Source organism: Solanum dulcamara, chromosome 7, assembly GCF_947179165.1.
Source record: "Solanum dulcamara chromosome 7, daSolDulc1.2, whole genome shotgun sequence".
NCBI lineage: Eukaryota > Viridiplantae > Streptophyta > Magnoliopsida > Solanales > Solanaceae > Solanum > Solanum dulcamara.
In genome coordinates, this window is record NC_077243.1 from 77,957,475 (window position 1) to 78,101,653 (window position 144,179).

General features: G+C 31.2%; 15 protein-coding genes and 1 non-coding gene across 25 annotated transcripts; 11 read left to right on the forward strand and 5 right to left on the reverse strand.

The window, feature by feature from the left end:
- The first annotated feature begins 4,779 nt into the window (after nt 1–4,779).
- Nucleotides 4,780–11,763, forward strand: LOC129895485 (receptor-like protein 4). Its single transcript, XM_055971208.1, has 9 exons — nt 4,780–4,980; nt 7,010–8,068; nt 8,229–8,376; nt 8,647–8,718; nt 9,038–9,109; nt 9,352–9,423; nt 9,504–9,581; nt 10,895–11,076; nt 11,239–11,763. Exons 1-9 carry the CDS (start codon nt 4,920–4,922, stop codon nt 11,367–11,369), a joined length of 1,875 nt encoding a protein of 624 aa, XP_055827183.1. The 5' UTR covers nt 4,780–4,919; the 3' UTR covers nt 11,370–11,763.
- A 7,979-nt stretch (nt 11,764–19,742) lies between these two features.
- LOC129895133 (ethylene-responsive transcription factor 8-like) lies at nt 19,743–20,746 on the reverse strand. Its single transcript, XM_055970791.1, has one exon. The coding sequence runs from the start codon at nt 20,598–20,600 to the stop codon at nt 19,932–19,934; it is 669 nt and encodes a 222-aa protein (XP_055826766.1). The 5' UTR covers nt 20,601–20,746; the 3' UTR covers nt 19,743–19,931.
- An 11,442-nt stretch (nt 20,747–32,188) lies between these two features.
- On the reverse strand, nt 32,189–36,773 carry LOC129896359 (protein NUCLEAR FUSION DEFECTIVE 6, mitochondrial-like). 7 transcript variants are annotated; one of them, XM_055972230.1, is made up of 4 exons: nt 36,560–36,773; nt 36,330–36,454; nt 34,200–34,261; nt 32,189–32,528 (listed from the first exon to the last, which is right to left on the reverse strand). In XM_055972230.1, the coding sequence occupies exons 1-3, from the start codon at nt 36,703–36,705 to the stop codon at nt 34,242–34,244; spliced, it is 291 nt and encodes a 96-aa protein (XP_055828205.1). In that variant the 5' UTR covers nt 36,706–36,773; the 3' UTR covers nt 32,189–32,528; nt 34,200–34,241. The 7 variants fall into 7 exon arrangements, with proteins under 7 accessions (XP_055828205.1, XP_055828208.1, XP_055828207.1 ...); XM_055972232.1 differs by lacking the exon at nt 32,189–32,528 and adding an exon at nt 32,565–32,732; XM_055972231.1 differs by lacking the exon at nt 32,189–32,528 and adding an exon at nt 32,769–33,102.
- A 1,073-nt stretch (nt 36,774–37,846) lies between these two features.
- Nucleotides 37,847–37,919, forward strand: TRNAR-CCU (transfer RNA arginine (anticodon CCU)). Its single transcript has one exon. It is a non-coding gene; the product is annotated as a tRNA-Arg (tRNA).
- A 5,506-nt stretch (nt 37,920–43,425) lies between these two features.
- Nucleotides 43,426–47,113, forward strand: LOC129896525 (receptor-like protein kinase HSL1). The gene is made up of 2 exons (XM_055972449.1): nt 43,426–46,159; nt 46,439–47,113. Exons 1-2 carry the CDS (start codon nt 43,525–43,527, stop codon nt 46,828–46,830), a joined length of 3,027 nt encoding a protein of 1,008 aa, XP_055828424.1. The 5' UTR covers nt 43,426–43,524; the 3' UTR covers nt 46,831–47,113.
- Nucleotides 47,114–48,464: 1,351 nt separating this feature from the next.
- LOC129895612 (uncharacterized) lies at nt 48,465–50,279 on the forward strand. Its single transcript, XM_055971345.1, has 2 exons — nt 48,465–48,650; nt 49,445–50,279. The coding sequence occupies exons 1-2, from the start codon at nt 48,483–48,485 to the stop codon at nt 50,009–50,011; spliced, it is 735 nt and encodes a 244-aa protein (XP_055827320.1). The 5' UTR covers nt 48,465–48,482; the 3' UTR covers nt 50,012–50,279.
- Nucleotides 50,280–51,309: 1,030 nt separating this feature from the next.
- Nucleotides 51,310–58,318, forward strand: LOC129895392 (uncharacterized). 2 transcript variants are annotated; one of them, XM_055971104.1, is made up of 8 exons: nt 51,310–51,845; nt 53,536–53,739; nt 53,883–54,377; nt 55,795–55,905; nt 56,282–56,470; nt 56,724–56,948; nt 57,599–57,719; nt 57,814–58,318. In XM_055971104.1, the coding sequence occupies exons 1-8, from the start codon at nt 51,417–51,419 to the stop codon at nt 57,936–57,938; spliced, it is 1,899 nt and encodes a 632-aa protein (XP_055827079.1). In that variant the 5' UTR covers nt 51,310–51,416; the 3' UTR covers nt 57,939–58,318. The 2 variants fall into 2 exon arrangements, with proteins under 2 accessions (XP_055827079.1, XP_055827080.1); XM_055971105.1 differs by having other exon boundaries at nt 53,886–54,377; nt 57,814–58,317.
- A 651-nt stretch (nt 58,319–58,969) lies between these two features.
- Nucleotides 58,970–61,145, reverse strand: LOC129895393 (ras-related protein RABA1f-like). The gene is made up of 2 exons (XM_055971107.1): nt 60,754–61,145; nt 58,970–59,812 (listed from the first exon to the last, which is right to left on the reverse strand). Exons 1-2 carry the CDS (start codon nt 60,972–60,974, stop codon nt 59,383–59,385), a joined length of 651 nt encoding a protein of 216 aa, XP_055827082.1. The 5' UTR covers nt 60,975–61,145; the 3' UTR covers nt 58,970–59,382.
- Nucleotides 61,146–63,898: 2,753 nt separating this feature from the next.
- Nucleotides 63,899–70,383, forward strand: LOC129896191 (sodium/calcium exchanger NCL1-like). Of its 3 annotated transcripts, none has more exons than XM_055972034.1 (9): nt 63,902–64,311; nt 65,271–65,468; nt 66,228–66,409; nt 66,919–67,064; nt 67,146–67,404; nt 67,686–67,837; nt 68,014–68,275; nt 68,943–69,252; nt 70,065–70,383. In XM_055972034.1, exons 1-9 carry the CDS (start codon nt 63,963–63,965, stop codon nt 70,217–70,219), a joined length of 2,013 nt encoding a protein of 670 aa, XP_055828009.1. In that variant the 5' UTR covers nt 63,902–63,962; the 3' UTR covers nt 70,220–70,383. The 3 variants fall into 3 exon arrangements, with proteins under 3 accessions (XP_055828010.1, XP_055828009.1, XP_055828008.1); XM_055972033.1 differs by having other exon boundaries at nt 63,903–64,311; nt 68,943–69,248; XM_055972035.1 differs by lacking the exon at nt 68,943–69,252 and having other exon boundaries at nt 63,899–64,311.
- Nucleotides 70,384–77,007: 6,624 nt separating this feature from the next.
- Nucleotides 77,008–81,843, forward strand: LOC129896269 (GDSL esterase/lipase At1g28590). Its single transcript, XM_055972124.1, has 5 exons — nt 77,008–77,355; nt 77,646–77,876; nt 80,010–80,158; nt 80,546–80,822; nt 81,392–81,843. The coding sequence occupies exons 1-5, from the start codon at nt 77,112–77,114 to the stop codon at nt 81,628–81,630; spliced, it is 1,140 nt and encodes a 379-aa protein (XP_055828099.1). The 5' UTR covers nt 77,008–77,111; the 3' UTR covers nt 81,631–81,843.
- Nucleotides 81,844–96,371: 14,528 nt separating this feature from the next.
- On the forward strand, nt 96,372–100,152 carry LOC129896670 (GDSL esterase/lipase At5g45910-like). The gene is made up of 5 exons (XM_055972608.1): nt 96,372–96,672; nt 97,403–97,621; nt 97,960–98,108; nt 98,741–99,014; nt 99,713–100,152. The coding sequence occupies exons 1-5, from the start codon at nt 96,429–96,431 to the stop codon at nt 99,940–99,942; spliced, it is 1,116 nt and encodes a 371-aa protein (XP_055828583.1). The 5' UTR covers nt 96,372–96,428; the 3' UTR covers nt 99,943–100,152.
- Nucleotides 100,153–100,592: 440 nt separating this feature from the next.
- On the reverse strand, nt 100,593–102,293 carry LOC129894006 (adenylate-forming reductase 06235). The gene has a single exon (XM_055969489.1). It carries the CDS (start codon nt 102,291–102,293, stop codon nt 100,593–100,595), a length of 1,701 nt encoding a protein of 566 aa, XP_055825464.1.
- Nucleotides 102,294–106,805: 4,512 nt separating this feature from the next.
- On the reverse strand, nt 106,806–112,740 carry LOC129896564 (protein trichome birefringence-like 38). The gene is made up of 5 exons (XM_055972500.1): nt 112,333–112,740; nt 111,233–111,404; nt 109,109–109,284; nt 108,281–108,439; nt 106,806–107,510 (listed from the first exon to the last, which is right to left on the reverse strand). The coding sequence occupies exons 1-5, from the start codon at nt 112,635–112,637 to the stop codon at nt 107,219–107,221; spliced, it is 1,104 nt and encodes a 367-aa protein (XP_055828475.1). The 5' UTR covers nt 112,638–112,740; the 3' UTR covers nt 106,806–107,218.
- A 6,938-nt stretch (nt 112,741–119,678) lies between these two features.
- On the forward strand, nt 119,679–121,171 carry LOC129896566 (senescence-specific cysteine protease SAG39-like). Its single transcript, XM_055972501.1, has 2 exons — nt 119,679–120,157; nt 120,408–121,171. The coding sequence occupies exons 1-2, from the start codon at nt 119,728–119,730 to the stop codon at nt 120,998–121,000; spliced, it is 1,023 nt and encodes a 340-aa protein (XP_055828476.1). The 5' UTR covers nt 119,679–119,727; the 3' UTR covers nt 121,001–121,171.
- A 3,264-nt stretch (nt 121,172–124,435) lies between these two features.
- Nucleotides 124,436–126,185, forward strand: LOC129896691 (zingipain-2-like). Its single transcript, XM_055972630.1, has 2 exons — nt 124,436–124,976; nt 125,444–126,185. The coding sequence occupies exons 1-2, from the start codon at nt 124,508–124,510 to the stop codon at nt 126,019–126,021; spliced, it is 1,047 nt and encodes a 348-aa protein (XP_055828605.1). The 5' UTR covers nt 124,436–124,507; the 3' UTR covers nt 126,022–126,185.
- A 15,252-nt stretch (nt 126,186–141,437) lies between these two features.
- LOC129896692 (zingipain-2-like) lies at nt 141,438–143,187 on the forward strand. The gene is made up of 2 exons (XM_055972631.1): nt 141,438–141,978; nt 142,446–143,187. The coding sequence occupies exons 1-2, from the start codon at nt 141,510–141,512 to the stop codon at nt 143,021–143,023; spliced, it is 1,047 nt and encodes a 348-aa protein (XP_055828606.1). The 5' UTR covers nt 141,438–141,509; the 3' UTR covers nt 143,024–143,187.
- Nucleotides 143,188–144,179: the final 992 nt, after the last annotated feature.

The window sequence follows — 144,179 nt, forward strand, 5'->3', positions numbered from 1 at the left end:
ATCAATTCAAAATCACTTAAACATTCTCAAATTTCAAATATGAAATCCTCTTAATATTTTGAGTCTTTTGATATATAATTCGTTCAAAACAATTACATTTGTGAAGAAGCCGAATTTTAAAGGAGGAGGTTGTGTGGCCATTTTCTAGGAAAAAGAATATCATTGAATGGTCATTTTAGATAATTTTTATAAATTAGGTTAAAAATGATAAGTAAAAGAACATGTTCATCACAAAACAAGCCAGCAAGTGATCATTTCACATATAATCTAGCATGTTTCCCTGTTCATATACACATATGTATATAATAAAGCAATTTAAAAAGTATATGAAACACATACGGAAAATAAAATCATCACCTACCTCGAATTCAAGCTTCAACAACACTAAGATGCAAGTGTCTTCCTTTTTCGGGTTCTTTCTGCTAGTTATTGGTCTAAAACAAGTCACATATATACATAAGGATCAATAAAATAGCCAAATTCACAAGAATTATAACTCAATTTTTATCCAAGGCCAAATCCATGATCCTAACCCCACCCTAGGGCTATTTTCCAATATAGTTTTCAGTTCAAACCCTCCCCCAATGATTACCAACTATAGTTTCTAGGTTCTAGGAATCAAATGATGAGCTTAGGAGGTAAAATCCTTATCTTAAGCATGGAAATTCATGGAAAATTGATGAAATTCGCCCTAGGTTGCCTCTTGTAGTTCTAGAAACTGTTTTTGCAGAAAAAGACCGTTTTTGAGATTTTTCCCTTCTTAAATCGCGATTGTCCTACTCTGGCGGGAGAAGTTCCGCTTTGGCAGAATATGCGGAAATAGTGAGCTCAGAGTTTGAGCTCCAAGCCTTCATTTGGCAACATACTCCCTTCTAAAGACGTATTAAAATATATCCTTCACGTCAAATCCAATTTCGAGAGTTTTACTCGCCCGAATGAGATTCCGCGAAGTCGTAAATGCTTCGTATCGTTTTGGCTATCATCTTACCCACTCAAATCAGAGATTCGATCCCCCACTATTCACATGATCACCCTAGACCTCACCTGACTCAGAATTCGTCCAAGTTTGGCCTAGGCTAAATTTTTCCAAAGTTTTTTGGCTCAAAATTCTTTTTTCATTAGCCTATCCATAACGACGGGGACAGGTCGTTACAGAAATGATGTTTCTTTCAGTCTGGCAATATATGAAGAACTTAATGTATATAATAAAATTATTTTCGTGCATGTCTATATAGACAATGAAGTTTATACGAAAATTCTTGAAGGATTTAAAAGATTTTAAATAGTTTTTATTAAGTACCCAATAATTGTGAGATTGATTGACATAAAAATAAATTAATTTTGATCTCATGAAAATGGTTAGAAAGTATCATATCATAGTGCAATTGGTGCACTTATGTATCATGGTATTACTATTCATGATAGAATATATTTTATGAATGTGCATGCAAAATATAACATCACTCTTATTAGTGGAGATATATATTAGAGTGAATCAAATATTGATAAAAAATTATTTATTCTAACCAATTGTTTCAAGGTTTATTATTTATGGAACCATGAAAAATTATTTAATTTATATGAAGTTTGACCTCAAGAAAGTTGTCTGTTTTCATATGAGAATATTGTTATATCAAATTATTCTACAAGTCAGTCAATTTTATTGTCATGCAAATGAAAGTGTCCAGCAGTACTTGGTTGTTGCTGTAAACAAGTTGAACGAACAAGTTGTCTACTATGACTAGATCACTAACTAAGTGATTGTCAAGTATATTTTTGGTTGAGCTCATAGACTCAAAATATCTCAAAGACAAAAAAATATTTTATCGAGAAAAGCTCAAAGATGCAACATCTTAATGAACGTGATTTAGTCACAAAGACATAATAAATATCAAAATTGAAAAGCTAAGTATGAGATTGGGAGATATCCTTTATACAAACACTTGATCTAGTTAGTGTCGTTGTGTGTTTTGATAAATATTTGGTAATAGTCAAGTAAAAACTTACACATTTGATAGTTCAAATATGCAACTCATAAAAATGACATTTCAACTGTGTTGTTCGCTAATCTCTCTATATTTTATATAAAGTACTTATAATTACAACATTGTTCTAGTGCTAGTTAGATTAGGACATCACTTTTTTCCTCCAAAAAAATAGGTGCATAATTGAAAATCTTGCTATAACATGGATATTTATACCTTTTTTCTTCACCTATGGAATAGCCATGAAATTATGACAAGAAGGTGTCATCACAACTTAAGGGTAAATTCTTCAAAGTAGTGGTTAGACCGCTATGTTATATGGGGCGGAGTGTTGGTCAGTTAAGGTCTCTCACGTTCAAAAGATGAAAGTAGCCAAGATAAGAATGTTGAGATGGATGTGTGGGCATACCAGGAGCGACATGATTAGAAATGAGGCTATTCAGGATAAAGTGGGAGTGACCTCGGTGGAAGACAAGATGCGGAAAATTCGACTGAGATGGTTTGAGCATGTGAAGAGGAGAGACACAGATGTCCCAGTGCGGATGTGTGAGAGGTTGGCCATGGATGATTTCAGAAGGGGTAGGGGTAGGCCGAAGAAATATTGGGAAAAGGTGATTAGATAGGACATGACGCAGTTACAACTTACCGAGGACATGACCTTAGATAGGAGGGTGTGGAGGACCCATATTAGGGTAGAAGGCTAGTACATAGTCTCGTTATTCCTCCGTATTAGTAGGCGCATTATCGCACTATAATTTCTTGTGCTCTGACTTCTGTTATTATCTTTCTATTATTTTTTGTACTTTGATTACTCTATTTTATTTGTGTTGCTTTCGTTATTTGTGTTATTCGTTATTTGCTTTTCCATATTGCTTTGAATTTCTTAGCCTTATATGACATCTTTTTATGCTTTTTTGAGTCGAGGGTCTCTCGAAAACAGCCTTCCTACCTTGGTAGGAGTAAGGTCTGCGTACACTTTACCCTCCCAGACCCACGTTGTGGAATTTCACTGGGTTGTTCTTGTTGTATGATATTATTCAACCATCACTTGTATATCACAGGTTTTAAATATATATATATATTTTTTTTATTTGTAACTTTGAGATTATGATATTACAACATGATATAAGAGTAATTCAATACAATAATTAAATCAAATATATCATAAAATTATATAAGTTTTCCTGAGTTACATATCATAATTCTGAAATGAATTATTTTTCTTCTTCTTTATTTATTACTTTGAAATCAGAACGTTTCAACATTATTTGTGACTAATCCAACGAGAATTTTATGTTGAATATAACACAAAGTCATACCGAATTGTCATGACTAGATATCACATTTAAAGTAAATATCATATAAAATCACGACGACGATCTAACAAAAATCGCGACTAATTCAAGATGCATGTCATTTAAATTGAATATAATATAAAATCATATCAGTCAATCATAACTTGCATGCCACATTGTTTAAATATATTTTTCCAATGTGATAACTTATAAGCATATTAACGAGATAAATATATTAATTATAATATCAAATCATATCGAATCTATCATAAATTACATGTCATAATTCACCAATTTTTATTTAGCTTGGCATATTGGACGAGCCCCTACCTTTAACATCCGTTAATGGCGCAATGATTAATGGCAGCTTGGCCATTTGATTTCAATTTCGTGTACCAAATTCAAAGAAAAGAGTCAATGAAGCATGAACAAATTTGAACTTTTTCCCACTAATTTAAGGACATTAATGTAAATCTAGAAAAAATAAGGGACCCAACTCACTTTTCCAAAACTTGGATAAAAATATTCTCATGTAAGTGCTCTTATCATGCACTCGCATTTTTTAGCTTCTAAATGCTTTCCACATTTGTTTTTTTAGTTATTAATTATTTTCAAAAAGTGTTTTTTACTTTCATAGTAAAAATTGAAGTTGTGTTTGATAATACATATAAATTGGAGTTGTTTTCTTTACTCTTTTTTTTTGAGTATTTGGAATGAAAAAAATGAAATTATTTTTTTTTTAAAAAAAATTCCTAAAAATTTTAAAATTTTATGACTAACACATGGTTTGAATGGCTGTTACCCGCTACATTATATTATATTGTTAGTTTAGATACAATGTTTGTTTTGATTGTTACTTAAATTTTATTGTATCGTATTATTTAAATTTATCGTTAGATAATGACGAAAAGTCCCAGTTTATGTGACGACTGATTTGGTGTGATCGTATCGTTACCTTAATATTCTTTTCTTATTTTATCTTTACTTATTATTTAATAATATTATTTTATCTTTTATCCTGCATTTTCATAGTAGTTTTATCCCCATACTATATTTTTCTTGTCGTTGATTTGTGACACTATATAACAACAGAAAATGATACAATCTATTCAAACACTATATTTATTAAAATAATACAGTACAATACAATATAATATAATAGGATAAATTATAAAACAAGACATAACAACCATCCAAACGAATTTCAAAAATAACAAAAAATCATAAGAGAAGAAAAGTTCACGAAAAGTTGGAAAATAGTATGCCCGAAGGGAATCCTGGTCTTCTCTCCTAACGAATTTTCCATTTGCTGCTCCCTTTCTTTTGTGCTTTGGTAAGCCACGTGGCAGTTGATTAAGCAAGGGTTCAGGGGAATCAGTAGGCTTCATAAGCACAGGATTATTGGCAAAAATCAAAAAAGAAAAAAAAAGGTCCATAATCAAGTACTATATACAGCACGTCCCATCAATTATTCTACACAAAAGTCTACATTCTCTGTTTTTTTCTTCTTTTTTGGGGTTTCTCTCTCTTAAGATTAGATTATGATAGTGGTTGGTGTCCACAATGAGCAAAAAGGAAATGTATTTCAAGAAATTAAAAGCAAATTGAAGAAAAGACATAGAAGTAGTTGGACAAAAAAATGCTCAAATTTCACTTTTTGCTCTTCTTCTTTGTTTTCAAGATTGGTCTTTCTCTACCTGGTAAGTTTTTTTTATGATTCTCTTTTTCTTTTTTTGTATAATGTGAATTTGATGAAGGGGTTTAAAGGGTGTCTAAATTATGTAGTTTTTATGTGTTTGAACTTTGAATAACTCTTTTTATTATTATACATGCTATGTTTGGGTCAGTTTGGGCGCACCTATACGAATGAATGGTGCTAAATTGTCAAAATTGTGTTTGAATTCAATTTGTTTTGGTTTGATTGACTAATGTTTAACTCAGAGCAGCATTAGGACCCAAAATGCTCAAATTTCACTTTTTGCTCTTCTTCTTTGTTTTCAAGATTTCTCTTTCTTTACCTGGTAAGCTCTTTTTATTATTCTCTTTTTTTTTTTTTTTGTATAATGTGAATTTGATGAAGGGGTTTAAAGGGTGTCTAAATTATGTAGTTGTAATGTGTTTGAATGACTTTTTTTTTGTTGAAATTTTTGATGTTTGGGTCAGTTTACGCTCAGCTCGACTAATGGATGGTGCAAAATTGTGTTTGAATTTAATTTGTTTTAGTCTGATTGAGTGATGTTTAACTCAGAGCAGCATTTGGACCCAAAAAGCTCAAACTCCACTATTTGGTCTTTTTCTTTAACTTCCTCTTTGCTCTCAAGATTGCTCATTTTTTTGGCCCTTGTCAGCTTCTTTTATGTTTTTTTTTTCTTTTTGTATAATGTGAATTGGATGAAGGATTTAAAGGGTGTCTAGATTATATAGTTGTAATGTGTTTGAAGAATTATTATTTTTTTTGATAATTGTTTGGGTCAGTTTGTGTGCAGCTAGACTAATGGATGCAAAATTGTGTTTGAATTTGATTTGTTTTGGTTTGATTGACTAATGTTAACTATTTGCAAGTACTTAGATGTTTGACTATACAAATTGTTTTAGTTTGATTGGTTGATCCAAATTGTTTTAGTTTGATTGGTTGATCTTTCCATTTTCTCACTTTTGTGTTCTTATTTAATTTCTACTGAGCTCTCAAGATTGCAATTTCTCACCCTGGTCAGCTCCTCTTATGCCTTTTTTTCTTTCCTTTTATACAATGTGAATTGGATGAAGGGCTTTAAAGGGTGTCTAAATTATGTAGTTTTAATTTGTTTGAGTAACTTTTCTTTGATAACCCTGATGTCTGAGCCAGTTTGGGCGCATCTCAACTAATGGATACAATTCGTGTTTGAATTCAGTTTTTTTGGTTTGATTGACTAATGTTAACTTGTTAGTACTTAGCTGTTTGTGGTTGGTTCTATGATTATGTTGTTGGATTTAGTGATGGACCTTATGGTGCCTACATTTTCGATTTTGGAATTAAAGCAAATTGAAGAAAACTCATAGCAGCATTCTCAAACTCCAACTTTTGTTGTTCTTCTTCAACTTGCCCCATTTCAGCTCCTTTTATGTTTTATTATGCAATGTGAATTTTATGAAGGGCTATAAAGGGTGTCCAAATTATGTAGTTGTAATTGTGTTTGCATCAATTTGTTTTAGTTTTGATTCGCTAATGTTAGCTTAAGTTGGAACTCCAGCAAGGGTGGTGTGAAATATTGTGATTGGACTCTTTATATGGTATTGGAAAATACTCACCTCATGAGCTAGTTTTTTGCAACTACTTAGCTTGTTGTGGTTAATTTCATGAGAATGTTGTTGGATGTAAGATAGGATTCCTAATTATTCAGACCGTAACCAAATTACACATGCTCGTCAGTATAATCATGTATACTCACGAAATTTCTGATCTCTTGATTCCATGATATGATGAAGTATCCTGAGATGTCTTCACAAACTTAACGAGCAGCTCGAGGGCTGCTTTTTTTCATAAGAATAAGTTTTTTTGGTGCATAAAATTGTTATATACTCTAGTTAATAACTTTATTAGATGTTATTGCTTCCCTATATGTACTTGTTCGGCAGTTCTTTTGATTGCTAGCATTGTTATACTAGAAGAAAAAGGCTTCTCCTTTATTATTGATTATCCTCTTTCAAGTTGCTCTGTTGTTTACTATCTATCCTGTTTATTCATTGCAGCACCATATGTAATGCGAATAAGCTGTGGAGCTCGAAATGATGTTCGTAGTGAACCAACAAGTACCCTCTGGCATAAAGATTTTGGATATACAGGAGGCATACATAAGAATGCAACCTACCCAAGTTTCATAACACCTCGACTCGACACATTACGGTTATTCCCTCTATCAGAGGGTCCTGAAAATTGTTACAATATCGATAGAGTGCCAGATGGCCACTATTCAGTGAGGATCTACTTTGGATTGGTTAAAGAACCAAGTTTTGATACCGAACCTCTATTTGATGTTTCTGTTGAAGGGACCTTGGTTTATTCTTTGCCGTCTGGTTGGAGTAATCACGATGATGAACAGGCATTTGTTGAAACTCTTGTATTTCTTGAAAATGGTACTGCCTCACTTTGCTTCCACAGCACTGGTCATGGAGATCCTGCTATACTTGCAATCGAGATTCAACAGGTAGATGAGAAAGCATACTATTCTGGTCCTGGATTTGGTCGAGGGACAATCTTTAGAACTAGCAAAAGATTGAGCTGTGGAGATCAGAATCCAAAGTTTGACGTTGACTACGATGGAGACCGTTGGGGTGGGGATCGGTTCTGGAGCTCAATTATAACCTTTGGTCAGAATTCTGATAAGCCCATATATACTAAAAGCACCATAAAGTCAGCTTCTGTAGCACCAAACTTTTATCCACAAGCTCTTTACCAAACTGCTCTTGTTAGTACCGACAACGATCCAGATTTAACACACACAATAGACGTCGATCCCAACAAAAACTACTCTGTCTGGTTACACTTCGCAGAAATTGATCCTTCAGTTACAGATGTGGGACAAAGGATTATTGACATCTCGATAAATGGTGACATTGCATTTCGAGATATTGACATTGTGAGAATAGCTGGGGGTGTTAACAGCGCTCTCGTACTGAACAAAACCATTCCAGTCAGTGGCAGGATTTTGACAATCACGTTACATCCAACAACGGGGACTCATGCCATCATTAGTGCCATTGAGATTTTTGAGGTTATAACAGCTGAATCTAAAACATTACCAGAGGAAGGTAAGTTAAATGTTTCACTTGTACTTCTTGGATGCTACACGTTTTTTCATCTCGACACACTATACACACTTGAAAGGGCCAAAAGTAGCATGTTTTTTTTTTCTCTTTGTTCCTTGGTCAAGCTTGCGCCTTTCTAATTAAGATACTCTTTTCTTTTCAGTAAAGGCTTTACAGTCACTGAAACTTGCACTTGGACTTCCACTTCGTTTTGGGTGGAATGGTGATCCATGTTTTCCGCAACAACATCCGTGGAGTGGAGTAGATTGTCAGTTTGATAGAACCAGCAATACATGGGTCATCGATGGGCTGTACGTTCTTGACCTTGACCTTAGATAGAAAAGTTACTCCCATTACACACGCACGCGCATAAACACACACACACACACACGTAACTGTAACACTCTCATTGACATATATTCCTCTATTGATGTTCCGCACCCCAATTTAAAAGTTCTTCCGGGCAGGTGTCTGGACTATACTTAGCTTGCTTTCTATGTTATGTGATTTTATATTTTTTCTTAATATGTGTCCTCTTTATCTTTCTCAAATATTGGTTTCTTTTTTCCCTGTAAGCACAGAGACCTGGAAAACCAAGGTTTACGGGGTTTCTTACCAGATGATGTTTCTCAATTGCGTCATCTTCAGAGCATGTAAGTTCAAATGGTAGTGCTGCTTTTTGGGAATATACCATTTCGATGAAAGATATGTAGCTGCCAACGATGTTCTACTGCTTAAAATGGAGTTGATGATCAATGAGTTTTAGCCAATATGTTGACACTTTTTAAAAATTATTTGGACAAAATTTGTTTGAAGGAATTACTAAGAGGTTAAATAACTTCCAGTTTAAGAGGTTTTCACTATTTGAGCATCTTTTAGAATGTCTTTTCGTTCATGTATATTGTAATGCCAGCGCCCACTTCTCAAATATGATCTTCTCTGACTTATGCTTTGCTTGTATGCATTTTACAGAAATTTGAGTGGAAACAACATTCACGGGCCTATTCCCTCAGCACTTGGAACAATAACTAGTCTGGAGAAATTGTGAGTACATTTTGCGGAGAGTTGTGCTTTGGAGTACTCGATATTAGATTTCTTAGCTGCCAGAGTAATAGTATATGAAATATGGAAACAGAATAGTTTTGCAATCTTCTTTGTGAGTATGTTAGGCATACAATATAGCTTTGCAATCTATATGCGGGATTAGTGAATGTGCATATTGTTTGTTGGTTGTTTATGTGATTAAATACTCACTTTGTGATTACCTAACAAAAGTTGCACAACAGGGATCTTTCATACAATTCCTTCAACGGGTCGATTCCTGAAAGCCTTGGGGAGTTGACCTCATTGCTGACACTGTAAGACACTTCAACGAGCTCAGTTGAGGACATGTGATGGATCAATAAAGAGCTCTTATCCACTACTTTATTTATTACAGGAATCTCAACGGCAATTTGCTCTCTGGAAAAATTCCTGCAGCGTTAGGCGGAAGGCTCTTGCACAGAGCTAGCTTCAAGTATGTTCTCGTAATTGCACATTCTTGGCATAAGGCTTGTTCTTAGTGAAGCATCCTTCAGAAATTGCATCGTAACTATAATATGGAAGTTGTTAGCTATTACTCCCTCCGTTCCAATTTGTTTGTCTAATTTTGACTTGGCACGGAGTTTAAGAAAGTAAAAAATACTTTTGAATCCCGTGTTCTTAAAATATGCGTAGAATGTACCAAAATGTCCTTTAATCTTGTGGGCTTAAACATGCCACGTGGAAAGTTGGAACTAAAAAGTTTGCCAAAATAGGCAAGAGACATTCTTTTTTTAAACAGACTAAAAAAGAAAGTAAACTAATAGATTGAAACGAGTGAGTATCACTTTCACGTAGTTTTCTCTTGTCCAACTTTTTGTCATAAAAAATACATAATACTAATGGTTGACATTCAATTTCCAAAATGCATCTGTTGGTTTTTTTAAAAGATGGGGCAGCAAAAAAGGGGTTAAAATGACTCTCTTTGGATTGAAATGGCTTTCAATTGCTTTTCAATAATTTTATTAAGCATTGAGGGGCTTTAAATAGCCAACATAAAACACATAATCTGCATAGTTTGAAATTTAAAACTAACTAAAATATCTCAACAAACTAATCTATCTAATAAAAAAATTTAAAATTCAAATTATCCTAAATTTAAGCAATTTATTAGATTAAAAATTACTGCAGTAACTACAGTAAATTTCAACAGCATCGATGAGGGTCTCCTTGTCACCATTTTGTGTTAATGGTTACTGTGAAAAGGAAAAAGAAGTCTACGATCATAGCATTAGATTAAAACACAAATACAAACATAAGTTAGGGTTAAACAAGTGTACAGTTAAACTCCATTGGTTTAGCATTAATAATTGGCTGTTATGCTTGAAACCAACTTCCACAATCCACTAGCTACCATGCTCTCTCAGCCCGGATAATTCGATGGATGGACGTTAACTGTTGCCACGTATTCAACAATAAAATACCCTATGTTCTTTCTGATAGCCAGGGAAACGAGGGTTAACTAGGGTTCTTTCTGGGCCACGTCATTATCCTTTCAGGCTATAACCAATTAACGTAAGTCCAAATTCCAACAGTTACATTTAGCATATTTCCTTAAAAGAAATGCTGCGGTAATAGGTGTCAGTGTCATGTGTGTTAAGGCAGAGATGCTAACCAAACCTTACCATTCATGTGGTGAAACTAATATGACTATATCATCGGTGTATTAACTCGAGGATCAGATAAAGAAACTGTGGTTTTTTTTGTTCATTGGAACTTATGCTAAGTACTTACTGTGGATGTTTTCAGTTTTACTGATAATGCAGGCCTATGTGGTATTCCTGGATTACCAACATGTGGACCTCATCTTACTGTTGGTGCCAAAATCGGCATTGGCTTAGGGGCGTGTGTAGCTGTTGTAGTTATCACTACCTGCATAACATGTTGGTGGAAAAGGCGCCAAAATATTCTCCGCGCTCAAAGAATTGCTGGTAAGTGTTTTTCAACACAACATGCTCTATATCCATAATCAAATGTATTTCCCATCTCTTGCATGTCTTCTTGTTAACATGTTGTTTTGAGAAATGAATTTCGAGTGAAGATGTATCCTTACACGATGAAATTAAACGAGTACTTTCTTCATTTTTATACAGCGAGAGATGCTCCTTATGCAAAGAAGAGAACACATTTTAACCATATTCAAATGACAAGACATCATCACAATGGTCATCATCACGAACATACTCGGACAGCTGTTGAGAATGGACCTCCTTTGCTTACCTGAGTTCGAACAATTTTTGAGTCGAACTCACACTAGAAACTTTTCTAACGTCAAGAGGATTCAACAATTTATACATATACCAACAAAAGCAATTGTTTTTATCCTATTTACACAGTATAATTTATTGACGAAGGAAAGATCATTTGAATCCCATCCGCGGAATTGCCAGATACAATGCTGCAAGAAGTTTGTTTTGTGGCTAGAAAATGTGTATAGTGGTTATAGAGATGAAGCAATTTCAAATGCCATAGATGTAATTCAGTGTAAAAGACAGTATGGTGTATATTAATTATATACATGTATTCTTGTCATTAGTTTTGGAGCTTGTAAGTTGGTTAAAGACACTAATGTAAACTGTGTAATGGTGAATTGTAATAGAAATGTTATTCTTTTCCTACCATTTCTTTTAATAAAATGATGGTGTACAGATCGATGCAAAGAATCAACCAGACCGATCTGGTGGGTAAATCAGAAATACGAAAACAAAAACAACAATTGGACCACAAAATATGATTCATTATAAAGTTTCAATTGAATAGATTCCACAAACTTGAGCGTACCTCAATTATTTCTCGATAGGTAAGTGAAAGGAATCAATTTCACTTGGAAGTTGAAATTGAACATGGAAGAGAATAAGGAGCTTAAAAGGAAACAAAAAATTGTTACTCCATTCATATTTACTTGTCCACTATTTTAAAAATAAATTTTCAATTTTACTTGTCACTTTTAACATATTAAAAAAAGATAATTATTGTTTTTCTTCATATTTTAACCTAATCATTAATCACATATTTCGAAAATCATTTTCCAAGATCTAGTACTAAACATCATTTTAGTGTGGTAAAATAGTCATGTCAATCATTATTTTGTTAAGTATAAATATAATAACTAAAACTGAACCGAGAGAATATTTTCTTTGTCTCAAATCATTTGTTGTATTTCTCTTTTACACACTTTTTAAGGAATGTTAATTAGGAGGAACTTTTGACTATTTAAACCTCATTTACGTTTTAGGATATAATTTATATTTATTAAATATTTATTCTATTAAGGTGTTTGTATGCTATCTTCAAAAATAATTACTACTAATGATAGAATGAGAAAAAAAATACTTTTTTTATATTTTTAAATGATAAATAATTTAAAATAACTATTTTTAAAAATCATGATAAATAATTTGAAAATAAGAGAGTATGAATTTGGGTAATTAATATTCCTTCCCTTCCATCTTAACAATATTTCTTTATTTAGTCTGTTGGTAAAAAAAGTAAAGTAATAAATAAATTATAATAGTTAAATAATAAGTAAAAATAAGATTAAAAAAATATTGGGACCCAGAAAATGCGGCAGCCGCGTTTTCATTTCATTTTCCACGTGGGCCCTTTTAGTAAAATAAAGTAAGTGAAATATGATTTGGAGGTAACGGATTTTGATTGTGTAAATGATTTTTTATAAAAAAAATAAATAAAACTATGTATGATAAATTTATCGAGGTCATTTAGGAGATAATTTGGAAGTGAAATATATGATATTAAATTTTATATAAATAATATCATAATTAATAGTTGGTATATAGTAAATTATTTAGATATAAAATTATTACAATTTTTAGTTTGTAATATAGAACTGCATAAAATATTTATATATATTATGAGAAAATCTATATATTGTTATGAAATAAGAGTAGAACAACAAAAAAAATTATTTAGTGTAATTCCACAAAGTGTATATATGGAGAATAAATCATGCATAATTAATATCTGCATAAATAAGTATATAATTTTTTTATAATTAATATATATATTACTAAAATTTATATATCTCTAAACAATTTTTGTAATTCATTTTTTTTTTATATTTCGAAAATTTAGTATATCAAGCTCTCTTTTAGAAAGTAAGTGAGGTGTGGTGTGATGTTGCAGCATGTAGGAGACAATCCACACTTCACTTGTAAATATATTTGGTCTACTACTATATTACCAACCATCACATTCAGCATTGATCATTTGATACGGCGCCTAAATGTTATGCATTATTGATAAAATATTAAAAAATGCATATGAAAAAAAGATATTAATCGAAGAGAAAGAAATGTTATTGATTTCTAAAATAGTTATTAAATGGATCAAAATTCAAATTTGACAATTGAACATATGAAATGATAATACGTGGAGATTGAAAATAAATCAAATATAACATAGTAGAAGTAGTACTAGCCTCAATGTATGAGCTTGTGCAATAAAATTGTTCACATTTTGAGAGGTCCAGATATTCGATCTTTGTAATTGATCGATCTTGTTTTGAATTCAAAGGTTGCAAAGCTAAGAAATATTTGGTGATAGTTCAAGATAAGTTGAAGAGTGTAACCGTTTTAAAAAAATTCACGATTTCTTTCAGCAGTTACAAAATTCTACATATAAGGAAAATAACGTGCAAATGTAGATTATTATAGGGGAAGAATTCATGTGTGATGTTTCCTAGAATTTTTCTTTAAATATGTCTATATCCCTTATTCGTATTCCTTCACAATTTTTATTATTCACTTGCTATTATTGAAGTTATATAACCTAAAGCTCTCAGGCTCATTTAATACGTATTTTTTTCGATGGACGTTGTTGGACAATCACATTGGCAAATATGCTAATAAGATATTTTTATTTTAATCTTCTTGATTGCTTCAGTATTTAAGACGTGAATTGAAAAAAAAAGAAATGTTATTGATTTCTAAAATAGTTATTATATGGGTCAAAATTTGAATTTGACAATTAAACATATCGAATGATAATATGTGGAGATTGAAGACAAATCAAATATAACATAGTTGAAGTACTACTAGCCTCAATGTATGAGCTTGTATGATAAAATTGTTCACGTTTCGAGAGGTCCAGACCTTCGATCTTTGTAATTGATCAATCCGATTTTGAATTTCAAAGTTGCAAGGCTAGTAAAATCTTTGTAACACTTCAAGTTTAAAAGCGTAATCATTTTCGAAGAATCCACAATTTCTTTCAGCAGTTACACAGTTCAAAATATAACAGAAATAGTGTGCAGATGTTATAGGGGCAAAATTTATGTGAGACGTTTCCTAAAATTTTACTTTAAATATATTTGAATCCCTTATTCGTATTTCCTCACAATTTTTATTATTCACTTGCTACTATTGAAGTTATATAACCTAAAGCTCTCAGGCTCATTTAATACGTATTTTTTTGATGGACGTTGTTGGACAATCACATTGGCAAATATGCTAATAATATATTTTTATTTTAATCTTCTTGATTGCTTCAGTATTTAAGACGTGAATTGAAAAAAAAGAAATGTTATTGATTTCTAAAATAGTTATTATATGGGTCAAAATTTGAATTTGACAATTAAACATATCGAATGATAATATGTGGAGATTGAAGACAAATCAAATATAACATAGTTGAAGTACTACTAGCCTCAATGTATGAGCTTGTATGATAAAATTGTTCACGTTTCGAGAGGTCCAAACCTTCGATCTTTGTATTTGGTCGATCTGATTTTGAATTTCAAAGTTGCAACGCTAGTAAAATCTTGACGACAGTTCATAATACAAGTTTAAAAGCGTAATCATTTTCGAAGAATCCACGATTTCTTTTAGCATTTACACAGTTCTACAGGTAATGAAAATAACGTGTAGATGTAGATCATTATGTGAACAGAATTCATATGAGACATCTCCTAGAATTTTGCTTTAAATATATTTGTATCCCTTATTCGCAATTTTCATTATTCACTTGCTATTATTGAAGTTCTATAACCTAAAGCTCTCAGACTCACTTAATACGTGCTTTTTCGATGGACATTGTTGGACAGTCATGTTGACAATTTTGCTAAAAATACTTTATTTATTACTTTTATCTTATCAATTGCTTCAATATTTATTGTTTTCACTTGTTATTATAATCACGCTTAACAAGTAAAATAACATTAACAATATTATTATTTGACCATCTCAAACTGAATATCTTTGAACCACATCAAAACATTAATTTAGGGTTACATAATTATTATCATATAAAATGATACAGGTATATATTTGACTTCTTATTAGTTAATAGTAAATTTTACTTATGTTTCTTATTCTAGTGGACTGTCTAAATCAATGTACCTTCACTATTTCAATCAGGGTCATTAAATTGTTTTAATTAGTTAGTTTTAAAAAATAAAATTTCATGTGAAAATTGAAAATAAATCAAATATAACATAGTAAAAATAATACTAGCCTCAAAGCTTGTACAATAAAACTGTTCACAATCTCAGAGGTCCAGACATTCGATCCTTGTAATTGATCGATCTGGTTTTGAATTCAAAAGTTGCAAGGTTAATGAACTTTTGGTGACAGCTTAAGATAAATTAAAGAGTGCAATCGTTCTAAAAGAATCCACGATTTCTATCAGCAGTTACAAAGTTCTACATATAACGAAAATAACGTGCAGATGTAGAGCATTATGGGGGCAGAATTCATGTGAGACGTTCTTAGAATTTTGCTTTAAATATATTTGTATCCCTTATTCGTATTCCATCGCAATTTTCATTATTCACTTGCTATTATTAAAGTTCTATAACCTAAAGCTCATAGGCTCATTTAATACGTGCTTTTTCGATGGACGTTGTTGGACAATCACGTTGACAAATATGCCAATAATGTTTGTTATTATTAGTTAGTTTTAATAAATAAAATTTCATGTGGAAATTGAAAATAAATCAAAATATAGCATCGTAAAAGTAGTACTTGCCTCAATGTATGAGCTTGTACAATAAAATTATTCACAATTTCAGAGTTCTAGACATTCAATCCTTATGATTGATCGAACTGATTTTGAATTCAAAAGTTGCAAGGCTAATGAAATTTTGGTGACAGCTTAAGATAAATTAAAGAATGCAATCGTTCTAAAAGAATCCACGATTTCTATCAGCAGTTACAAAGTTCTACATATAACGAAAATAACGTGCAGATGTAGAGCATTATGGGGGCAGAATTCATGTGAGACGTTCTTAGAATTTTGCTTTAAATATATTTGTATCCCTTATTCGTATTCCATCGCAATTTTCATTATTCACTTGCTATTATTAAAGTTCTATAACCTAAAGCTCAAAGACTCATTTAATACGTATTTTTTCAATCAACGTTATTGGACAATCACGTTGGCAAATATGTTAACAATGTTTGTTATTATTAGTTAGTTTTAAAAAATAAAATTACATATGAAAATTGAAAATAAATCAAATATAACATAGTAAAAGTATTACTAGCCTCAATGTATGAGCTTGTACAATAAAATTGTTCACAATCTCAAAGGTCCAGACATTTGAATCTTGTAATTGATCGATCTGGTTTTGAATTCAAAAGTTGCAAGGCTAATGAATTTTTGGTGACAGTTCTAGATAAGTTAAGGAGAGTATTCGTTTTAAAAGAGTCCACGATTTCTATCAACAGTTACAAAGTTCTACTAATAACAAAAATAACGTGCAGATGTAGAGCATTATGGGGGCAGAATTCATGTGAGACGTTTCCTAGAATTTTGCTTTAGATATATTTGTATCCCTTATTCGTATTCCATCGCAATTTTCATTATTCACTTGCTATTATTAAATTTCTATAACCTAAAGTTCACAGGCTCATTTAATACGTGCTTTTTTGATAAACGTTGTTGGATAATCACGTTAACAAATAAGCTAATAATGTTTGTTATTTTTATTTTATTGATTGCTTCAGTATTTAAGATGTGAATTGAAGAAAAAAATGTTATTAATTTCTAAAATAGTTATTATATGGGTCAAAATTTGAATTTGACAATTAAATAAATCAAATGATAATATGTGGAGATTGAAGATAAATCAAATATAACATAGTAGAAGTAGTACTATCCTCAATGTATGAGCTTGTACAATAAATTATTAACATTCCCAAAGGTTCAGACCTTCGATCTTTGTAATTGGTTGATCTGATTTTGAATTCCAAAGTCACAAGGCTAGTAAAATCTTTGTGACAACTCAAGATAAATAAAGAACACTACCGTTTTTGAAGAATTCACGATTTCTTTCAGCAGTCACACTGTTCGACATATAACAGAAATAATGTGCAGATGTAGATTATTATGGGACCAGAATTTATGTGAGACGTTTCCTAGAATTTTTCTTTAAATATATTTTTATTCCTTATTCGTATTCCATCGTAATTTTCATTATTCACTTGCTATTATTGAAGTTCTATAACCTAAAACTCTCAGGCTCATTTAATACGTGTTTTTTCGATAGACGTTATTGGACAATCACGTTGGCAAATGTGCTAATAATATTTGTTATTTTTATCTTATTGATTGCTTCAGTATTTAAGATGTGAATTGAAGAAAGAGAAATGTTATTCATTACTAAAATAGTTTTTATATGAGTCAAAATTCGAATTTGATAATTAAACATATCGAATGATAATATGTGGAGATTGAAGACAAATCAAATATAACATAGTTGAATTAAGCAGTACTAGCCTCAATGTATGAGCTTGTATGATAAAATTGTTCACATTCCGAAAGGTACGGACCTTCGAACTTTGTATTTGGTCGATCTGATTTTGAATTCCAAAGTTGCAAGGCTAGTAAATCTTGGCGACAGTTCACAAGACAAGTTAAAAAGAGCGTAGCCGTTTTCAAAAAATCCACAATTTCTTTCAGCATTTACACAGTTGTATAAGTAACGAAAATAACATGTAGATGTAGATCATTATGGGAGTAGAATTCATGTGAGACGTTTTCTAGAATTTTGCTTTAAAGTATCCCTTATTTGTATTTCATCGCAATTTTCATTATTCACTTGTTGTTATTAAAGTTCTATAACCTAAAGCTCTCATGCTCACTTAATACATGCCTTTTCGATGAACATTGTTAGACAATTATATTGACAAATATGCTAAAAATACTTTATTTGTTATTTTTATATTATCGGTTGCTTCAATATTTATTGTTTTCACTTGTTATTATAATTATGCTTGACAAGTAAAATAACATTAATAATATTATTATTTGATCATCTCAAACTGCATATCTTTGAACCACATCAAAACATTAATTTAGGATTTAATAATTATTATCATATAAAATGATTCATACATATATTTGGCTTCTTATTAATTATTAGTAAATTTTATTTATGCTTCTTATTTTAGTGGATTGTCTAAATCAATGCATCTTTACTATTCCTATCACGGTCATTAGAACTTTTTAATTAGTTAGTTTTGAAAAATCAAATTACATACTTTTCTAATTAAAAGCTTCTATAATTATAAACATATTTAGCTTTATCATCAACTTTAACATAATACAGATTAAAATCTGAATTTGATATTTTTAATTAGTTAATTTAAATAAACTCTTAACTTGATCCTTGTATATATAAACAAATCAGGTGGATTAAATTAGTTAAGAAATAGTCCACGTGGCAATAAGGTCCATAATTGTCAAATAACTACTTTTTTCTCTTTGGCGGTCAAACCTAATCCTTTGCCTCAATATTTGTGTCATGTCTGTACTATCATTATTCCACACGTCTCAACACATACCTTTTCTTTCTCCCTCTAATCATCGCCATCGCCACACCTCCGACCACGGAATTAGAATTTTCAATAAAAAAATTTAAAATCTAAAAAAATAGATATATGAATTAATCGAAGGGAGTTTAACATTTATTATTTATATATTAAAAAAATTATTTTAAATATATATAAATAATATAATTTTTTATCAAAAAGAGTTCGAATAAACCCCTAGCCACCATGTGGCTCCGCCCCTAACCATCACCTCCACCTTCGTCGATTCCCTATCAAATGGTCTTGAAGCACAAAAAAATTTTACTCGTTGGTATCAATTGGAGGATCGTGAACTTTTATTGCTTTTTATAAAAATTTTGGCCTAATAAGTTTCATGTTACATCAATTCAAACATATTCGATTTATTCAATAGAAATCTTATAAAACAATCAATTGCGTTCGTTGATTCAATGACTAAGTCAATCTGCTTGGTTCTTTGTATATAATTTTGATGTAATAGCATTTTGATTCATTCATTTTTTTGCAAGAATGTCAATTACTAAGCTAACAATTCCACATTTACATAAGATTCCAAAAAGTGTCATACTCAAAAAATATGATCTAAATAATCTGCTCTAATACAAGCAAATAAAATACTAAACATTTTAATATAAAGCTTATTTAAATTATAATAATTACAGTAGTAAATTTGAACGCATAGCACTTGAACAACACGAAAGATTTATTTATTCCCAACTTCTTTTCTTAAAAAGATCTGATTTTTAGATATTCACATAATAAGACGATGAACATTTTATCGATGAACAAAACGTCAACGTTTTCCTCCATATATATATTATAAACTATTGTTTCACTTATCTTTTCTTTTTTAAACTCTTTCCTAATTTCTGAAAATTAAAAGGGGAATTACGCTAATTAAACAAGATTACAACAAATTAATTAAAGCAACAGTTCAAAAAACATGCAGAATCTCCGATCATCAACTCCGGCGAATTTCACATGTCTTCCGGTGGCGGAAGAAGATTAAGGTCGATATCGATGCCTTTAGTTTTTGGCTTGAGATCGTTACCCATAAAATCGATCACCGACGAAGAATCCGATTCACTCCGGCAGGTAGCATCACCTCCATCTCCGCCGCCGTGATGAATCACTCCAGCTAGAGCATCCATATAGTACATAGGCGGAGTGATTCCTCCGGTTACACCTTCATCGATCGGCGCAACATGAAATTGAGGATTATGAAACAAAAACTTACCAACCGATGAGCTTCCTAGGCTCAGATCCAACGGCGATGATTCCACCATTGCCGTCGTCACCGCCGCCGCCGCCGTCACCGTCACCTCAGCTTCCGCCGCCGCAGACGATGACTCAACGGTACTGTTCTGGCTCAGACTCAAACTCCGATTCACATCCTCCGGCGGCAACACAATCGGAAAATTCGTTTTCGCTTTCTCACCTCGAAATTCTCTTGCCGCTGCATCGTAAGCTCTCGCAGCTTCCTCAGCGGTATCAAAAGTACCTAACCAAACACGGCATTTTTTCAACGGATCTCTAATCTCCGCCGCGTATCTTCCCCACGGCCTCTTCCGTACACCTCTGTAATGCACCTCTTCTGCCGCCGCCGTCACCGCCGTCTTCGCCGTACATTTTTTCTTCGGCGCCATTTTCAGTCCTCCGCCTCCCGGAAATCGATAATTTCTGTATGTAACTATATATATTTACGTATAGAATTTGAACAAGTCATTAGAGAATCAGGGCACGGTTGAGAGAAATTGTAGGGACGACAGTGCTCTTTATATAGGAAGCATAGTCAATGGAGTCTTTGACTGATGGAAATATGGGGACCACATGATTTTATTTTATTTCTTAAAAAGGCAAATTTGTGATAATTGTATATCAAAATATGGATAAATGTTAATATTGGTCCTTGTGATTTTCTAGTTAAATACATTTTAGTAACAATTATTTTGTTGTAGTAATTGTTTCTTTTTAGTATGATTTGTCATGCTTATTTTAGTGCTTTGTCTTGCCTTCTTTTTTTCCTTTATTTTCTTTATTTAAATTGTTTTTATTGGAGTCGAAGGTCTATTAGAAATAATTTTTTTATTTACCGTATATCAATTTATAAATAATTTTTTAATTATTATGTAAAATAGAAAATAACCATCTAATATAGAACGAAGGGAGTAGTGAATTAGCTAAAGCTACCTTTGATCCCTTACGTGTGAATGTTCACAAATTAACGATTTATTATGTAAGAAAATCTAACATTAAAAGCGTTACGATGATATATGCGAGGAATAGCGAAAAACTCGTGATTGAAATGTAAGGGAAGATCTGCGTGAAGGATCCATCCAATGAGAGTGAATTCAAGTTCTAATTTTATAATCGGGTTCGATTATAGAAAGGAAATAAAAAAGGTAAGGGACATATATATATTGAATTGATATGAACAAAGGGCAAAATAGTAAAGGTAATCAATCTATAAATAATTTTTTAATCACCGTGTAAAAAATAAAAAATGACTATCTAATATGGGACGAAGGGAGTACATTTTGATCATTAACAGTAGTGAATTAGCTAAAGCTACCTTTGATCCCTTGCGTGTGAATGTTCACAAATTAATGATTTATTATGTAAATAAATCTAACATTAAAAGCGTTACGATGATATATGAGAAGAATAACGAAAAACTCGTGATTGGTATGTAAGGGAAGATCTGCGTGAAGGATTCAACCAATGAGAGTGAATCCAACTTCTAATTTTATAACCGAATTCAATTATAGGATGGAAATTTAGAAGGTAAAACGACCCTTTTTTGTTCAATCCAATATGTAACGAGTAAGTAGAAAATAAGTGAGAAGTAATAAATCAGGTCCGAAATAATTAAAGGTTAATTGTGTATGATAAAAAATCACAAGAATCTAATTGTAATATATACATAACTAAAGGACTAAAAGTGCAATAATGTACATGTACATATCTAATGAAACATGACTTATATAGTATTAATAATATATATATATATAACACAATCAGAGGTCCTAAATGAAATACAATACAATTACTTGAAACAAATATAGAGGAGAATTTTATTTATTTTTCTTAAATTTGGTTTTATTATTGTTTAGCTCAGAACATGGAGAGGAAAATATTTTTCGTTTTTTGTGATTTTGAGGGAAAACGTCAAATCACGCAGCAAACTAATTCCCCCCCCCCCCCCCCCCCCCCCTTATCGTAGACTTGTGTGATGAAAAATTAAAAATGATATATTTGTTTGAGCTCGTAATAAATAATACTTATATTTTACGTTACGTGATAATAGATTGCATATCACATGCATGCTACCGTATAAAATTAATTTGATTACGTACAGTTATAAAAGATATATCGTAACGTTTTTAATTCTATAATAAATAAAACATGATGCGTAAACTATAAATATCTTTGAAAATAAATAAACAAATGATAAATAATCAACTCAATTTAGATAATTAATTACCGTAAATGATACATTATTGTATCTTGAGCATGTTGGATTGTCAAACGATCTCAAACATAATTTAAAATATGGTTTTCTTTTGTATGTGTTTTAATTACACAATTGGAGATCCTATAAATGAAATGCTATATAATTACTTGAAAGTTCACAAGAAAATAAATTTGGGTTTATTATGTTTTAGCTCAGAAATATGGAGTAGATATTTTATTTTTATTTTTTGTAATTTTGAGGGAAGACAGCAAATCACCCAGCAAACTACCCCCCCCCCCCCTATTGTAGAATTAGGTGATGAAAAAACGGATATATTTGTTTGAGATTGTAATAAAAAATAATTATCTTTTACGTTACGCGATAATAGATTGTATATTACGTGCATGTTCACGTATAAAAAGTGATTTGATTACGTATGCTAATAAAAAATTATATCGTAACGTTTTTGATCTTGCAATAAGTAAAACATGACTTGTAAAATATAAATGCATTCAAAATAACTCAGTAAATGCAATTAACTCAATTTTGATAACTAAATGTCGTAAATGACACATATATTATCTTAACATTTTGAACTGTCAAACAATCTCCAACATAATTCAAAAAATAATAAAAGAAATTAGTTTATATATATATTAGCAAATTAATTTTTTTTCTCTCATTATCGTAAAATTAAGTGATGAAAAAAGAAAAATATTTGTTTGAGCTCGTAATAAATAATAATGTCCTTTATGTTATGAGATCATTAACGTGCATATCACGTGCACGTCGCCTTGCAAAATTGATTTGATTACGTACGCTTGTAAAAGATCACGGCGTAACGATTTTATTTCTGAAATAAATAAAGCATGACTAGTAAAGTATAACCGCCATCAAAATAACTGAGTAAATAGCAAATAACATAATTTCAATAACTAAATATTGTGAAAAGTACATAATATATCTAAAACTGTTTAGACTGTCAAACGATCTTGAACATAATTCAAAAAATGTACAATATATATATATATATATATATATATATATATATATATATATATATATATATATATATATAACACAATTAGAGGTCCTAAATGAAATGCAATATAACTACTTGAAAGTTCAGGGAGAAAAATTACTCCGTTTAGTCCAAAATAATTGATGTTTCATAAATTTAAAAAGACATTCAATTCTTTCTTTTTTTGAATTGCCATTGAAACATTTTTAATCCCCATAATAATTATTTCTACCTTAAAGGAAAAGAAAATCATAACTAAAAATATTTTAATTAAGATTCCTTTTAATTAAAATTGATATCTAATCTTAAAACATCAATTATGTTGGATTGGAAAGAGTAATATAGCCTAATAGTTCAAATTGAATAAGAAAAGAGACTTACAATTATTATTAAAGATATTTATGAGATAGAAAATTGAAAAAGAAAAAGAAATTTACAATTCTTGAAATTCTTGTCGTAAATGACGCATATTTTATCTTAACATTTTGAACTGTCAAACAATCTCGACATAATTCAAAAAATAATAAAAGAATTATATATATATACACGCACACACACCCCATATCACATAGCAAACTAATTTTTCTCTCGCTATCATAAAATAAAGAGATGAAAAAAGAAATATATTTGTTTGTGTTCGTAATGAATAATAATGTCTTTTACGTTACGAGATAATTAACGTGCATATTACGTGTACGTCGCCTTGTAAAATTGATTTAATTATGTGCGCTTGTAAAAGATCGTGACGTAACGATTTTGATTCTGAAATAAATAAAACATGACTTATAAAGTATAACTGCCTTCAAAATAGCCAAGTAAATAACAAATAATACAATTTCAATAACTAAATATTGTGAATGGTGCATAATATATCTAAAACTGTCAAACGATTTTGAGCATAGTTCAAAAAATGTACAATATTTTTTTTTTTTTTAATATACATAACACAATTAGAGGCCAAATTGAATAAAACAACAGACTTACAATTATTATTAAAGATATTTATGAGATAGAAAATTGAAAAAGAAAAAGAAACTTACAATTCTTAAAATTCTCATTATTTCTACTAATTAATGTATTATACAACACATTTAGAGTTTCTTAATGAAATGCAATAAATAAACTTCCTTTAGTGCATATTAAATGAATTGTTAAAAAAAATCATTTTATGGAATTATTTTTAAAATAAAAAAATGAAAAAAATGAAAAATAACCTTCATTTATATCCTCATATATATATGTTTTTAAAATAAATGAGATACACCCAATAATTTAATTAATATGAACTACATAAAATAATTACTCGAAACACCAATAATAACAACAACATATTTAATACATACCAGGAATACAATTACTTGAAAATTCATAAAAATAAATTTACCATGTAAAAGTTGAAAAAAAAGAAAGAAACTTTACAATTCTTTTAATTTCCTTGACATTGTCATTATTTCAATCAATGCTTTATTATTATTATTATTATTATTATTATTATTTATATAAAATAAAAGAATAATTATCTAAGTCTAACACGTGGACGTCAGAGAACTAAACAAAGAAAAAGATACAGGGAAACCGGAGACCGGCAAAAATTAAAGTTGTCGGCGGCGGTTCGATCTGTTTGGCGGCGGGGTCAGTTTTGTCATTTTAATTACCGGCTCTGGGCACTGCAACATTTTCTATGGCTTGGGTGGGTCCTACTAATATTTGATCGGCTCGGCCGCCGCCCCATTCGGCGGAGCCAATTAAGTGAAGCCACGTATATGTACACGTGGTTTGCTTAAAATGAATTCATACTAATACACTCTTAACTTTCCACTCACTACCAATCAACAAGATCTTTTGGATTTTTATTGTTTTTGATACGGAGGAAAATATTTTTTCGAAAAAATAAGTGACTATTTTTTGTTTATGTTTTAGTGTTTGATAAGTATATAGTTTTTGATTTTTGGTATTGATAATATTTATTGTTTATTATGATTAGGTGATTGATTGTATTTTATTGTTAATTAATATTACGATTCATGTTTCATGTTGTCTTGCTATTAATTTTTATGTTTTTCTTTACTAACATTTTTTCGTTTAATTACTAATTTTATATTTGTTTCACTTGAGTTATGAGTCTTTAAAAATAGCCTCTCTAACTGACGTACACTATCTCTTATTCAGACCCTATTTTATAGGATTTAACTCAATATTGTTTATCAAGTAAGTAAAATATTGTATTTTAAATATAGTTATATGTAAGCTAGCAACATATTATGAGGATAAAATAGCATGGACATGGAGAGTGGGAGTTTGAGGATTGGAGATGTTGGATGAGCTGAGAGAAGATAGTTTTATTTATTTTTCTAAAAAATATTTTTCAAGAACATTTTCCTTCGTACTAACACATACCCTATATCTTATGACATAAATAAAAATAAAATAATTAAATATCTTTTTAAATATTTTTAAAAAAAGTATATAAACAAAAAATACGATAAATATTTTGAGACTATATAGGATCGAGTAGCTATATTTAAGAGATAATGTACTGTTTCATTCATACGTATTTAATACAGTACTTTTTTTGCACAAAATAATAGAGTTTGACTGAAGTCTATATATAGAGCCCGTTTGGATGGGTTTTAAGTTGGTCAAAATCAACTTAAAGCTCCTTTTTAGCTTTTGGACGTATTTGCCTAATGCTAATTTTAAGCCATAAATTTTTTAAAGTCAGTCAAAAATAAAAATTTAGGATTTCTAACTTTTTTTTTCTAAGGGCTTAAAGCCATTTTGTTTAACCATAGAAATTACTTTTATATCCCTTATATTTTAACTAAATTCCCAAACTACCCTTTTTATTCTTTTAACCCTAAAATTCAAACACTTATTTTCAACATTAACACTTTTATCCAAACACTCAATTGCTTATTTATAAAAATAACTTTCAACACTTCAAAGTTCTAAAAATACTTCATACATAAAAGTTATTTTTTTTAAGTCCATTCAAACGAGCTCATAGTTGTATTTTCCTTACGTTTTAGGAAGCCTCATTAATTTTAGAAAACATATATATATATATATATATATATATATATATATATTCTAAAACTTATCTAATATTCAATATATTTTAATTTTTTGCGCTTTATTAGTTCGCTATAAGAACATTAATTATATTGTCAACAAAATGAAAGAACTTCAAAATTTATAGTTAAATGGATTAATATTGTTTATAAAATAGTTTTTAATTACTATATTTTCAAACCTAATATATATTTCTATTTTTCAGCAGCCGCCATATGTGGGGTTCCCAATATAGTAGTTTATTAAACGTGTTTCATCTTTTATTACTTTCACTATTGCATTAATAATTATTATATTCCAGTTGTTATGAATATAAAAGTAGTTATGTAAACAAATTTAGGAAGTAATCGAGCGTTGTTGTCTAGATTTTTTAATTAGTATTATTATCAATAGTATTATTTTTATTATTTTTTGTTTCAGTTAGTTTAATTATTTGTAATAGTTATTGTTTTCTTCTATTGTTTTGAATCTACAACTTTTTGTTATCGTATTTTTTTTCATATTGTTTTTTTATATGAGTTATTTGGATCGAGGGTATATTGAAAAGAATCGCTTTATTTTCATAAGATAAAAGTAAAGTTGTGTACACACTATTCTTTTCAGATCTAACTTATGAGATTATACTGAATACATTATTATTTGTTGTTGGTTTATTTTATTTTTATTTTTAGTGTATCTTTAATACGTTATATGAGAATTCTTTTCAATGAGACTCCTAAACTATTATAGACGTTTTAGGTCTTTGTTCGATTAGTCGATCTTTGAAAATAATCAACATAATTTAAATTGCACATATTTTTATTAGCGAGACTTTCTTAACTTATCGATTTATTTTGCTGCACTAATAATTAATGTTAAACTATATATTTCCTGAAATGATCATAAAAGAACTATCATTTTCATTATTCTTAAAAGAAGCTAATTACTTCCTACTATTCTGCTTAATTAGAAAAATAGTTTATTAGCACGTAGTAATAAAATACAGGGAGGCTAACATCATTAACTCTTAATATTAATATAATATATTTTTGGATTAAAAAGAAATCAACCAAACTTTGTTTTCCATAGTTTTAACTAAACTAATGTATTTCCATTTTGCAGCAGCCATAAACGTGCATATTTCATAAGTTTAAAATTTTACTTTTTGACTAATGTATAATTTTAATATTCCAATTCATGTTGTGCAGACATCTCACTGTCCCATCTTTGAATTTTTTTTCACCCTTGTTTTAGGGTTACCAATCACATTGTATTGTCCATAATGTTATTCCATTCGGTTCAAGTTATATGATAATTCTTTTTATTTATTATAAAATGATAGTATTTTTTTATATGTAAAAATAATTTAATTTTGAATTATTATTTTATTTTTAATAAAATAATAATATCATATTGGTTTACTAGAGATAGAAATAGAGGTCCTGAGTTTGAGCTCTTAAAAAATGAAAAAAATTATGTTGGGAGAATTGTCTCCAGAAATGCAGGGTCATACAATGCTTGAATATATTCAGATTTAATCAAACTTCAATACAAATTAAATATCGGAGACAAGAGGAAAACCAAAACAACAACAACATTATTATTCTTCAAAATAATGGTGGGAAAAAAAGGAGAAAAAAGTGGAATGAAGTAACCATTTCTCTTTCTTTTTCTTCTTTTCTTATTTCTTTTTGAAAAAAGTGTTATAAGTCTCAGTGGTCTGATTGTGACATTATTGTCTCCAAGTTTTTTTTGTTTTTGGATTTGAAGTTATATGCTTTGACCATGAGAATTATTTTTTATACTATCGATATAAATTAGAGATATGTGTATCGAATGGAGAGATTAAACATCCTTTACGATCGAATATTCCTTTTATTTACCTTCATATATGAGCCCGTTTGGATGGGTTTTAAGTTGGTCAAACCAACTTATAAGTCCCTTTTTAGCTTTTGAACGTGTTTGTCTAATGCTAACTTTAAGCCATAAAATTTTTAAGTCAGTCAAAAATGAAAAGTTAGGATTTCTAACTTTTTTTTTTCTAAATGCTTAAAGTCATTTTGTTTGACCATGTAAATTACTTTTATATCCCTTATATTTTAACTAAATTCTCAAACTACCCTTTTTATTCTTTTAACCCTAAAATTCAAACACTTATTTTCAACATAAGCACTTTTATCCAAACACTCAACTGCTTATTTATAAAAATAACATTCAGCACTTCAAAGTTCTAAAAGCACTTCATACATAAAAGTTACTTTTTTAAGCTTATCCAAATGGGCTTTATATATATATATATATATATATATATATATATATATATATATATATATATATATCAAATAGTTATATATATCAAATAGTTGATAAGTAAAAGTGAACGAAGGGAGTATCTACATTCTCATTTTCAATATATACTATATGAGATTTCACATTTAGTGTGTGTGTTTATACAGAGAGAAACACTCACCACGAGAATCATGTCAAGAAGTTGAAAGTATTAAATACGTGCCCCACAAATTTGTGATCAAATTTTAATATATGTTCAGAAACTATAAGTCAAGGTTTCTCAGTGTCATTTTTATTTGACAATTTTTACTAGCTTTCCCATTCTTCTTGTGGTATAGTACTTGTTTTCCATGAATTCTTTGTGCCCAAGACCAAGGGCATTGTCATGAGTGGGTGGGTGGGTGGGTGACAAAGAGACCAGGTCCACGCAAAGCATGTTTCAACTCCGATCATGTTGGATCAATGGCGGAATCAGAATTTTTATTAGAGATTCAAAATATAAAAAAATAAACACATGAAAAAATCAAAAATGATTCAACATCTATTAAATATGCATAGATGAACCCCCTTCTCCCACCTGATTCCGCCTCTGTAGACAAACACAATTCAGAATAAATTTTGAGCACCATTATATGCTTCCGTCCGTTCACTTTATGCGATACTATTTTCTTATTAATTTTATATTGCTGACCTCAACAACCACAGAGGGACCTAAGAAGAATGAACTGAATTTAATGTTTTTTTTGCATGATTGATTGACAATTTTTTGAAAATAATAGCATCACCCTTGCTAAAAAATCAACATTGTTGGAAATTTCCAAGAGAAATAATAAAGACAATGTTGTTCATTGAGAAAAAGCATTAATAAATGGAGAAACTACCTCATTATACATACATCCATACCATATATACTAATTCTATTTATAATTTCAAATAATTACTTAATATATTACTACTAATTAAGAGTTTCCTATCATATATTGAGAAAAATACACCTAAATATATGTATTGCTACCAGATACACTAAAAATAGGGAGAAAGGAGAACGAGATAGTGATTTATCTCAGATACACGTGAATCACACTATACACACCAGATACATATATATATGTATATATCTGGTGTGATTCACATATATCTGGGATACCAAATGCATAGGAGAGCGGCGAATGAGATGGGAGGGAAGCGAGGAAGGCGAGCGAGACTAGTTTATGTATCCCAAATACATGTTAATCCACTTGGATACAGTGTATCTGAAGCAAATTACACCTAATTTTGACTAGGAGTGTTCATGGTTCGGTTATTGATTAAAATCACAACCAAACCAATTTAATCAGTTTTTAATGTCTAAAACCATAACCAAATCAAGTAAAATAATAACCACCGATTTGGTTATTGTCGGTTTGGTTCGGTTTTTCGGTTTATGACTAGTCGGGACAATTCAAATATTTTCTCTCTACATTCTTCAAATTTCTTATAAGCTCTTTTTTCCTCATGGCCTACAAGGGCGAACTTTGATGCATATTGAGGGAAAGATATGATGATGGCAAATCAGGTGGACCAAACTTACAATGCAGTTTAGATTTAAAAAAATAAGTCAAACAGATGTTTCAAAATACAAACAACTTTGTCCATTAAAATGAAAAAATTACATATTTAACTAAACTAACTAGAGAATCCATAATATAATCAAAAGTATTTCGACCATCTTAAATTAATAATTAAAAGGTATAAAATATCTTTAATTATTTATGAAAAGCTAATATTATACATATAAATAATTATAAATTTTATGATAATTATCGGTTTGGCTCGGTTATTTATTCGGTTATTATTTACTATAACCATAACCAAATCAAATATTATCGGTTTTTCAAATTTAAAACCAAACCAAACCATATGTCGGTTTTTTTATTCGGTTTGATTTTGATTTTAACCAAAACTGTGAAAAACCCTAATTTTGACCACATATATCCCGAGATACATGTAGTTGGACGTATCAAAATCTATAAAATTCGTAATATTGCAAACTAGAGTATATCTAAGTAATTAGCTTCTAAACTAGTGAAATTTCTATAAGTTTCCCATAATAAATAGAGCTCAATAATAAATAGAGCTCAATTAGGAGCATAATTATCAACATATAATAGATCTTTTGAAGAACTGATTAATTCCGACGACCATAAAAATAAAGTTCCACTTTACCTGTCAATATTGACAATAATAAAATTCGTAATAACAAAAAGATCAGCCAACTTTAAAAATAGTTCATCTATCTTTAAAAATACTATTTTACCCTCCAATTATTTATCCCCCACCCCACCATTTGCTTAGCAATACCGATTTATTCAACTCACTTTGTATTTTGTTTTGATTTTTCCCTTTGTGAGGAGGTACTGAAAGGAGAAGATAGAGGTCGAGAATTAAGATGGAAGGAATTGAGCGTTTTTTCTTTTTTATGCACGAGCACTTTGACACTAGTTTAGAACACTTTATTTGCTTCCCCTTTCTATTATCAGTCTTGATACTATTGTGCTAGCTATATATTATTATTATTATTATTATCATATTCCTCAATTTTACTATTTATATTGTTCTTTTTACTTAGGTTATCTTTAAGATTTTCCTGTTAGTACTTTCTCCTCTTCAATTTTTACATTATAGATTTGTCCTCTTGTACTTTTCACACTTGTTTTGTTTTGAAAATATTTTTCTCGAATCGATAATCTTATCAAAAACCACCTCTTTAACTTACCCAATTCAAGATAGGTATAAATTTACGTTCCACCCTCTCTGGCCCCTATTTATAAAAATCACACTAAATATATTATTATTGTTCTTGCCTTTATGAGGAGGACTCGAGGTAGAACACTTAATATGCTAGATCGTCCCATTTCGCCAAACCAACCTCTAAAAAACTTCAAGTACGGACCTAGATCGATTGTACAAACAGACTTTTAAAAGTGGCATGTAGAGCATAAGAGCTTCATATATGATATGATAAATACTCGATTCTCATTAGTAGATCTGCATTGTTAAAACCAAATAGGGGGCAGTCTTGATGTATTTTACTCCCTCTTTTTAATGGCGAGGGTAGTGATTGAAAGATACAACATATGACATTATTGTGAGGTAAAAAATAAAAAGAAAGATTAAGGGTGTGTCCGTTATATCGGAAAATGTTTTCTAGAAAAATTAATAAGTTTCTTACCTATTTTTTTTTTATGTATGAGAGGTGAGGGTGAAGATGAAGTGTATTGGGGTAGAAAGAACACAATCAACGGAAAAATATCAGTAGTGAAACTTGATTTTCTGGAGAAAATATTTTTAAAAAATTGACCAACCGAACATGAAAAAATTGGGGAAAATGTAATGGAAAATGTTTTCTTTCCTACCACAAACAAATGAAAAGTTTCTCATTAGCATCATCACAGACAAATGGATAGTTATGAATTCCATATAACACAAATGATTTGTTGTTTAACTTAAACTTTATCACTTTTCATTCAGATATAAGGAATTATGAAAACTAGAACTTTCAATCTACAGATGGCTCAAAAAGATTTCTGTTAGAACAAAGCTATTCCAAGAGAGGGATATAAATGGTGAAGTAATCCTACTCTATGATGGCAAAGAATACAAAAAAAGTTTAGCTCCAAATTCAAAAAAAATGGAGAAGATTTCTGGGGTTCTTAGTATTACATTGTCCATCGATATCCGTTGAACTATGAAGACATGCACTGCATAACAATCATCCATCTACAATCCAAGAACAGAAGAAACACTTATGGAAGGTAACAGAAATAAACAAATTACTCATAAAACAGCAGAAGTTGGCCAAAAAAGGGAGAAACAGAAGGCATCAACACAATTCAAAACGCTATGTTATTTATTGAAGTTCATAGACTAAAAGTTACAAAATCTTGAAGCCGAAAGGAAGCCAATGAGCAAGTAATCACAGCCCTAAACAAGGAAAAACCAGTCATCAAACTACTATATGAAAAAAAAAAGATGTTTCAAATTAACCTGAAATGTCATGCAATTACATTCTTAGAAGATCATTCTATGACTTAAAAGCTAATGTAGGCATGCAGTTTAGCATCAGAAGAATTCAACTAGTAAATACTGCTACTTAATAAGTGCTTCAGAAGAAGCTAAATTCACGGAAAGGGAAAAAAACCCAGTTTCACAAATGGGAAGAGTAGAACGGAAATCAAATGACAGTCATAGAAGAAACCAAATATTTCTTCAGGGCTCATACAGACATTCTCTTAAACTGCATGGACATAATACTTCGGTTGAACCCTCCGACATCATAAATCATCATTGCAATCTGATTGAATACCAAGTATTAGAATAACCCTAAACATTATTAAATTAGAACTATATTGAGAAAGAAAAGATTATATGCTAAGTAGATTCAGTCCCTCAGACAATCTGATTAAGTTATCTCAAGGCCTATTTAAGTTTTAAACTGATAGGCAATCAATGACAGCCACATCACAAACTGATCAATCTAGTTATCAGACAATTAGTGCAAATCACCACAAACGCATCATTAAAAAACTCCACACTTTTTAAGGATGTAAAGATATTTTGGTTAAGCACTACTGTGTTCAATATTAAATGAAACCACAAGTCATTAATCTTCCTATTTCAGCAGGTTGAAATTTACCTAATGAAGACAGATTCTGTCAGCAAAAGTTGAAATCTAATCAGTTCAATGTCACTTATCACGTATTCAAGTTCGATCTACCAAGAGATTTATCTGGTTACAAGAAACTAAAGTGTAACAATTCAGTAGCTTATGAGTACTAGAACACTGGTATTTACGTAGTTGGTGTAATACAAGTTAAACCTATTCTTTTTCCTTTTCAATACCTTGCTTCAGATTTTGTTTGCATATTTTGATCTGCTCCTAGTAGTGATAATGTAGAAATCTGAATTTTTAGCCTGTAACTCGCAAAACCTAAGATCGTGCTTAAAATATCAAAGATCTAGCCGAGGAAACATATATTCTTCATCATGTTTCATTCTTGAGACTAGTTTAAGACTAATCTATGATATTTGAAAACATGAATGCTTCTAATTGTCCATAGGCTCCCATGAAACACTATTACGGTATACTCAAAAATTTTCAGAAGCAACTTGGCATAAGCAGACAAAACAATACAAGAAGCCATTAGATACTTTCAGGAACAACATAGTCCCAAGTAACTTGAAATTGGTACATTACTAAATAACTTGTTTTTTTTTTTATACCATACAAAGCCAACAGATTAAGCACAAGTATAAAAATGCTTTCAAGACAAATTCAAGTTTTTCCTTGAAAAGAGTTTCGCCATCGGTAATAAACTACAAAAGAATCCAAATTTCAGAAAAAGGAAAACATCCATGTTCTCATTCACTATCTACTTCTCATGTTCTTACACTGCATGGATATTTCACTTTGCTTGCACTCTCTGACATTCATCATGCATCATCATTGCAATCTGATTAAATGCAAGTATTAGAATTATGCTTACATCTTCACAACTACAACTGGAAATGCAACATATGTATGGTAAAAAATTTATGTCCCACCGTCAATCTGATTGATTTTTTTAGGCTTATCAATGGAATTAAATCGTCAACAATCAAACACAGCAGCCTGATTCACAACATCTGATGTATTTCAATCAACGATCAGATGAACACAACAAATACCATCAATTGCTCATTTCAAGTGTCAGCTTCAAGACATAATTCAATGATGTTCAGAGGAGAATAATTTGAATTCCTTTAGGAAATTGAAGTCAATTAATTAATAGTTTCCATTGGAATGAATATACTAGATAACTAGAATCTTGACCACCATAAAGTTTTCTCTGTAGATTGGAAGGGCCAACAAAGAATAAATGGAGGCAAGCCTACAATACAACAGTCTCAAGGAAAAATCCAACTCTAATGTACTCCTAAGAAAATCATGAATCAGAGAACATATGTATTATCAGCATTACTCATACGATGTGGAAACTGAAGGGATGTTACCTTAATACTCAATATCACATCAACAAGTTTAGCTATGTATGTGAACACTCAAGTGATAGTTAAGCCGTACATTGACAATGGAGAAAGCAAAAGAGAGTTGGTATATGATCCTTTCCACATACACTAACATCTTTTTCCTTTGCCAAAATCAATACAATTTTTTACAAAAATCAATTGTTTAGTTAGTTACATCTTAAGGGGGGAGATTCCTCACCAGACCTAAGAAAAGAACTATGATTACTTAAATTGACAGAGTGAAGATATTTGTATAACTTGAACCCCATTTCATGATCTTCATCTAGTCCCCTCTTGCCCTACAATATTCACTTTTTACTGCAGAAAGAGGAAGTACAGATAGAAGAAAATAGGTTATGGATGGAGCATAAAAAATTGCAACATAATTGATTCCTAGAGAATTGTGTTCAGTAACACAATAGTTCAATGAATTCTACTGTCAACACTCTAACACATGTCAATGTTACTACTATATTTTTCTTCCTCAACCTTGTTCCTCTTCATATACTTCCTTTTCCCCTTTCCAGGGGTTCATATTGAGGTCAACAACCTGAAGTTCAAACATAATGCTGCAACTGACTTCACTCCTTCCACGTGGTCAGAGGCTCAAAGCTTGATCAAGAAATTTATCTACAACTATTGGGTGATCTGCCAATGGTACACTGGAAGTGCCTTATGTTTGGCAATCAAGCTAGACCAAAAGCTTGTTTCACTATGTGGCTATGCTTGCAGCAAAGATTGTTAACTACTGATAGACTCACTCACATGGGGACTTGAGGCTAATCCAACTTGTGTCCTATGCCTACAAGGACCTGAATCTCATGAACACTTGTTTGTTCACTGTCCAGTTGCTCAATCTCTAAGGTCCAGAGTACTAACGTGGATCAATAGACTAGATTGTCTTTCTACAAACAGGTATGACTTTGTGTTGTGGAATATTAAGCAGGCTAAAGGTAAATCTCAGACAGCTCAACTCTTCAAAATGGTATTTGCTGAATGTACATATGCCCTATCGATTTGAGAAGAAGAGAAAAACAGTGGTAAGTATGGCCAAGGATCTAGCATATATGTGCACTGTTCGAGCTCCAACTGGACTACAAGCCTTAGTACATAGCATACAATTTTAATTTGCATTATGCCCGCTCTTGTAAAGTCTTTTTACTACTTCATATGACCTTAGCAAGCTGTGCCGACTTTGCTAAATTTGTAATGACTGTTACTCGTCATTGATTACCAAAAATAAAATGAAGTTCAAAGCTCATATTAACTAAGATTAATGACCATTTCAACCCTCAAGCAATCAGCTTAATGCAATTACCAGTTGATTTATAGTCCAAAATTCAGAACTAATGAAGATCCAATGTGAGAAAATATAATTTCATTCATAAATGACCAAACAACTCGATACATATACGAGTGATTGATCTACAATTCACGCATAAAATTCGTAGCCAACAAATCAATACATAAACGGATCCACACATAGAAAGTTCAACATGAGATAATTAATTATACCTTCAAGAGTCCAACCATAGATCCGAGGAGTAGCAGACAGCTTTGAAGTGAGTAATGCTGAAGCAGTTGCAGTGTGAAATGGAAACATCGATTCCACTCTAACACAACTCATTTCTACAGGCGACCTTCAAAATACACAATATCAAATCTATCAATCATAAATTCATACTATATACTAAAAAAGAAAAAATCATACTCTAACAATCTGTATTATTTATTGTTAGTGTAACCTGAAAATGCGAGCGGTGAGAGGTTTTTGAGTGGGAATACGGAAGGGAGAAGTCTTTGGATTGACGCCGGAGGAAATTCTGGTGGTTGCTGATCGGCAGGAGGTGGCGGCGGAGCGGAGGAAGGACCTGGCGGCGAAAGTGGCCATAATTTGTAAAAAGGGAAATAAGGAGAGGCACAAGGGCTTTGTTGAGGTTTTAGGTTGAGAAATTGGGGACTCCCATCTTCTCGTTAGTAATTTTGTTAAATTACTAAAATATCCCTATAATATGACTCGGTTTCGGATATATTTTTTATATTTTAAAATTAAACATGAAATATTTATAACTAATAAGAGTCTAAAACTTTATTTATTTGTACTTAATAAAGGAGAATTTTAATTATTAAGTGAGTTTGTTTTTATATGTTTTAACCACTTAATAGATGTGAATGATTAAAATTTGTAACAAATCTTAATATCGATAATAATCTATTTAAAGATTTCTACAAAATAGTATAGTAGTTCACCAATTTCATCTAATTCATGATTATCGTCCACCTGATCAATTAAATGTCACCACTCACCATTATAATAAGAAAATCTAAAATCACTAACTTAATATTTTTAAAATATAATTTATTTATTTTTAAAAAATATTATTGTGATGGTCGAATCAACTCATGTACACCTCAATTAGTTTTATAAACACCAATTAATTTTATAAGATACTTAAATATCTTTCACAAGTACAAATATTGAATATGTGTGTTTATCAAATCTTAGATATTGTTATTACTTTTATATGATTAAAATTAAAACATATGTTGGTATTCGATTATTTTTTAAAAAACATGTTAGTGGAGACCATGTTTGCTTCTTTATTGTTCATTTTAGCAAATAAAATATAGAATAATTAATTATATTTTAATCATATTTGATCGAAATTAACTATGATATTTATATTAAAGTCTGACTAATTTAAATTCACGTCGAATAGATCTCATTCGGATAACGTTTGCTACCAAACATTTTGCTTATTACAAATGCTTGTTTGACTTGGATGTATATTTTTCTTTCCTTCTTAAAACTACTACTCCCTTCGTTTCAGTAAGAAATGTTTATTTTTATTATTTTTTTAATTCTACAAGATTAAATATTATTTTTGATTCATTTTACATATCTTTGATTTAATACCACAAGATTTAAAAGTTATTTTTTACTTAAAAAAAAAAAAATTGTGTGAAGTCAAAATAGGACGAAATGTTTTAACAACATTATTATAATTATCTTTCAGTAGGCAAGCAATCAAGCGCCTGTAGCTCAGTGGATAGAGCGTCTGTTTCCTAAGCAGAAAGTCGTAGGTTCGACCCCTACCTGGCGCGTTTATTAAAAATATTTTTATTTTTTGGATGGAGAAATAAACACACTTGAAGAAGTCAAGGGAAGTTAACACTTGTTATTTATAGTCGTAAATTATAATTTAAATCTTATTCATATATCGTGATTGTTTTGTTTTTGTTTTGAAAGAGATATGGATGAGCCCTTTACGATATTGTGAGACATATTCAAGATTTTATGTTCTATATGTTCAAGTTAGAGGTTCTTACGATGTGTCCAGTATCAAAGAAAATAATTTTTAGGAAAATAAGTGGATTACTTACTTATTATCTTGTGTTCGGTATGCAAGCAAAAACTATTATTCTGAAATTTACATTCGTATATAATCCATTTGTATAAACATTATGAGAGGTGGGGGTCTAGGTAGGAGTGATGGAGATGGGGGCTATGGGGGTGGAAGCGAGATGAAGATGTACAATGTCACTTGTGAAAGTTGTTTTTCCTGAATCTCTTGAAAGAGAAAAAAACATTCATGTTTTCTCTCCCTAATTTGAAGATTTCGATTAGAAAATAATTTTTTTAAAATTTTTTTTTTTTAGAATAATCTGCAATCGCTATAATCTTTGCCGCATCTTTTGCTATTCGAATGAGCACTCTATGATGGGTCTGCAAATTTATAAGACCATAAATGGCCAAAGTTATTTATTGTCACTTAAAAGAAATACAAGCCATGATGTAAAGTTGTGTACTGTGGCCTTTATAGACAATGATTATAATGTTTCATGACATAAATAAACAACAGACATAAATAATCCTACTGAATTATTTCGATTCTCTTATCAATTAATCAAACAAGTTAAAACATTTATTCATGTGAGAAACGATTAAATATGCTGCATTTGCTTGCATGAAAAATTTGAAACACAAATCATTAATTAATGTCTTTTATTTTAGGACATTAATTCTCTAAGTCTTGTCCAATGTAGCAACGAGGTTTGGAGCTATAACTATTTTTTTTACGAGTTTAAGTTTTATGTCCTTATAATTTTTTCTTTTATGACAATATATATATGTGTGTGGTAATTCGTAACGATTTCATGAAAATATCATCGCATCTAATATAAAGTAAAAATGCTATCACAAAGCTATTAAATTTTAATATTTTATATCCATTTTAATAATATCTTTCGCTTTGGACCTAGTTAATCCCACAATTTTAAAATCCATCTCTAAAATTTATTTTTTTATATAGTCCATCACAAATTAATCATTCAAAAAGTAATTTTATAGTAAAATGGAGAATCTTTTTTTCTTCTTCTCCTTTTGTTATGAAAAGAAGAGAAAGCTAGGCAAGATGGGGTTGTACATACCAATAGGATATATAAAGGAAGTATTATATTTAAAAAATGTGATAATATGTTAAGTATTTTTTTTTTTTTTAATTAAAAATCTGAGATTCAAAACATAAAAATAGCTCAATGAAGTTTCATGGGCAATCCTATAAAGACGACTCAATTTTTATTTTTCGAATTTAGACAACTTCACTAGGCCAGTTTTAGAGACCTTCTTATAAGTACTTTACTTCCAAAATAAAATTCTTCTACATAATTTTAAATTAATCGAATTTCAAAAATAATCCGGACACCGATGGAAAACAAAAATAGAAGAATGTGGATTCCCACAAGACACAAGCAACTATAGACTTTTGAGCTTTTCTTTCACTAATAAAAAAAATAAGATGACAAAAAGAAAGAAGAAAAGAGAAGAGGGCAAAGCCTCTAACTCACCTATGAGGAATTTTGGAAATTGAAAAAAGATATGGTGTGGCCGTGTGGGGCTCAACCATGAGAGGACAATTATGAAAGGGGTCTTTACTTTTAAAAAATAAAATAAAATAAAATAGTCAATAGAATTCATTATTTATTATTTCAAGCTGATATATATAGATTGTGCATTAAACGGTCAAGTTGGACTATTATCATTTTTGAATGTCAAGAAATAATAAGACACAACATAGCAAAGAATGAGGAACATAATGATAATATCTCATTTTTACCCCCAACAAACAAAATCACATCATGTCTTGTTGGAAAATGAATATGTCCTGCATGGTAAAAAAACAATGAGTTAGAAGTTGAAGACACCAAGATAACTTGAAAAACACACAATTGCATGAAGAAACATTTGACTAGTCTATTTTGAAAAACATCTTTTATAGGAACGATAAAAATTATTTCTGTGCGATCTATATGTCATAAATTTAAATATTGGAAGCAATGAATCAGTGGTGGAGTCACTTACGATAACCTTTTATTGAAAAATTATTCGATATAGCTAGATTTCTTGACTTTTATGCAATTTTAATTTTTTTATATTTTGATATTTATTAGTTGAAATTTTGGCTCCGCCAATACTGCAACTAATATTAATATTTGTTTTAAGATAACTATTTACATCCACACCCTTTAGAGTGTGACCATTTTCTGAACCTGCATGAATACATAATATTTTTGCACCTGACTTTTCTTCTTCTTCTGGGACAATGCCCTTGAAATAGAGGAAGATGACTCTCTAACAGAAACAAGAAATATAAGTTTCACAAATAACATTTCACATTGACGATCTCTTACTCGCCCTTCAACATACTCCTCCCTTACCACCACCTCCGACTCCCATAATATTTGCTTAGACTCTCGATTATACACATATATTTTAAAGATAATATTTTTTGTTTACTTACGCAATAACCACTAGAAATGAATACGAAAATAAGTTATATTAGAACAATATTTTTTTGCACATATCAAAGATACCTTCATTGAAGTAATTTATAGCCATACAAATATTTATGGCGAAACCCATCGGTGGCCACCTAAAGTTGGCACCAATTGTCACTTAGACATCTCAACTAGGCTTTGTTCATTTTAGACACCTCAAGTAAGGCTCCGATGTGTCATTTTGACACTTTGTGCTGACTTGACACATTACGTGTGCTGCACCCATTTTAAGTGCGTGAAAAACATTTTTTTTCTTTAAATATATATATATATATATATATATATATATTTATTTATTGTTCTTCTTCTTTTTCATTTCTGCCATCATTTCTTCTTCTTTTTCTTTCTTCTTCTTCTTCTTCATTGCTTGTTCTTCTTTTACAAATTTCTTTTACAAAACACAATCTTTCTCAATTTTCTTCAACACCCATTAGCCCAAAACTCATTTAATATCGACAAGTTGAATTCGCCCCCAATTCGTGACAGCAGCTTGTACTGTCCGACTGAAGCAATTCAACTTGAAAATTGATGTACCAACTTCCGAATAGGGTGTGTCTAAGTGACGAGACACTGTTTACTTGAAACACTAAATTCTACTTTGTGGTCAGAAATTCCAAAAACATCAAACTTGAAATTCAAATATATAAGAAAAAACAAGTGAGAGTTCATCAAGTTTGTGGATTCTTTAAGTTTTGAATTCTTTGACAATTTCAAAGAAAATAATTTTATATTTGTATTAATCTTGTCGGAAAAAATGGAGATTCGTCGAATTTTTGACTCAATTTAATTTATATTTTTATTTGCCATTATAGCTTCATTTTTTCCTTTTTAGATGATATGGATAGCGTTATGTGGGTGTTGAAGGAGAAGAAGATCTGGTGGGGTGGGGAAGGGGTTGGGGTTAGGGTCGGTGGGGTTGGAGAAGATGACGGCAGGGTGGGGGAGCGGTTGGGGTTGGGGTGGGTGGGGTTGGAGAAGATGACGGTGGGGTGGGTGGGGTTAATAGTTGTTAATTTCTATTTAAAAAAAAATTATTTGGATAAAAAAAATGTCACGTGTCATTAAATTATTGGTCATTTTTTTCTATTTAAAAGTCATTATTTGATAATTATTTTTGATATATATATGCCACGTGTCTTTATTTAATTTGCTAATTTTGACACATCAGGCGAGTGCATTACACACGCTTAATATATTTTGGTGATTGTCAAAAAAGTGTCAAAATGACACATCGAAGCCTTACTGGAGGTGTCTAAGTGAAAGTTGGTGCCAACTTTAGATGACCACCGATGGGTTTCGCCAATATTTATTATATTATATCAAATATTTTAATTACATTTTCTTAAATTATACGCTTAGTTTAATGGAAAAATTAACAAGATGACAAACATTACTAGTTTATTATTCCATATGGGTATAGTTTCATTTTATTACCATTATGAGTATATTTTGCTGAGATTTGCTATAATTCGTTTGTATATTTCACTATACAATTCGTGTATTGCGTTTGTATAATTCGCTATATAATAACGTTTGTATAATTTGTTATACAATTAGTAGTTTTTGTATAGCGTTTGTATAATTCGCTATACAATTCGCAATTTTTGTATAACGTTTGTATATTGCGCTATACAATTCGTGTACAACATTTGTATAATTCATTATACAATTAGCAGTGTTTGTATATTTCGGTATACAAATAATTCGTGGATACATCGTTTGTATAATTCGCTACAACATTTGTATAATGACAAATTTATGTTTGCCATTATAAGTAATTAGAGAAACTATACCCATATGGAATAATTATGCTTAAAAGATTTGTCATATATGAAATTTTCCCTAGTTTAATATCATCACATAATCTGAAACTAAGGAAGTAATAATTTTTTGGTTTAATATATAACCAACTCCTTAAACCTGAAAATGATATTCCATTTAGGCACTTAAACTAAATCATATTTTAATTGAACACCTTAACTCCTAAAAAAATGTTTCAACACTTTTGATTCAATTTTTTTCCACACATTTTCGATCATCTATTAGCTTTAGCCTATCTTTCAATTCCGGAGAAATTAATACTTTTATTCAAGCTTTATCCAAAACTAATTTTTCAATTCAAAATTCGATAGGCAAATGCTTACTAAAACCTAACACCTCTATTATAAACACAATAATTTTTTAAAATATTTTTTGTTACATATAATTAAGAGAAGGAAAGAATTATAAGGTAAGAATCGAATTTCTAGACAAAGATAAAAGTTCAATTAATCAACTAAACTGAGGTACTACCACCTTGTTTGGATGGTTGCTATCCATTATATTATATTGTTAGTTAGATACAATATTTATTTTGATTGTTACTTAAATTAACTGTATTGTATTGTTTAAATTCATTATTACGTAACGACGAAAAAATCCATTTTGTATAACGATTGATTTGGTGTGGTTGCATCGTTATCTTAGTATTTTCTTTTCATTTTGTCATTACTTATTATTTAATAATTTCATTTTATCCTTTACTCTAACTCACAGTAACTTTACCCCGTACCCTATAATTTTTCATAAATTTATCATTCAAATTATGAATATGTAATATTATATAACAATAGATAATAATACAATTTATCCAAATATGATATTTATTGAAAAATGTAATATTATATATTATGAAACAATATATACCGACCGTCCAGAGTTAAAAACATCATCATATCTGGAAAAAGTTTTCAAAAAGACATTAACATATATATAATCAAATTTCTCTCTTGAAACTTACAACAATGTCTTAATCACTTTTATACTTACTCTTGTCATTCTCCATTTTCCCAGAAAAAAAGAACCCAAAGATTCTTCTCCTTCAACAAATTTGATGCTTGAACATACCAAAATTTCATCAGTTTTTTCAAAAATGCATCTTCAAATCTTGCTTATACTTCTATTACCCACATTAGCTTTCTCCATTAACCAAGAAACCCTCTATTTACACACCATAAAGCTCGGATTTGATGACCCAAATGGTGTTTTTTCAAACTGGAATCTTCATGATAACTCCTCACCCTGTAACTGGTTTGGTGTAAAATGCGACTTGTTAACTCGTTCTGTTACATCTATTGACCTCTCCAATACCAATATCGCTGGCCCATTTCCGGCTTCTCTTCTTTGCCGGCTCAGGAATATCAAGTACATTTCATTCTTCAATAACTCCATTAACTCGACGATTCCGGTGCGGGAGTTATCTGGTTGTAAATCTCTTGTCCATCTCGATTTAGCTCAAAATCTCTTAGTGGGTAGTCTTCCATCGAGTTTGGCGGAGCTTCCTGAGCTGAAATATCTTGATTTGACCGGAAATAACTTTACCGGCGAAATTCCGGCGAGTTTTGGGGGTTTCCGGCGACTTGAAGTTTTGGGTCTGGTTGAAAATTTGTTAACCGGAGCTATCCCCCCGGAGATTGGAAACATTTCGACTTTGAAACAACTGAATTTGTCGTACAACCCGTTTTATCCGGGCCGGATCCCGCCGGAGATTGGGAACCTCACGAATCTCGAGGTGCTATGGTTAACTGACTGTGGGTTAATCGGTGAGGTTCCGGGTACATTGAGGCGATTAAATAAGCTTATTAACTTGGACCTGGCGTTAAACAACTTGTACGGTCCAATTCCGAGCTGGCTCACTGAGTTAACTACTGTTGAGCAAATTGAGCTGTATAACAACTCGTTTTCCGGCGAGTTTCCGTCGAATGGGTGGTATAATATGACGGCATTGAGGCGGATCGATGTGTCGATGAACCACGTCACCGGGTCGATTCCGAATGAGTTGTGTGAGTTGCCACTTGAGTCACTCAATCTTTATGAGAATCAATTATATGGTGAGTTACCAATAGCCATTGCAAATTCACGTAATTTATATGAATTAAAGCTCTTTCATAATAGTTTAAATGGAAGTTTACCTAAAGATCTTGGTAAATTTTCGCCTTTAGTATGGATTGATGTTTCAAACAATGAGTTTTCCGGGGAAATTCCGGTGAATTTGTGTGGAAATGGGGTTTTAGAGGAGGTTTTGATGATCGATAACTCGTTTTCCGGTGGAATTCCGGGGAGTTTAAGCCAATGCTGGAGCTTATTACGTGTGAGATTAGCACGTAATAAGTTCTCCGGCGATGTTCCAGTGGAATTTTGGGGGCTGCCAAAGCTTTCCCTACTTGAGCTAACGGACAATTCTTTTTCTGGTGGAATCGCGAAAACTATAGCTGGTGCATCAAATTTATCAGCTTTGATTTTGTCGAAGAACGAATTTTCGGGTAATATTCCTGAAGAGATTGGTTTTTTGGAAAATCTACTTGATTTTGTGGGAAATGATAACAAGTTTTCAGGATCGTTGCCGGTTAGTATAGTGAATCTTGAGAAATTGGAAAGAATGGATTTTCACAACAATGAATTAAGTGGTAAGTTTCCAAGTGGGGTTCATTCTTTGAAGAAATTGAATGAATTGAACCTGGCAAATAATGATCTTTCTGGCGATATTCCCCGGGAAATCGGGAGCTTGTCTGTTTTGAACTATCTTGACCTATCAAGAAACAAGTTTTCAGGGGAAATTCCGGTTGAGTTGCAGAATTTGAAGCTCAATCAGCTGAATTTATCGAATAATGGCCTTTCGGGTGGTATTCCTCCTTCGTATGCAAAGGGAAGGTACAAGAATAGCTTCTTGGGGAATCCTGGTTTATGTGGAGATATTGGAGGTTTATGTGATGGAAAAGATGAAGGTAAAACTGCTGGTTATGTATGGTTACTGAGTTTGCTTTTCGTACTTGCTGTTTTGGTGTTCGTTGTTGGGGTGGTTTCGATCTATTGGAAGTATAGGAATTTCAAGAAAGCAAAGAGGCTGGATAGATCAAAATGGACTTTGATGTCGTTTCATAAGTTGGATTTCGATGAGTATGAAATACTGGAAGCTCTAGACGAAGACAACTTGATTGGCAGTGGTTCTTCCGGGAAGGTTTACAAGGTTGTTTTGAGTAACGGTGAGGCTGCTGCTGTGAAAAAACTTTCAAGAAGTTTGAAAATAACAGATGAGAGTTGTGACATTGAGAAAGGTAACTTTCACGACGATGGATTTGAAGCGGAGGTTGAGACATTGGGCAAGATTCGACACAAGAACATCGTTAAGCTATGGTGTTTTTGTACAACAAAGGGTTGCAAACTTTTGGTTTACGAGTACATGCCTAACGGAAGCTTGGGCGATTTGCTACACAGCAGCAAAAGCGGGTTGTTGGATTGGCCTATGAGATGTAAGATAGCTATAGATGCTGCAGAGGGACTCTCATATTTGCATCATGATTGTGCTCCTCCGATTGTTCACAGAGACTTTAAGTCTAACAATATCTTGTTGGACGGAGAGTTTGGAGCTCGAGTTGCTGATTTTGGTGTGGCAAAGGCGATTGATGTCAATGAGAAGGGAACCAAGTCTATGTCAGTCATTGCAGGGTCTTGCGGTTATATTGCTCCAGGTTAGAGGATTCATCCTTCACTTTTGTTGTTTTATTAACATGATTTTGTTGTAATTGGTTTATGCCTTCCATTGCAAATTGTAGTTAAGATGTATGCCTAAATATAACATATTTCATATGTTGTTATATTGCAATTAAACGTCTGATGCATTTCCTTGAATCGAGGGTCTATTAGAAACAACCTCTCTTACCTCCCAAGGTCTGCGTACACTTTACCCTCCTCAAACCCCACTTGTGGGATCAATATATGGCATATTTCATATATTGTTCATGTTGCAGAATATGCCTACACACTTCGGGTGAACGAGAAGAGTGATATATACAGCTTTGGCGTGGTAATCCTCGAGCTAGTGACAGGGAAACTCCCTGTGGATCCTGAATACGGGGAAAAGGATTTGGTAAGGTGGGTTTGCGCTACTCTAGACCAGAAGAGTATAGATCATGTTATTGATCCGAAGCTTGATTCTTGTTTCAAGGACGACATATGCAAAGTCCTAAATATTGGCCTCCTCTGCACTAAGCCTCTCCCAATTAACCGACCCTCGATGAGAAAAGTCGTAAAAATGCTGCAGGAAGTTGGTGGTGGAGACCAGTTCAAGACAGCGTCAACGGATGGCAAGTTGACACCTTATTACCATGAAGATGCATTAGATCAAGGAAATGTAGCCTAAAGATAGTCAACATATCTTGCTTAAATGGACAGTGATGATTCATATAGTCGAGCCAAACTTGTTTGGGATTGAGGCATAGTCGTTGTATCGCAAAACTGGAGATTTGGTCTTTTATTTGTTATTGCTTAAATCTTTGTCCTTCAATACTCACTTGATGTTTGGTTTATTTTGGGAGAGAAGGGGAAAACATAATTGAGGTGAAATGTAAAAGGCTGAAACTTTTTTTCTCTTGTAAATTTATAAAAATTCCTAAAGTTCTTTATTACTAACAAATTTAAATTTACCTGCATTTTTAGCTTGATGTTATATTTGTACCTTGATTTATTTCTTGATAGTGAGTTTTCTAATAAAACAAATCTCGAAAGACCATGATTAAGAAGACAAACGAGAAATGTATCAAAAGAGACACAAACATTTAACGTGGTTAGATCAATTTACCTAATCCATAAGAGGAGATGAGTAATTTACTACGTAAAAGATAGTACAAAATAACGAGATAAATAGCTTCACAAATTAGGTTTTCACAAGTGAGAATGTAACACTTTTGTCTCACAAATTTCCCCCCTGACAAAACTCTCAAAAACCCGTAGGACTACATTGTGGATGCTACCAAGTTAGAAGAAATAAATTTATATTAATAGAGTCAATACACCTTTTTCTACGAGAGAAAGGACTAGCCAAATATAAAAACTGTGTTTTTTCAAATTCAATTATAATAAAAAAATCAGAACAAATACTTAACATTGAGCTCATCTTAAATAGGTCATCTTAGATAAGTGAGGCTACCTCCAGTGATTGAGCCAGCATGAGATGATATGTTCTCCAATTGTTTTAATTAAATATAAAGAGTTGATCAGATTCTAGATCCATTATTATTGAAGATGCATGCAAGAATTAGAGATGATCAGATTTCACTATTTTGTAATTTGAATACCATAAGTATAATTGTTTAGTTGAAACTTTGAAATTGATGAAAAAACATGCATGTGATTTTTTTTACAATGTAATTTTAGCACATTATTTTGTTTTTGTTTTTCAAATCCCAAATTTTGGGGCAATTTCTTTTTAATAATTTTTTTTTTGTTTAGCTAATAGCTTTACTTTCGGCATTTCCTTTTTGTTGAACTATTATTAACAAAAAAGCAATTAGCACTATTAGAAATAGAGAATTTTTATTTCCACCACAAATCAATGATAAATTTGATTAGACAACATAATTTTTTATTTTATTTCCACCGAAACAACTCACGTATGGTGAAAAATAAAGTCTCATTGAAATGCTGGGAAGTTTTCAAATTTTTCCACGGTAAAAACACTATTATTTTTTTTTCTCCCTAATTCAACCTCTACCTAGTTGCATATTTCATTAAAAGAAAAAAAAAACTGCTTTCTGTATTAAACCAAGCAACAACCCCTTTTTTCAAACAAATTGCTTCCAATTTTAGTATGAGATAAGTCCAGCTAGTTCCATGAGTTGTTTTTTCCAACACACCTAAGTTAAGTTAAGAGTTTTCTTAAATATACAGACAAAAGATGCCATTTAGTTCCTTTGAAGCAACAATTTTTGCACAACAATATTATGATTGAAATCATCCAATTTTTTTTCCTCACAACTCTATTTTTTTTTCACATTAGAAGAGAAAAAAACTATAATGGCTTTCCAAAAAGAGTACCTTGATTTGTTCTTGGTACCAAGTGGCCTAATTATTATGTTTGGTTATCATCTTCATTTGCTCTATAGATACCTAAAAGTTCCTCATACTACTGTCATGGGATTTGAAAATAACGACAAAAGAGCTTGGGTTGAAAAAGTTATGTTGGTAAGTTTAAATAACATTTCAATTTTAGCTTTGATTCTTGGTTTTCACCTTTTTATGTTATTTAGTATGATGATATGAAATGCGCTCAAATTAAGGACGTGGGACTGAGGCATAGTTATTGTTGCTTATCTCTTTTCACTATTTATTTGTACTAATAATGTCTCTCGTTTTGCTTGTTTGATCTTTACAACTTTCGTTTCTTATTTTATTGTCTCATGTTAATGTTAAAATTTAATTTATGATTAAGCTACTAGTGCTTGATAGAGGGTCTATTGGGAATAACATTTCCACCTTAGGGTAAGGCTGTGTATACACCATCTTTCTCAAATCCACGTGTGAGATTACATTGAATATGTTGTTGTTGTTGCTTCTAGTACCTTGTTCTTCATTTTGTTAAGAGTTTTAGCGTTCCACGACTATTCCCCTTCTTTCGTAAATCACATGGTGCAAGTAAGATAATTATATATTCTTTTTATATATATATAAACTGTTGAATCTCAATATAAGGACAACTTGTCAATTAGCATGTTTCTTATTTTTCTGAATCTCCTTGTTAGAATTTCTAGTTCCGTCATTGTCTAGAGTAATTACCAATGTATTCTCTCAATTGTTACCTCGAAACACAACAACAACATATCTAGTGTAGTCCGACCAAATTGGGTCCGAAGAGGATAGAATGTAACGCAGACTTTACTCCTACCTCGGAAAGAGAGAGACTGTTTCCGATAGACAATTGTTACCTCGAAGGTTTTTTGAAATAACATTTGATTAAATTTTATGTGGAATTCTTGCAGGCTGATAAAAAGAACATTGATACAGCTCTAACTGTTCTAGGATCTAGTCTCTCTGGAGCAACATTCTTGGCATCTGTTTCACTAAGTTTGAGTTTTCTAATTGGAGCTTGGATGGCCAATAATAGTGTTTTCAGTAGTGAAATAATATATGGTGACACAAGACTAGAAACAATGTCCATCAAATTCATTAGCCTTTTACTCTGCTTCATGCTGGCATTTTCATGCTTTGTTCAATCGTCAAGGTGCTTCATTCACGCGAATTACCTAATCAGCACGCCTGATACTGATATACCGGTTAGCTACGTTGAATTGGCTGTGATAAGGGGAGGTGATTTTTGGTCACTAGGACTTAGAGCACTCTATTTTGCTACACCTTTGTTGTTATGGTTTTTTGGACCAATTCCTATGTTTGCTACGTCGATAGGAATGGTTTTCCTACTCCATTACCTCGATAAAAACACGAAGCAATTGCATAGGCATCGATCGTTTGTTAAAGGAAAGCAGCCATACGAGAGACTCGAGGAAACAACGAGTAGGAAAGTTCCTATCGAGCGTTTAGTTATGTGAAATTTCTGTCCTTGAAGGTTGTACAAAATATGAGTTCTATTCTAAGGTTATCTGAAAGTAATGTAAACAATTGTATGTATTTAAAGACAAATTTCTTGCATAAATTTGCAGGAACTATGCACTTGGTAGCACAAAACCTCTTCTTATTCATGAACTATGAAACAAAAAAAGAGAGAGGTTGTATTTGTTATTTCAAATAATTATAGATCAGAACAAGAAAGGCTACCAAACAGCGATAGATTCAAAATTTAGATGTTGTGAGTTTAGAGTCGAGATTGAGTTTTAAAATGTATATCTAATTCAATATATGCTTGTTGTTCATACACATATATAAAGTTCGATCCCAAAACTCTGAGTTCTACTTGCTTGTTAATCACACACATATACAAAGTCCCACCCCAAAAGTCCAAGTTCTACTTGCTTGTTAATCACATACAAATATCTAAACGGATTGTGCGATATCCCAAAAAGAAGAAATTTCAAAATGAATTGAAAAGAATATCAATATAAGGCTTAGATATAACCTATGTAGAGCATAGGGTTCGGCCCAACACCTTTGAATTCTATTGAACCTACAAACCTATATTTGACTCCACCATTTGCTACAAAGACATTAATATCAACTTCGGGGCAGAGCTAGATTCAAACTCCCTTCCATAAAAAATTACACTGTATACATAAAGTTAACATGTTTTTTATGTATATATAATAGATATTGAATCCCCTTCGAAATTTCTTCTGATAGAGAAATCAACTTTGGAATTGATGTTCTTCCTGATACGCAACCTATTTCTATTCCACCATATATAATGGCTCCGAGATTGGAGGGAATTCGGAGGTCGAAACCTTCATCGTGGTGGATTTGGAGCGTGCGCGATCAACTTCGAGGACTTCTTCATATTTTTGAATCCTTTAATAAAAATTCTGACTTCACTGATCAACTCAACTACCAACAATTAGCTGTGACATATTTAATTAGTTGGTGATAACTCAGGTAGAAAATGAATAATCTTAATAGCATAGTTGGTTGATTACATAAACTTTCACCTTGTGGTAATAATTTGATTTTCCTACCTTGTAGTCCCTTTCCTCATTTTCCCTACCTTTTTCTTAATAGAAAATATAAATACGTGATAGTTCATGTATAAAACTCACAAAAATATAATACGTTAGGTGTATATTTTGATTATTATTTCATTAAAATATTAAGAAGAGATGGTAAAAAAGAAATATATTCAAATCTCAAAATCTAAAGAATGTCATATAAATTAGAACCATAGTATACATTAACTAAATATTCGAAGCACCCATTTATTCACACTCGAAGTCGGACCCCAATCATAGAGTACCCGCCAGAAATGCGACAAATTTTGAAATAAACCCTAACCTCCGAAACCCCTCAACAATGGCGTTCACACTTATTCTCACTCACTCTCCGGCCAATTCCATCTCACTGGAAACCAATTCCGCAATCAGAAAACATCCTTTTTTCTTCCGCAACTTACACTTCACACCTTACAGAAACCGTCGCCGTTCCATTTCATGCTCGGCGCAGCAGAAGCCGTTCAAGCCGATGACAGAGGAAAACATTCTCGAGGCAGTAGCTGATTTCGACGGAGACGAGAAATCTGTACCTTGTTTAAGAACTTATGAGAACGATTTAGCTCGACTCACATTGGTTGGTGCTGTTGACTTCCAGCAGGCACTTACTGCTGCGGCGGCGGACGGTGGTGAAGCTGCTGGAGAACATATTTCCTCTGGCATGAATGCTATGGTTGTTGAAACATTGTTTCCGGGACCTTCTGATGAGCACAGTACTATTTCCACTAGATTGGTGAGTTTATCATCCCAATATAAGTGTTTTAGTTTGAATGGGCACAGAGTTTTAAGAAATAAAGAATGACTTTTGAATTTCGTGTTTGCAAACTAAAAATGTGTATTCTTTAAACTTGCTCGGCAGAATGTTGGAATTGAAAAACTTATTAAATATAGAAAGACGTGCTCTTGCTAGGACAGACCAAAAAGGAAAATGACACACTTAAATTGGGACAGTGGGAGTAATATAGTTGTGCTTATATTTGAATAATTAGACTTCACTTGTGCATATGTAGACTGGTGAGCACATTACTATTTCTACTCGACCATTGAATTTATGTGGACGTACTACTATAGTTGTGTTTAGTGGCGGGCTCAGGATTTTTATTAAGGGTGTTTAAAATATAAAGAGATAAACACACGAAGAAATCAAGTGGATTCAATGTGTACTATGTAAACATTAACAATAATTTTGACCTTATATATATAGTGGTAGAATTGCTACTTCAGAAGCACTAATATGGTCTTTTTGGAAAATCAGAAGCACTAATATATTGGTGTCTGATATTTGGAAAATTAGACTTTACTTGTGCATATGTAGAAGGTAACTTCATTTGTTTAATCTACCTAGAAGAAAGTTTTGTTCTGTTTATCATGTATCATTAAGCAAGAAACAATGGTAGAATTGCTACTTCCATGACCCACTGGTCGAGGCGCAGAAATGCAAGGTCCATCTTCATATTGTATAATTTCATATACAATGTGAAAATATAAAACTATGTCTCAGTTCAAGTCTTTATGTCTCAGTTCAAGTCTTAAGTTGTTACATAAGGGAACATATTGATTTACTGATTTTCCTTCAACATTAAAACTTCTGATTCCTCATATATGTGTTTAAGAATAACCATTCATGGATTTTTTGAAAACAGAGTATGTAGCTCATATATCTAATGGATCTCTAATTATAGGAAAGTACAATCTACTGTTTTTTAAGTCACTTTATTTGTATGTTTTTTCTAAGAACCGAGAAATTCCTAAGGGCCAGCTGGTGCACAGTCGAAACTCGACGGATAATGGGCCCACCCTTCAACCCTCCTCCACTAAAAATACCAGGCTTTTGTTTGTGTAAACTGACATGGTTCTACTTCGTGACGTGCGGCTAATCCACATCTCGTGCTGCTCTTTTACCCTTAAACCAAAACCCAGGTGTCTGTATTTGCATGTTTCTTATATAGCTCATAGAATAATTTAGCTGCTGTTATTGAAGCTGAAACATTTCCAGCATGACCGATGATCCTTTTCCTTCAGTTTATAAAATTTTCTTGTCGTAGTTGTGAAAGTAGTTTTATTGTTCGAATCCTTTTTAAAGACGTTGAGGGTCGACTAATAAATAAGAGTAGTAGATCATAATGAATGAAAGAGAAATATAAAATGAATCATTGGATTTCATATATAGTTTGATTTGGGAATTTTTCCTTTCCATTTAAAATATTTGTACTTCTATTTTAGCATTTGATTGACAATTTTTTCATAGGTTGTTATGTCTATTAAGTTTTAAGCGATTGTTTCTAGCGTGAATCCTTGTCATTGAAGTTAATAATGATGTAGCTGATCTTCATTTTTTTGTGGTGAAGTTTAATGCCCTTGCTTCTGTTTATGGCAATGTATTATGATGGTTATAGTGTGTCTAAAGTTTGACATTCTGGCAGTTTTTACCAGCAAGAAAAGTTATGGAAAAAGCCCACAAGCTTAGAAGTACCATAACTAAAGAGATGCTTTCCGGCACGACATCTACAAATATACTTGCCATGACATTTAGACAAGTGACTCTGCAACATCTTTGGAACTTTGAACTAGTACTTTTTATACCTGGAGCAGAAAGGAATATGGATGATCTTGAAACACTGAGAGAGGTGGGGAGTTTTTTTAATGTTTCTATCTTTTTATCTTGTCTTTCCATTCATCATGCTCTTTTATAATATCAGATTTATAATGTTTGCCTTGCAGGTGCAACGTGATACTGATAGGTTGAGTTCTGTTATTCCTTTCCTATCAGCAGGTACCTCCATCTTTTGCCATCACGTCATCAGATGAACGAGTCATTTCTGTTATTGCAGAAGTTATTTGTCTTTCTGCTCTCGAAAGCACTAAAAGACATTTCTTTAATGAAACTCCTGGTGGAGCAGCAAAGAAGTTTTTCCCCTGGTTTCACACACATCAAAGCATTGTCTCAAAAGATTCCTCTGTTACTCTACACAACTTAATGGAATGTGAGATAGTTGCAAATGCCAATATTTTGCTCCAGAAATTTTCTTCCGAAAGGGTGAATTACAGATCAAGGAAGGGAAGATGGATGGGCAATTGGTTAACTTCAACTGCATACTCCAAACTGGAACAAACTGGGGGCCCCGAATTTATTGCTTGGCTGAGTGAGTGTGTACCTGCTTACAAATTGCAGATTGATGCTGAGAAACTTGGCAATGTGAAATTTGAAGGGTGGAAGGAAACAGCAACAAACACATGGGAGGTTTTTCTGACTCACTCCCAAATGGTAACTCCATGTTCTCTGCATTTCTGTTTCTTGTATCACATTTAAGGTTAATGAAATGTATATTATACAACAGACACTTCATCAAAAAGTATCATATAAAGATAACTTAGATAGCTCCTTTGCCTTGAGGCACTAGTTAGTTACGAACTACTCGAATAGATATCACTTATCATTGGTGTTGATGTTGTTTTCGTATTTGTGGACAATTATCAAGATATCCATGCATTTGGTAAGTATTTGTTTCACTGTCTTGTGCTTTGCATTGTTGATTTGATTAATTCACAACCATTAAATTCTCCAATATTTATCTGTGGTTTGCCTAGCACTAAAAGAGAAAGAACCTAGTCACCCTATGGGTAAGCTAATGCATTGGTGGAGAATTTTCTTTCCGTCTATGGCTATGCAATAAAAGGTTGAAAAGTTTGATTGCCTTAATCTTTGGAAGATTTAACACTAGGAATGCACATATGAAGAAAATGTATAGCATTTTTGCTAGTGCCAAATCTTGAATGGTCTGTTTTACTAGAGTCATTTCTTGTTTCTCATTGGCCAATTGACTGGTCATGCTATGTAGTTTCAGCTGTTAGGGACGTGTGTGTATACATATATAGAAATTTTAATTCCTATTAAATACTCCATCCGTTTTAATTTGCTTGTCTTACTTTCCTTTTTAGTCCGTCTTAAAAAGAATGCCTATTTCCTTTTTATTTTTGAGCAACTCTTTAGTTCCAACTTTCCCCATGGTATGTTTAAAACCACAAGATTAAAGGACATTTTGGTACATTCTACATATCCTTAGTTTAAGACCACAAGATTCAAGAGTCTTCTTTACTTTCTTAAATTTCGTGCCTAGTCAAAACCGGACAAACAAATTGGAATCAGTTTCATTTTCATTTTCCCTTCCCCTTGGAAGCTCTTGTAAGTGTCACTCTGAGATAACTTTCTTAATAGCTCTTTGGTTTCTTAATTATGGTTCCCTCTTTTTCATGTCAAGATTGTTTAGACAATATTGTAGATGCTAAAGATATGACCACTTTAGTCTTCTAGCACCTTGGTTTTGGACGTTCATACAGGTTTTTTGTCCCCAAAGCATAAGGTTCTAAAATTTGCAACCTTGACTTCTAACAGTGAGATGTGTATTAGGTCATCCGTGTTATTTTTGTTGATGAGCCCTCTTAGTAATTGTGCGTATCAATAGTCCAGGGAATTGGGGTGTGCGAAGCCAATAGACTATGAACATCTCTGTCATCAAGTGCTTATATCTCCCAAGATGTTTCCAAATGCTTTTCCTTTTTGATCTTACAAGACTCAAGTTAAGATGTGATGTTATCTACAGGAAAAATTTCATTTGAAGTCCACACTTGATGGGTATTGTAATCATCTCTAATAATTATTTGGCCTTGTTTTACTTTTTCAGGTTGGTCTAAGTGACGTTCTAGATATGTATTATGAAGATGTCTATACACTTCCCTATAAGCAATTATCATTGGGTGTTGTTGCAAAATCTATCAATTCGCCATCTAGAAAGGTATGACATATAAGCTCTTTACATGCCTGCTTTATTTGTTGTTATCCATGAAGTGATTATTTCTTCTGTAACCAGTCTTCTTTCTAATTTTTGATTTATAAACGGATACAGTTTTAATAAAGCATCCTCATTAGTTAGCTATTTGAAGTATTTGAACTCACTGTTGGAAGTGGTTTGTGTGTGACTGATGCATGAAGTCCTGAATGGCTAGTTGATATCTTCTTTGATCTTGCATTCCTTCACATTCATGCATTCTCTATCTTTTGGGAGTATTGGATATGAATATAAGTTTCTTTTATCTAAATAATTACTTTAAGTACTAAAGATGGTTTCCGGAACCAAATGGATAATAACATTTTCACCTTTTGGATTCTAGAGAAGCATTTCTATGTCAAAGGCAATCTCTATGGTCCTTGCAAGTGGAATTTTTCTTGTTGCTATAAGAATTCTTGGTCAACGTTATATTCCTCATCTCCCGATTAGGAAGCACTTTCACCCGGATGTTAATCCAGTCAACTCATCTGACATGATGTCTATTCAGCATCAGTCCATGAAATCTTGCAAGGTATGGATTTTATTAGTTCAAACACACTCTCCGTTCTATTACTTGTCATAAGAAGTTACTATTTCTATATTTGTTGTGGTCCATATTTACTATGACCGTGTAGTGGATGACATATGCTTTGCGTTATTGGCCATTTTTATTGTTTTTTACGCTCTTTTAGTTGATTATCATTTTACCCTAGGTATTTTCTCTTTTTTATCAATAGGTGATATTGTTCAATCATCACATTGCCAAGTGCTCTTTGTTTCTGTAGTTGGAAGATTACTGTGTCTCCATCGTTAAGAGAATCAAGGAATTTTATTGTTGGCCTGGAGATATAGTGATGGGTTCTGGCAGCTCTGCATGGATTGGGGAGCTTCCGATATACCTGAAAAATGAGATGGATTCTAAAGATTTAGATCTTAATTCCAGCTCCATGCCATCAGAAGGAATTGAAGATGAGATAAAAGCAGCTGCACAAGATATTGCTAGTTATCAGGTCTCTTTTTAGGATGCAGTTTCTGGGTTTATTTTTCCATTTTTCGTCATTATAACATAAAAACACAATATTAATTATAATCTTGTGCTACTCATGGACAGAATCAAGGACAACGGAAGGCTTTGGTCTTTTGTGAACATTTAACCAAATATATTCCTCTGGGAATAAGCGAGAAATATAAGAGCTGCCCACTGCATCTTATGGACAAACACAATTAAACAAGCTAGTTATCAAGCTTGAATGCTTGATCTAGCTTAGATCACACCATTATCCTGTTCACAAATATAGGACCCCCTTGATAAATGATTCAAAAGTTCCTGAAATGAGTTAATTGGAGTCGGATTTGCACTTTGAGTTCACGAGATTTCTGAATTATAAAATTTAAGCGTTGAAGATCCTATTTTCATTGGTACTTTTTTTTTCCTCAGGCCCCAACACTTTGATTTTAGTTTTTCTTTTCTTGTAAGGCCTTTCGCTACCGTTTTAAACTAATTCTTCTCATCTGGATTTCAACTCTTCTATAGTTGCCAATTGAACATGGCTATAGATTTGTCATGACCATTTCAATTAACTAGTTCATATGTTCCTGGAAGTTGGTTGTTTAGATGTGTTTATCATAGTTGATGTGCTTATATACGTATGCCAATCAGGTTGTTTTATCCGGGGATGGTAAAATTGTTGGATTCGAGCCTACAAGTTGTGTTGCTGAAAATCAGTGGGAAGCAAACCCTTTAGTGAAAGAGCTCTATGGAGAGAAAAATCTTTCTCCTGGTAAATACAAATATTCTCACTAGCTGTTTTTTTAATTGATTGTCTAAGCCTACGAAGATGTCAGTTACTTAGCTAGGGCGATTTTTGAATGCAGGCTTGATAGAGCGAGGTCTCAAGATAAGCCGCCCCAGTGATTTTGTTGTACTGGAATTATTGATGTCAACAAATCCCCAAAGTTCATTTGCTTTGGTAAGACCTGTAACTGAAATTAGTATATGAACATTTTGGCACCACCATATTCAATATTTGTACAACTAGTTACAGTGCTGGGCAAGACTCTTTCCAGGTATAAAGGATCAATGGAAATTTACATTTCTTTTTCGTTTATTCTACTCCAGTCCCCTCCTTAATAAACTGTAATGTGAGTTTAGTTGGTATCGCTGCAGCGTAGTGTGGTTGAAGAACAACCTTTGTTTTCTTGCGTTAATGCAAAAGTGAGCTAGTCACAATGTGCATAGCCAACTTTTGTACAGACAAGACATAAAAGAAGACTTCCCACAAACTTTACTTTTGTTTAGTAATTGCATCCACTAACAAGGAAACAGAAAACCATTGGGCGGAAGGGAGTAAAACACCTGATCCATCCCAAACCTATGTTGTTCGGATTCTTTAAAAATCTCGACAGATGCATGTTAGATCCTCCAAAAGTAGTACATTTATGGAGTATCAACAGGGGTGTGACCGACATTTTTTGAGAGTCTGAGTAACAATCTCAGATTATTTAAATGTCCCCCTCCCCTTGGAGAGAGAAAGGAGGCATTACATTTACTCCCAGAAAACGTGCAACAAACCTTTCCTTTCCGCTTCTTCCTTGAGAACCCCCCAACAAAGGAAGGCCAATATTTGGTAAGAACTTTTGTTTCATGCAAGAACGGCTTCGTCTTAAAAGAGTATGAATTTTCTCAGTTTCATGACTTCTACTTCATTATTTGTTGCATTCATTCTAAATTTGATACTACAAATATGAGTATATGACTTGCCAAAAATCAAATATACTTGCAACAGAGCTGATCTAGAATGTTGAGTTTCTAGGTTGATCTGGATTGATCTAGAAAAAAGAGCTTTACCGGGTTAGATAAATTATTTTTACATATTAAGTGGACTTCTTAACACAAATACAAGTTTTTGAGTCAAAGCAACTGAGTTTTACTGAACTCGTAATTAGAACTCTAGCACTGCACACTTGGCATAGAAGAAGATAACAGAAAAGAATGCATTTCTTTTTGTTCATCTAGAAAAGAAAAAGAAAAACCTTCTACTTCTATTTTTGGTTGGTGAAACAAAATGCAACTTCTTCTAACATTAAGTCTATTGCAAGTATGTTGTAACAAGAAAGTTTCCTTGGCTGAAATTCCCTTGATTTACAAATTACACATGAAAAATATAAAACAAGTAAACTTTTAAGCTAAATGTACTTCCATCCCCCTTTAATTTCCTCCACAAAATAATGTGCTATTAGTTCTTTTGCCCTAACTTACATTTGTTGAAAATGGGATTTGATGTGTATATATATATACTTGCATACAGAGGCGGATCTAGGGTGGATTCAATTGAATCCATTATTTTCTTCTCGAATTATGTGTATACCAAAAAAAGATCATACTGATCATTTTGAATGCGCTGACTCTAGATTCTTAATTCACCTCTGGATCGATCTTTTTGCTTAACCGGAACAACATCCACCCTTCTTAACCGCAGATACATCATCTTTCCCAATGTTAATTGTTTGTCCTCTTGGCACAGAAGCTGGATCATCTCCTATATCAAGAGCTTTTCGACTAACCACTCGATATATCTGAGTGAGTACTTCTGTGAAGGCGTTTTCAACATTGAGTGCCTCGAGTGCAGATGTTTCCATGAAGAAAGTGTTCTCTCTTTCTGCAAAACCGCTCGATTCACCTGTGGGGACAGCTCGGAGGTGGCGGAGATCCGCCTTGTTTCCGACGAGCATGACGACGATGTTTTGGTCTGTGTGGTCTCTGAGTTCTTTAAGCCATCTTGCTACATTTTCAAATGTTACATGACGAGTAATGTCATAAACAAGTAAGGCACCCACTGCTCCTCGATAATATGCACTAGTGATGGCACGGTACCTTTTTTATGAGACATGAAAAATGATTAGATAATTGGCGGGGCGGGAGGGGGGGGGGGTATGACGTAGTGGACACAGTGATCATCTAACTAGAAATTTAATAAGAAAATGAAGAATCGTACCGTAGGATAGACATAAATATTACTACCCTCCCTTCCCTACCCTAGTGCAAAAAGAAAAGGTTATGTCCAACAGGTGAAGGCCGTGCGATAGAAGGATGTTTGTCTGTTGATGGTGGGTGGGGGTGGAAGGGGAAAGTGGTAAAAGTAGTGATAATCTAACTAGAAATTTAATAGGAGAACGAAGAATCATAGTGTAGGATCGACATGAGCACTTTTTTTCGTACTACTTCTCTTCCCTCCTTAATTACCTCAATGCAAAAACAAAAGGTTATATTCAATAGGAAAAGACTGCGATAGAAGGATGTTTGTCCGTTTGATGGCTATGTTGTATACATTAATATTGAACCTAGGTTTGATGATTGATTTGTTCTTGTCAAACATGTCCTGATTTGATGTTTGAATACAAACACGCTATCTGAGCTTAATTGGTTAGTGATGAAAACAATTCCCATGACTTGAAAACAAGAGAATGTCTCAGGAATTGTATATATACACAAAAATTAAATATATTAAAAATGATTATTAAATTTGATTCAAATATAGTGACAAATTCAATAATAGATTCGAAGTTCCTAATGTTTCACGATCGAGTGATTAAAAGCAAATATAATAGACTTAGACATGAATTTCAAAACACATTGTTGTTGAATCCACAACATCTAAATTTTGAATGCGCAATTGTTAGATGAGATTTTATTAGATGTAATAGTATCAAATATGGTCGAATATTATATATACGTCCATAAAAAATACTTGCAGATTAACTTAAAATTCTGAATCCGTCACGATTTATTCAAATAAAAAGAGAAAGAATTGGCACCTTTCTTGACCAGCAGTATCCCAAATCTGAGCTTTGATAATCTTATCGTCAACATGAATTGTTCTTGTAGCAAATTCAACACCAATTGTTGATTTAGATTCTTGGCTAAATTCATTTTTTGTAAAACGAGAAAGCAAATTTGATTTGCCAACACCAGAATCACCTATAAGAACAACTTTGAACAAATAATCATAATCTTCATCAGCCCTATATGCCCCCATTTTCTTCTTTTTAATTAATATTCTTTATTTGCTAATGATGGTTTTTTTCTACATATGAATTTGAAAAAAATTAATAATCACTTTCTCTTTTTGAGCTATTTTTTTTTCTTTTGCTTTCACCCTCTCTTTTAATAAACAAGCTCTTTCTTGTTAAAGTACCTTTTTTTTAGAGGGAGGGGGGAGAAAGAGAGAAAATGGGAGAGAGAGATTATAATAAAATGGATTAATATTAATGAATTAATGATCTTACCTCAAATGAAATAACAAATCACCTCTCCTTTTGTTTAGGAAGGATGTGAGGGTGGGAGTTTTTCAGTTTGGCAATGAAATATTTTTGTAAAGTTAAGCAAAGAAGAATTAATTAAACTGATTAATTTAAAAGTAGCCAGCGGATGTATAATTCAGTATAATATGTATATGATTGCGTATAATTTATGTGTACTAACTAAAAAAAGATAGATACTAAATCTGTCCGGTTATATGTATGGAGATCCCATTCTGAAAAGCACAATGGTCTTCCCTTCCTTTTCCCTAGAAAATGTAGAGGACGAAGGGTGTGTTTGGTAGGGTGGGAACTGTTTTCAACGAAAAATCATGTTTTCCTAGGTAATAAGTGATTTTCTTATTTATTTGTGGTCCTTGATAAATAATCAGGAAATATTATCTCAAGTACATTTATATATAATCTAGACAAGGCGATGGCACGGATTAGGTGGGGGGGGGGGGGGGAGGGTGGTGAGTGGAGGCGACGAAAAGGAGACAATCAATATGGATTATCACTTATTATGAAATTTGTTTTTCCTGTATAAACTGAAATAGAGGTACAATTTATTTGTTTGCTTGTATCAATAGTCACATTAATTTCTCTCTCGGTAATTTTTTTTTTCCTGATGTTCGGTAAATAAGTAAAAAATATTTTCTCAAAATTATTTATACATATTTTAGACAAATACATTAGGGGTAAGGATTGGAGGTGAGTAAGAGGGGTGGCGAAGAGTCAATTAGTGTAAATTATTATTTATGAAATATATTTTCCCTATATAAATTGAAACGGGGAGAGTACAATATATCTTGATTGCTAGGTATCGATGTTTTTTTTTCTTTGATGACAAGAAAAATCCGCAGTCGCTATCCTTTGGATGTGCACAGAATAGAACCCCGCTCCTATGCAATAGTTCGCAAACCACACAAGCGACAAGTTCGGTGCGACCAGTTCAATCCAGAAGGCAAATTCTTGCTTTCGTTGGCAAGGGGTTTCAAACGATTGCTAGTTATCAATATACATTGCCTAATTCCCAAGCATTTGGTATGAAAAATGTTTGTCTTTGATATACTTCAATAATCCTTAAATTGAGCAATTTTGATAGATTTTTACGTAAAAATTTATCTTCATCATTAAAAATATTAGGTTAAGATGAATCTATAACTAAATAATAACATTCGTCCATGTTTGTTGCACCAAAAAATCATCTCTTTGTATAGTCTTACCTAATTGAATTTGAATTAGACCTAAATTTCATTTTCAAACTTTCATCTCTTTATGGGCTACTTTCAAAAGGTTGTGAATAAGATAATTTAAAAAGAAATCACCTTTTGTGCAATGTATATCTTTATACCCCTTCTCTTTTATCAAAAAAGAAAAGGTTTGGGTCCATATTTTTTAATATGATTTAAACATCTATCATTTGTAATTAAAGACTAGCAGCACAAAAAAAGTGGACATTGACAAGCCATATATATAAAATTGTATCATGGAGAAATGTCAGGGGATGTCCGGTAACTTTTCTCTTTTTTGATTTTTCATCTGATGTCTGAAGCCTGATTAAATCCAAATCTTAAATTGCATGTTCCATTTAGGGGGTGACGCTTCCAAATAATTTTTTTTTTTACTCAAGGCTCAAACTCGAGATTTTTAATTAAGGGTGAAATAGTCCTACCATTGCACCATAACTCATGTTAGTGAATGTCAGATAACTTTATTTAGACTTGTCTAGATTCTTCCCCAATCATTTTGAAGATACTCCCATTTTAATTTGTTTGTTTTAGTTACTTTTTAAATAATTAAAAAAAAATTCTAATTATATATTTTTTAAATATTTTAAATTTTATCTTTTATTAATTTATATAATTTTTAAATACAGAAGTTTTAGTTTTATTTTTTATAAAAGATTTTATATCCAAATTCATGTAAAATACTAGTTTGTTTGAATCAAGCCAATAAATTTAAAAATGGTGTATTAAAATCATGGTGACGATCGTTCTATGACGTTGGCATCAATAGCCATTATACCATCACGATTCACGATAAAATATTATTTCATTTTAATATTATTGCCAATGAGCCTTTTTTTACACTTTATCGCAATTTTTTTAAAAAAAACTTCTTTCTTCATATATTTATCAGTCATGCTTATAATTATTAGTCTTGAATCTACTAAACATATATATTTGTATTTTTTTCCCTTTGCGCTAGAAGCCTTAGACTTTTTTTGCGCCTTTTTGCTTTTGATAACATGGTAAAACCAAAGGCGGATCCATCTTAAAGTCAAGGGTTCATCCGAATTTCCTTTGACGAAAAATTATACTATTTATATATAATTAAAATAATATTTTATATATATATATATATAGTACATGTCGAACCCCTTCGACTAGTTCATTAATTTACTTTTTCATATTTTGAATCTCTTTACTAAAAATTCTGGCTCCTCCAATAATTACAACAACCTCTTTCATATGCCAATCTTGCAAAAGCAAGGAGATTTATCTTGTGAACAAGTGTAGTCTTGGAAATTATTTGGAAAAAAAAAGGGGAATTGGAGGGGCCAATTCTATGCAATTGCCAACTTTTATAGTCAATTTCTATTGTTTATCTCTACTAAAGTGAAGAATTTCCACTATAAAAAGTAACCCTTTATCTATGGATTCAATCAGTCAATACTAGTTAGTAGTCACACTAGACTATACACTTCTCATCTCTTTTCAATAATGCAAAGCCTTTCCATATGGATAATAACATTTATTTTAGTTGTTAGTAAGGTGCAAAGCAGGATTTTAAGACTAAATTCTTCAGATCAACTTGTCTCAAATGGAGTTGATCAAGTTGAAAATCAAGCTATGTATGGCCAATGTGAACATCTATATGGTTTCTTTCCATGTGCTGATAGTGTTGGAGGTTTCATTTTCCTAATAGCAATCTATCAATACTTGTTGATTGTTGGAGAAAAAATGGTTTCAAATGGAAGCAAAACACTCTTCAACATACTTGGTACAGGCATCTTTGGGGCTACTTTGTTTCAAATCTTGAAGGCTTTCCCAAGGATTATCTTGGTTATTGGTTAGTAAAAAAAAATGTGATTTTTATCGTTGTTTCGTTTACTCTTTTTTTTTCTTTGTTTTGTTGGGTGTGTGAACAAACGTCTAAATGCATGGTAAGTAGAAAAGAAAAGGAATGTGGCTTATAAAGTGATGATTTATTAAGTTCACTTGGTGATTAATACAACTTAAGTTAGTTACCAAAAGAAAAGAAAAGGGAAGCTACTTGTAAGATTTTGTATACTCTTAATGATGTAAAGCTTTTTGAGGAAAATTGTGTGGGCTTGGATTAAAGCGAACGATATCACATCATATAAGGATTATTTTTGTGTTGTTTTGGCTCAACAACTGATACAAGAGCTAACAGCTCGATGAGATGAGTATGAAGATGGCAAAGTGATGGTGTGGTGCTTGACTTAGTGCCTTTTGCCCGTTTACGGCGCACAATTAATCTCCAAATTAGCCCATGAATGGTGATGGATAATGTGGAACTTAGTTCAACGGGGAGATTATTGGTGAGTGTGAACAAAGTCCCACATGAAAAGTAGTAAAGAAAAGGAAGCTACTTATAAGGTGTTCAACAACAACAACATACCCAGTATAGTTCCACAAAGTGAGATCTGGGGAGGGTAGAGTGTACGCAAACTTGACCTCTACCTCAGTGGTAGAATGGTTGTTTCTGATCCTCCGCTAGTTCAAGATAAAGACAGTCCAGAAAAAGAAGTAATAGAAATAATGGAAACAACAGACAGTAATAAAACAACTGATAGTAGCTGAACAATCTAAGGTGTTGGATACTCTTAATAGTATGAGGGTTTTTGGGAAAAACCAAAACAAACAATATCCGACTATGTTAAGAGTATTTTTGGATCGTTTTAACCCGATAATTTTCTATTTACAGTCATGACTCTTTTATACCTTGATCAACTAATTATAGTTTTATGATTCTAATACTACTTTTATTGTACTGCTTTCTTGTAGCATCTGGAGTTTTTTCTAGTAAAGAGAAAGCTCAAAATCAGGTCTCTACTGGAGTAAGCACTAATGTTGGAGCCACAGTATTTAATCTTACTATTATGTGGGGAATATGTGTCATATTTGGTGCAAAAGAGAGGCATGAAAAATCAACTTTACAACCTGAAGAATCCTCAATTTTGAACTCTTTGCAAATTTTGAAGAGTAAGTTTTCTACCCGACCTTATGGCCTGTTTGGTTAAGCTTTTCGGAACCCAAAAATATTTTTTTTACTTTTCAAAAAGTTCTTATTCTAGAGAGTTAAGTTGTTTGACCAAACTTTTCGGTAAAAAATAAGTTCTCTTGAGTCGTAGCAGAAATTATTGCATAATACATACATAAATGTGCCTTTTAACTTGTTCTTAAGAAACTACAAGTAGACACATGCGTCCTATATGATATCTTGCGTGGCAATTTATATTCTATGTGTATTATGACATATAAGACGTGTGTGTCTACTAGTTCAACTTTATACAATTTTAATTATCTACTTGTAAACACCCAAAGTCGGAGGACATAGATGCGCTAGCCAACGCCAAGTTAAAAGGCACATTTATGTATAATGTCAACTACAAAAGTAGCGTTTCTTCGGAACGACTTTTAAAACCTTGACCAAACACAAATTACAGATCTAATATTGACAAAGTGTTTTTCAAATTGATTAGCCAAACACGAACTGCTACTCTGTCCACAAAAGTGAAAGTACGATTAATTCAGTTGATGGAACGAAAATTCTTGTCCAAGAAGCGCTTCTGACAAACAGCATTTCACAAAATAAACAGATTTTGAAAATTTGACCAAACAAAATATCCTTGTGAGACACAAAGAGAAGCTACATTAGCCTACATAGCTTTAAATTTTCTTGTCAATTATAGAAGCCTAAGTTGTGATCTTAATTTCTTCAATATTTTTTTTATTTTACAGATAATGGTGTTACAATTGACAAAAAGACTAATTACACTGCTGGAATTATGCTTCTCTCCTTGATCCCATTTGCTCTGATGCAACTTGTTAATGCTTTCAACACATATTTTGGAAGGCGTATCGTGATTTTCGCCACGCTTGTAATATCCGTCACATTTTTACTGTCATACTTCATTTATCAGGTAATTATATCGAATTTGATGAAGAACGTGGACAGTCTGGTGCATGAAATATCTCACGTTCATATAGAGTCTGGAGAAAGATCGCACCTTAAAGGGTTCTGATAGCTTAAAGCGAGCTGATTTTTTTTTATAGAGCACATAGTACATATAGGCGTAATACATAAATGTGCCATTTAACTTGACTTCAGCTAACATCTATGCCTCTAACTTTGGATGTGCACAAGTAGATACTTAAACTTTTATATAGTTGAATAAGTAGACACACACGTCCTACGTAGAATAATACAAATCAGTTTCTACGTATGCACACGTAGGACGCTACGTAGGATGCTTGTGATACAAGTTTAAGTTTCTAATGTGCACATCCAAAGTTGAAGGACATAAATGTCAGTTGAGGTCAAGTTAAAGGGACATGTTTATGTATTATGCCTACATAACATGTTCGTTTATTGTGAGATTTTATTCTTATTGACTTGAAAAATTTCAATTTCTTGTTTTTTTTCCCATAGCTTTTGGATCCATGGATTCAAGAAAGAAGTTTAGAATATTCGAAATATGAGAATTTGCTAGCTGCTTTTCTTCAACATGTGAAAAGGCATGCAGGAGGGATGCTAATTGATAAACAAGGACGACCTGATATTCAGGTCATCCAAAGGTAGTTTCATGTGCAGACTTGTGTCTGTTCTGATACCATGTTTAAGCGTGTGACTCTCTTATTTCAACATGTGCATTTCAGGTTATTTTCTGAGACCGATAGAGATGCAAACAAAAGCATAACACTTGTTGAATTGGAGAAATTGATAAGTGATATGCAATCTGGTAAAATTAAGGTTGACAAAAATTATGCTCTTTCCAAAATATTGACAGCTTTTGACATTAACAATGACACGAGAATCGATGAGGACGAGTTTGTTGAAGGATGCAAAAGATGGATAGAAGAAGCTAAGATGTTAGCTACAAGTGATGATTCTACTATCAAAAGGATTTTGTATGAGGTGATCTGAGTCGTTATCGATATTCTAAAATCTCTCATTTCCCCCTTATGTTTAGCGTAAACTAGTGCATTGGTACTTTTAATTGGATTTAATTAAGTTTTATACGCTTATAGTATAAAGATATATCAATGTAATGTAACATGTTATACCTTAAGAAATGATCATATATCTCATTTGGCCTTGTTTAAAAATAAAGATAGTGGTGCCTCCCTCGTCTTCAAATCTTAGATCAGTCTCTGATTATTATATAAATATTTGAGAACTTTTCGATATCTCAACAGGTTGTTCAGCAATATACTAAGAAGCAAAGGGGTGAAATAGCTCAAATTGAGCAACTAATGGCAAAAATCTTGAAGCATGTAGAAAGTCAAGCATTAGAAGCTGAACACATTCTCAAAGATGATGGAAGTCCCAACATCGAACGTATAAAAGAGTAAGTTCCTTCTAATTCCTTTAGTTTCACAAGAAACGATCGATCACATTTCGTGTGACAGACGCATTTCTCATAATTATGGATCAGTCGATTTATCACGATTGATTGTTCACACATAATTAGATTAGGTAAGCTTAGGGAGGTGATTTAAACCTATGTATTCCTAATCTTTGCAGAATCTTCCATCAATATGATAGTGATGGGAACAAGTTCATAACACAACATGAATTGGAAAAATTAGTACTTTCAGTCAAATATGGTGAAATGCAACTAAATAGCGATGATTCGGTCATGAAGGTGATGAAAGATTTTGATACAAATCGTAATAACATGATCGATGAACATGAATTTGTCGATGGGATGACAAAATGGCTCAATGAGGCTATTCGTGTGACTAATTGCAAGGACAAGAAGAGGGCCATTGATGAATATGACAAGGTAAAGTAAGCAATATTTCATACTTCTTCATATAGAAAAGATTCAACTTTTAAGGCATAATATATACATCAACGTGCTCTTTAACTTGAAGGGCATGGATGACAGCTGAGGTCAAGTTAAATGAAACGTTTATGTACTATTGTCTTTTCTAAATTAAGAAAGATCTCTTTTCGATGTCATTATTTGAAGAAAAATTGATTGTTATAGATCACTTTTGATCATCTTAGGAAAAGTATGTGTCTTTCTTTTTCAATTGAACACAAAAAGAACTTTGTTTGATTTTTTAGTCTATCTATAAGAGTAGCTCATACTTGAGTTGAGCTGAGACTCTATCGAAAACAACATCTCTATCTTCATAAAGCAAGGGTAAGGTTGTTTTAACTAACTCCTTCTTTGTTAACGCTACTAAGGACCTAGAAGTTTGTCTACTTTACTTATTAAAGATAATGAGAATTTTAAAGATTTTTCTTCCTTCATTGTAGATTCGATTCACACCAGTTGTTCAAATTTTTTATAGAAAAAATACGATTAGTCATTAATCATTTGATGGAATACTCAATACGTTTGTACATACGTTTATCCTTCGTTTCATTCTTTTTTTCTTTTTGAAGTTTCGATGTAAAGATTCCTCCTTACGATTGACTTAATGTGGTCTTGTTTTGTGTAGATTATGTGGGGTGAAGTTGAAAAATTGGTTTATGAGGTGGAAAAAGATGGAGAAATTAACTATAAGTTGTTGACATGGGCTTTTAACAAATCTATTTTTCAAGTGATTTTGGGGATTGCAATGTTGACTTTGTGTTCAAAACCACTAGTAAAAAGTATTCAAAAGTTGTCTGAAGCTATTGGAATGCCTTCTTTCCTCATTCCCTTTGTGATAGTACCATTGGCTCTAAATGCAAGAATGACAATAGCAGCAATCTTTCCAGCAAGTCAGAAGTGTTCAAAAACTGCTTCTTTGACATTCTCAGAGGTAGGTAATAATCTGTGTAGTCAAGCTTTCAAAATTTGTTTATTTTGTTACTTCTTCGAGAAGGCAGAATACATAGATAAACACTTTAACTTGACCTCAACTAATAACTAAACAACCAACTTTCTAATGCTATATCTACACCTTAACTTGGTTTAAGTTGCACATCTAGACACCTTAAGTTGCACAATTTTCGAATGTGCATTCTAGATGTGGATTCTCAAAGTTAGGGTGTTTATGGGGCCAACTTAAACCAAGTTAAGATGTTTAAATGTGCATTTTTAAAGTTGGGATGTTTAGTTGCTAATTGAGGTCAAGTTAAGATGTCTACCTATGTATTGCTTTTCGAAGAAAAGTACTTTTAAAGAGTAGTAGTTTGTATTCGGCTAAATCAATGTGAAAAGCAATTTTGGCAATATTAGAACAATAATCAACGTTCCAAAAGTTCTTCCGGAAAAAGCTACTTTTTTCAATTCTGAAAAACAACTTCTGCTACTACTTAAAAATGCTTTTCCTTCTCTGAAAGCTTGGTCAAACATCTCAATTCTCTAAAAATAAATACTTTTGGCTTCCAAAAAGCTTGGCAAAATAGGCTATACGTACGGATTGAAACGAACCTAGTAAATTTTCCTTAGACCCTGTAGTTATATTAGGAAATTCATTAATATATATAAATATCTAATTGCAAACACAATTACTAAAACGAGCTATGGGTTCAATAACAAATTCTGAATCGATAAACTTCAACTCCTCAACTAAGATAAAAGGGGAAAATATGATTGAGTAATTTTTTTCTTTTTGTTGTTGTTGTGCAAACAGATATATGGTGGAGTGATCATGAACAACATCATGGGCATGACAACACTATTGGCTATAGTGTGTGCAAAGGACTTAACTTGGGATTATTCAGCACAAGTGCTAATAGGTTTGGTAGCTTGTGCAGTAATTGGACTTCTTGCATTATTCTGTACTAGATATCCACTTTGGACAAGCCTCTTGGCATTTTCTCTTTACCCTTCTTGTCTGATGTTCTTTTACCTTCTAATTCAATGAGTACTTTGGTTGGGACTATTATATCTAGAGCCCTTTTGTGTTGAGCTCATTGTAAATAGCTAATGAACATTATGATTTGTTGAAATTAATTTTATAAGTAAATAGTTACATGTTTGGATAAAAATATTAAAACTGATGATAAACAATTGACGCGTCGACTAAAACAAATGTTGATAAGCAATTGATGTGTGGTTGTGGTAAAAATGCTAGGCATTAGGAAACTTGTTAATTAGTTGTTCATTTTCGTTAGAAAGTAATCTTTGGAAGCGTTTAGTGGCTATTTTCATAAATATTTTGATTGAATTAGTGAGGAGGGAAAAAAATATTCAATGGTTATTCTCAGTAATTTATTGAGAATTAAATTATTTTCCGTCATGCGTTTTCTCAGTGAGCTGATTTAATGGAAATAAGATTTAAAAAATCATATTTTATAGCACAAATTTCTCATCGATTCACGATAGAAAAAACCTCTATTTCTAATAGTGACTATTTCTTATGTCAATGCCTTATGTCTTCGATATTTTCATTATATCTAATTTCTATTTATTACTCTTGCATTTTTTTTCCTCTGACAAATGTTTTTCGTTCGATAGTCTATCAGAAATAATTTTTCTATCTTATAAAGATAGGATAAAATTTATATATATCCATCTTTTTCTGACCTTATTTGTAAAATCACCCTGCATATATTAATATGATTATATTGTATTTAAAATTTACTACACTAAAATATAAGGGCTTCAACTAAAATTTAAGGGGCTATTTAAAGGGATAATATTTAATTATTTTATTCATTCTCAACACTCGAACTTAAAATTGAGTAGATTAGTTAATTAAAGAGTTACTTAGGCTAATTTATATGATTGTCTTTTCAACTTTAGGAAAAAGAAAGCACAAAGAATCTTCAAGAAACCACTTGGACAACAAAAAATCTTTTGTATTGTCAAAATCAGATTAGAGACCCCCACCCACCTTCTCTTTCCTGTTTTTTTAAATTAAAAAAATCATGCTTTTATTCAGAAAGCTACAAAAGGGGTATTAAAATACTAAGAGCTCATTTGCTACCAGGAATAAGTGATAATTAGTTTTGAAACTAATTTTAGAATGAATTTATTTTATATTTGGTTGAGATAAAATCATAAAATAATATTAAGATCAAAATAACAGTTGTGAAATAATTAATAATTCCATTATACTGAAATAATTTATTCCTTATCCAAACGAGCTTCAAGTGTTTTTACTTTTAATGCTATTATTTAAAATAAGAAGAGGACTTGCCGTAGATGAGACTGCTCCTCTCTTAGTTAAAGGTTTCGAGTTCGAGTCATGAGTATGAAAAAATTCTTGGTAAGGAACATTACCCCTCAAATGAGGCCCTATTTGGCGCGAATTCAGAAAAATCGAACTTCAATACGAATATCAAACATCCGAAAAAATCCAAAAAGAAAAAGAAAAAAAAGATTAATTTGCAACTTATATGGATAAACACCTTAACATAATCATTGATTAATTTGTCCCCACATTAAAACAAATAATTACTTTTTTTTATTTTTTATCTGGTGTCTAATAATTGTATTAGGATTCGATTAAATTCGATTTATGAATTAAAGAGTCTATTTTAAGGGACGACGCTTTCAACATTTTTTTTTTTCAAAATTCAAACTCAAACTTTTAATTAAGAATGGAGAAATCTTTGCTTAACATCACAACTCATATATAAAAGTAATTACGAATTAATCAAATCATGGATACGTATGAAACATGATATAAAAGAAGGTTAATTTTCTTCATTATCCATATATAAATAATCATTTTCGACGTGGACATCATTGAATTTTTTTAATATTATTTCTTTTGTATATATATTTTTTCTTGAATAACACGTCGTTAATTGTAATGTAATAATAAAATTAAAGAATCTATTTGCATTCGTCATGGTGACACCTTATCTAAACCTATATGAAAGTATTGGAATCTTGAATTATTTCCTAATAACAGTGGCTAAATACAAAACAACTTAATTAATTTATGGATTTATTCAACTAGAAGTTAGGGAGGAAATATTAAAAATATTTTATAACAAATTTTAATGTAATGAAACATAAATTGCAATCACAAATAAAATATGAGAAAACATAATTTTATTAATAAAATATGTGGTACAAATTTATTTATTCCATTGATTGGTCTCTCTAAATTTTCTTCTTGATTTGTGAGCCGTTAGTGCCATGTTTCTTGAACTAGGATGATTTGAATTTGATTTTCATTGTGATTCGAGGGCAGTTAATGGCGTATTTTTCGAACTAGGATGATATGGACCTCCTAGAGATTTGTTTTGATCTCCATTGATATTTGTGAATATAATATTCTATGAATTTGTGGAATATTCGAGATGCCTTTTCAAGGGAATATAATACAATTTATATAGACATGAATTAGGGTTTAATGTAGAGTAACCTCCAAGTAACCCTAATTGAAATAAGACTCGTCTTGTAGAGTCCTACAAAATTTTGATGTCTACAGTTACTTATATAAACTATTTACACGCCAAAGATAGACGAAAAGAATCACAACAGGTTAAGGTTAGCTAAAAGTAAAAATTTAGTCGCACTCAATATTAACATCAAATTAAAAAACATAATTATAATAATAGCATTTATTTTAATATCTTTTCAATATTGTGGAGAAATACTTTTATTGAAAACATATAATATAATATAACATAACATGAAAGATTGATTTCATAAATAACATGTGTGTTAAAGTGAAATATTATTATTTACTACTAAAAAAAATATTTACCTTAACAATGAAGTTATTGGCGTAGTCAGAAATTTCATGAAAAATGCTCAAATTTTGGATAGTAATTTTTTTTAAAAAAAACAGCTCAATATATATTCTATCTTGCATGCCTACGTACCTTTGCACCCAATTACCATCGACCTAATGCTCACTTAACATCAAAGTTGTGCGTTTTTTAATATCTTACAAATTTTAAGCAGGCCAAAGCAAATAAAAAATGCAAACGCAAAAAATAGAATCTGGGCGTCATATATGTTTTGTACATACCTTTGTCATTGCGCTACATATTTTCATTGATTTTGACAGTATACTAATATAAAGTTAAATTTAACCTATATAAAATGCAATTTAGTAACAAAGGGTGTTCAATTTTAACATCCTAAGATTACTATAGCTCCGACCTCATAAATAAATTCTTTTTTTTATAGTAATTATTATAAATAATGATTATTATAGAATAATAGTGGTAGGCGTTACTAGTTGAGTGGTTGGTGAATATTTCCTTTTTTGACTAAGAATATGAATACGTGTTGAGTGAGCACTGATAAATTTCTAATGCTAAATCAAGTGCCACTAGGCACGACAAAAATTCAACAATTGTCGATGGTCAAGTAATTTATTCTTATTTCTATTTGGCTTATATTAAATTATTTTTTTTAATATTAAAATCCGTTTCCAAATATGAAAAAAGAAGTCGTCAATTTCAGTTGGAGTTTGGTGACAGTCTAATACAGACATCCTTCTTAAATTGTGGTAGTCAATATATATGGTCACTTCTACTCGTTTCCTACTCTTTATTGTTCGAATTCGAGATTTCTAAAATGAATCAGTTTTATCATTATATAATAATTTATGTTGGTATATTTCAATTTTCGTTTTTCTTAATCATCTCTAAAAATTACTTTTTAAATAATATCTCCAATTAGAGTCTTAACACATATTAGTGATACTTAATTATTTTTATAATAGTATAGTTTTTTAAAATCACAAGAAATTATACCTTTTTTTGCCACAAAAAATTCTTATTTCGAAATAAATAAATAAATTACTTTTATACAACATCAAATTATTAGGAGACAACGGAGCCCACTGAGAATCAAATTTTACATATATATCTTCTCACCAACTCCTTTTCTTAGTAATTCCAATTAATAGTTATTTCAACTTAGCTTTCATTAGCTAAATATTTGTATTTCCTAGAATAAAATGTCAAATTTAAAGTCATTTTTCACAAAATCTTATCCAATTAGGAGCTATACTCAACTTTCCACCTGTCCATTTTGTCATGTTGTAATCTTTGTCTCTTATGTTAGATTTTCTTGAAATTTGCCATATTTAAAATGTTATAATATTTGTGTGAATATATATATATATATATATAATTTAAAAAGTATTGGAGCTTTAATTAATTTGAAGACACGACACTTAAGGTACCTTAATGAGGAAAATATTTCCTACCAGAATTTATAGGCTCGAACCTGATTTCTATGTGAAAGAATTTTATTTATTCCATCATAACTTTTAATAATAAAATGCGTGATTTTAAATATTTTAAAAATATTTATGTAGTTATAAAAAATCATGACATTATGTGTAAAACAATTTATTTTTTTAAAAAACATATCGAGAAATTGTTCTTTTTTGGAACATGTTTAAAAAATAGCATCATAAAAACGGAGCAAAGAAATTGCTCCAGTTATATAGATTAACTAAGCCAATAATATTCATTTTTTTATGACCATAGTGTTTGGAATAAATTTTGCGCACCTCAATTAATTTAGTGGGGTATCCATTACCTCTCACCAACAATAAATATCGATAATTCTATCCATTAACATTAAAATAAATGCAAAGAATCACTTAATATATTTTGTCTCCACTGAAATTTGAATCAATAATATTAACTTAGGGGTGGGAATTTGTCTTGGTATGTCCAAATAAAGGCTAATCTAATCTTTTTCAAAAGAGAAAGTGTTAACACTTGATTAATCAAACGTCTTTTGACAAATATAGTTTAAATAAAGACTATTTTTCACTTACTAGATAATGTTCAACCATAATCACTGATTAGTCTCTCTATAAAAAAATTAATCTCTAATTTTTTTTCTAATCAAGTTGGAGATCATATATAATTGTGAAATGACCCCCTTTCTATACGTGGACACCACTAAACTTATTTATTTTCTTTCTTCGCATATTATTTGTGTTTTCTCGGGTTTTGAATATCACATTATTTTGTTGTTATACTGTTCATTTCTAGGTATGTTGTGTACAATTTTTTATTTCACGCAATTTTGTTGTTGTTATTATCTTTATTTTTCTATCCTCCATCTTTTACAAACTTCTTAGAAATATTTTATTTTAATTTGAGGGTCTATCAAAAACAACTACTTTATATCTACAAAATAGAAATAAGATCTGCGTACACTTTAATCTTTATAAATTCTAAAAAATTGCCAATATAAATCTAAATTAATCAGGAAAAAAATAATATAAAGTTTTAAAAAATAATATAAAGTTTGGGGTGGAAAAATTCTTTTAAGCTCTTGTCAATTGGACATTTGGTGGTTGGTGAGTCAATCAAAGTTTCTCAAAATTTATTCAAATATATTTAAGTTCTTATAATATTTATAATATAATAACGGCAAAGAAAAGTAAACCAATTTTTAGGTTCATTATCCATAAGCTTTTTATGAGGACATCTATTATAAAGGGGAAAACACTTATATCCCAAAAATAAAAAGTATTTATCCTAAAATATTTTAATATTTTAATATTTTTTTATTTTAAAATAATATAAATTTATTTTAAAATTTGCATGCTGATGTCAGCACCCACCCCATATGATACCGATAGAGTATCAATGTATCGACAGAGTTTCACAAAGGATTAAACTCAGTCTTATATGATATTGATATGGTATCAATATATTGATGGAATATCACAAATAATATATTTTCTACTAATTTAAAATTTAATAATAAGACAGTCGCTTTAATAATTTTTTCTTAATTACTTTATTTTTATTTCTTAAAAAAATAGCTCAATCATATATGATACCAATACAGTATCAATATACCGACGGAGTGTCACAGAGAATTAAGCTCAGTCCTATATGATATCAATATGGTATCAATATACCGATAGAGTATAACAGAGGATTAATTCATAACAGTGATACTGACATCATGCGCGACATTCAAAAGGAGAAAGTGGGGTAAGAAAGTAAATAATTTGAGTCATGGGTCCATAAAGAATAAATAATTTGGATTTTGTCCAATTTTAATAAATAATTTCACAATTAAATCTATTTTGTGTATTTTTCCTATTAAATATCCTTTCCCCCTTCTGAATTACACATAATGAATTTTAATAAATTAATAAAATCAACCATTTTAAACTATAGTAACTGAAAGTATTGGAATATTGATTATTTTCATAACAATAACAATGACTAAATACAAAGCAATTTAATGGGTTTTATTGTATCACGAAGTTAGGTACTCAGTTATTTTTTTTTGGGAATAATTGTATATATTGTTTCTTAATTATTGGTAAATCCTACCTTTTGATCTTTGTGTATATAACTAAGCACATGATTAACTTTTAATTTATTAAAATATGTATTTTTGGTTTCATGTCATGTTATCAGTACAAATGATGTCATTATAAAGAGGTTATTGAGGGTATTAAAAGGGCTAAAATGACAATTTATTGATATTTGAGGGATTATAAGTGCAAATTTCCCTTTTTATTATGAGATTAATTTTAAAAAGTCAATATTAAGGTTTGGTGAACTCAATGGTGTATTTCCTAGAAAGCCCTTGATTAATTGCCATTTGAACAATTGGGGGTTGGTAGGTCAACAAAATCTTCTATAAATTCACTCCAATTTCATAAACACCTTAGAGGACTTCAAATATTTTTGAACCCTCAATAATATCCAATATCCAAATATCTAACTTTCAAACTTTCCTTTAAAAAAAAATAAAAAAACTTGAGACAATTTCCATGGCTTCTTCTTCTAATTCTTTTATTTGTATGATTATTTTGTTAATTGCATCATTTGGACATGTTCATGGATGCTATGACTCGATAATTAGCTTCGGCGATTCTCTAGCCGATACCGGAAACTTAATTCGATTCTCAAAATTCAATAATATTGTTGCTTCTTCCGTGCCTCCTTATGGTGAAACCTTCTTTCATCATCCTACCGGTCGATTTTCTGATGGTCGTCTCGTTATAGATTTCATCGGTACGTATAAATAACATTCTTGACATTTTTTTAAATCTTTTAGCTGACGTGGTAGTATTAATATATTTATATATATCAAAGAAAAGGTTCCATTCTTTTCTCTCTACATATATCCCATATCTATGAAATCCATATTTTTGACACAGCATAAATATATACATTGAGAATCACGAAATTTCTACAAACATTAAATGTTAAATATGTATACATACATTCCTCCGTCTCAATTTATGCAACAGTGTTTCACTCAAAAAATGAAAGTATTTTGAAACTTGTGATGATTTTTGCAGCTGAGGGTATGGGATTTCCACTAGTGCCACCATATGCTGGTGTTATGACAAACATGTCAAGTAGCAAAAATTCAATAAGAGGAGTGAATTTTGCAGTGGCTGGAGCAACAGCTGTGGATATTTCATATTTAGAGAAAAGAGGAATAAAGAATCCTGCCACTAATGTTTCATTAGGCACTCAATTGGATTGGTTCAAACAAATATTGCCAATTTTTTGTGAGTCACCAACAAGTAAGTCCCCACTACATTATTTTTTTTATATTTTTTTTTGACTTATTCCTATTTTTATTTTTTTTGGGAAACCTCAAAGTTGACCAAGCACCATATTAGGAGATGACATGTCATTTTCACCAACAAAATTGTGGTGGAATCTAGGAGATTTTTCGTTTTTAATCAGATGTTTAGAATTAGAATTACGGATATGAAAAATTTTCTGATAAGGAATGTTTCTTCCCTTAACTAGACTAAACACCGTAGAAGATGTGATTCGTCATTTTCAAGAATCGGAACTAAGGATATAGTGGAATGAATCTGATTTCTTCTCCTTTAATTAAAGATTTTAAGTTTAAACATCATATACGAAAACAATATCGATAGAAAGTGCTTCGTCTTTAAAAAAAAAATAAGTAGATTACATGTCATTTTACCACCAAAGGTGTGGGGGATGAACATGATTTTTTCATTCTTGAGGTTTTGAGTTTGAAAAAAATTATGATAGGGAGCGTTACGTTAACCTCTTAAATGAACTGTACATGTAAATTTGAATCAATTCCAAAAAGATGCTATGCCATTTTCGTAACAAATACGTAAAAGAAATTCTAAGCAAGTTAAAAATAAAATAAGATTGATATATAACCTTAACTTAAGTGGTAGTACCTATATTCATGGTAAGCAACCAATTTTTTGCTTTTTCTCTACTCAAATTATTAATTAGTGCTAATATCCTATTTTTACATATTAGTATAATAACTTTTTTATTGAATAATGTACAAAGTCATTAATCTTACTTTCGGTTTAACGTTGCGTAACACCTAGTTTACAAGTCCACTACGTCATTAAGTAGTTATATTTTGTTTCAATTTATATAGCGTAATCTGCACATGAAGTTTTAAGAAAGAAATGAGAACTTTTAAAATTTGTGATTTTGAATATGACATATTTATTGTAACGATAAACTTTTTGAAATTTTGTTTTCTTAAATATACCATAATATTTTTTTGTTGCTATAAATATTTATAATTAATTAAGGATAAATAAAAAATTTAAATTAAATTATTTTTACATTTTAAAATATATTTATTCTTTTTGGAATAAAAAGATGCAAAAGTCATCACACTCTTAAACCACAAATTCAAGAGTAGGCCAACCTCTATTATTTCTACCCTTCTATTTATTGGAAAAAAGAATAATTTATTAGAAAAGACTTGACAAGGTGTAGTTGAGAAGTTTATCCAACTATAAGTTCACGCTTTAAGTAAAGAAAAGTGGTTACTAATCAACAAATCAAACCAGCATCGATTCTGGTGCAGTGATAAGATTGCTTTATTTTTAATCAGATATTTTGAATTTGAGTTTAAGTATAAACAAAATTATATTAGAAGCACCACCTCAAATGAGCCTTATAGTAAGTGATTCGAATTTAAATAAAATTCTGATATAAACTCCGAACACCGATAAAAAACAAACAAAAAAAATCAACAAATCAAAGATGAATAGAGTTTCTCCATGAGGAAAAGAAATCTAGTCATACCAAATTAATTACTCCCCCGTCCCATTTTATGTGTGGCCATTTGAGTTTTGATAGTTAAACTTTTCAATTTTGATTTTAAATTATTTGAATATAGTTTTTAAAGTTTTTTTTCGAAAATAAAATTCATATATTTAAAAATTAAGTTAAAAAGTATTTTGACTCACAATAATTAATAAGTTCAAATATTTAAAAGGTGTATGAAAAATTTACAATAATTTTTTTTAACTCTCGAAATTTGAACACTGCCACATAAATTGGAACTATTTTAAAATTTTTTTAAAAATAAATAGTGTTTTTTGGATTATATCTTTTTGTAAAATTGAAAACTAAAACTATTACACGTATTATTTAATAACAGTATTCTCCACTAGACCCTCAACATGCATTTATAATATACTAATTAACATTTTAATTTTGTATCATGGCAACATAAGATTTTTAAAAAAAAGATGACAATTTTTTTTTTAAAAAAATAGAAAATAGTAATTAGGAGGAAAATAGATGAATTTTTTAAAAGGTTTTGAGCAATTTTGATTTTATTTCTAAAATGTTTTTTTTTCTTAAAGTTGTCTCTATAAATCATTATTATTCTAACTATTTGAAATATTTATCAGGTTGCAAAGAATATCTTGGAAATTCACTAGTTTTAATGGGGGAAATTGGAGGAAATGATTATAATCATCCATTTTCTCAAGGAAAATCAGGAGAAGAAGTTCAGTCATTTGTGCCTGCAGTTATTTCAGCCATTGGCCTAGCCATTAATGTAAGTACCAATTATTATATTTATTAATTTAATTCATGTATTTTATACTAGAAAAATAGAATTAACAACGATTTTTTCTTCTAATCGATTGTTAATTATTATTTCTAAATAAGGTTTTCCCATAATAGCCATGAACAAGTGTCATTGCCCATGGGGCAAATAAGGGGGGTATATTTATTAAACTAGTACGACTGGACCTCATTTGAAGGGCGGTCCATTTTTTTTTACTATACATATATTGTCACAAATAAACTGTCCAAAATCAATTATTGATCTTAAATAGTATTAGTGATAGATATTTTTGTTGTTTAACTATGAAGTTTATCAGTCTCTTAGATCATATTTTTGTAGTGTTATTAATTGAGATTTGTTTGATTATATTTGCAGGAATTAATTGAACTTGGAGCACAAACATTGATAGTACCTGGAAATCTACCAATTGGATGTTCATCTTCTTATCTAACAATTTTTAAAAATTCAAATAAAAAAGATTATGATGATTCAACTGGTTGTATTAATTGGTTAAATGATTTTGCTGAATATCATAACCAATTACTTCAACAAGAAATTCATAGACTTCGTGATGTTCATCCTCATGCCAACATAATCTATGCTGATTACTACAATGCAGCCATGCAAATTTACAAATCTCCCAAAAATTTTGGTAAGTTTTTTTTTTTTTTAGATTTAACTTGTATACTCTTAACGGTAAAATATTTTTAACATACTACTATAATAGATTATTGAATAGCGACGGACGAATCAGGCGAAAAGCCATCCGAGATTTGGGATTTTAATTTAGTCAGAAATGTATCGGAAACAATCACTACAAAAAAAAAAAAACACGTAAATTTTCAACAGAAATGTCCAAGGGAGGTTCGTCAAAAGCTTTTTAGAAAGACATTTTAAATTTCCAATGGACCTCCCTCCGAAATTTTCGTTAGAAATTGGCGTGTTTTTATAGTAGTGTATTTGCGATGAGATCAAATTTCTGGCAGAATTTTGATAGAAAATCCGTCTGAAATGCGCATTTTTATAATAGTACATGTCCAATTTTTCCAGTTACTAATTCAACTTATTATAGTCGATTACTCATATTTCATTTATCTTTTAAGTCATTAAACAACATAAAAAATTATTTAAATTGTCAGCACATAGAAGTTAAGTGTCATCATTATTTCCATAACATCAATTTGCAATGTATTTAATCACAATTTAAATTTTGTTATGTAGGTTTTACAAGCACTATTGTAGCATGTTGTGGAGGAGGTGGTCCATACAATTATGACTCAAATACACCATGTGGATCAGAATCCTCAAATTATTGTGATAGTCCTTCTTCATATGTTAGTTGGGATGGTGTACATTTGACAGAGGCAGCATACAAATTAATAGCCAAAGGTTTATTACAAGGTCCATACACAATTCCTCAAATGAATGGACTTTGTAATAAGGGAATATCTGACCAATAATGCATATATATATATATATATATATATTACAAGGGATTGTGTATATATAAAAATGTCCAATATTTTAGAGACTTTTATTGAAAGTTGGAATTGTAACATACATACAACAACTTTTAATTGGCTTGATATGCAACTTTGAAAGTAATCTTGTAATTCTTCTTGACATTCAAATAACTTTATTCAAGTTTACAATTTTTGATTTGGTATAGTTTATAGGCTTGTCCGTTTTATGTATATCCAGTGTCAATTATTATATTACAAATTTTGTATATAAAGAGAGTACTATGTATTGTAAGAATACATCATATAAATTGAATTCAAAAATTAATCAACAAATTCAAGCTAAGTCTAATTTTCGAAATTGACTGTTAACAACTACTACTAGTCTACTACTACTAGGCTAGCTAGACTAATCGTCTTCGGTAGTTAAACTTTTTGTATATAAACATATCATATATTATGAGAATACTAATTAAATTGACGAGTTTATGCTAATTGAGATTGAACAAATCCTCCTTCTTTATTCAAACTTGAGGGCGACAAAGCGAGCTACGATATCAATTCATCTCTCCATTTTCTGTGAAAGGGGGACAGGGAGCATAATTTCATTCCCTTCACCCAAGTATAGTTCAAGCAATTTGGAATTGTGAAGATAAGGGAAACTGGAGATATATATGGAACAAGTTAAATAACCTGGTCCAACCAACGTACAACTGAAGTTCAAGTCACACTAAGACTAGACTCCTATATCGACAAGGCTACTATTTCTTGTAGCTAATTGAAGTTGACTAGAATTAGATTATTTATAAATTGCAGTATTATCATAGTAGTAATAGTTATTGTATTAGGACTCTAATTATAGCTAGCTTAGGATTCTACAATTCACTCCTATATGAACATGTACTCTATAGTTTTAATCATCAATACAACCTTGATTTCTCTCATTCTTGTGTTGAGAATTCTACATGGTATCAGAGCATTAAAGCCCTTCCGCTATCTTATAATATTGATCAAATAAAAAAAGAACCACACGTTCAAACTGCAATGACCACCTCCACCAACACACTCTGTCCATCTCCTCACTTCATCATCTCATTGCCTCTTGCTCCATTAAACTTAAATTAACAAACTATCTTATATGGATGATGCAGTTGATTCAGGCGATGAGATTAACATGTCTCATTACAAAGAATGAACCAACTAAAAGTAGTTGTTCCACCGAAAATGCTGATGAGAAAGTTGTGGCTTGGGAGGAGAAAGATGTGTTGCTAAGGGGTAGGATCTCAGGCACCTTGAAAAGGATGTACTTGATTGTGGGCTGCTCATTTGCCAAAGAGATGTGGGAATGCTTAGAAGAAATTTATCTTTAAACAACAAAAGATAAAGAGTTTCAGTTTAAACACCACCATTGAAGTATTAGGCTAGGAACCAAAAATATTGATGACTATATTAAGAAATTCAAAGGCATATGTGATGGCCTTGCATCCATACTCAAACATTGGATAAAGATTGCAAAGTCATCAATTTTGCTAGAGGTTTAGGGCTCAAATACAAGACCTTCATAACTGTCATGCTAAGTAAGGCACCATATTCCACTCTTAACCAATTTGTTAATACTCTCACGGGTTTTGATAGGGAAAATGTAGAAGAGGTGTCACAACAAAATCTTAACATGGCATTCTCTGCCCAAAGAGGCAGGGGAAGAAGAAACAACAACTTCAACTCCGAAGGAAGAGACAACAACACAAAGAAGAAACTACCAGAAAACTAGAGACACAAATGTATTACACGATAAAGGCAATAATAGTTGGTATACAACTTTTGGAGTGAACACTGAATTGGGTTGGTATGTGCTTGCGCATGATCAACAACAACTAGGCTGCTATTTGTACCGAAGCATTTACAGAATAAGTCTTTGTTGATTTTTTTTATAAGGTCCAAGGATCAACTAGGAAGCTATTCATACTGAAGCATTGACAAACAAGTTTTGCTGGGTTTCAAAGCAAGTTAGGAGTAACTGTTCCTACACTCTCTAGCTTGAGGGAAAGTGTTGAAGATAAGAGAAACTGAAGATATATATGAAAAAGGTTAAACAACCTAGTCCAATCAACATATAACAGGAGTTCGAGTCACACTAAGACTAGACTCCTATATCGACTAGGCTACTACTTTTTGTACTAGTAGAAGTCGACTAGAATTAGATTATTTATAAATTACAGTATTATCATATTAGTGATAGTTATTGTAGTAGGACTCTAATTATAGCTAGTTTATTATTCTACAATTCACTTCTATAAAAAATTCATGTACTTCATAATTTTAATCATCAATACAACCTTAATTTCTCTAGTTCTTTTCTTGAAAATTCTACCTAACATGCGCGCATCAACTTTAGCGTGCATTTGGGGAAGAGTTAGCACTATTACAAGTTTGAAAGTAATCATGTGATTATTCTTGATATGCAATCATTTAATTTATTAGTCAATGTCATGTTTGTTTTATTTGTATCCAGTGTCAATTGTACCAAATTTTGTATGTAACAAAGTATGATGTATATTGTGAGCAGTGGCAGAGTCGGTACTTAATAGTTTAGGCGATCAAATTCTATATTTGTATTGAATTTTTATCTAATATGTATAAATAATTTATCTAAAATTTAATAAGCAAAGAAAAATCATGACAGAAAATCTGTAAACTAAAAATTTTAACTTCACCTTGCCTATAAGAATATATCATCAATTGATAGTTTATGTTGACTCTCAACCTATCGACCATTATCACAAATATTTTTTTATTCGAATTTGAGACATACAGTACAAACAAGTCCACCCAAATATAGTTATTACAAAATTTGTGTGAAAAAAAAATTCAACTATTAAATCACAAAAATATTTGATTACAAAATTAGAAAATTCAAGATTATGGTGTGCTCCACTAAAAGGAAATACTACCTGACACAATTTCTTTTTTTAGTTCATCCAACGTGTAAATCTTATCTTATAATTAACATTTCTTCAAAGAAAAAACTTTCAATAAGAAGTTATATAGGAAAGGTAGTTAGATAGTCATGTCAATAAGAAATTAAGAATTAATGGAAAATTAATTTTTTATCTTAATCATCTGTAACTAAAAATATCAAAAGTAAGATATATCAGCCTCTTACTACGAATTCATCTGAATTCATAACATTCGACCTATTTCAAAAATTACAAAGAGGAAATGACCTTTTACCCGTTTTAGTAATCCTTTTCAATTACTATACAAAAATAACTAGATTTTTTATTTTATAGTAAATTTTACGGTATATAAATCTTAGTCGTCATTGTCCACGCATACATCTAGCTTCTGTTATGGAAACACATACTTCATCTATCTCAATTTATATGATGTAGTTGACTTGACACGAAGTTTAACAAAATATTGAAAGACTTTTATAATGTTCCAAAGCTATCCATTAAAAATTTGGACAAATATACTGTAACACCCCAAAAGTTTCTATGCTAAGACACGAATCATTCTTTGTATGCGTATAGGCCGAATCCAATAAATTCTAATTCTATTGTAGTTGTTGTAACTGATTCTTTAATGCTTGAAGTGTATTTGAAGTGAATTAGGATCACAATAATCCTCTAGCACAAAATTGAGTTGAAAGCTTTCTTACCGATTGAGTTTCGATATGAGATTTTACTTGGGTCAACTTCAAACGATTATATCTCCTAGAATATAACGAGTTAGGTGGCTTATTAAATTAAAGGTCTTTGAGTCTTCTTTCCAAAACTACCAAATTGCCTCATTTTGAGTTCGGAGTAAAAAATTATGATCATTTTACTAGAGGCTGTTAGATCAATAGAAGTTACGGGTCAACATTACAACCCGTAGAGTTTTGTACTAGTCATAGAAATGACCCGTAGAACCTTGAAACACTTAGAAAAATTTCAGTCTTTGGGGTCTTTTCTACGAGTCTTGATTACGACTCGTAGGAATTCTTAAGACTCGTAAAAAGGACAAGTAGAACCTCCAAAACACTTAGAAAAATTCCAAAAATAAAGTCTACGAATGATGATGACGACTCATCAAAAAGTCTATGAGTCATAGAAACGACTCGTACGAGAGATTCGGAGACTCAATTTTTATAGTTTGACAGGACAAGTGAATCCTACGACCTGTCAAAGTTTTGACGAGTTGTAGAAACAACCCAAATACGGCCAAAGTCAGATTTTTATAAAGTATAGTTTGATCTTTTCCCACCCTTTTCCAATCAAAACCTCAACGTTTTGGGACTATTTTGAGTCTCTTAACAGTACCCTATATACCTAAGCCCTCATTAACACTTAGTTTATTTGAGAGCAAGGATTGGAGAAGAGAAATAAGCTAGGGTTCAAGCATTCACTCCTACCTTCCAACTTTTGATTTTTCTTTGAGTTTCAGATATATAAGGCTACTCAGAGCGTTGGGTTGAGTCCGCCCACACGCTCAACATTTAATTCTTCAAAGTTGAGTTCGAGTTGAGGTTTACCATAAATCTAGAATAGAGTTCTTGATGTCAATTGATTCTTCCTTGAAGTTTTCTGCATTTACCTATGTATTGATGATGTCCTAGATGTTGGGTAGTCATTGGGACGTATATTCATGTATTCATCCACATGAACCCCTTAATTGAGTTATAGTCATACTTTGTTCATGTATTACTTGAGGTCGAGATTAATTATTTTATGCATAAAATAAAATATTATTTTCAAATCGAGATGATGCATATTTTAAATGAGGTTGATGGAATACAAAGTAGAGCTAAATGAGGATTTTGAACAAGATATTTTGATGACGACGTAAATGTTATTTTCTTTTAACCAAGCAGTGTAATGATTGTTATGTCGGTAAAAGACGGTTTAAAATTAATTTCAACTTTGTAAAGAAAAAAACAATTTTAGAAAAGAGGAGTCGCCACTTAATTTTTTAAAGAAATTAAGAAAACTTAATTTAAAAGACCCTAACAGATTTAAGTCTTAAAAATTCAGAGAAAAAGGTACGAGGTTCTTATTTCCACTTTGAGAAGATGTTAAGCATTCAAAGTGGCCGTTAACGCGCGGTTATCCGACGATTTGAAAAATTATTTGACTAACGTTTGAAAATATTAATTTAAAAGGAAACGAAGATTTTAAAATTATTTGTTTTTCGAAAAAATGGTCCAACTTAAAAATTGAATATAATATGCATGTATTTAAAAAAAATAAAGTTTACCAAATGCCTAAGTAAAGGTAGAAAATCATCTAAAGAGTAAATTAACATGAATTGGTTTATCTTTAGGGGAATCTAATTAAGTTAAAACAAATTAAAATTAATATCTAAAAAAACATAAATAATACAACAATAACAACCTAGTAAAATCCACAACGTGAGTCTGGCTAAACAAGCATAAATAACATAAGTAAATAAATTATTACAAAACCCGAATTAATATAAAGAAATAATAAATAACACATAAAAATATTGTCCGACATTTAGTTTCTGTACTCCTGGACTAAGTTGTTGGGTCATCTGCTTTTTGGGTCTTAAACACAATTCCACTGTATATATCACAGCTGTATACACATTGTATATCATAATATATATACTGTATACAGTGTATATAATTTTATTTATGTATATCAAACTATATACACACACTATACCATTTGTTTGTTCCCTGTATCTGCTGTATATTATTGTATATCAGACTATATATATACTGTATATCAGTGTATAGAATATTGTTTTTCACCTGTATTCCGTGTATACAACCCAATATCAATATATAAATCGTGAATATTACCTTCTTTTCTATTTATCAACTTTCCAGCAATTCAAAACAGATGATGGTAGACTCAAAACTCAACGATATGCAACGATGGGGGTCCAAAGATGGACTCAAATTTATATCACATGCACCAAAATAAAATTACAGATCATTTACTTATTTTAAGCTAAACCAAGGAACATATCACGATATTTTAAGTTATCAAATTGATGAGCCTCCTAAAAGTGACTAATAACATGCATATATGTGGACAAAGGAAAGGAAAGAAGAAATATATTCAAGTAACTAAAGAACACAGATTTAATATATACGTTATACTAACTCAAATTTTAAAGAAAGAATTAAATCAATTAGGCCATGAAAATTCTAATTGAATAATAACTTTAAGCATATTTTTTGTTATCTACATCATGTTAAAAGAAGAAATTAAAAACATAAAAATCTATATTGTCAAAAGAAACTATTTGAAAAAATAATGAACAAAACTAAGATCTTTCATGAAATAATCCTAACACATGATAGCTAATTAATTCTAATACATGCTAACTATAAAAAATTTCTATCATTAATCTAATTATTCTTAATACATGCTAACTAAAAATAAATAAATAAGACTACGAATCAACTAAATATAAAACATCAAAATAATTAAATAAAATAAACCTGAGAAAGATTTTACCTCTTTTCGGGCAACAAGACTGAAGACGATTAGTGGAGGACAACTTCACCACCACCCAAGAGCTTGATGGAACTCCAATCTAAAAAAAATAATAATAAAAGATTAAAAATTTAGACTCGAACCTTCGTGGGTTCGACGTTATAAGAACACTGTTCTTAGCCTAAATTTTGACTTCAATCTCCTATTTTCCTTGAAGAAAAATATAGATTGAAAGCTATAAATTTTCACAACTTTTAGTCTAGGGACAAGAGTCCAAAAATCCTAGCCAAGTTAAGAAAATTTCTAACTTTGGGGTGGCTAAAAAACCTCTCACTTCTTCCCTCTTCTTAATAAGAATATGAGCCTTTATATATTACATACTCGTACATTCCATGTACTGACGCCATTTGGTCTGCATCGTTTTATGATGCAGATACAAGTGATAGAGGTCCTCAATATTGACACCCAATTTCGCCCCCTCCTTTCTTCTAATTTATTTCCTTAAGCTTCTAAATTTCTACTAAGTTGAATATTTTACATTTTACTACTATTTTCTGTTTATCACTATATTATTATCTATTATTGTTATTAATATTCTAATTCTTATTTATTACTACTATTATTATTATCTTTTTTTTTATAATCGTTTTCAGTATTTTTAAAATTATCAACACTATCATTATTACTTTATTATCATCTTCTTTAAAATTATTTTTTATTACTTTATTTCAATTTTCTTACGTACTAAATTTTTTACATAATATATATTGCACTAGTCGTTAAGATTAGAAGCTCAAAGAATGAATATTTTTCAAAAAGAGAAGGGAAAAACTATCACTTTGTTTATATGTACATAAATCAGTTTCTAATATCTAAGCTTTGCTGCAACGACTCTATTTCTTAATTCCTCTTAATCTCTGTTTAACATATGGCCATAATTGGAATCAAGAACTCTATTTCGGTAGATATCATATTGTTAAAATGCTATTATATTTCTTGATTATTAACTTTGAGATTCTGTTTAGAATGCTTATGTACGTTGAGAATAACTATCTCATTTTAAAACTTGTTTCTGACAGCATGAATTAGTGTAAGTTTGCAACTACTAATGTAATAATACTATGAAAAGAAGCGTTTATTTTGTATGAGTTTACAAGTCTGTTAACTTCATGCTTTATTTATTATCTAGTTTCTGTGTTTGTTCGAGAGCAGATCCCATTTTCTAATTATTTATGTGTATCTCTTATGTGTTTTTACTATTTACTATTTACATTTTATTACTTATGTGTATGACGTTTTAAGTTGGAGTATGCTAGTACTATTTAATCCTATCGGGGTGATTGGAATTTATTAAATTTCATAACATGAAAGAGTGGTAGTATAATCTTTTGAAACTTACAATCTGCCCATTCTTTAAATCAGACCGTTTTTATGATAAATAAATTTCTCTAAAATCAATCAAGTTTACAAGAATTTTTCTTTTTTACATGCCTTGATAAAAGTTTTCATCTCCTTTCAAGTCCAGATGGGTCTTCATTTGTTTCGGCAAATAAAAGTTTATAAACGTAAATTCCTTTTGGCTTCAGTTCACTTTCAACAAAAAATAATTTTTTATAAAAATCTTTTTTCAATCAACTTTAAAGTTTTTCTTTTAATACTTAGCTTTATACATTATTTTTACATTTTCTACACTTAGTCTAATTAGTTAATTAAGTCTGTCCGGTTAATCATTTCTAATGGATTTTAAAGGATTCCTAATCCCTTTTTTTAGGATTAATTGAACTCTTACCTAGAATCTAATCGGTTTAGTAGACGTTAAAATGGAGTTAACTCAATTTTAGGTATCCTAATTCACCGTAAATAATTAGGTGGCGACTCCTTAAGTTAGTGATTTAATTTAAGAATCATCAATATGTTGTACACTATTTTGACCCAGTTAAAATGGGGTATAACACTCAACAAGCGCATCGTTGAAGATTAAACCCCATCCACCTTTTGATGAGGCCTCCTTGCATCCGGAGGACTTCATTTATATTTCTTTTATTCATTCTTCTTTTGATAGTCAGTTAAGGTAGCCTTGAACTTGTCTTGACACCTTTCTAGTATTGAGTGAGAGGCTTCATGGACAGAATCAAAGTTTAGTTAGATGGGTCTCTTTCAGAGTTTGTTTTTAAAACTTAATTTCATTATTGAGTATATGACATTGAGTCACTTCATGCTTGAGTATTTTTTTCCCCAGCATATTATTTCATTATTCATGATTTTTGAGTGCCCACTTGAGTTATCTGTCTTTTGAGTTATATTAAACCTTCCACTGAGAGTTTGGATGTGTGTTCGCTTGGAGATCAGCAATGGTCTTCGAATGCCGGCTACATCTAGGGTACCCTTTCGGAGTGTGAGACATACGCACACATACAATTACAATCATATATTGTGGCCTAATTAATTTGAATTCGTGTAAGAAAATCTCATTTTGAAATGGTAAGAGTAAAGGGCACTTTATCAAAAGATGATTCCATACATGACTCGAATTCGAGATATTGCAATCACTAGGATTTTCAAATTCATTTCATTTTGAAAATATATTAAAGCATAATTTTGTTGAGATGTTACAATCACAAATATTGTTCATGCTCAAGAAGCTAACAATTAATTGGTCCACAAATATTAGTTAATATCATCTTTTGCTTTTATTTAATTTGTTCCATGTTTTAAAACGTTACTTGCTAACCAACTTAATTAAAAAAGGACAAATCAGCCTTGGTGATGAAACCCAAGATATTGATATTAGATTTGTAGTAATATTAATTAATTTAATTAGTTCTTGGTGACGAATTAAATACATTTTAAGATCTGAATAAAATGGAATAAACTTTTATTTTCAGTTTTAATTAATATTGATTTTTTTTTCAAAGGACTTCAAGAAGAGATTTGAAGAAGGATATCTTTGTATTTTTAGTGTTTTATTCCAGGAATTAGGGGTGGTCATTGTTCGGTTTGGATCGGTTATTGATTAAAACCATAATCAAACCAATTTAATCAGTTTTTAAATGTCTAAAACCATAACCAAACCAAGTAAAATAATAATCACCGGTTTGATTATTGTCGGTTTGGTTCGATTTGGTTCGATTTTTTGGTTTATTACTAGCCGGGACAATTCAAATATTCTCTCTCCACATTCTTCAAATTTCTTATGAAGCTCTTTTTTTCCTCACGGCCCACAAGAGCGAACTTTGCTGCATATTGAGGAAAAACATGCTGATGGCAAATCAAGTGGACCAAACTTGTAACACAGTTTAGATTTAAAAGAACAAGTCAATCAGAGGTTCTAAAATATAAACAACTTTGTTCATTAAAATGAAAAAATTACATATTTAAACTAAACTAACTAGAGAATCCATAATATAATCAATTTTATCTTTAATTAAATTATGAAAATTAATAATTAAAAGGTATAAAATATCTTTAATTATTTATGAAAAACTAATATTATACATATAAATAATTATAAATTTTATGTATCTAATTATCGGTTTGGTTCGGTTATTTTTTACTATAACCATAACTAAACCAAATATTATCGGTTTTTCAAATTTAAAACCAAACCAAACCAAATGTCAGTTTTTTTATTCGGTTTAGTTAAATTTTTAATTTGATTTTGGTTTTAACCAAAACTGTGAACAGCCTTACCAGGAATAATAATTTCAAAATTGTTATTCCATATTGAGTTTGCTATAAAAATAAATCCATGATTGTAGTACAAAATAAATCGGACATTTCTATCACCGATAGGGGTGCTCACGGTTCGGTTTGGATCGGTTTTTATTTAAAAAATAACCAAACCAATTGAGTCGGTTTTTCAAATTGTCAAACCAAACCAAACCAAACTATATCGGTTTTTACTATTCGTTTTTGTCGGTTTTTATCGGTTTTTAAAACACCTTGTAGTCACTATTTGAATAAACAAAAAATAATAGAGAATGACTCATACATGTTTAATAATAGAGAATGACTCACCTAAAGTTTTACTATTTGTAATTGTGAGTAGCTTTTCTGCGTATGAAGTCCACATTTTATTTATTTTTACTTTATTTAGTATAATTCAAAAGAATGGCCCAAGATCAAAAATATAAAAACTCAATATAAATTATATTTTTTTCATAAAAAAATTAAAATACACACACATATATATACAAATTTAATTTTCAAAATATGTATATATAAAGTCGGTTTGGTTTGGTTTATTCGGTTTTTTTAGACTTGAAACCAAAACCAAACCAAATATAGTCGGTTTTTAAATTTAAAAACCAAACCAAATAAATGTCGGTTTTTTTTCCGGTTTGGTTTGGTTATCGGTTTTGTCACGACCCGAGCCTAGGGCCTAGACGTGACACGATGAATGAGACACCCGGATGTACCTCACCCAAGCCTCTTAGCAATCATTAAGCATTTCATTGGTAATGGTAAACAATAACAAGCGGAAATAAAAAATATTTTTCCATTTGTGTCCAAACATACCTCTACTAATAGACTTGGCGGGGGCTAAGACATATCCCTAGCTCACCCTCATAATAAATGTCAAGAAATACCTTAATAAAAATCTTACTATTCTACATAACATAATCTTAGAATAAAAAGGATGTTGTTCCCGAAACATGGGAACTCACCACAAGCAATCTTCAAACTAATACGAGTTAGCCACGTGGAGGAGATCGAGGAGCAACGTCGGTTCCTACATGGTGATATCATGTAGGCAAAAGTATGCGTTAGTACTTTGAATGTACTAAGTATGTGAGTATGCTATGAAATGAAGAACATAAGAGAGACGTGAGTAAGCAATATGCATAAGTGAATGCATGCATTAGACATCATTATATGAGACTTTAAAATATTCATTTTGTGGGGAAGTGACCATAACCGACATTTAAGACCATACGAGCTATTACATGGAATCCAACATAAGCCCCTACGTTGGCACGGGGAGACTACTTGCCAGGTAGAACTCCATTCAGATTACATTTAATTATTTAACATTTGGTGGCTACAAAGGCCTAGCCGACAAGGACTCCTATGGTGGCACATAGTTAATGCAACATGAGACTTTACTTAAGGACCCCTTAGATCGAGTCCCCATCTACATGCTACATTCGGTGCTAGATCAAATTCCATGGAATAACGTTTAAATATCATAATAACATAAACATCGTATAACTTTAGACATCAAATCATCATCGGTGGAATAGCTCATTAAAACCTTTGGTTTATAATATCATTATGACTACCATGCCCTATTTACCGTTCTACTAATGAACCTTGATTTATAAGAAAATTAGGTCTACAATCAGTGATGGCATTCCGGGTACCATGCTAATCGGACCTTCTATTTTGAGAAAATGTTCAAAAGCATTGACGGCCTATAGGGAGGTCAAACATGTCATATCATAACCTTAAACATTTCATTTGATTAAATGTGAGAATTGTCCTTTCACATTGAAACCTCACTTTGGCTAAGAAGCCCTTTCATCGATCAAGCATTCAATCATTTCACAAGACTCCCTTAAACATACGCATTTGCTTCATAAACTTTTATTTGGAGTCAAACTTTCAATTCAACTTCATTTCAACATAAGAAGACTAGGTGGGTTCATTTCATATAACTTTCAAATACATTTAAAGAATACTTGTATGTATGAGAGTGATATGAATGCATCAAATCAAACATCTTAAAAATAACCCACCATATGCACTTTAAAACTACTTTCAAACCTTCATATAAGTACCTTGATAAACTATTCATTTCATGTGAATAAGAATCAACATAAGTCAATATAGGTAAATAAACTTCAAATATCCAAGAATCTATACATTTGAAATTGTAGTATGAAAATTCATAAAAAGTCATCACTTGAAATTAAGAGTCAACATATCAATTTAAACATAATAAGCTTCAGGTATACCATAATATATGCATTTTGAATCATCATGTAAAATACCATAAGATTCCATCATTTAGAATTTATATACAAAGTTGAGAAAAATATTTGGGCTCCATGGATGAAAGAACCCATTGATGAAAACCCACATACTTTAGGGAGGAACTTGAAGAAGAATTGAAGAAGTCTTGGTGTTAGGTCTTCAAAAGGGAGGCTTGAATCCTTGAAACTCTTGTAAGCAATTTTTGTTGGAGAAGGATTTGAAGAAGAAGAGGAAGAAGAGAGGGAAAATTTCTAGGGCTTTTTAGAGAGAGAGAGAAGCTGAAAATAATGGTCCAAAATGCTCAAGGATGGTGTATATATAATTTGGAAAAAGTCCAAATTTCCCCTCTTCAAAAATCTGAAAAACTTAGGCAAAAATCTTGTTGGCGCTATAGTGGCGCATCGCGCCACTGCAGCGCCAAGCCAAAATAGGCTTAAAACCCTGCACATCTAATAGTGGCGCGTCGCACCAAGCCCCGAACTACTGAGGTTGTTTTCTGGCGCTATAGTGGCGTGGGGCGCCAAGCCTGAATTTTGCCCAGGCCTGAAATGTCTGCAGTACTAGTCTGTAGTAAAATGGCCATAACTTTTGACTCCGAACTCCAAAAATTATAATCTTGGTGGAGTTGGAAAGAAGACTTAAAGACCTTTAATTTGGTAGGTCATGGGCCACCCAGTTAATTATACTCTAGGAGATATGGTTGTTGGAAGTTGACCCTTATACGAACTCATTCGGAAACTTAGCCGAAACGAATTCTTTGGACTCGATTTGGTTTTAGGGATCCCTTATGACCCTAAATCACATATAATACCCTTGAATTACTTAGGAATTGATCCTAACTCATGAATGCACTTTAAAGTCATCGAGTACGATCCTATATGTATATGAAAAATGCTACGGGTCTTGGCGTAGAAATTTTTGGGGTGTTACAGGTTTGGTTCGGTTTTTTGATTTTTCGTGTTCAGCCCTGATCACCGATATTAAAAGTTTGACCGAACACAAATTAAAATAATTTTGTATATTATTCAAAGATTGTAATAATTCGTTATCCCACCAATCAATTATGATTCATACTTAAAGGAATTGTTTTTTACATTTAGGAGTCGTTTGGTTGGTGGGATGATCGATGAGATAAACAAAAATACATCATGAATTAGAATATCACCTGATTAGCTATCTCATTTTTATATGAGATAACTGGTTCCACTATTTTACTATAAATTGTGAGATAAAATTAAATAATTCTAAAGTTAATTAATATTCCTAATCAAACGAAAATAATCTTATATTTTGTTTCAAAATTATTATCATTAGCTCATGAATCAAATGACTATCTAATTTTTTCCTTCACCTACTTCTAGTGCATATATTTAAGATTTTCTTTTTTCCAAGCTACTACCTGTATCATTTATCATTCCCACCAAAAAGAGTAGCATAATTTAATTTTTATACACCTAATATTTAAGTCTCATATCTAACCAAAAAAAAAAAGAGGCTAGGAAAGGTTTGAACCGTGCTAATAATTGCAACAAAATTGACCTTATTTTTTTGATTTTTGATTCATTAAAAAAAAGGTGTAAAGTTTTTTTAATTTCATTCGTATAGTTTAGTTTATTTATTATATTATTTATCATTTATCACTATTAAAAATAGGTTAAAAATCGATGGACATCCATCAATTACCATATAAAATTGAGTAAAAACAGTCGAAATTTATGATATGTTTAAGCTCAAAAGTATCAAAAAGTCTTGTTATAGCCACACAAATATTAAGACATTTTAAAATTACTATATTCAAAAGTTTTTTATTTCTTTCTAAATTTTGTCAATGATGAAATAAATTAACGTAGATTAAAATAAAAGCTAATAGTATAACTTTTTAATCCAAAATATACGACGCCTGTCAGAGCCAAAGAAAATCCTTTGAATATTTTCTTCACTTAAATTTTATGAAATAGACAAAAAGGTAATATTTTATATATTTCATTTTATGTCGGGAATTTATAGTAAGATAATCGAACTACTTAATTTTCTTTCTGAATTTAAATTTGTAATTTTTCAAGTCTTTTAAAGGTAGTATTTATATATCGAAAACTATATAAAATGACCATTAATGATTGTGCTGGGATGTATAAGATTTTCACACTTTATTAGAGGTCTCGATTTTGAATCACGATAAAACAAAAAAATCTTGATAGGACGTGTTATCTCCCTTTATGCGATACAAATTTGAATTAACCTAACTTCAAAATAACGTACTTCAGATACAAATTTTAATATAAATTGTTCTTCTCTCATATTAATAGTAGTGAAGTAAAGTAAAATAAGAAAGAGCTTTGTATCTTTTTATTTTCTTGTTAAGTGATAAAAATGTCTATCTTCATGAAAATTATCATCTTCTTGATTGTCTTTAATTTTTATAGATTAAGTTCATCCCATCCACAAAATTATAATGCAATATTTAGCTTTGGTGATTCACTCGCCGACACCGGAAACTTCCTTCTCTCCGGTGCCATGACTTTTCCGGTCATCGGAAAACTACCCTATGGAGAAACTTTCTTCAAGCATGCAACCGGCCGGTGCTCAAATGGAAGATTAATTGTTGACTTCTTTGGTAATGTTTCTTTTGTTATATATATGTTTATTTCAATGTTAGTATAAAATGTTAGTGTTTAAAGAGTGTGACTTAATGGTCAATAAGTTAAAATGAGAATTATGAGGTTTGGGGGTTCAGATCAGCGAAAGGCTAACAAAGCTAGGTGAATTTTTTCTCACCTGCCTAAATTTTGATAGGTAAAGTCACTCGGTATTTGTACTGATGAGAAGTAGTAAATATTCGATGAAATAATTAGTCGAGATGAACACAAGCTAACAGAACATTATTGTCCTAAAAAAAAAAGAAGAAGTTTGAAATAGGGTGGAGGTACAAGATCTAAAAGGGTGTAATTTAGTAGTCAATGAACTTTGAACAATAATTGTGATCTTAATTAGCGGAATGCAGTAAAAAGCACCAAGTCAATTATTTTCATATGACTAAATATTGGTAGGTATATATAGTCACCCAATACATGTGTTGATGAGAGTCAGTAAATATTCTATGGAATAGTCGGTCGAGATAAGAGGGATTGCTTATATGGTAAGCACTATTATGGACGAAGTTAGTGGCGGAAGGGAGTTTGAATGAACTTCTTTTGCTAGAAAATTATACTGAATATACTGGATATCAATTTTTATTTTTATGAATGTATCATAGATGTTGATTAATCCTCTTGATTTTTTTCATAAATTACTTTATTTTTAATGAAAATTCTGACTTCGCCAGCTAATATTTATACTATATGTAGCTGAGGCATATGGATTGCCATTGGTTCCACCCTATTTGGCACTGAAAAAGGGCGTAAAAGCTGAAAATGGAGTAAATTTTGCTATTGCTGGAGCTACTGCTATTGCTGCTGAATACTTTTATAGTAAAAATATTAAAATTTTATGGACAAATAGTTCTTTAACTCACCAATTGGGATGGTTCCAAGAAGTAAAGTCTAACATTTGTGCCACCAGAAAAGGTATGGTTGTAAAAAATAATTTAATTTATCATTGACTATTTACTTTCTTCGTCCTATTTATGTGACAATATTTTTTGATATGTAAGTCTAATATATGCAAAATATCAAAAAAAAAATGTCATTTTAAATGAGTGATGGTAATAATTTCAAATGTCTTGTTATTTTCGATGAATACTAATGAAGGTTACAATCAGAGAAACACAACTTATTGAATTTTTGATAAGATTCTATACATATTTTTTGGAATTTTCAACAAAGATCATTGCTTTTCTTCATTTCCCTTTGTGTTATTTTATCTTTAAATTTTAATATTTTAATTTTTATTTTTTGGTCTGCAGATTGTAGAGAATACTTTAAAAAATCACTTTTTATAGTTGGAGAAATTGGAGGAAATGACTATAACTACCCCTCCTTTGTTGGTGGAAGCATTAAACAACTTAAAGCTCTTGTACCACTAGTTGTTGAAACCATAATTGAAGCAACAAGTGTAAGCTTTGACTCCATTTTTCAAATTTCTCATCTTCTCATTTTTTTCAATTAAATTTTAGGTAGACCTAATGCATAAACAAACACTCAAATATAATTTCAGTCGATAAATAAAAATTCCAACTTTGAGTATATACATCTTGACACCTCGGCATATTTCTACTATGTGAGTTGAATAATCCAATTTACAATGGGGATAAATTTGAGTGTTAAGTTGCCAATTGAGAGCATGTTGAGGTGTCTAAACATACTTTGCAGGCAGCTTCTGGGGGAGTAATAGTATGAGCCTAGTTTCACAAGAGGGTTATCAAGAGCCTTAATAACTCGCATTGTTCAATTAGAAAAGTGGAGGAAAGTAATAGCGATGGATTCCTATAGAGCATCCAGGAAAAAATTAAAATACATTCCAGATGTCATCTAAGTGAAAAGTCGTGTAACTAATTCCGGACAGATGGAGTAATACTTTGCAGGTAGTTTTTCAAATATGTAAATTTCATTAAAAAAAATAATTTTTTTAATCTAAATTCATAATCAAAGATAAATACCTAGACGCTCATACTCTGAACCCCTTCACATAAATTGATACATAGTATTAACTAATTGTCTATTTCCCTTTTCATAATTTGGTTTTAGGTATTGATAGAAGAAGGGGCAGTTGAATTGATAGTGCCTGGGAATCTCCCAATTGGTTGCTCAGCAGTGTTCTTGACCTTATTTGGCACTACAAACAAAGATGCATATGACAAAAATGGATGTTTAAAAGCCTACAATGCCTTCTCCAAATATCACAATTCTAAGCTAAAACTAGGAATTGAGAATTTAAGAAAAGAATATCCTCATGCAAAGATCATATATGCTGATTATTATGGAGCTGCCAAGAGATTGTATCATGCCCCAAAGCATCATGGTACGTTTGTTATCAACTTTAGATTCTTGTTTTTAGAATATTACCCAACTTTTTGTTATATAGTGTATATTACTAAGTTTTGAATATTGAATGGTTATACTAATATATATAATCTTTGATATAATAATATAACCATCCAAGATTATGGTGGGATGAATAAGATCCTTCCATCCTTAACTAGATGTCTCGAATCTGAATCTTGAAAATAAAAAAATTAGGCATGATAGAGTGTGCTTCCCCACTTAAATGTGGGTGTGTGAGAGAGGGAGAGAGAGAGAAAGCATGTATGTGTGTTTTAGACAAAAGCGAATTTAAGACTTAAATTTGATAGGTTCAAAATTTAATGTTTTTAGAACTGAACTTATTGTACCTTTGAGATTATGATTCACGATATAATATTTGTTAAAATATTTAAGTCCTTCTCAAATATATATCCATATTCTGTATCAAAAATACTTGATTCCGTTGAACCTGTCGCTAATAAGCTACATCCGCCACTGGCTTTATTTGGCACTCAAAACAAAGATGCATAAAAATAATTATGTTTAAAAGCCTACAGTGTCTCTTCTCCAAGTATCACAATGCTAAGTTAAAAAAGTGATGAATATATATCCTCGTCGCTCAATAAATAATGCATGTATACCCTCATCGTTTAACACAACTTTGTTTAATTAGTTAATTTCTTCTAATTTTGACAGGATTTTCAAGTACATTAGTAGCATGTTGTGGAGGTGGAGGTCCATACAACTTCAACAATTCAGCAAGATGTGGTCATATTGGTTCTAAGGCATGTTTGGATGCTTCAAGTTTTGCAAATTGGGATGGAATTCACTTAACAGAGGCAGCTTATCACCACATAGCCAAAGGATTGCTTAATGGCCCATTCACTTCACCATCTCTTACATTTCCTCCCATCAAACAAATTTAAGCTAACTTGTGGGATTACACTGAATATGTTCTTGCTGTCGTCATAATAATAACATGTAAGATTTTTTATTTCCGTCTGAACGTTGTTGCTTAGTTGTGATTTTTTGATAGGATTCTGTCAGAAACAGTCTTCGACGAGCATATTTCCTATGGATCCCGTTGAAACTTTTCGTGAGAAATACGTGTGTTTCTAATAATGAATTAATCTCTTTGTTTGTTTGTCAAAATCGAGTTTAAACTAAGCTTTGACAATGTACACGACGAGCATATATAGGTCAAACACTAAAAAAATAACTAGAATTAGCTATGAATTTCATCATTAATCCGTTGCTAAATTACTCGTAGAACAATATTTTCTGATAATTTGTGGCTAAATATGATTAGCAACGAACTTTGCTGTTTAACTATATAATTTTTTTCGTAGCTAATTCCTCTTTTTTTAGTAGTGAAATACTACTTTTTGTTCACATATATATATATATATATGATGTCTTAGACATACTTAAATATCTTTAACGAAATTCCTACTGTCCCTACTGAATATCACGATCCACAAATTAAATATAGTCATGTCATGTAATTAATTGAATATATACAAATACTAAAAGGAGTACTAGTCTATGACTTAAAAAAGGAATTGAATTCCAAGTGTCAAGAATCCCAAATAGGACCAAATGCAGGAATTCCAGATTTCTTGCAAGCATTAACCACATCTCTACTCCCTTCTGGATTGCTAGTAACAATAACAACTTCAGCTCGCCATTTTCGCGCTGCCTCAACACTCATTTCTGATACATTTGGACGTCCTAGCAAGGCTGTATCGTGTATAATCACTTTCTCCTTCGGATACCCGCTTACCATCTCTTTTATTTCCTTACCAAAATTTTCTTCCACCCCTTTTGTCACCCATAGAAAACACACGTTAGCCGCGCAAGGTTGCAATAAAAATGATAAAAATACACAAATTCCGGACCCCGTTGCAACCACTAGAACCCTATTGTACATGTTTACTAAATAAGGTAAACCCGCGAAATGAACTTGTCGTACCCATAAATGGCTCGGGGGATTCGACACTAAGGTTTTCGTGAAATCACCAACCGCTCCTGCCAACATCATGTGTTCTGTTTTCCCATCCGATATGATCCCAAACGCATGCCATTCAGAGAAGGGAGAAGGACTAATTCGTCCTAAAATCCCCGCTTTAATTCCTCCTTCGAATTTTATTATCGTTGCATGACCTGATGGAGACGTGACCTTAACTGGAACACGTCTCACGGTCATCCAGGGGATGATTATTAGCAACGTTATAGCCAATGTGAAGGAAAATTCTTGTTGTTTGATCAGTTTGGAGCCAATTTTCGCGTTGTTGTAAGATTTTGTTTTGGGGTCATAAGAAACCGTTAAGGTAATGAAAATCCAGAGAAGTGATAACGCTATCCATCCAACGAAACGATGAATCCTCTCGAAGAAATTATGATGGAGATGTCGAACGAGAGGAAATGCAGCGAGTGAGGAGAAGGAGAGAAGCAAAAGAATTGCAAAAGCAACGGTAACGATGACAGGGGAAGTGTTTTCTCTGTCATTCAACGTTAGGATTAACGCGTAAACGAGCCATGCAATCGATGAAATTGCACAACCGCTATGGATTCCACCGAGTGACTGGAGTAAAGACGTAACAATAGTTTTGATTCGTATAGGAATCCAAGACCATCCTAAGCAATTCACCGCGACCCAAAATAGTACTCTTAAAAATGCTTCGCTTCGACAGAGTGTCAAAGCGAAGATGTTCCCAATTGAAAACAGGACAGCTTTTTTTCTTGCGTACGGAAAATTTCCCGTACTAGCAAGAATTAAAAAAGTGATATTTAGAACAAAAGATAGCGCGAATAATCGCTTGTATACTGTAAATAAGCCTTGATCAAGAAGGATAATGGACAATCTAGACGAAAAATTATTATTTTTTTCGCGTTTGCTTAGTGTTTTCGGGGGTAAAAATGGCAGTGGTGATGAAACCTTTTGAGGAATTTGCGAAATTGGCCCCTCTTTGTCATAATAGCCCTTTTCAATGTAAGACAGAGTATCATTATCTTCATCTTCATCTTCATTTACGTCTATTACTAGATCACAAAAATGACTACTAGTACGACTCATTGATCGTTGCATGAAAGACGAAGACGATGGAACGATTTTTTTGCTAATATTTTCCCATGGTAGCCAAAATCTATTGCTACCATGAGAATTAGCTTCAATAGTAGGTGGTTTTGGAACGGAAAATGGATCGTTACGAGGCTTTATCTCAAAAGCTACGCCTCTACAACTTGAAAACCTTTCGAACTTGTCTCCAGTTTTCATTTTTTTGGCTTGCGAAAAAAGGGAAGTGTTAAGAAAAAAATAAATAATATAAGCTATGGATGAAGAATTTTGGTACCAAGGAAATTGTGTATGTATTTATAGTCCAATTTATGCCTTGATTAGACATTCAAAATTCCTTTTTATTGGTTGTTACTCTTGTGATCTTTTAATTTTTTATTTACATAAAATTAAAGAATAGGTGCATTATGACTTGGTTCATATTTCTTTTATAACTTCAATATATAGAACAATCGTGCATTGTGGTGGACGGCTCTTCAATTTTAATCAGAGTTTCACGTTTACTTTTTTGGGTATGAATTTTTTTTTATTGGAAGCGTCGTTTTATAAATGTGTTCTGCTATATGTGAATTTAAATTAGTTTATCGTGTTCTAATACAGGTATCGAATATCAAATGAAAAATATTTTTTTACATTTTTTTTCAATATATGGAGTTTGATATTTTTTAGTTTATATTATTTATCTTTCTCGGATTTTTGTATCTTGATCAAAATTCTCTCCATTTTCCCCAAGTTCCTACTTAGATTGTTGACACATGGCATTGGTTTAATGGTTAAAATTTAATTAATTAAAATAAAAATCCAATCATAATTGGAATAATTAATTACTTCCATATATTTTCTCCACAATATGGCATTTGTTTAATTTCTCGATCTTTTATAATTTAATTAGTTCTCAAACTTTTTTATTATTTCACTACCCATAAGTACTAGCGATATGTAAACTTAGGGTTAGTTTTCCATTATTTTCTATTTTAGATTAGTGATTTTATGGTCATATTGGTGGTATAAAAAGAAAAGGACGAAATAAAAAGCCAAAGGACGAAATTAGGACTACTTTATTTTAATTAATTTAATCTTAGCCATTAAATTAAGCCTAAGATATGTGTCACCAATCTAAGAAGGAACTTGAAGAAAATAAAGAGAAGCTTAATGAGATTTGTTTATAAATACCATTTGTTTATATAATAATATAAGAAATATATTTATTACATGTTTTTCCGATTGAGTTCATTATACAAAATTTATCTATTATATTTTATTTCTTCAGTATAATTTGTAGATTATTATATTAAATCAGAATTTACTCTATGTTGCATTCAAAGGACAGCAATTATGAATTTTCTTGTTAACCAAAAAATTAATAATATCTATACTGAATTACTGATAATGAATTTTCTTGTTAAATTCAAGCCTAGTTTGGCTTGGTGGGAAAAACAATAAGATAGGACGATGTTAGCAAACATCTTTTATGTCTTATAGTATGGTTCACATTTCAATAGGATTCCAGATATTATAACCATGCTCTCCCCGTCCTAAAATACTTGTCATATTTTTTTCATCTTTTTTTTAAAAAAAAATAAGTATCAAAAATTTTTTTTTTTTTTTTTTTTGAGTTTCATACCTAAACTATTGAGAATGTGAGTTTCATATCTAAATTATCATTTATTAGTTTGAGAAACAAACCTCCCTCTTTTATTCCACTCTCATTATGCTATATGTACTACACTTTCTCTTTTATTTAAACGAAATTGTCACATCACACACTACATGGATAAAATATTTTATATTGACAAAAATTAAATAAATTATTAGAAGTTAAAATTAAAGATTAAACCCCCCCCCCCCTCCAAAAATATAATAATTATAAAATAAAATATAAAATATTTTTCTCATCCCACTCCACCACTTTCTCTCACCATACCCCCTACCCCCCACCCCCCCAAAAAAATTTTAGTTTAATTTTTAATTTTTAAATTTCTTTTATAAAAGTTTTAAAAAAAAATTCTTACTTCATCCCCCCCTTCAAAAACTAATTTAGATATTATTTAAAATTTTCTTTTATACAAATGATTTTAGGAAAGTATTTTTTACTTGCCGCAAGTCTTTTCTTAAAATAAAATTTTTATTTCTATTATATTTGGTTCGCAATTAGAAAAAATATTTTCCTAAAAATATATGTATATATCTCACTCAAAAAGAGAAAAATATAAAAAATAAAAAATTAAGAGAGGAGGGTTAGATGGAGTTGGTATAATTTTATTATTTTAAAAAAATAAAAATAATAACATTTTTTTAGGAAGGAGTGGGGGAGGGGTGAAGTATGGATTTTTTAAAAATATTTTATATAAGAAATTTTAAAAATTAAAAAGACGGGGATTGTTGGGGGGGGGGGGGGGGGGAGGGAGAGGGAGGAGGTTGTGTAGTGTGTGAGAAAAATTATTTTAAATTTTAATTTTTAAAAAATATATAATTTTTAAAAATAATTTCTTTTTTGGGGAAAAATACTTTAGTCTTTAGCTTTTAATTAATATTAATAGTTTATTTAATTTTTGTCAAAGTGAAATATTTATCTGTGTGGAATGCCTTGTGGCAAAATTTTTGCAAAAAATAGAGAGAGTATATTACACACAGCACTGATGTGTGTTTCTCAAACTAATAAGTGATAATTTAGGTATGAAACTCACACTTCTAATATTTTACATATGAAATTCAAAAAAAAAAGATAGTTTAAGTGTGCTTTTGACACTTATCTCTAAAAAAAAGTCAGTTTAACTAATTTTCAAAGTTAAATTGTGTTATATTAAATTAATATTTTAAAATTAAAATTTTAGATATTCAAAAATTATATGACAAGTATTATAATTTACAATTCTTTTCATTTTAAAAAAAAAATTAGCTTAAAATATTGGTCAAAGTTCATATAATTTAACTTTCGAAAAGCAAAATATAACAAGTATTTTGAGACAAAGGAAGTGTTAGTTTAAAGGCGGAATCCATCGGTGCCCCCTAAAGTTGACACCAACTTTCACTTAGACACCTCAACTAGGTTTTGTTCATTTTAGACACCTCAAGTAAGGCCCCGATGTGTCATTTTGACACTTTTTTGACAATCACCCAAATATATAAAGTGTGTATAATGCACTTGTTGATAACGTGTCAAAAATAGCGAATTAAACGAAGACATGTGACATATATATATATGACTGATAATTTGATGACATGTAACATTTTTAATCCAAATAATAATTTAAAACTTAACAACTTTTATTAATCTCCACCCCCACACCCTCCCAGTGGTCTCTCCAGCACCACCCACCCTTCCACCTAGTTTAAAAAATTATTTTCCATTAATAAACAGACAACTAATTAAAATAATCCAACTAAAAGTTTTGATTCCTTTTCTTTTTTTTTTGTCTTTTTTTGCGCGGGGGCGGGGGTATTTTTATATATATATATATATTTTTGTTAAGACCTTATAGAATCATTGACATGGTCAAATTCTCAACTCAATAATGATCATGCAATTAACAAACATATCATATAACATCATAAACCTATTCAAACACTCAACACAAAGATATATATGTAATTAACAAGCATATCATAATTTATATAGCATCATAAAGATTCAAATTAAATAGTCAACTCAAAGCTATATTATTATGCAATTAATAAACATATCATCAAAAAAATTCAAACATTCAACTCAAGTAATAATTATATGAAATACCGAAATAGATTATGATGAGATGGTTGAGATCTTTCCACTCTTAATTACATGTCTTAGATTCGAACCTTTGAAAATGAAAAAAAATATTCTTATTGAAAGTGTCGCCCTCAGAAATGAACCTTGCAATGCATGAATCTGCATTTTAGTCAAATTTTAATACGAATACAATTATAATTATGTAGTGCACGTCGCCCCAAAAAATGAATCCAATAATACACAAATTCTAATTTAATTGAGTTAATAAAAATACCAGACACCAAATGATAAAAATCCATTCAATATTCAACAAGTCAATAATTTGATGATGCCATTTATACCCTTGAATGTAGTGTGTCAAATGTGTGGACCAAGTCGAATATATGTGGGTTGAAAATGAATTTTCTTTAAAATAGATTATAAAATCTGAGGCTCTATTTAATATGTTTTCAAAGCACAGTTTGATTGATGAATAATATAGTACATATACTAAAAATAATACGTATACTCAAATTGTTACCCATATTGTCGTAGAAATAGCATTCATTAGCCACTTTAAACGATAATACATGAACTATCATATGTGTAAATTTCTTAACTGAACTATATACCACCAATTATTTATTAAAATACTTTTCTATAATCAATTATTTCCTTTCCTTATTTAAACGATGGTGATATTTCAAATAAAAAAAGGGAATAAAGTTGACATGTGTTTTGATAAAAAGTTGGTGATAATTTAAATATGGAAATTTACACATCTAATAATTCAGCTATGAAACTCAAACAATTGAGATACTTTAGATGTGTTATTGACAAGTAACTCTAAAATTAAATGAAGCTTGCTATATCACTAAGTGTGAAGCTATCTACTTTGATATTAATAGATAGACGTAATTTGATACATGTGTTTATTGCGTGGCAGTTTAATGAAGGCTCACACAAATTAATCTGAACACTATTGTTATCAAAATAACTAAATAAAACAACACTGAAGGAAACTTGAACTAATTAAAGGGGACCCCTTTAACTATGTACTTTATTACATCCCAAAACAATTTTTGGTACCTCAATTCAATGGTTTACAATTTGAGTCTCTAATTAAAATAGATAACATTGCACCAATACTTGTGAAAACAACAAACAATTAAAAAAAGCACTCCTACAAGAACCTACGTTGTTCGAATTTTCCAAAAATATTACTGTATGTGTTGGATTCTCTGCAAACGCACCATTTTTGGTGAATTCGACACACATCCATTAATATTTTAGAAGATTCCGAACCGTAGGACATGTTATTTTCAAGATTACAAATTCTATTTTTCATGAATAAGTATTCGTACATATTCTTTTGTTTGACCTAATAATGTAAAAAATATTCTTTATGCCGTCCGTGTATATAAGTTAAATTCTAATTTTACATAACCAATGAAGCATAAAGAAGTTGGTTCCAAGTGTCTGGTAGACCAGGAAGGCACCAATGACTACAATCATTACCAGGGTGTTGGCCACTATATGCTGATGGATGAGCATCTTTCCTTAATTGTGACAAAAATGTGATGTCAAGGAGATAAACTTGTGTCTTAATACTACTTAGTACTTTGTTAACAACAACAGTAGATGCTGGTAATCCTGCTGGATATGTTGATCCTGATAGTGGCATTTGCTCTGAATTGCAATTCTTTGTTGATGAACCCCATTCTTTGCCCCTAATAAATCAAAATGTAACATAATTAATTGATGTGACTTATAAGCTTTGGAAGTTGCAAAATTCAGGGTCTGTTTGGTACGATGAAAGTCATTTTATAAAATGTTTCCTGATATTTGATTAATGAGTGAATTTTTTTATAAGAGGATATCTATCTATCTATCTATTTATCTATCTATCTATCTATATATATATATATATATATATATATATATTAGAGATTAATAATAATATTAGAGAATTAGAAATTATTTTTGATAGATCTTTTGAGTAGTACTAGAGATTAATAGTAATGTCTAAGGGTGTGTTTGGTACGATGAAAATAGTTCCACAATTTTTTTTGTATAAAATAAGTAATTTTCTTATTTATTTTCTGATGTTTGATAATTAAGAAAAAGTTATTATAAGAAGAGCATATATATAATCTAGGCAAATACTACGGAATGAGGATGGTGGACAATTGGTTGGTAGGGGTGGGGGTTAGGGTGTGGGGTTGTTGGGCATCGAGGGAGCGCGAGGGCGGGACCTTTGGAGGTGCAGCAGGGGTGAGAAGGCATTTATGCAGCTTGTTTTCATATTTCCATTACTAAAGTCATTTTCCTGATTTTTAAAAAATCAAACATGAAAAATATTTTTCAGAATCTTCCTTCGTACCAAATCCATCCAAACTATTTGTTGAAACAAATAATAGTATTTAAAGGTTTAAAAGCCATATGAATGGGAAATTCAGAAGAAATTAATTAAATACAATTGGATAAAAAAAGAACTTACATATAATGAGTGGGAGAAATGCCTTGGAAGAAGATTTTGGTTTTAGAAGAATCAACATTTTGATCAACCCATCTTGCCCAAGTTGTTAGGCCTTTGTAAAATGCCATCAAACGGTCCATATCTTTTGACACTTTTGTGCCTTCTTGCATATAGTCCCATCTACAACAATAAAAATCGTAAACTTGGTCATTTCATGTCAAGCTCTACTTTTGAAACGATCGTTGAGGTAATTTAATCGATTTTCTGACTCTCCTATTAATAGATCAAGATATGTTGTTTGTCTATTATATACCAAAGGTGCTATTGGTGGATATGCCAAAAATGTTATGCTATGGTTATAACTATGGAAGATAGAATTAAGTAAATAAAAAGTATGCTTTGAGATATTTAAGCTTTTAGATGGAATGATTAGACACTTTAATATATGATATAAGAGTAGGTAAAGGTTCTAGGCGAAGACGAAACTATGATTTGAAGTTTATGAGTTCTGAACTTGTCACCAAACCCAATATAGCTTGTTTTAGTTACTAGCTAGGTTCACAACTAAATAGTTACACATATATAATGGATTTCAACACAAATATTGGATTTAAGCAAAAGCAACCCGATTTCGTTCTATCCCCTCTTTAATATTGTAGCTATGTCCATGTCCGGATTCGAGTCTTGTTTCACCTATTATCAATTATTTTTAATGTATTTGGCTCATAAAAGCGAATCAGACTCGCACGTACACGTACTCGACACATTAAAAAGAATCAAGCTCGCACGTAAATGACTCATTTTGTTGTGATGAAAAGTGGAAGGTGTGTGTATATATATATATGTTACCCTTGAGATTTTCCCTTGTGAGTCCACCAATGCCAAGAGTTGAAAATCAACATATCCATTCCTTTCCATGCATCACCTTGTTGAATAGAATCCAATTTCAACACTCTTCCAATTGTCTCTCTTACTATATCTACCAAATATGGGGTTCTATAAAGGAATAAAGTTACTCCATACTCCTGTGCAAATCATTAAGGGAATTAGAAAAACAAATAAATAAATGTGGAAGTTGACAGTAGTGAAGTCAGATTTTTTATCAAGATAGACTTAGAAATATAAAGAATTAGTAAATAAACAAAGAAGCCAAAGAATTCAATATATATATATATATAAACATAATTTTGACCTCGTATATACAACATAATTTTTTGACAAAGAGGTTCAAATGAATCCCCTTACTCTCTCCTAGCTCCGTTCGGATGCAGGAGAGTATACATTAAATCAATATTCAAGAGCTAAGCTAGAATTTGAAGTTTATGAATTTTGAACTGTCATTGAACTCATAGTGTATTTTAGTACTAATTCGCAATCAAATATTTATATATGTAATGAATTTCTAATACAAATACAGAATCTAATCAATCAAATATTTAGTGAAGTTTATAGATTCTAAAAGACTAATGATTTCTTATGATCCTACAAAGTTCTAGTGAATTTTATTTATAAATCCCTTATTAAATAAATTTATATAACTAAAAGGACATCTATAATGAGATATAAAACCAATCATAGACCACACATATAACAGAATATCCTTAAAGTTCAATAAATATAAGCACAAGTTGACAACAATAAACATCAGAAACTAATTTTACACAATCAAGTCAGTGCATTTTAATGTTAGGTTTGAGCATTTTGCTAAAATTAGTTAAGGGGAGAATATTTCTCTGTGCCCTCAACAACCAAAAAGTCTCAACAAATAATGTCATGAAATAAAAAATAGGACCTACCACTAGTTTGTTACATTCATTTTACGGAACGACTAATTTAAATTTGTATTTAGTAAGACTCATTAAAAAAAAATGCTTCCTATTAATATATTTTTCGGATTTTGTAAGACTCACTAAAAGAAAAAATTGCTTCTTATCAATATATTTTTTGCTTTTTCGAGGCTCGAGAAAGGGATCCTATTCATTGAATCATAACCCTTGACAATTCAAAGGCTCAAGATCCGATCCTTTGAATATTTTCTTGACTTAAATTCTAGGGAAAAAAAGAAAAAAAGTAATATTTTATATTTTTCATTTTATATGACGGAGATTTATAGTACATTGATCGAACTACTTAATTTTCTTTCTGAATTTAAATGTATAAATTTTTTCAAGTCTTTAAAGATAATATTCATATATTGAAAAATATATAAAATGACCATCAAGATTGTAGTGGGATATATAAAAATTTCACCCTTAATTAAAAATTTAAATTTAATTTTTTTTTTAAAAAAAAAATCTTTATAGAAAACGCCTCCCTCTTTTAATCGGTCTTACAACACACAAATTTAAATTCTTAATAAATGGGAAACACAAGTTTACAAGAAAGTAAAAATTATTGTTCACGCCTCTGACAAATCACGGGTTTTACTCAATAAAAAAAACAAACAAAAAAAATTCTTTATCTCCATGCACATTTTGAGAAAGCTAAAAACACCAACTTCTAGAAAAAAGAAAAAACAAATCAGAGACAAGAAAACAAAATATATATTTTTATATTTTCTTCCATATTTGATATTTTTATTGGTGTTCGATTAATTTAATTACATCAGAAAAAAATCCTACATTATGGGATATAACACTTTTTGATAAATGCGACTATACTCAATGGCTGAGCCCAAAATAACTGATTAACAATGAAAATACACCTAAAGTAATTTTTTCTTTTTTAAGTTTATATATAAATTATTAGATGTGCGAATTTTTTTATCTGAAATTACCATCATCTATTTATCAAAATATATTTTAACTATCAACTTTTTGATTTTTCTACTTGATGGTTAAGGTGTTTTTTAATAAAACTCACACCTAATATATAGTCGTACGCATGTCATTTTTTTCTACGATTATAAGAATTTGTTACTAAAGATAAAATTGAAATTATTTTAATATATAAATATAAAAAAATCAAACAAACCTGAAAAGTCACAGAAGAAATTGATTCTTTTCTGGTAAAAGAATAGGTGGAATTTGGCACTGATGAATGTAACATACAAGCTAAAGATTCCCACATGTTCAAACTCAATGAATCACCCACAAACATTATTTTTTTTCCTTTCCATCTTTTCAAGAAATCCATTCCAACAAATCTGCAAAAATAAAATATAAATAAATAATAATAATAATAATAATAAAAGAAAAAAAATGAAGAAAACAAAACTCATAGGGACATCAGATATCAATCAAAATATTGGAAAGGGCAAAAAAAAAACAACAAGGGAATGGACCCCTAGTCTCATATATCCATATAAAAAACATGACAATGGGTATAAATATTATCTTTAATTTTTATTTCTAACGAATTAAATATCTTTTATAAAGAACTACAGGAATATATCATAATTTTTTCTCAAAAATTTTCATCGAAAAATACGAATGATATAATAATTTGAAAAATAAGACAAGTTACCTAATTATACAACATGTAAAATATAGGTATAGTGAAATTCTTTACATTGATGACATGTAAATATTTATCCGTTTATTATGAGATTATAACATTGAAAAATTACACAAATTACTTGTTAGGGATTCAAGAATATACTAGAAAATCTAAATGTTACACTTGGTATTTGAAGTATTGCAAACCTAAACTATTTTGAACTCCTTTTTCCACAACATAAGAATCTTCTTTATATGCCAAAGAGATTCAGCAATATATATATAGAATACTTCACACTTATCAATAATAATGTAGTCCTATAATGTGGAGTTTGGAGAAGATAGGAAGTACACATATCTTTCTCCTAACTTAAGAAGGAGGTAGAGAGGTTGTTTCAAGACCGACACAAATAACACATATCAAAGAATTTACAGTGGAAATGTAACAACAACAACATATATCAGTATCCTAATCCTAATCGTACAAGATGAGGTCTAAAGAAAATAAAGTATACATAGACTTTATCCGTACCTCACAAAGAAGATAGAAAAGTTGTTTTAAAACTCTAGACTCAAATAACGCATATCTAAGAATTTACACAGACAATATATAAAAGTTAAATATTTATTTAGTACCTTGGTAAGTTGCAAGAACTAGGCTTCCAAGCATATTTGAGGTACTCTTTATCAGGTCTTCCATATTTTTGACAATCAAATTCTGGATCAATAAATGGGCAATTTGAAGATTGATAAAGAGGGAATGAAGGGTCAATAACCCATTGGCCTTGAAATAAATTGCACTTACTCAATAATTCTCTATTATCTATTCTCAAATTCAGAAAATCACTAACATTATTGTGTACTATAAGCTCTGGTTTAACAATTTCTACAGAAATAAAAATAATAACTAAGGCTAGTGAATGAAGAAAAAAATTTGACATTATTTGCCAAAATTTTTTTTGTTTGGTTTGGAGTTTTTTTTTTGGAGGTAAAGAAGAATGGAGAGAAAGATGCTAAGAAAATACTATGGAAAAGAAAGTTGGTAGTTCAAAATTGGTTCAGTACGAATGTATATATATACACAACTTTTTCCGTCATTATTTATACGGCGATATTTAATTAGACACAAAAACTTTTGAAAGTTATGATATAAAATAAAATTATAAATATTTATGTTGCTATAAATTAATATGTTATTAAAGGCATGTAAAATGGAAAGTTTATAATTAAATTAATTTTAAATAAGGAAATGTGATATTTTTCGTGAGACAAATTAAAAAAAAATATGTCACGTAAATTGGATTCGGAGAGTGTAATTTCTTTCCCTTTTTTTGGTCCTTGTACTTCTTTAAATTTTACAACAATTGATTTTAAAAGTTAAGTCACTTACAACTTTTCTTTTTAGTTTTATATTCATTTTAATACATACGAGATTTAAAAATGTCATTTTTGTAAGTGTCCAAGAGATCTTAATTTTTAAAAATTTCAAATATGATTTTCTTCATACCTGTACTAGAACATGAAAAATAGTCGAGGCACATATAAATTGATTTCTAACCTATTGTCATTTTTTTAAAAAAAATAACAATAAAAACATCGATACCTAATTTATTTCTTGCTCATGACCCCTAATAATTAATCGTTTTATATGATGATATTATAAATTACATAAAAGAAAAATACAAAAATTAAAAATAGCTTGCGTACACCTCTACTATTCATCTCGACTCCAAAATTCTAAGGATAAGGAATTCACATGTTAAGTGCTAAAGACTTAATGTTTATTTCTAAATATTGAGGAGTAGTACATGCTTTTTTTTTTTGGCTCTTAGTTATTTTTTGAAAATCTCTTAGATGATAGTGTATATTACGCTCGAGATCTTTAAATTCGATCGGATTCTAGACACAATAGAATCGTCTACTACCAAACTAATGGGTTGGAACCCATAACAAACGGGGGAAAAAATATGGTAACCTATACTATATATATAGTAAATAAGCTACTAAAGCTAATAGTACTTCCTAATTTTTTCTATTTTATGTGACTTTTTTCAATTTAATTAATTTGTTAAAGAAAGAATTACCTCTTTTCATATTTGAGTATATTTTAGTATTTTGCTGTAAATTCTTATTTTATTTTTAATGACATACTGTTATAGCTACGTAAATGTCATGTCATATTTAAAATACAAAATTCAAAACTTTTTTTTTCTTTTCTAAAATCTCCTGCTCAATCAAGATTCATAGGATAAATTTGAAACGTATAAGGTACAAAAATCAAGACGTATCATGGGAAGGAAGAAAGAGTATCATGATTCAATTTCATACACGTATTGTCTGTTTGACATAGTAAGCCTCACCGATTTATCCGTTGAGCTATGCCATCTTCAAATTCAAAAGCAAGCGACAATATAAACTTGTGTTATATATGTCTTATAAAACTTTTTATTTTTCCGTTACACTTCAACATGAAATTTACCTTAAATATTTCTTCGAAAGTTTATCGTCCTTTAAAATCTGTCTGTCCTTCTTTATGACCCATCCTCCCACTCTCATTAGCATCATTTACCCATGTTCATTGTTCCCACCATACATTAAAAAAAATGTATGGTGCGTTACTTTAATTTATTATGATTCAGTAACACTTTAATTTATTTGTGTTCTTATTGAAAATAAAAGGGTGAGTTTCACATTTATTTGGATTTACTCTATATATATAATCTTTTTTGGAAAACCAACAATTCAATTAAACATTTGTAAGTTTAAAAAAAAAAAAGAGGGTGAGAGATAGAGAAATGAGAATATTCCAATTATAGTATACTACTGATCCATTTGATCATGAAAATTATTCATTTATTTTGAAATAATTTTTAATTTTATTTTAAAATCAGAGTGTAGCTATAAAAATTTTAAAATCAACTTGAAGTTCGATTTAAAATTTTAAAAAATGTGCCAGCATGTTTTCTAACTCAATCTTTACTAATTTTGAATAAAATGCTCTTGTTTCTACATTACAAAAATATAACCAAACATATTAGCGTCATAAATTCTAAATAACTTAAAAAAATATTTGAAATTTATGGATAAACGCCAATTAAATTTCAGCACAATATTCTTTGTTAATGATCTCACAAGAGGGCCAAGGCATAATTATTTAAGTACAAAGGAATAATCACTTTACAATATTTTCTAATCAAGTTGCCGATGATTACGGTACCTATTAAAGTCTAGATATTTTCTTTACTAAAAAAGTTATTTCAGTTTTATATTAGTTCTTAAACTTCGTCCAATAGAAGGCATTAAAATGGGACAGATCTACTATTAATTTGAGAGTACTATAAGAAATATGAGTGGTAAAATTAGTCTATAAAAATATGACTAGTTCAATTTATTCAAGTTTGATCTGTTCATTTAGTAATTCAGCTTATCTGAAATTTAGGAAGATATATAATTCAAATTGATCCATAAGATATCTTGTCAAAATATCTTTGAAAGAACACTCTTTTTACTTGATATTTTAGATATAATCATAAAACAAAAAAAATATTAGCGAAGTAAACAAATTATATTTATAACAAATAACAAAAAAAATTAAAATTTAGTAAAAATTGAACGAATTAGATCAAGATCAGTCATGACCTAGTTTTGTTCCATTTCAATTAAAGTAACTTTGGTGCGGATCATAACCTACTTAATTATTAACTCAGCTCATTTTAATGTATATAAATTCAGCCCAAATTGCTTGTTTAACATTTCTAATAAAAATTTCATAAATTTCATATCTTTAATCCGCTTTCACTCAATGCCATGAAACACACTTGTGTTTCCCTTTTCAAAATGGTAATGTGATTTGTGCAAAAAGCCAATTTCTAATGCGTGTAGTGTTGTGTTTGTGACTTTTATGTACTGTAGTGTTGGAGTCACATTGCTTTGTCTTCCTCAGACAAGTCGTTAAGGGTGGACAAATAGATAAAAATATCGATTATAAAATCTATTATTCAAAGAGGAATTCTTTCAGTAGTATCAACGAACACTAGCTATTATATAAGTAATATATGTTTGTCGACCATCAAAGGTTGTGGAGGGTAGATTCAATATTTATCAATTTATTTTGAATTCAATACTTTTGATGCGAATTATAAGTTTAGGTGAGATTTTTCGAAAATTCTGATCATGACTTCATGCCGAGGCAGAGATGTTATTGCTACTTTCGAGTTAGACAATATTATAGTCTTTTAGGGGTCGTCTGGTTGGGAACAAGTTATCATGAAATTAATTATTTCGAGATAGGATAAGTGATTCCACCATGTATATGAAATAACTTATCTCATCATTAGTGTATAAATTGTGCGATAGATAATTCAAGGACTACCTAATACCTCGAATGAATAATTTGGATAAAATAATCCTGCATTTTATCATGGAATTATCATACCTTATAGCTCACACCAAATGACTCGCTGGTCTTTTAGTTTTTAGAATTCTCGTTCCATTTGATCCTTCGCACGTTCTATATTCTATTTCGGTTAGAAATCCACTAAAATTAGCAGATATTGAATATAAACTCATAACCTTAAAACTAGAACGGGTTGTCCTAAGAATTGAGTTGATAAAGTTTAAATCTTAAGCTCTTCGATTCATATGGTAAGTAGTTTTTCATCCTTTGATAAAGAGATTTTTGATTTGAGCTTTGACAATGAAATTACCTTAGGTAGAAAATACTTTATCCCAAAGTAAAACTTTTTTATGCGATTATGAATTAATCAAATCGTAAATTAGTACCGAACACCATACAAACTACTCAAAAAAAAAATAATCCTAAATTCCCCAATTTATATATTGTCACTACACATGCACAACAACTAGGGTCGTTGTCACCACCAACTTCTTCTCCTTTTTACCTATAAAATACCACCAAATGTCTACCTTTACATGATTGATCTTCAGAGAGAATAAAAATAATAGGAAAAAGATTGTTGATTAAGATTATTTTTAAAAAATAAAATAAAATTGGAGTTTGGGACTTTTAAAGTAAAACAAATTTAAAACAAAATTCCCTGATCCAATTTTGGGATTTTGTTACATTTAACATACTTTAATGTAGGATCACAAGATTGAATACTCTATTTATCCTGGTTCTACAAAGATGTATCATGACTTGAGGGAGGTCTATTGGTGGAGTGGAATGAAGAGGGATATCGCTGAATTTGTTTTCAAGTGCCCGAATTGCCAACAGGTTAAAGCTGAGCATCAAAGGCCATGTGGGTTAGCGCAAAATATAGAGATTCCGGAATGAAAGTGGGAGATGATCAATATGGACTTTATTACAGGTTTGCCGAGGTCCCGAAAACAACATGATTCAATTTGAGTGATTGTGGATAGAATGACTAAATCAGCTCATTTCTTGGCAGTTAAGACTACTGACACCGCAGAAGATTATGCAAAATTATATATTTAGGAGATCGTCAGATTGCATGGAGTATGCTGGAGTTCAGCTTATCAAAGTTACGAATTCCAACACTAAAATTATTTCATGCTTTAATTAGGAATATTTTTGTTCATATGTTATTTTTGTATTAGAAATAACTACTTTCTAATTACATTTGAAACAATTGCTAAACTTTAATTATGGACTCAAAAAATTGTCATCCAACCTAAGTTTTACCATAAATCCTTCATAGTTGGTCTGAAATAGTTTACTGAAGAGGCACTTGGTCTTGTATGTCAATGATTGTAAGAAAATCAAAATGGGCTTTAGGTGTAAGTGGATTACATCTAGATAGTGGGCTTCTAGTGGAGATGAAGGCCCACTTGATTGGCTGTATTATATGATGTTGCTTGCAAGTGGCCCATTAATCTTCTTTCTTAATTTAATAAGAGGTTATTAAATTTGGTTTTTCCTTTTTTTTTCTTTTTTCTCATTGGCATATAAATTAAAATAACAACACACTCAGTGTAATGTTACCATGAGGTCTGGAAGGATAAGATATATGTAAACCTTAATTTTACTACTACTAAAAAAAATTCGATTAAAATTTCCTACTGAAAATATTCAATACCTATTTCCACAGATATTTTAATTGAATCAGTGAAACAAATTAATAGTGTTTTCACACGAAAAATTAAGAAGCTTCACAATATTTCAGCGAGAATATGTTTTCCACCATACATTTTCTCAGTGAGCTGGTTTTAGTGGGAATGAATGGAAAAATCATGTTTTATAATACAATTTTTTCATTGATTTGTGGTGCAAAAAACCTATGTTTCTAGTAGTATACTTTTTCGGGATAGAAAAATTGTTTTCAATATACTCTCGATTCAAAAAAGAAATTATTTGAAGCAGGATTAAAAAAAAAAATAAGACAGCAAAATATAAAAGCAAAAAGGCAATAGTAGGTTATAAAACACATGGAAGAATAAGAAACTGCATGATTACTATTTAACATTACTAAAGGGCAACAAATTTACGCTAATCAACAGATTCTCAGATAATGTTTTTTTTCTTAAAAAGATCTTTAAAATTTAAACTCAATTTGGTTCGTTACTAAATTCATTGATTAAAGTTAAGAATTCTGTCATTTATGTTGATAATGGGTTTTTTATTAACTGTTTCCACTTTTTGTTCAAATTCTTGATAATTAGTATTCAAAAAAAAATAAAAAATTAAAACAAATAAAATCAAATAAGTTTTACGATTTGAAACCTCGATTCAAACATTGAAATTTTTGGATATTGTTGAGACGAGGATAAAATGAAAGAATAAGATTAATTGAGATTATTTAGTCATGTCTTGCGTCAAGCTACAAAAGCATGTAAAGGTGTTGAAAGTGTCAAGGTAGATCTAAAATCACTCTTCCTTTCACATTGATCGTAAAATTTGGGAGATGAAAATATTTTGGAAGAAATTTTATAAAACGGCCTATTTATAAAGGAAAAATTACTTGCTTTTTAAAAATTAATTACTGATTTTAGCAATATTTTTTATTTATTACCATTTATAGCAATACATAGCAATATTATGATAAATCTGCACTTGTATTAAAAGTGAATTATGCATAGAATATAAATATATTATAAGTGTTTTAAAATATATATTATGTTTGTATAGTAAGAAAATGACATAATGTATTATAAGTCTATTAAAGTATGTGATAAATGTATTATCCATCTATAAAACTTGTATTATATATGTTTTATAAATAGTTCTCTGCAATATGTATTAAAACTGTATTATAAGTGTTCAATGATTATTTTTTTTATTGCTATAGATGATAAATATTTTCTTAATATTATATATTTATGTAAGTTTCCCATTTATAAAAGGGAATAATACATAAATGTGTCGTCTGACACACACATTCTATATATCATAATATGCGTTAGACATTACATAATATAAATCAGTTCGAGTGTATCTTATGCGAATTGTCATGTAGAATGTGTACGCGCACACTCGAAATTAGAGAGACATAGATACTAGCTGAAACTACTTGTTTTCTTACTGTTTGCCAAGCAATGGTGACGAAGGAAAAAATCAATCATGTCTCAACTGATATCACAGTTAAACTCATGGGTTCGATTTTCAAGAGTAATGACAATATCTGTTTATGACAAAGCCCACGAGGGGGATTGAATAGCCCAAATCGAAATCATGGACGTAAAGATGAAGAAGTATATTAAAACCAATATGTCTACAAAAAATTATAATATTTTTCCACATATAAAATGGTCTTAATTAATCAATTTTGTCGTCATCACCAATTCTATATTTTTTGTTCTTTCAAATTTGTCATTTTTTCTTGCGTTTAACTTGGTTTGAAGAAAAGTTCACTTATATATTTTGTCTTTAAATGAATTTAGTTAGTCCTTTCGAGCGCAATTTAAGGAGATGATGAATATGAGAGAATAATTCCTTCAAATAACCATAAACTTAGGTCTATAAATAATCAAGAAATGTACTAGGTTATTCATTCCCAAAAAAAAAAAACAATCTCATACTTCACAAATATTAGAATTTTAAGTGATAATATAATGGCTCTTATGTTCAATTTGAGGCTCATTTTAGCTACTCTACTAGTGTTAGGGATGTGGGCTTGTCTAGCCACATCCCGAACTTTGTCCGATGCATCAATTGTTGAAAAACACGAGCGATGGATGGCTAAACATGGACGCGTATACAAAGATGATATAGAGAAGGCGGAGAGACTCAAGACGTTCAAACAAAATCTTGAGTATATTGAATCAGTGAATAAGGCCGGGACACGGACTTATAAATTGGGCATCAATGAGTTTGCTGATATGACGAATGAGGAATTCCAAGCCACTCATAATGGATACAGAATGTCATCTCACCAAAATTTAAGTGCCACATCTTTTCGATACAAAGATGTGGCAGTTCCAGATAAAATGAATTGGATTGAAAAAGGCGTTGTTACTGGGATTAAACAACAAGGGCGATGTGGTTAGTCATACAAGTCATTTTCAATTTCAGTTAAAATCTCTTGAAAATATCGTCATTTGTCATGATATTCTTTTTCTTCTAATATATAGAGAAATAATGTTATAGAGAACATATAATATAACATAATATGTAAAATCGATTCCAAAGAAGACTTAGCCATTATGACTCATGACTGTTATAAATAGGTTTAACTAGAAAAAAACTGTTACATTATAACATGGACAATTATTCAAACATTGCAAAAATGCAGGATGTTGTTGGGCATTTTCCGCAGTGGCTGCAACGGAAGGAATTAACAAGATCACGACGGATAAGTTGATTTCATTGTCCGAGCAAGAGTTGGTGGATTGTGATACGAGTTCAAATCAGGGTTGTGAAGGAGGTTTGATGAGTAAAGCTTTCGAGTTCATTATTAGAAACAACGGGCTTACTTCAGAATCTAATTACCCGTTTGAAGGAATCGATGACATGTGTAAAATTGGAGATGAAACTAACAATGTTGCCAAAATCACTGGTTATGAAAATGTTCCTACCAACAGCGAATCAGATTTGCTCAAAGCTGTTGCTAACCAACCTGTATCCGTCGCGATTGATGCTAGTGGTTCGGATTTTAAATCCTATTCTAGTGGCGTGTTCACGGGAGAATGTGGAACTGAATTGAATCATGGTGTCACTGTTGTTGGTTACGGGGAAGATTCAGACGATGGTACTAAGTATTGGCTCGTGAAGAACTCATGGGGAACTAGTTGGGGCGAAAACGGATACATTAGAATGCAAAGAGACATTGATGATGAGGAAGGACTTTGTGGAATCGCAATGCAAGCTTCTTACCCAACCGCTTAATTAAAAATATTTAATTAATGTGACATGTACAACTTAATTCATCCATCTCTAATCGATTATTATTTATATATGTAATATTATTAATATATGCAAGCTGTAATGCTAGAGATTATTCTACAATGCGAATGTCTTTGGTCTCTTTTTAAATTGAGAGATTTTCTAGTTCAAATATTACTTTCGCATGAAAAAATGACAACTTTAATTAATCTTTAAAATCATAGCTTATTTTCGAAAATAACAATTGTTAAGTTGTTTACTTTGATGTAAATACATAAATACCAGCGATTGGTCCAATAACAAGGGGTCAAGAGTTATATCAATTAACTTTTTTCACATTCTTTAATTTAATATAAAATTCTTTCTTAAATATGCTCAAAATATTTCTATTAATCATTATAAATATTTATTATAAGAATTATGATTAAGTGATTATTTTTTGAAATAAATTGGGTTATAGTGCCTGTCTATTATTTGGCGTGAAAAAATTGTAGGAAAAAAATTGATGTGGTGGAGATTTTATTTCACCCAATAAGAAAATGACAAGTAATAAATAATACTCTCTCCATTTCATATTAAGTGAAATTTTGAGGGATTTTTCATTGTTCAAAATAATTGAATTGTTCAAAGTTCAAGATAGATGTTTGAGACTTTTTCTATATTTTTCCTTTCATTAATTGAAGTTTTATATTTTCTAGGAGATAAATCACACTATTTGCAAAATTATATTTATGATTTTACAAAGGGTAATAGTGAAAACTATGGTTCAAATTATGTTCTTGAATGTTTTTCTTTATATATGTGCATTGCCTCAAAAATTCACTTAATATGGAATGGAGGGAGTATTTTTAAAATAAAATAAAGATAGTGTTGTTAGTTTCAAGGGTATAAGTGAGCCAAAAAGGTGAGTGGATAAATACTTTTTTAAAATAGGTGGATGAGGGATATTTTTAAATCTTTCTTTATAACTAAGAGGTACTTATAATATACTATAAATAGTTTGAGAACAAAACTAATAATTCTCACCAATTTGATAGGTGTTTTCGATACTTCCCTTGACATTTTATTTAGCGTCTCATGATCCTAAAGATTAGAGATGTATTTAAGTTTAGTTAATCAGGTAAGGCGGTGTTTTTAAAATTGTGAATACTTCAAGAATGAAACTAATAATTCGTGTCAAATTCTGGAATGTTCACTTTGTAAAGCCATAAGGTGCATCTGTTCGGGATTAACTTAAGGTTGGTGTCTGTTCAAAGTGCGAGTGTTTTGTCAGGGGTATTATAGTAACTTAATGTTCAAAGTTAGGGATACTTTTATTTGGAGGTATTATAGTAATTTAACATTTAATTTAGAGAGTTCATGCTTTTAAGATAAAATAGATTCATCATTTTTTAAAAAGAGTTTCTACGAGTAAGTACGGATTAGTACATGGGAAGAGAGTTTTGTAGAAACAAAATGAGCAAGTTCCACGAGACGAGGAAATTTAGTAATTTAGTTGGTTGACTATTTGAACCATTATTCACCTTGTTTGGTCAAAAGTAGTAACAAAAATCTCTTCGTTAAACTAGATATTTTATGCATATATATTTTTAAATTGATTGAATATTATCTATTGGTCTTTATATTTTAAAAAGTCTAAATGATGCACTTAATTGGATGTTGAATTATTTATGGAAAGGAAACATAGTTGTGTATCTTTTAGTTATAACAAATAACTTGAAATGTTTAATACTTTTTAAGTCCAAAAAGAGAAGACTTGACTAAAAGTCTAAAAGCAAGTTCCACATTCATGTTGATTAAAAGGCAGAGAGACACTGACTTGTTTACACTTCTTTGTGGACTTTGTACAAATAGCAGAAACACATTTACGCGCAAGAGGAAAAAAAAAAGATTAATGTCAATTCGCTTTTTTTTTATATGATGATATTTAATCAGACGAGAAATTTAATATGTGAACTTAATTTAGTTTATTCCTATCACAAAGTATTTATATTTTTTGAAGAAAGCATATATTTTTTTATCTTAAAGATAAAACTCTGTATGGATCCTCAATCATCAATTCTTGCATGAATATGGGTAGTGTTCAAGAGACTATGAATCAATAGGACCTGCCAATTTCGAATGAATCGTAACACGCGTAATGATCGATTTTATCTCAGTAGTACCTTTGTCTAAAGCGAATTCGAAGGAGACTTTATATTTGAAATGTACTTTGATTAGAAGGTCATTCAAAATTTAATCAAAAAATCGGCGTTTATTAAAGAAACTATAGAGTCGATTACTAATAGTACTAATTTGAATGGCTCATTGAAATTGATCAGCTACTAAATTAATATTATACGCAACATAAGTATCTGAAGTGCTAAACAGTATAGATATTAGTTTGGTTAATAATAATGATTATGAAAGAGGAGATTGAATGATATTTTTTTTTCTCAATTAATATGAAGATATCTGACTGAACACGATTTATTTTTTCAAAAAAGAAGAAGTTTGAAACCTGTTATTTCTTATGTCTATCATCATAGAGAAGTTAAACTTCACGATTTATAAGAAGGTATAAAAGTGGACCATAGTAGCTCTCAATCTAAAGGAAATTAATTTCCTATTTCATGCTGCAAAGGTTGTTAAATACACATCACCGTATAGATATATGTGAACATCCAACCTATTTTCTTGAAAATCTTTTAAAAGTAATATTAAAAAATTTATCCATTTTTGGAGATATTATTTAGCGTTGGGTGCAAAGATGATGTCATATTGGTTGTTAAAAAAAGAAAATATTGATCAATATTCTCAATGGTGTGAGGTCTTGTAGGAAAAATGTCTCTGCAAGTTTGTCCTAAAATGGACAAAATCGCATTGTATTAAGAATATTCTTGAACCATTTAATTAGCCTAATTACTTGCATCAGAACATTTGATTTGGTGATACGAGTATGAAGATGACGGAGGGTGGAGTGGGGAATGATTTAGTGCCTTTGCTTGTCTGTGGGCTGGTTTATGACATTTAACCGGAGTTATAAAGACGCACACACAACCATTGGGCTTTGGCCTTCTGTCAAAAACAGTGTAGTCTCAGTCTAAAGCATATAATATCACTCGTAGTAAAAGTACTTTTGGACCATTTAGTGCAATATCTAGAAAAAATCTTCTTCTTTTTTTGCAGCTTATGTACCTTTTATATCACAAAATAAAGATCTCTTTTGGAGAAATTGAAAGTCTTATGAAAAAATGTTTGACCACATTCTAAAATTTTATAGACGTAATACGACACTTTAATATTTTGTCACTCCAGACTCAAAGGCTAAATTTGCATGACTTGCAAAAATATAGACTTAAATCGAAATAATAACCTAAAAAGTGGACATTTGCGTAAAACAACCATATCCTAACATCTCTATAAATAGCCCTCTATATACCAAAGGACATCATTGTGAGTCTTTCAATTAAAATATCAAATTACAAAAACAAAAACACAATTATTTTTCCTAGGTATTTTCTTGTAATTATGGCTTTGGTTCTTGAATGGAAAACACAATTTATCCTTCTCTTTGTGATTGTTGGGATGTATGCATCTCAAATCACTTGTAGAAACATTCAAGAATCATCCTCCATGTTGAAAAAACATGAGTCGTGGATGACGCGTCATGGAAGAACTTACAAAAATGATACAGAAAAGGCGAAAAGATTGAATATTTTCAGAAAGAATGTGAAATTTATCGAGTCTTTCAACAATAATGGTACTAAATCATACAAATTAGGCATCAATAAATTTGCTGATCTTACTTCTGAGGAATTCTTGAGGTATTATACCACTAATCATGGACTTAATAATAAGTTTTCTTCTATAAAATCTCAACAATTATCTCCAACAACAATTTCATCATTCAAGTATGAAAATATGAGTGATGTTCCATCTGACATGGATTGGAGAAAAAGTGGTGTTGTCACTAGCATCAAAGATCAAGGTCAATGTGGTAAGTCACAATTTTCCTATTCAAAAGAAAAAAATTGATTACTTGTACTCTTTTACTTTTTTTATTACATATTAGCTTGTCAAATACTATTTCCTCCATCTATCCCAACTTATGTGATGCGTAATTTTTTTTTTTAGTCTTTTTAAGAAAAAATAATATTTTAGAAATAACTTAGATTTAACTACTCATTTTGTTAATGAGATGATTTATATAGTGTTGCAAATTAACAATCTATATGATCAGTGTGATTTAATTAGACTATTAAAGTTGGTTAATCACCATTTTCATTAGGTTATCAAATACTCCACCATCTTTTTTCTTAATTTATGTATTATTGTTTGACGAAATATATTAAATTTTTTTATATATACTATAACATGAATCTCTTTTCACTATGTATGATAAATACCTCTTTATATAGCATATAAAAGTCAAACTCATTTACAAATCGCATTCATTATATATAGGATGTTGTTGGGCATTTTCCGCGGTTGGGGCCTTAGAAGGAGCAAACAAACTCTCAACGGGCAAGTTAACTCCACTCTCCGAACAACAACTACTCGATTGCACAACCGAAACCTACGGTTGTAACGGCGGTTTAATAACCACGGCCTACGACTTCATCGTAAAAAATGGCGGAATCGCCTCGGAATCCGACTACCCGTACGAGGAATCTCAAAATTCATGCAAGAGCCAAGACTCGATCGTAAAAATGAGTCGTTACGAAAATTTACCTCCATCGAGTGAATCAGCTTTACTGACCGCCGTGGCACGACAGCCTGTTGCGGTCGGTATCGCGGTGAATGAAGACTTTCATTTGTACCAAAGTGGTGTTTATGATGGAAATTGTGGGGATAAACTTAATCATGCAGTTACTATAATTGGTTATGGTACAAATGATGAGAATGGTACAAAATATTGGCTAATTAAGAATTCTTGGGGGACTAGTTGGGGTGAAAATGGTTACATGAAAATTGCTAGAGATATTGGAATTGAAGATGGTCTTTGTGGGATAACTACTATGGCTTCATATCCTATTGTTTAGAAATTTTGGTCTAAATTAATCGCACATGACCTTTAGTGCTTATTTGATAAATGTGGTACTAGTTTAAATTAAAAGTCCTTGTATTGTGTTACATAATTGTTGTACTATTTTGTTTTGAAGTGAAAAGAAGTTGAATCTTTGAGTGGTCATTTGCACTTTTTCTACTATTTTGTGTTTTTTCTTTAACTTCTGCCCCCTTGCCCCTCGTAACGAATGAATTTTTCGTGGAATATAAAATTATCTTTTGTATCGTAATATTTTAAATGTTATGTCCTGACATTAATTCAGTTTCTAAAGAACTAACTATGCCTCACTCGACAAGTGGCGAGCCAGGATTCCTATGAAGAGGGTTCGTGTCACGACCCAACCCACCGAGCTGTGCAGGCACCTACTCTAACAACTAGATAGGAGAATCTTTAGAAAAAGAACATGCGGAAGTTTAACAATGTCAAATACCAACCTAAAAAGTCAGGAATACACCATAATTGAAAACTTTAAAACTCTAAGTTTTATTACTAGTAACATACTAACACCCCCGAGGATACTACTATAAACAGGTACAAGAGCTTCTAAAGATACAGAGTATAAATAAAGTAATGACACAACTCCTACCATAAGGAAGGAAGAGTAGAAGCTGTTGGAGATTCATCTTCGTTTTCACCTAAGAAACATCACTGATGCTGCAACCAGACAATGCAAAGTGGCATAGCAAGAGTAGTATCAGTACAAACAACACATACTGGTAGGCATCATCGGTCAATCCGATACCCACCGCATAATATAAAGAAATCAACGAGAACAAAACATGCTCTTAAGAAATATCGCCAAACCTTTATGCGCAGCTCTTACTATTCTCGATAATGTAACAACCCCTAAAACGTTGTATGTTGTTTCAATTCTCAACGAAAATGATACTGCTTATGTATTTTAGGCATAACTTTTCATAGGCTTGTCCAAATTAGGTGATTTAAATTTTTAAATGACCCCAACATCATTACCTACAACTTTCATGAAGACCGACCATATCTTAAGATTCGGAGGCTAAGTAGGTCAAATAAATTAATTTTTGCAAGACATGGTGCTCTGACGAAATATAGTATTTGTAGAAGAAAATTCATATCTGACTATAGGTTTCTCCAAATTAGTTGATTCTTGAATGACATATAAGTACACTTCTAGAGACTACAATTCATATGAAGACACCAAATCCTAATGAGGAAGTTATCTTGTTCAAATGCAGCTCCAAAAAAAGGTATTCCGTTAAATGAAGGTTCATTTCACCAATCATGGAAAGATCTAAATCCATTTGACATTACCCATGACATCAATAGTCCTCTATTTGACATCATCCATGAGATCACAATCCTCCATTTAATTTTCAAGATCACCCTTTGTAATTATTTTTATTTATTGTTAGGTCTCTCCTCCACACCTATAAATACCCACCTTATTTCCTCATTTTATTCACCAGGCTTTCTCAAACAACTCTTCTCTCTATACACTTCTTTATTCATTCTCAAACATAGATTTGGAAAGAAGACTCAAAGACCTTTAATTTGATAGGTTATGGGTCATCCAATTCGTTACATTCTAGGAGATATGGTTGTTTGAAGTTGACCCTTATACGAACTCATTCAGAAACTTAGCCAATAAAAATTCTTTGGAATCGGCTTGGTGTTAGAGATCCCTTATAACCCTAAAACACATCTAATACTCTTAAAATACTTAGGAACTGATCCTAACTCATATATACGACTAAAAGTCGATGAGTTCGACCCTATACGCCTAAAAAGAATGGTTCGAATCTTGGCATAGAAATTTTCGAGATGTTACATTAATTATCTTCAAGTCAGTTTCTCTATCATCACGCATATAGTCAAGATCAATTTATAGATAATAGTAAAACAATAGTTCTCTCATGGAATCCATACCCAAACTATTAGTGTGTCGGTATGACACCCGATTCAATATTTAGTATGTGTCAGGATGTGACATCCGATCCAATACATGTGTCGAAAGGCGACACCCGATCCAGTATATATGTCGGAACGCGACACCCGATCCAATATATATGCCAGAACGCGACACCCGACCCAATATCACAATCATAATGCATAATTACAGTCCACAATGAATAGTTCTCATACTTGCACAATCAAGTAATCAGGCTCATTGCATGTAATTGTTCACAAATAGTCATTTAATTAGTTTTATTTCATCTTACTGCATGAACGCGCATTACTCAACCATTTTACATGGAACTGTCACTACGAGCATACACACACACACACACATATATATATACATACCCCATATTGGGACCCTCCTTGATTATTACAAGTCTTAGGATATCACTCTAACCCAGCATACACATTAACTTTACAAGGATCATTAACCATATCAACAAGAAGTATTAAGGTTAACAATCAAGAACTAGACTATCATCACTAGTCACTCCATAATCATAACCCACATAGTACATTCCTACCATAAACATTAATAACAACACATTCAGCCATCTAGACTCCATGCCGAAGGCCTAAACTTGAAATTTTTCCCATCAATCTACGGTTCATTATGTAATAGGAACAGATTTATATCTACTCAATTGAAAAACCTAGCCTACTTGGGCGCCAAGCAACTGCTGCAGAAGTCTGATTTCGAACCTTAACTCCTTTAGTGAAACTTAGTTTGTTCTTGATCTAAAATAATAGCATAATACAAAATTAATCACAAATGGTCTATATACTTCCAGATTATATACAAATCCTAGGCCAGTCCCATGATTTTTCCACCTGGACTAGGATTTTTCTACCATTAATTTCAAGCCAAAACCCTCCCTCAATGATCACCCACCAACAATTGCGAGTTCTAGGAATCAAATTACAAATTTAGGGAGTAAATTATTTACCTTTAGCAAAAATTAGAGTGGAAACCAGTAGAAAATCGCCCTAGGTCATTTCTAGTCTTTTAAAAATGAAGTGGAATGAAATAAATCATTCTGTGGTTTTTTCCCGACTTTAAATTCCATTTTTCCGCCATAGTGGGACCATCCCGCTCTGGCGGTCCCGCCACAGCGGCTTCAGCCCAAACAATGCTTAGTAAAAAGGGCATAACTTTTTACTCCGAACTCCAAATGAGGCAAATTCAGTGGCATTGGAAAGAAGACTCATACACCTTTAATTTAATAAGTCTTGGGCCACCTAATTCATTATATGATGATATATATGGTCATTTGAACTAGACCTTATCTTGAACTCAAGTCCAAAACTAAATCAGAAGGATACTTTCAGCTCAACTTTGAGAAAGGAGTATAGCACGACCTTAATTCAGTACTAATGCACTCACATATCAAGGTATTGATCATAAACTTATGATGAATGAGATTCGTATATCTTTACCGCAGATATTTTTAGTAACGACGGGCTAAGTCGTTACAGTTCGAAGTATAAAGAAGTAAACAATGAAAATCCAAGTTGAAAAATGGAGCGAGATGGGAGGAAAATAGTAATTTTAACCCGCTATATTTAATTTACCTTGTCATGCCACATTTAGGTTCTTCTTACTTTTACCCTAATTCATGGATCTTTTAATTTTATATTTCTTACGCTTCTTTTGGCAGTGTTCTACTTTATTTTAATTTTTATTTTAAAATCTGAATTGATGCTTATTCAATCATATGTTACTTTAAAAACCACCAAAATTCTTTAAAAACGTGTACGAATTGAGTTACGAATATTATAATGAATATTCATAAGATAAAAATGTCATCGTTGACTTTTTAGTTCATTTAATTTAATTACTAGGTTATCATTCGCGAAAAAGAAAAATGATGAATAAATCAAATAAGTTTAGTTTAGTTTTCAATATTTTTTTTAGAATTGAATTGAAAAAAATAAGAAAGAAATACTATAAAATTAATAAGAAAAAAATCAAGGAAATACTATAAAATTAAGAAGAAAAAAATCAATTAAATAGATTTTGTTAAAAGAATATTCACGATTTTTAAATTTCTTCATTCAATTGATTTTAATTTACTTTATTTTATATAATATTTTTTCTAATTCAATTTCAAATATTTAATATAACTAGTTTCTGGACACGGGCGTTGCACGTGTATCCCATGTAATTTTTTATAAATCTATTAGAACGATTAAAATTCAATAAAAACATCTGTAGTTTGAACTTTGGTTAGTAGTTGAAAAACTTCCAATGAAGTCAGAAATGACTAATTTAAGACCATATAAAAAACTTACAATAATAAGAAATTTATAAAAAAAATTAAATTAAATAAGTCTAATAGAGAGGAAACACGAAAAAATACAACATACATTTCTTTCTTAAGACTTTAATCATAAAAATATAAATGGAAAAAAGAAATATATAGAATCAATACATATATCATTATTTGAGTTCTTAGCAACAACTTCTTCGAACCAATCAAAATCCAAGAGTTTTTTTCATCAAGTCAAACTAAAACATGAATCGAATAATACAATAGTGATAAACACTTCACTATGTTAACTACCAAATGAAAAGGAAGACCTTGGATAAGGGTCTCACCAAACAAAAAAGATGAATTATATATATAAAAATGAATTATATAGGTAAAAAGCACAATGCTAATGTATTATTTTTGTTGGATGTGTAGTTTATTATATTAAAACTAATCTATTATATATATATATATATATATATATATATATATATATATATATATCAGTTTTGTCCATTTTCTTTATCCTAATCTATCAAAATGATCAAAAAGGAAGGCGAGCTTGCTTTTTATTTCCGTGTTTGATCTCTTTGCTAGGAAAAACCACTCACAGAGTGAACTCCAGAATTGGTCCAAAGAACTACGTGGGCTGAGGCATATGGAACTACGGATGAACCAAAGCTAAGTCATTACTAGAGAAAGCAATGTCATTCACGCAAAAGAAGGACAATACCTGATGTCGATCTCCTTATAAACATTGAATGATCCGATTTACTTATTTCTGCTAAAACGAATGAACTAAATGGCAGGCCATTGGGAGTGAGTGAACGGCTAGCCAAAGCTTCTCGTTTGGAGAAAAATCGTGGTGGAAATGCGGTTGACAGCTCCATGGCACCGAAAATGTATCAGGGCTCAAGTGATTCCATCCGATCCCCAATTCTTGTTCACCCTGAATGATCGTATTGGGTGAATTGTGACCTCGTACGATCGTGTCGGGGTATACTCTATAGTTGTCTTTCCTTTCCTCTCTGTATATCTCTTCTCCTTATCGGGTCAGCGGTTCCCCAGAGATCTTTATCATTAATGCAACCTTCATTTTGCTCAATCTCAGGCATAATACTAATCGGTTATTTGGCCTGATCGAGCAACCTATGTGCCTCATCAAGCCGTATAAATTGTTGGAAGAATGAACAGGGGATCACTCGAGAATGGGAAAACTTATGTGACACTTGCCCTCATATATCACAAATTTTCTTGAATTGTTTAAAATATTTATCTATAGATTTTTATCCCATCTAACTCTAAATTTTTTGCTTCAATTGAAATTCCTTATCCTTATAGGTAATTATCCTTAAAACTCTCAAATTTGTTCAGCCAAAGTGCAACCAATAATAAGGAACAATGATGCTTTACTCCTAGTTTAAGTAAGCCAACTTATAACCCGGACGTCTTTTGTTCCCATTATATAAATTTTTGATTGACATTTTCTTTTTCTTTTTTTGTTTACCATAATCTTTGATGGCAGTTTCTTCTAAAACATGTCACCAATTTTCTACATGTATTAACTATGTTATTTGGGTCCTCCAACTAAGATAATTCGGAGATTTCAATTTTATGAGTCATAGAACTATCATAAATTAACTCATAGTGAAAGAGAGAGAAGAAGAAGAAGAAGACGCCTTTACATGAAAAGAATTATAATTTAGATTTTTATATAGTTTTTGAATATTCAAATTTTAATTTTAAAAAATTGAATTAATATAATATAATATAGTTTTTCAAATCAGTGAAATTGAATCTCAATACATGGATAGTGTCACACAAATTAGGCAATATACAAGAGTACCAACTAATGAATTTCAATTTATTAATGAACCAATTAAGTTAATTATAACATTAACTAACTCATTCCTAAACGTAACAAATATTTCCTTTCGAAATCATCTCAACATGACCATTTATCCTATCACTTATGAAAATATAGTGCTTTTAATTTGAACTTAAAACCTCAATATGAAGTTTGAACCTCTAAACCACTAAGTCAACCTCTATTCTTATGTTCAAGGGATTCAAAATCTATGTATACATAAAAATAATTATATATAAAAAAAAACTTTATATATACCGTGTAATATTTTACCGACGGATTCACTATGTGCTCCTGCTTGTAATCCTCGAAGAGCAAAATACTTTTTATGACAGTACCATAATACTCAATGAAATGCATGAATCTAAACTCTTGGTCCGGCAATACAAAGAGGTTATGTTCAACAGCCACCCCAACTAATATTGCTAAAGAGATGTTGGGTTTAATTGATAGGTTGAATGGGAAATTGAGGAAAAAAGAAGTGGAGAGGAAATGATATGTTCTCTCTTGCTTTATTAAATAAGCTTTGGTCCCACATAGGTGGTGGAAATGAAAAGTCTCCTACTTAAAAGTAGAAGCACTCCTTCATGTTGCTAAAGGGTCAAGAAAAGGGTCTCCCCTCGCGCCGCCGTCGTCGTCGCTCGCTCGGCTCGGCTACGGCTTCGGATTTGAAAGGTTGCAACCTTGTCCGAAAAGTTGCAAACCTTTTCTCAACAGGCAAACCTTTTCCCAACAGGTGCCTTTTCTTAAAAGGTGTAAACAGTCTATATATATCTATTAATCCTCAGAATGTTCTATACGAAATTCTGAAAATATACCATCTTCTTCTTCTTTCTGCACTTCCTAAAACTCGTGTGAAATACAGTCATCAAGTGGTTCGAAGTCATCAAAGATTTGCAGTACCTCTACTTTGGTGAGTAAATCGTTCTATCCTGGGAGGAAAGATTCCAAAACCTCGGGTACTTTGAGGGGAATAATTTCCTTAAGGACACACTGTGCAGTCAGTGGACTCGATTTTGTTCTTGAATTAATTTCCAGATTCTGTGTTTTATTACTTTTAGTTTTTGTTACTGTTTTAATATTTTCCAATACAGTTTACTAACAATCTTAAGGAAATTAGTATTATTATTGTTTTCTAATCAAACTGTATTCTGTCTTTGGAGACTAAAACCTGTGTGGTTTTCTACTCCGTATGAAATAAATATTCTGATTTGAAGAGTATAAAAACTTCGTTGGAATATTAAAGTTCATACTTGTACAACGATTAGAAGAGTATAAAAACTTCGTCGTTGTTTTTGTAAAAGGTCTGATATTCTGAAATATTAAGACAGTTTATCTATTTTGACAGTAAAAAGAAATGACAACTAATACTGCTACTACTTCTGCGACTGTTGCTGCAACAAGCCGCACTTCTGTGCCACCGGCAGAAAAGCCAGGAAAATTTTCTGGAGCCAACTTCAAAGGATGGCAGCAAAGGGTGTTCTTTTGGCTTACCACTCTTGGCATGCAGAAGTTCACTAACGAAGATCCTCCTGTGCCCGCTGCTGATATGCCGGCCAACGAAAAATTTATGATTACTGAGGCATGGACACAGGCAGATTTTCTATGCAAGGGATACATCCTAAGTGCTTTGGATGATGATTTGTACAATGTCTATAGTGCTGTGAAAACTTCTAAAGAATTATGGGATGCACTTGAGAAGAAGTACAAGACTGAAGACGCATGCTTGAAAAAATTTGTGGTTGCTAAGTTCTTAGACTATAAAATGATAGATAGCAGAACTGTTGGAACCCAAGTTCAAGAACTACAACTTATTTTTCATGACCTTATTGCTGAAGGTATGGTAGTTAATGAAGCATTTCAAGTGGCTGCGATGATAGAAAAATTGTCTCCTTCGTGGAGAGATTTCAAAAATTATCTAAAGCACAAGAGTAAGGAAATGAAGTTGGAAGATCTTGTGATTCGTCTCAAGATTGAGGAAGATAACAAAACAGCAGAAAAGAAGTTGCGTGGAAATTCAACAATTATGGGAGCAAACATCGTTGAAGATGCTGCTCCAAAGAATAAGAAAAGGAAGCAACCTTTTGGAAAGAATCAGGAGCAGAACAAGAAAAAGTTCAAGGGCAATTGTTATAATTGTGGGAAAGTTGGACACAAAGCTCCAGATTGTCGTCTTTCAAAAAAGGACAAAAGAAAGGGACAAGCCAATATGGTGGAAAATAAAGAAGGTATTGATGATCTGTGTGCAATGCTATCAGAATGCAACCTAGTAGGTAATCCCAAAGAATGGTGGCTTGATTCGGGAGCTACTTCGCATGTGTGTGCAGTCCGAGAAGCCTTCTCTACTTATTCTCCTGCAACACCTGATGCGACGATCTATATGGGAAATTCTGTAACTGCTAAGATTGAAGGATATGGGAGAGTATTTCTGAAAATGACATCCGACAAGGTGGTGACGCTGAACAAAGTGTATCATGTTCCAGAAATGCGAAAGAATTTGGTGTCTGACGGCCTTCTTATCAAGAATGGATTCAAGTGTGTTCTAGTTTCAGACAAAGTAGTTGTCAGTAAGAATGAAATGTATCTAGGAAAAGGCTACCTCACTGAGGGTCTTTTCAAACTAAATGTAATGATTGTTGATGATAATAAAGTTCAAGCTTCTTCTTACTTACTTGAGTCAAATAATTTATGGCATTCACGTTTAGGACATGTCAATCATAAAACCTTGCGAAAACTGATTAATTTAAATATATTGCCTAACTTTGATTGCAATAAATCAAAATGTCAAGTATGTGTTGAATCTAAATATGCTAAGCATCCTTATAAATCTATTGAAAGGAATTCTAGTCCCTTAGAATTGATTCACACAGACATTTGTGATATGAAGTCTACACCAACTCGTGGTGGAAAGAAGTATTTTATAACTTTTATTGACGATTGCACTTGATATTGTTATGTATATTTGCTTAATAGTAAGGATGAAACAATTGATGCATTTAAGCAATACAAGAATGAAGTAGAAAATCAATTGAATAAAAAGATAAAAATGATTAGAAGTGATAGAGGTGGAGAATACGAATCTCCTTTTGAAAAGATATGTTTAGAATATGAAATTATTCATCAAACTACTGCCCCCTACACACCTCAATCAAATGGAGTTGCGGAAAGGAAAAACCGAACATTAAAAGAAATGATGAATGCTTTATTAATAAGTTTTGGTTTACCGCAGAACTTGTGGGGGGAAACTATCCTTATAGCTAATCGAATACTCAACAGAGTACCCCACAGCAAAACACAAACTATTCCATATGAACTATGGAAAGGAAGAAAACCCAACTTGAAATATTTCAAAGTGTGGGGTGTTTAGCAAAGGTCCAAGTTCCTTTGCCCAAAAGGGTAAAAATTGGACCAAAGACCGTAGATTGTGTTTTTATTGGCTATGCTACAAACAGCAAAGCTTGTCAATTTTTGGTTCACAAATCGGACAATCCTGAAATTAATGTTAATACGGTAATTGAATCAGATAATGCTGAATTTTTTGAAAATATTTATCCGTATAAAACTAAAAGTGATTCCTCAAGTGAAAGATCTAAACGACCAAGAGAAGTTCAAAAGGAAAGTAAACCAATCGAAGAGGATCCAAAGCGTAGTAAACGTCAAAAGATATCTACTTCCTTTGGACCAGATTTTGTGACATTCTTGCTTGAAAATGAGCCTCAAACATTTAAAGCTGCAATGTCTTCTTCTGATTCAGCATTTTGGAAAGAGGCAATCAATAGTGAGATTCAATCAATTTTGAATAACCATACATGGGAATTGGTTGATCTTCCTCCTGGAAATAAACCTTTAGGATCAAAATGGATATTTAAAAGGAAAATGAAAGCTGATGGCACTATTGATAAATATAAGGCAAGACTTGTAGTCAAAGGTTATAGACAAAAAGAAGGTCTTGATTACTTTGACACATACTCGTCGGTAACAAGAATAACATCTATTCGGGTGTTAGTGGCACTTGAAGTTGTATATGGTCTTGAAATTCATCAAATGGATGTTAAGACGGCTTTCTTAAATGGAGAATTGGAGGAAGAAATTTACATGGAACAACCTGAGGGTTTCGTAGTTCCAGGTAAAGAAAGGAAAGTGTGTAAACTTGTTAAGTCACTTTATGGACTTAAACAAGCACCTAAACAATGGCATGCAAAATTTGACCAAACAATGTTGGCAAATAGATTTAAGATTAATGAGTGTGACAAATGTGTTTACATTAAAAATACTCCAAATCATGAAGTCATTGTTTGTTTATATGTTGATAACATGTTGATAATGAGTAAAGACATTGTCAATGTAAATGCTACGAAGCGTATGCTTGCTAGCAAATTTGACATGAAAGACTTAGGGGTTGCTGACTTAATCTTAGGAATTAGGATCCATAAAACTCCACAAGGTCTAGCACTATCACAGTCACATTATATTGAAAATATACTTGATAAGTTTAAATATTTAAATTTCAATGTTGCAAAAACTCCAATTGATGTAAGTTTTGCACTTCAAAATAATGAAGGTAAAAGTGACTCACAATTGGACTATGCACGAGTTTTGGGAAGTTTGATGTATATTATGAATTGTACACGACCAGATATAGCATGTGCTATTAGCAAGTTGAGTCGATTCACGAATAATCCCAATCAAACTCATTGGATGGCAATGAAACGAGTCTTGGGGTATTTGAAACACACCCAAAACTATGCTTTGCATTATAATAAATATCCCGCAGTAATTGAGAGATATAGTGATGCAAACTGGATCACCAGATCATCTGAAGTTAAATCCACAAGTGGATATGTTTTCACTGTTGGTGGAAGAGCAGTGTCTTGGAAATCATCAAAACAGACATGCATCGCCCGCTCTACAATGGAGTCTGAATTTATAGCTTTAGACAAGGCTGGTGAAGAAGCTGAATGGCTTCGAAATTTTTTGGAAGATATTCCATTTTGGCCCAAACTTTTGGCACCCATATGTATACATTGTGATAGCCAAGCGGCAATAGGGAGGGCAGGAAATGTTATGTATAATGGAAAATCGCGTCACATTTGACGGCGACACAATACTGTTAGACAATTACTCTCTAGTGGTGTTATCACCATTGACTACGTAAAGTCAAGAGATAATGTATCGGATCCACTAACAAAAGGCTTATCTAGAGAAGCTGTTGAAAGATCATCGAGGGGAATGGGGTTAAGGCCTAGGACAAGTCAACATGGCGGTAACTCTACCTAGTAGACTGGAGATCCCAAGAACTAGGTTCAAAGAGATCAAACAAAGTTATGATTGACGGTTCAACATTGTCAAATAACTCAACCCATTCTCGTGATGATGACAATGTTCAGAAACAAAGGATAAAACCTCAAGGCTTTTTAATGAGTTAATAAAGCTTTAAAGGTTTTTTAATGATTATCTAAATCTGACGAAAAATGACTAGATAGTGTGTCTATAGGACTACACGTTTAGAAATCACCTATGTGAATGTGAAGTATAAGCCGCTTCAAGGGGAATGACGGTAAAGGCCCATTCTCTATGCATTCACGAAACCAGGCGGTGTTCATGGCTGAAACGAACACAACCGTGAGAACCATAGATGGTTGATGATTGATTATGTGACTTATGTTGTCTAGTTATACAACAAAGTTCGACGGTTCAAAGATATCGCATCTACCGATTGATCGAGTATATCCTATATAAGTTCACTATGGAAAGTTCAAAGGGAAACCTACTTATCCAGATGCAATTGATCTTCGCTTGTATATCACACACTTATCCCTGCATTCTTTTATCTTGTAGACATTCCCCATTCATGTGGGGGATTGTTGGGTTTAATTGATAGGTTGAATGGGAAATTGAGGGAAAAAGAAGTGGAGAGGAAATGATATGTTCTCTCTTGCTTTATTAAATAAGTTTTGGTCCCACATAGGTGGTGGAAATGAAAAGTCTCCTACTTAAAAGTAGAAGCACTCCTTCATGTTGCTAAAGGGTCAAGAAGAGGGTCTCCCCTCGCGCCGTCGTCGTCGTCGCTCGCTCGGCTCGGCTCGGCTTCGGCTACGGCTACGGCTACGGCTTCGACTTCGACTTCGGCTTCGGCTTCGGCTTCGGCTTCGGCTTCGGCTTCGGCTTCGGCTTCGGGTTCGGCTTCGGCTTCGGGGATTCGGATTCGGATTCGGATTCGGATTTGGATTTGGATTTGGTCGATTGATTGATAATCTTTTTGGACCAAATTTTCTTTACATTTTTAATTAATTAATTAATATTATTTATTTATTTAATTAATTAAGTGGGAAAAAAATCCTGACCCGCGACCCGCGACCCGTTTCTTTCCCTGATTAATTTAAAATTTCCCTCCGTTTTTTCCAACGGATTTTTGAAAGGTTGCAACCTTGTCCGAAAAGTTGCAAACCTTTTCTCAACAGGCAAACCTTTTCCCAACAGGTGCCTTTTCTTAAAAGGTGTAAACAGTCTATATATATCTGTTAATCCTCAGAATGTTCTATACGAAATTCTGAAAATATACCATCTTCTTCTTCTTTCTACACTTCCTAAAACTCGTGTGAAATACAGTCATCAAGTGGTTCGAAGTCATCAAAGATTTGCAGTACCTCTACTTTGGTGAGTAAATCGTTCTATCCTGGGAGGAAAGATTCCAAAACCTCGGGTACTTTGAGGGGAATAATTTCCTTAAGGACACACTGTGCAGTCAGTGGACTCGATTTTGTTCTTGAATTAATTTCCAGATTCTGTGTTTTATTACTTTTAGTTTTTGTTACTGTTTTAATATTTTCCAATACAGTTTACTAACAAGAGATTCCACCAAAACTGTAATATCAAAAATAAATTTCCTGTTTCCAATACGGTAGAAAAACCATATAGAATATGCTTTGGCTAACTGCCTAATGAACCATATTGTTGAAGCCAGAGGAGAATTTGTAGGATGGTTTTGGCTTAATAATAACACACATTAGATAGAATTTGTTATCCACGACAAAAAGGTGGAAACTTTTTGCTGGGCAAGTTAAGTGTCTGAACTCTGAAGTGCTACTTCACTTTGTAAAGCCATAAGTTGCATCTGTTCGGGATTAACTTAAGGTTGGTGTCTGTTCAAAGTGCGAGTGTTTTGTCAGGGGTATTATAGTAACTTAATATTCAAAGTTAGGGGTCCTTTTAATTGGAGGTATTATAGTAATTTAACATTTAATTTAGAGAGTTCATGCTTTTAAGATAATATAGATTCATCATTTTTTAAAAAGAGTTTCTACGAGTTAGTACGGATTAGTACATGGGAAGAGAGTTTTGTAGAAACAAAATGAGCAAGTTCCACATGACGAGGAAATTTAATACGTTAGTTGGTTGACTATTTGAACCATTATTCACCTTGTTTGGTCAAAAATAGTAATAAAAATCTCTTCGTTAAACTAGATATTTTATGCATATATGTTTTTAAATTGATTGAATATTATCTATTGGTCTTTATATTTTAAAAAGTCTAAATGATGCACTTAATTGGATGTTAGAATTATTTATGGAAAGGAAACATAGTTGTGTATCTTTTAGTTATAACAAATAACTTGAAATGTTTAATACTTTTTAAGTCCAAAAAGAGAAGACTTGACTAAAAGTCTAAAAGCAAGTTCCACATTCATGTTGATTAAAAGGCAGAGAGACACTGACTTGTTTACACTTCTTTGTGGACTTTGTACAAATAGCAGAAACACATTTACGCGCAAGAGGGAAAAAAAAAAAGATTAATGTCAATTCACTCTTTTTTTTTATATGATGATATTTAATCAGACGAGAAATTTAATATGTGAACTTAATTTAGTTTATTCCTATCATAAAGTATTTATATTTTTTGAAGAAAGCATATGTTTTTTTATCTTAAAGATAAAACTCTGTATGGATCCTCAATCATCAATTCTTGCATGAATATGGGTAGTGTTCAAGAGACTATGAATCAATAGGACCTGCCAATTTCGAATGAATCGTAACACGCGTAATGATCGATTTTATCTCAGTAGTACCTTTGTCTAAAGCGAATTCGAAGGAGACTTTATATTTGAAATGTACTTTGACTAGAAGGTCATTCAAAATTTAATCAAAAAATCGGCGTTTATTAAAGAAACTATAGAGTCGATTACTAATAGTACTAATTTGAATGGCTCATTGAAATTGATCCGCTACTAAATTAATATTATACGTAACATAAGTATCTGAAGTGCTAAACAATATAGATATTAGTTTGGTTAATAATAATGATTATGAAAGAGGAGATTGAAGATATTTCTTTTATCTCAATTTATATGAAGATATCTGACTGAACACGATTTATTTTTTCAAAAAAGAAGAAGTTTGAAACCTGTTATTTCTTATGTCTATCATCATAGAGAAGTTAAACTTCACGATTTATAAGAAGGTATAAAAGTGGACCATAGTAGCTCTCAATCTAAAGGAAATTAATTTCCTATTTCATGCTGCAAAGGTTGTTAAATACATATCACCGTATAGATATATGTGAACATCCAACATATTTTCTTGGAAATCTTTTAAAAGTAATATTAAAAGATTTGTCCATTTTTGGAGATATTATTTAGTGTGGGGTGCAAAGATGATGTCATATTGGTTGTTAAAAAAAGAAAATATTGATCAATATTCTTAATGGTGTGAGGTCTTGTAGGAAAAATGTCTCTGCAAGTTTGTCCTAAAATGGACAAAATCGCATTGTATTAAGAATATTCTTGAACCATTTAATTAGCCTAATTACTTGCATCGGAACACTTGATTTGGTGATAAGAGTATGACGGAGGGTGGAGTGGGGAATGATTTAGTGTCTTTGCTTGTCTGTGGGCTGGTTTATGACATTTAACCGGAGTTATAAAGACGCACACACAATCATTGGGCTTTGGCCTTCTGGCAAAAACAGTGTAGTCTCAGTCTAAAGCATATAATATCACTCGTAGTAAAAGTACTTTTGGACCATTTAGCGCAATATCTAGAAAAAATCTTCTTCTTTTTTTGCAGCTTATGTACCTTTTATATCACAAAATAAAGATTTTTTTTGCAGAAATTGAAAGTCTTATGAAAAAATATTTGACCACATTCTAAAATTTTATAGACGTAATACGACACTTTAATATTTTGTCATTTGAGACTCAAAGGCTAAATTTGCATGACTTGCAAAAATATAGACTTAAATCGAAATAATAACCTAAAAAGTGGACATTTGCGTAAAACAACCATATCCTAACATCTCTATAAATAGCCCCCTATATACCAAAGGACATCATTGTGAGTCTTTCAATTAAAATATCAAATTACAAAAACAAAAACACAATTATTTTTCCTAGGTATTTTCTTGTAATTATGGCTTTGGTTCTTGAATGGAAAACACAATTTATCCTTCTCTTTGTGATTGTTGGGATGTATGCATCTCAAATCACTTGTAGAAACATTCAAGAATCATCCTCCATGTTGAAAAAACATGAGTCGTGGATGACGCGTCATGGAAGAACTTACAAAAATGATACAGAAAAGGCGAAAAGATTGAATATTTTCAGAAAGAATGTGAAATTTATCGAGTCTTTCAACAATAATGGTACTAAATCATACAAATTAGGCATCAATAAATTTGCTGATCTTACTTCTGAGGAATTCTTGAGGTATTATACCACTAATCATGGACTTAATAATAAGTTTTCTTCTATAAAATCTCAACAATTATCTCCAACAACAATTTCATCATTCAAGTATGAAAATATGAGTGATGTTCCATCTGACATGGATTGGAGAAAAAGTGGTGTTGTCACTAGCATCAAAGATCAAGGTCAATGTGGTAAGTCACAATTTTCCTATTCAAAAGAAAAAAATTGATTACTTGTACTCTTTTACTTTTTTTATTACATATTAGCTTGTCAAATACTATTTCCTCCATCTATCCCAACTTATGTGATGCGTAATTTTTTTTTTTAGTCTTTTTAAGAAAAAATAATATTTTAGAAATAACTTAGATTTAACTACTCATTTTGTTAATGAGATGATTTATATAGTGTTGCAAATTAACAATCTATATGATCAGTGTGATTTAATTAGACTATTAAAGTTGGTTAATCACCATTTTCATTAGGTTATCAAATACTCCACCATCTTTTTTCTTAATTTATGTATTATTGTTTGACGAAATATATTAAATTTTTTTATATATACTATAACATGAATCTCTTTTCACTATGTATGATAAATACCTCTTTATATAGCATATAAAAGTCAAACTCATTTACAAATCGCATTCATTATATATAGGATGTTGTTGGGCATTTTCCGCGGTTGGGGCCTTAGAAGGAGCAAACAAACTCTCAACGGGCAAGTTAACTCCACTCTCCGAACAACAACTACTCGATTGCACAACCGAAACCTACGGTTGTAACGGCGGTTTAATAACCACGGCCTACGACTTCATCGTAAAAAATGGCGGAATCGCCTCGGAATCCGACTACCCGTACGAGGAATCTCAAAATTCATGCAAGAGCCAAGACTCGATCGTAAAAATGAGTCGTTACGAAAATTTACCTCCATCGAGTGAATCAGCTTTACTGACCGCCGTGGCACGACAGCCTGTTGCGGTCGGTATCGCGGTGAATGAAGACTTTCATTTGTACCAAAGTGGTGTTTATGATGGAAATTGTGGGGATAAACTTAATCATGCAGTTACTATAATTGGTTATGGTACAAATGATGAGAATGGTACAAAATATTGGCTAATTAAGAATTCTTGGGGGACTAGTTGGGGTGAAAATGGTTACATGAAAATTGCTAGAGATATTGGAATTGAAGATGGTCTTTGTGGGATAACTACTATGGCTTCATATCCTATTGTTTAGAAATTTTGGTCTAAATTAATCGCACATGACCTTTAGTGCTTATTTGATAAATGTGGTACTAGTTTAAATTAAAAGTCCTTGTATTGTGTTACATAATTGTTGTACTATTTTGTTTTGAAGTGAAAAGAAGTTGAATCTTTGAGTGGTCATTTGCACTTTTTCTACTATTTTGTGTTTTTTCTTTAACTTCTGCCCCCTTGCCCCTCGTAACGAATGAATTTTTCGTGGAATATAAAATTATCTTTTGTATCGTAATATTTTAAATGTTATGTCCTGACATGAATTCAGTTTCTAAAGAATTAACTATGCCTCACTCGACATAAATCTGATTGTTAAAAGAGTAAAATTAAAGACCGAACTATTTGAAAGAAAAAAATTAAAAATCAATTGAATAAAACGTGCAATTTTATGTCTTTCGGTCCATCTCTTTATTATAGATCGAACCATAATGTAAACGTCAAAGCTAGTAGCTAGTGTCATTGCTTATAAAGATACACTACGTACGTGGAGTATTACTATAAACACGAAATACTTGAAATATCTGATTATTACAAATACTTTGTGACAATTTTAAGAAACAATATATATCTATGTATTTCGCCAAAAAGAATATTGTATTTCATTTCTCAATATTGTCCAATGTAAAAAAGAAAAGAAAAGGATTCAATGAAGCAGGATCCTGATATTGTTTCAAATCTTTTCAAAAATCTTTGAAAACATATAACTGATATTTCAAAAGTCATAGTCCTTATATAATAGTCCTTATATAAGTTATATTTTCAAAAATATAAGTTCTATGTTTCAAAAATATTGAATTTTGAAATATCAGGATCAACATCACGTACATACAATGAAGCAGAGAAGTTTTCATCCTCACTGATTACTTCAAATAGAGGTATGTCACTCTCTCTTAAGCTAATACTGCATTTAACTTAATCTGTTCATAACAGTATTATAGTTTACTATCTACAGGTAAAAAAGGATTAGAAATAAATTTACAGAACTGTAATTTGTTATCAAAAAATTATGTGCCGCTAAAAAAAGTTCCTGATTGTAAATTTTGTGGAGCAAAAAAATTTCAATATGAATCACCCGGTTTTTGTTGCGATAATGGATCAATTAAACTAATTTCTCATCAAATGCCCGTGGAGTTACG

Excerpts from the sequence above, each read along its gene's own strand:
- LOC129895485 (XM_055971208.1), top strand. The coding sequence starts at position 4,920 with ATGCTCAAATTTCACTTTTTGCTCTTCTTCTTTGTTTTCAAGATTGGT. Across the intron at positions 4,981-7,009 it reads GATTGGTCTTTCTCTACCTG|CACCATATGTAATGCGAATA; the intron begins GTAAGTTTTTTT and ends TATTCATTGCAG. Across the intron at positions 9,110-9,351 it reads ATAACTAGTCTGGAGAAATT|GGATCTTTCATACAATTCCT; the intron begins GTGAGTACATTT and ends GTTGCACAACAG.
- LOC129895133 (XM_055970791.1), bottom strand. The coding sequence starts at position 20,600 with ATGGCGCCGAAGAAAAAATGTACGGCGAAGACGGCGGTGACGGCGGCG.
- LOC129896359 (XM_055972230.1), bottom strand. The coding sequence starts at position 36,705 with ATGGCCACTTTCGCCGCCAGGTCCTTCCTCCGCTCCGCCGCCACCTCC. Across the intron at positions 36,455-36,559 it reads CTCACCGCTCGCATTTTCAG|GTCGCCTGTAGAAATGAGTT; the intron begins GTTACACTAACA and ends TGTATTTTGAAG. Across the intron at positions 34,262-36,329 it reads CTATGGTTGGACTCTTGAAG|ATTGCAATGATGATGCATGA; the intron begins GTATAATTAATT and ends GCATTTAATCAG.
- LOC129896525 (XM_055972449.1), top strand. The coding sequence starts at position 43,525 with ATGCTTGAACATACCAAAATTTCATCAGTTTTTTCAAAAATGCATCTT. Across the intron at positions 46,160-46,438 it reads TTGCGGTTATATTGCTCCAG|AATATGCCTACACACTTCGG; the intron begins GTTAGAGGATTC and ends TTCATGTTGCAG.
- LOC129895612 (XM_055971345.1), top strand. The coding sequence starts at position 48,483 with ATGGCTTTCCAAAAAGAGTACCTTGATTTGTTCTTGGTACCAAGTGGC. Across the intron at positions 48,651-49,444 it reads GGGTTGAAAAAGTTATGTTG|GCTGATAAAAAGAACATTGA; the intron begins GTAAGTTTAAAT and ends GAATTCTTGCAG.
- LOC129895392 (XM_055971104.1), top strand. The coding sequence starts at position 51,417 with ATGGCGTTCACACTTATTCTCACTCACTCTCCGGCCAATTCCATCTCA. Across the intron at positions 53,740-53,882 it reads ATCTTGAAACACTGAGAGAG|CAGGTACCTCCATCTTTTGC; the intron begins GTGGGGAGTTTT and ends CTTTCCTATCAG. Across the intron at positions 54,378-55,794 it reads TTCTGACTCACTCCCAAATG|GTTGGTCTAAGTGACGTTCT; the intron begins GTAACTCCATGT and ends TTACTTTTTCAG.
- LOC129895393 (XM_055971107.1), bottom strand. The coding sequence starts at position 60,974 with ATGGGGGCATATAGGGCTGATGAAGATTATGATTATTTGTTCAAAGTT. Across the intron at positions 59,813-60,753 it reads GATACTGCTGGTCAAGAAAG|GTACCGTGCCATCACTAGTG; the intron begins GTGCCAATTCTT and ends CTCATAAAAAAG.
- LOC129896191 (XM_055972033.1), top strand. The coding sequence starts at position 63,963 with ATGCAAAGCCTTTCCATATGGATAATAACATTTATTTTAGTTGTTAGT. Across the intron at positions 66,410-66,918 it reads TGTCATACTTCATTTATCAG|CTTTTGGATCCATGGATTCA; the intron begins GTAATTATATCG and ends TTTTTCCCATAG. Across the intron at positions 67,838-68,013 it reads AACATCGAACGTATAAAAGA|AATCTTCCATCAATATGATA; the intron begins GTAAGTTCCTTC and ends TAATCTTTGCAG.
- LOC129896269 (XM_055972124.1), top strand. The coding sequence starts at position 77,112 with ATGGCTTCTTCTTCTAATTCTTTTATTTGTATGATTATTTTGTTAATT. Across the intron at positions 77,356-77,645 it reads TCTCGTTATAGATTTCATCG|CTGAGGGTATGGGATTTCCA; the intron begins GTACGTATAAAT and ends TGATTTTTGCAG. Across the intron at positions 77,877-80,009 it reads TTTTTGTGAGTCACCAACAA|GTTGCAAAGAATATCTTGGA; the intron begins GTAAGTCCCCAC and ends AATATTTATCAG.
- LOC129896670 (XM_055972608.1), top strand. The coding sequence starts at position 96,429 with ATGTCTATCTTCATGAAAATTATCATCTTCTTGATTGTCTTTAATTTT. Across the intron at positions 97,622-97,959 it reads CATTTGTGCCACCAGAAAAG|ATTGTAGAGAATACTTTAAA; the intron begins GTATGGTTGTAA and ends TTTGGTCTGCAG. Across the intron at positions 98,109-98,740 it reads CCATAATTGAAGCAACAAGT|GTATTGATAGAAGAAGGGGC; the intron begins GTAAGCTTTGAC and ends ATTTGGTTTTAG.
- LOC129894006 (XM_055969489.1), bottom strand. The coding sequence starts at position 102,293 with ATGAAAACTGGAGACAAGTTCGAAAGGTTTTCAAGTTGTAGAGGCGTA.
- LOC129896564 (XM_055972500.1), bottom strand. The coding sequence starts at position 112,637 with ATGTCAAATTTTTTTCTTCATTCACTAGCCTTAGTTATTATTTTTATT. Across the intron at positions 111,405-112,332 it reads AGTTCTTGCAACTTACCAAG|ATTTGTTGGAATGGATTTCT; the intron begins GTACTAAATAAA and ends TTATTTTTGCAG. Across the intron at positions 108,440-109,108 it reads CACAAGGGAAAATCTCAAGG|ATGGGACTATATGCAAGAAG; the intron begins GTAACATATATA and ends TTATTGTTGTAG.
- LOC129896566 (XM_055972501.1), top strand. The coding sequence starts at position 119,728 with ATGGCTCTTATGTTCAATTTGAGGCTCATTTTAGCTACTCTACTAGTG. Across the intron at positions 120,158-120,407 it reads TAAACAACAAGGGCGATGTG|GATGTTGTTGGGCATTTTCC; the intron begins GTTAGTCATACA and ends GCAAAAATGCAG.
- LOC129896691 (XM_055972630.1), top strand. The coding sequence starts at position 124,508 with ATGGCTTTGGTTCTTGAATGGAAAACACAATTTATCCTTCTCTTTGTG. Across the intron at positions 124,977-125,443 it reads CAAAGATCAAGGTCAATGTG|GATGTTGTTGGGCATTTTCC; the intron begins GTAAGTCACAAT and ends CATTATATATAG.
- LOC129896692 (XM_055972631.1), top strand. The coding sequence starts at position 141,510 with ATGGCTTTGGTTCTTGAATGGAAAACACAATTTATCCTTCTCTTTGTG. Across the intron at positions 141,979-142,445 it reads CAAAGATCAAGGTCAATGTG|GATGTTGTTGGGCATTTTCC; the intron begins GTAAGTCACAAT and ends CATTATATATAG.